At 47.9% G+C, this 137,537-nt stretch overlaps 15 protein-coding genes and 2 non-coding genes across 23 annotated transcripts; 10 read left to right on the top strand and 7 right to left on the bottom strand.

The window, feature by feature from the left end:
* Positions 1-6,097: 6,097 nt before the first annotated feature.
* Positions 6,098-14,960, bottom strand: LOC6601719 (gastrin/cholecystokinin type B receptor). Its single transcript, XM_026991187.1, has 6 exons — positions 14,703-14,960; positions 14,202-14,582; positions 7,455-7,655; positions 7,037-7,354; positions 6,737-6,974; positions 6,098-6,642 (listed from the first exon to the last, which is right to left on the bottom strand). The coding sequence occupies exons 1-6, from the start codon at positions 14,875-14,877 to the stop codon at positions 6,168-6,170; spliced, it is 1,788 nt and encodes a 595-aa protein (XP_026846988.1). The 5' UTR covers positions 14,878-14,960; the 3' UTR covers positions 6,098-6,167.
* A 1,391-nt stretch (positions 14,961-16,351) lies between these two features.
* On the top strand, positions 16,352-22,816 carry LOC6601718 (coactosin-like protein). Its single transcript, XM_002026740.2, has 3 exons — positions 16,352-16,811; positions 22,089-22,412; positions 22,485-22,816. Exons 1-3 carry the CDS (start codon positions 16,761-16,763, stop codon positions 22,599-22,601), a joined length of 492 nt encoding a protein of 163 aa, XP_002026776.1. The 5' UTR covers positions 16,352-16,760; the 3' UTR covers positions 22,602-22,816.
* Positions 22,817-23,020: 204 nt separating this feature from the next.
* LOC6601717 lies at positions 23,021-25,034 on the bottom strand. Its single transcript, XM_002026739.2, has 4 exons — positions 24,907-25,034; positions 24,204-24,817; positions 23,412-24,141; positions 23,021-23,347 (listed from the first exon to the last, which is right to left on the bottom strand). Exons 1-4 carry the CDS (start codon positions 24,993-24,995, stop codon positions 23,266-23,268), a joined length of 1,515 nt encoding a protein of 504 aa, XP_002026775.1. The 5' UTR covers positions 24,996-25,034; the 3' UTR covers positions 23,021-23,265.
* A 497-nt stretch (positions 25,035-25,531) lies between these two features.
* LOC6601715 (serine/threonine-protein kinase S6KL) lies at positions 25,532-46,465 on the top strand. Of its 2 annotated transcripts, none has more exons than XM_026991202.1 (9): positions 25,532-26,223; positions 27,475-27,581; positions 27,659-27,875; positions 27,955-28,078; positions 28,156-28,254; positions 28,423-28,581; positions 32,189-32,277; positions 45,740-46,048; positions 46,117-46,465. In XM_026991202.1, the coding sequence occupies exons 1-9, from the start codon at positions 25,774-25,776 to the stop codon at positions 46,222-46,224; spliced, it is 1,662 nt and encodes a 553-aa protein (XP_026847003.1). In that variant the 5' UTR covers positions 25,532-25,773; the 3' UTR covers positions 46,225-46,465. The 2 variants fall into 2 exon arrangements, with proteins under 2 accessions (XP_026847003.1, XP_002026773.1); XM_002026737.2 differs by having other exon boundaries at positions 27,478-27,581.
* On the top strand, positions 28,598-31,771 carry LOC113566271 (autophagy-related protein 101). Its single transcript, XM_026991203.1, has one exon. It carries the CDS (start codon positions 29,061-29,063, stop codon positions 29,715-29,717), a length of 657 nt encoding a protein of 218 aa, XP_026847004.1. The 5' UTR covers positions 28,598-29,060; the 3' UTR covers positions 29,718-31,771.
* A 795-nt stretch (positions 46,466-47,260) lies between the features above and the next one.
* On the top strand, positions 47,261-52,089 carry LOC6601714. The gene is made up of 13 exons (XM_002026736.2): positions 47,261-47,502; positions 47,599-47,648; positions 47,707-47,902; positions 48,026-49,055; positions 49,129-49,263; positions 49,347-49,558; positions 49,626-49,697; positions 49,763-50,052; positions 50,125-50,305; positions 50,368-50,628; positions 50,699-51,157; positions 51,227-51,403; positions 51,469-52,089. Exons 1-13 carry the CDS (start codon positions 47,467-47,469, stop codon positions 51,619-51,621), a joined length of 3,252 nt encoding a protein of 1,083 aa, XP_002026772.1. The 5' UTR covers positions 47,261-47,466; the 3' UTR covers positions 51,622-52,089.
* A 2,024-nt stretch (positions 52,090-54,113) lies between these two features.
* On the top strand, positions 54,114-72,609 carry LOC6601713. 5 transcript variants are annotated; one of them, XR_003409025.1, is made up of 13 exons: positions 54,115-54,266; positions 54,493-54,671; positions 64,624-65,016; positions 65,110-66,117; positions 66,223-66,319; positions 66,377-67,292; positions 67,351-67,863; positions 68,366-68,482; positions 70,279-70,551; positions 70,613-70,765; positions 70,826-71,992; positions 72,082-72,207; positions 72,415-72,609. XR_003409025.1 is itself a non-coding variant. In XM_026991104.1 (12 exons), the coding sequence occupies exons 4-12, from the start codon at positions 65,383-65,385 to the stop codon at positions 72,140-72,142; spliced, it is 4,032 nt and encodes a 1,343-aa protein (XP_026846905.1). In that variant the 5' UTR covers positions 54,114-54,266; positions 54,493-54,671; positions 64,624-65,016; positions 65,110-65,382; the 3' UTR covers positions 72,143-72,408. The 5 variants fall into 5 exon arrangements, 4 of the variants coding, with proteins under 4 accessions (XP_026846905.1, XP_026846907.1, XP_026846906.1 ...); XM_026991104.1 differs by lacking the exon at positions 72,415-72,609 and having other exon boundaries at positions 54,114-54,266; positions 72,082-72,408; XM_026991106.1 differs by lacking the exon at positions 72,415-72,609 and having other exon boundaries at positions 54,114-54,266; positions 70,832-71,992; positions 72,082-72,408.
* Positions 72,610-77,936: 5,327 nt separating this feature from the next.
* On the bottom strand, positions 77,937-81,960 carry LOC6601710. Its single transcript, XM_026991235.1, has 4 exons — positions 81,851-81,960; positions 78,841-81,028; positions 78,072-78,763; positions 77,937-78,008 (listed from the first exon to the last, which is right to left on the bottom strand). Exons 2-4 carry the CDS (start codon positions 80,738-80,740, stop codon positions 77,937-77,939), a joined length of 2,664 nt encoding a protein of 887 aa, XP_026847036.1. The 5' UTR covers positions 80,741-81,028; positions 81,851-81,960.
* A 538-nt stretch (positions 81,961-82,498) lies between these two features.
* LOC6601709 (endonuclease G, mitochondrial) lies at positions 82,499-83,548 on the bottom strand. The gene is made up of 2 exons (XM_002026732.2): positions 83,369-83,548; positions 82,499-83,301 (listed from the first exon to the last, which is right to left on the bottom strand). The coding sequence occupies exons 1-2, from the start codon at positions 83,528-83,530 to the stop codon at positions 82,537-82,539; spliced, it is 927 nt and encodes a 308-aa protein (XP_002026768.1). The 5' UTR covers positions 83,531-83,548; the 3' UTR covers positions 82,499-82,536.
* A 1,908-nt stretch (positions 83,549-85,456) lies between these two features.
* On the top strand, positions 85,457-89,986 carry LOC6601707 (kinesin-like protein Nod). The gene is made up of 6 exons (XM_026991166.1): positions 85,457-85,779; positions 85,902-86,640; positions 86,712-86,857; positions 88,406-88,626; positions 88,693-89,601; positions 89,672-89,986. The coding sequence occupies exons 1-6, from the start codon at positions 85,666-85,668 to the stop codon at positions 89,775-89,777; spliced, it is 2,235 nt and encodes a 744-aa protein (XP_026846967.1). The 5' UTR covers positions 85,457-85,665; the 3' UTR covers positions 89,778-89,986.
* Positions 86,679-88,309, bottom strand: LOC6601708. The gene is made up of 2 exons (XM_002026731.2): positions 87,255-88,309; positions 86,679-87,174 (listed from the first exon to the last, which is right to left on the bottom strand). The coding sequence occupies exons 1-2, from the start codon at positions 88,307-88,309 to the stop codon at positions 86,895-86,897; spliced, it is 1,335 nt and encodes a 444-aa protein (XP_002026767.2). The 3' UTR covers positions 86,679-86,894.
* Positions 89,987-90,463: 477 nt separating the features above from the next.
* On the top strand, positions 90,464-90,535 carry Trnad-guc. Its single transcript has one exon. It is a non-coding gene; the product is annotated as a tRNA-Asp (tRNA).
* Positions 90,536-92,915: 2,380 nt separating this feature from the next.
* LOC6601765 (glutathione S-transferase theta-3) lies at positions 92,916-97,192 on the top strand. Its single transcript, XM_026991123.1, has 4 exons — positions 92,916-93,183; positions 96,159-96,445; positions 96,513-96,648; positions 96,707-97,192. The coding sequence occupies exons 1-4, from the start codon at positions 93,066-93,068 to the stop codon at positions 96,886-96,888; spliced, it is 723 nt and encodes a 240-aa protein (XP_026846924.1). The 5' UTR covers positions 92,916-93,065; the 3' UTR covers positions 96,889-97,192.
* Positions 97,193-97,449: 257 nt separating this feature from the next.
* LOC6601764 (fatty acid hydroxylase domain-containing protein 2) lies at positions 97,450-100,831 on the bottom strand. Its single transcript, XM_026991122.1, has 6 exons — positions 100,261-100,831; positions 100,008-100,177; positions 99,490-99,563; positions 98,505-98,680; positions 97,987-98,441; positions 97,450-97,919 (listed from the first exon to the last, which is right to left on the bottom strand). Exons 1-6 carry the CDS (start codon positions 100,480-100,482, stop codon positions 97,769-97,771), a joined length of 1,248 nt encoding a protein of 415 aa, XP_026846923.1. The 5' UTR covers positions 100,483-100,831; the 3' UTR covers positions 97,450-97,768.
* A 1,125-nt stretch (positions 100,832-101,956) lies between these two features.
* LOC6601763 (probable histone-lysine N-methyltransferase CG1716) lies at positions 101,957-111,634 on the top strand. Its single transcript, XM_026991103.1, has 5 exons — positions 101,957-102,147; positions 102,217-109,624; positions 109,801-110,882; positions 110,950-111,106; positions 111,166-111,634. Exons 2-5 carry the CDS (start codon positions 102,248-102,250, stop codon positions 111,328-111,330), a joined length of 8,781 nt encoding a protein of 2,926 aa, XP_026846904.1. The 5' UTR covers positions 101,957-102,147; positions 102,217-102,247; the 3' UTR covers positions 111,331-111,634.
* A 1,354-nt stretch (positions 111,635-112,988) lies between these two features.
* Positions 112,989-115,533, bottom strand: LOC6601711 (lysine--tRNA ligase). Of its 2 annotated transcripts, none has more exons than XM_026991110.1 (4): positions 115,421-115,533; positions 114,334-115,006; positions 113,313-114,260; positions 112,989-113,243 (listed from the first exon to the last, which is right to left on the bottom strand). In XM_026991110.1, exons 1-4 carry the CDS (start codon positions 115,450-115,452, stop codon positions 113,142-113,144), a joined length of 1,755 nt encoding a protein of 584 aa, XP_026846911.1. In that variant the 5' UTR covers positions 115,453-115,533; the 3' UTR covers positions 112,989-113,141. The 2 variants fall into 2 exon arrangements, with proteins under 2 accessions (XP_026846911.1, XP_026846910.1); XM_026991109.1 differs by lacking the exon at positions 115,421-115,533 and adding an exon at positions 115,082-115,408.
* Positions 115,534-118,036: 2,503 nt separating this feature from the next.
* On the top strand, positions 118,037-118,108 carry Trnat-ugu. The gene has a single exon. It is a non-coding gene; the product is annotated as a tRNA-Thr (tRNA).
* Positions 118,109-137,537: the final 19,429 nt, after the last annotated feature.

A 137,537-nucleotide genomic window follows, 5' to 3' on the forward strand; every position in this document is an offset into this window, starting at 1 on the left:
ATTTTGTTGACTTTGACTTTGACTTTGACTTTGTTGCGGATGAGGCTGCGGCACCCACGTGCCACTTGCATATTCTTTCATATATGTAAGATGAACAGTCCACTGCCAAAAACTATGTGGGAGCTGCAACGTTTCCTCTAGGCCAAGTCCAAAACCAAAGAGTCCACAATGGTGGCCGCAATGAAGACAGGCTGAAACTGCAGAGAAAGATAGAAACTTTGGTTTACGCCCAAGCACTCTTTAACCCCTGAACGTGTGGTACTTTTTCAAGTAAATAACTTACATGTACTCGAATATTCATGCATATTCCGTGACTCTGAGAAACTTTCGCCCCCAACTCCTCATCTGAGAGACTGAGGGATGAGGGACTAAGGTCAGAGAGCTGCGAAATCACACCCTTCCTAATTGACCCAGGCACCTAAATTCTTACTCACAAGCAAATCCATCCCTTTGCCAGGAGACGATTGGACCAAGTCAGTCAATGTCCAGAGCACAAAACTGTCGCACTGTCTGACTAGCTGATGTTTGTGCGAGTAAATCTGCAGCCCACTTCAGGGTGTGGCAAGTGCTGCTCGTAGCATTCCATTTGGTTGAGTTTCCAAATTAAAAATTCATTTTAAGCCGCCCAATCCCTGGCGTGCCCTCTCAAGTGGAAGTTCGCCCCTCATTGTCGCCTGAATGATGGGGCTGTGGCCGTAGTCGCGCCCAAATCAAGTGCACAATCAACAAATGCGAATCAAATTGCATGGACGTCGATGCCCCGAGGAGCAGCCACTGACCACTTCATCACAGCGTGGACAATGGAGCCACCATCGGAACTCTAGCGTCGGGACATCGGACATCGGACATGGGACATAAGGCGTGTGGCAACAATCGGAGTTCATCAGCGGGTATCAGTATATCAACGCAGGAGTATCTTCAGGGCTCAGGGTTCAAAAACCTGGCCGATGTCAGCTACCAGCCCGCTGCGGTCACGCCGCGCGAGAGGGCAATTATCCGATAAGGGCGAGGGTTCAAAGCCCCAGCTGGCTCGAGTGCCAGCTTCGCACGCGCTCTGACTGGCGACTGGAGGCTGGAATAAACCGAAGGAGCATAGTGTCACGTCTCTGCAAATCTTCCGCCATTTCATCTGATGGCGGAGGCGCCACTTGGGCGGCTCGTTTCAATTGAATTCAATTAAATGGCAAATGGTCCTTCCTTAGTGAGGTTCCACTATTCCATTTCCATTACCATTCGCATTTAATTTTATAACATTTATTCTACCAATATTTATTATTAGAAACGACACATGGTATGTAACGAGCAGGTGGGGCAGGGAAGGAGTAGGGACCGGGACCGGGGCCGGGGCCGGGGCCGGGGCCGGGTCCGACAATTGTCGTGGTGTCAGCACAAGGACATTAGGCGGCATTATTTAGGCTTTGGCTTTGCATAATCCCCGCTTGTCTCTGTCTCTGCCATCGGACTCGCATATCTTTCTGGGTGCTGCTGCCATCTGCGGTCTCTTCTGACTGCCATTGTGTGGGCAGATCGTGTGGGGGGTGCGGAAGAGGATGTGCGTGCCAAGGCCATGAACAAGAACAAGAACAAGAGACACAAACACGTCAATGCCATAAACAGCACACACAACACTAAGAATAAGACCAACAGCAAGAGCAATACCAAAAGCAGCAGCAACATCCGGAACTCCCCTTCCCTCCCATCACTCCACTCCACTCCAAGGTCATGGGGGAGTCAACACGCCTCGCCAACGCACGAGGGGATAAAAGTAAATTAGCGACCTATCAAGAATGCTCGAACGACTAGGGCACGGCGCAGCCCCATCTCCGTCTCCCCGTCTCCGGCTGTGTTATGAAAAATGTCCGTAAAGTTTGATGAGAGACATGTGGATTTGGCCAAGGAGGATCCTCCTAAGGTCCAATCGGGGACCAATCAGCAAGAAGGGCCGTCGCCGCAGAAGAGGCGGCAGTCTGTCGTCCATGATAGATTCATCGATTTGCGAGCTATACGCTCCCAAGGCAGGGTCATTTGTCAAGTATTCCCGAAGGTATGGTGGAATTGGACGTGGACGATGCACTATAATTCGAGCGGCTTATGAATATTCCATCATCCATTCCCCGCTTTCGCGGCACTTCGATTTGATTATCCTGTCATTTGTTCCCGTGGCGTGAGGCGGAAGCGTGAGCGTGAGCAGGAGATTATAATAAGAGAGTGTCTGTCTGGGTTGCGCTGAATTATGAATAGAATCAGACGTAGGTCAGACTGCCGCCACTCCAACGGAAATGGTAACGAGACGGCGACGATGTGCGTGCCACTCAGCCGTTGGCTCCACTGACGCAATGACTGATGGCCCACGCACAATTAGCCCCGAGTAGAATGTTGAATGGTGAATGGAGAATGGAGAATGGAAACACGCAAGCCTTCTCATGGAGGATTAATCGTCATCGCTTGTTGAGCACCGCTCATCGTTTAGCCACAAGTTTAATGCCTAGCTACATCCGTGCCCCCCCGCCAGTCCAGGCCCAGGGCCAGTCCGAGACCCAGACCTAGACCCAGTCCCCCGCTCGTCATAGCCGGGCTCTAATCAGCTTTTTATGTCGAAAATCTGATTCTGTCCACCCACAAAACACACACAGACACACGGACTCGACACACACACGTCCTCGTCCTGATGCTCGAAGGTGAAATTTGCGTGCGGCTTCGATTGTTTACCCCCAGCAGTCGCCACCTTGCCACCATGCCACCACGAGTATCATCATCTCGGGGGCACTCGGGTGCGGTGTTCGACGGTCAGCCACTTCCTTCCTTCCTTCCTTCCTTCCTTCCGCGGGGATCATCAAAACAAGCACAAGTCGAGGCACTTTACGGGTATCTATGCATTGTGTTTGCTTACCGCCATGGACTGGGGATACTGTGGTTTCTGTTGCTGCCTCCTCCCCGGTGCCTATGGCAACAGCTCGCCATCACCGCCGCCATAGCCTACGGGCAGGTTGGGAGCGTGTCGTGAATATTTATTCGTATTTGATTAGAGTCTCGCTTTCAGTTTATATTGAGTTTATTGGTCGACAGACAGGACAGAGACTGTATGTGGCATGTACTCGTATGAGACACTCATCTAAAGGGGGCTAGGACATCTGCAAGGACTCACTGAACTAGTCATTTGACTGGAGTCGGAAATCAAGAGGCACGGCAGTCACTACGTTGCTGTGATGCTAATGGAGTGCACCCGTTCTGTACCAGCTCCAGCTTTCGATGAGGCCGTCGCGATGGCAACGCACTAATGAGATCTCCCTGAAATACATGGAATATGTGGAATATATATATATGGAATATGTTGGATCAGCCTACCCCTAGCCCGGGAACCTGTCAGAAGTGGGCGGCAGCTGTGCCGCGTGGGACGGTAGCTCTGCGTGGGCGAATAGCCGGAATAGCCGCATGAATAATGTCACCTGACAATCGACCCGATAAGCTGTCAATTTCTCCAACTATTCTACTATGCTGTATCTGTTTCCCTATATGGGGCTTCGTAGGCGTTGTAAGCTAACCAGCTTTGTGTGTGGCAGAAAGGCAGTCCCCAGACACTCAGAGGTGTCCGGTCCTTAAGTGCGGCCATATGCTGCCCATGCACACAGGTCGACCACTGCTTCCCTTGGATCCCTTCCGTCAACCCTCGGCCCATACTCTTGTCTAGGATGCGCCCCAATCCCAACCCCCAATCCCCAATCACAAGTAACGGGGCCTTCCGCAGCTAAACTACTCCTGGAACATCAAATCCACAAGCTGTGAAAGTTTTTGTCTACGCTGCACAAGAAGCAATGAATAAAGGACGATGAGGAGCCATCATCATTGGAGCCCCGCTATATCCTTCGCGCTGGAACTTCAGCCTCCACGGAGGGGACAGAGACGAGTATTGGCTCATGTCAAACTTGCCGCCACATAAATGGAAAAGAGGCGAGTGTATAAAATAAATTAAATAAATCCTAAACGAGACGCGGTCCGTGTTTCGGCCTCACACACCATACGAGTATACGAGTAATACGAGGAGTTCCCCGCGGTAACGATGCCATGTGTCTTCGGGCAGGAGCACTGCCCATGGCCTGAAGCTGCATCCCACGCCACCACTGGGTCTGAGCTCTGGACTGGGCTGAGTGCTGGGTATTTCGTGGTGCGGCACTGCTTGATTATGCGGATGGGCCGCATGTGCGGATGTTTGTAGTTCCTCGTGTCCGCCTGCTCTTTGGAATTTGGAATTCTGTGGGATTCGCCATAAATTAAATTACCTAAAGCGCAAAGCAGATTCTCTCCGCTGGAGCTGGCTGACAACAGCTCGTTTAAGACCATACATCTTCCAGATATAAGCTATCCAGTTCCACTTCCAGCCACGGCACGGACGGGGCTGACGGCTGGAGGCTGCTTAACGACCAGAGTCTTGGGGACAGTCTTTTCTGCATGCGCCAACAGTTTCGCAGTTTCAGAGTTTCTCAGTTTCTCAGTTTCTCATTTTCTCAGGCTGTCAGTGCACATTTGTCGCTCGTCGCTGCCAAAGTAAAAGTTATATGAATGAATAAAACAAATTGCAGCTTCCCTTCCCTTCCCTTCCCTTTCCTTCCCTTCCGTTCGACTCTCCGCTACGCATCATCTGCCTTCCAGGGCCATTTCTCTTCTCCTGCCCTGTCTCCGAATGCTGCTGCTACCCGAATATCCACATCTTTGCGGCTAAACGTACGAGTAAGTACTGGCAAAGGCGCGGTTATTCAACAATTCGACCATTAGACTACTCCTCATAACACCACAGACAGTATACTATACTATATGCGCGTCTATCTGTAGTGCATGTACAGTGTATCTCCCATTACGCCTAATAGGGATTAAGCTAACAAAAGCTCCCACTAATTGACTACATGAGCCCCATACTCACATTAACAGTGCCAGTGTTCTCACGGATGGACGGACGGGCTACCTTTCTCCGACAATGGGACAGGTTTCCCAGTCACAACCCAGTCCGGAGAGTGTACGCGTGGGCGTGAGAGTCAAAGGGTGCCATCGGAAGGGCTCTCCAGAGTATTTCCACTTTAAAATAATCATCTCTGACAGACTCTGCACCGACCCCGACCATTGGTGTGGTTGCTGCTGTGGGGAGCTCTAATTGTCGACACCGTTGCCATTCGACCACTCGAGCAGGCGACGAAGCGAGGTGCCTACTTTCAAGCAAAGAGAGACAAAGAGGCAAAGTCCTCTGGTGACTGGTGACTGGTGGCTGGAGGCTGGAGGCTGGGGGCCTCGGTGGGTGGCAGGAGATTGACAAGCTGTAGAACAAACTGGACTGGACCCCAATTGGAAGCCGACTTGCAAACCCTTGTGCGGGACCTAAGCGGCTTGTCCTTTTGATTTTTCTCAGTGCCGGCACTTGGACTCACTTAATATATAAATTCGACCCTATAAATTGTACAGTTAGCGGAAAGAGTGGACACCGGAACAAAAGTAAAAGAAGACTCATTTTGGGCAGGAAACTTACCATCCGTCGGCACCCAGATACTCGTATTGGCATTGGGTATCGAGTACGAATTAATGGTGATAGTGTTCAGCCTTGCCGAGGCATGGTATTTTTTGTTGCAAATCGTGCGTCAGTTCCGTGGTTTGTGGGTGCGTGCTACAAGGGGATGTGCCGTGCCCAGCTGACAGGAGTTTCAAACTTCTTCGCGATTGATTGTGAGTAACAACGCAACAAGTATACTCAATTCAAACTCATTATGATGCAAACATGTATGTTTTCGCTCTAATTTTCGATGATGAATTGTCACCTGTCTCTGCTTTCTCTGCGCCTCTTTCGGCATCAACGCCTAAAGAAATCTTGAGTCCCATCGGTGCCCAGTCAGTGCATAATTATCGGCGGATAAGAAGAATCCATCAGCAGCTACAATCCCCGCGATTCAGCCAAATGGAAAATATATTGAGTTTGAGTTTGAATTTGAATTTGAGTTTGTTTATTTTGCGGCAACCTTAAGAAGTATTGAAACACCAATAGACAGATTTCAGATATGAACTAATTTTTACAATCATATACGATACGTTCTAATCGAAAAAAAAAAACAAAGGGTTCGCTATAACAAAAAAATACGAGTCATGTACATATTTACATTAGTCCTCGTTGGATCTGTGGAGCCTACAGCCTAGAGCCGTGGACTGTCAGCCGCCGTGGCGCTGCTGGTGTGCACCACCGAATTTAGTGGGTCGTGGCGAGAACGGGTCCGCCAAGTGCCCATGCCCATGGCTTGGCCAGGATTGGCATTGACGGCATTGGGGTTGTTGTTCGCCACTTGGCTGGCGGATAGGGCAATGGCGCCCGCCGCCCCAGTCCCAGCCCGCCGCCAGGGCATGCCCTTGAAGGTGTCGACGAATGCGCGCCGGAAGCTGGCGTTCATGAAGCAGTAAGTGATCGGATTGCAGCAGCTGGAGGAGTAGGCCAGCAGCTGTAGGTAGCTTATGGAGGTGTAGTCGATATACTCATACAGCGCCTGTCCGATGAACATGCTCAGCGTGTTGATCACGTACAGTGGCGTCCAGCAGATGAAGAACTCCAGCACCAGGACGAACAGCATCTTCACGACTCGCTTCTTGCTCTCCAGAGTCTTTGCTTCGTTTGATCTAGACAGTGAAGGACAGTAAAATACAGTTCCCAGCCTAGAGTCAGTCTCCTGAAACCCACAAATCACCCACTCTCGCTCTGACTCGGACTTACCTGCGAAGAGCAGCGTCTTGGACCCGCATGCTGGGCGAGGACATCTTGGCCAGCGTCACCGTCGTTGTGGTTGTGCTTGTCGTTTTGATCATCGCTGACGTTGTCGCTGATGCTCTCGTAGTCAGTGTCGCAGTCGTTGTCGTTGTCGTTGTCGTTCTCGTTGTTGCTGGTGCTGGTGCTGGGGCAGGCGCAGGTGCAGGAGCTGCGACTGCGGCGCCATTGTTGTTGTTGCTGCTCTCTGCTCTCGGGGACCAGAGGTGAGTGGGGCAATACTTGATACAACGACAGGCCGGGACTCACCGTTGTAGACTGTGCTGGCGGTCAGCACCAGGATGCAGCTGTTGCTGCTATTGCTGCTGGGCCCAGCTGCTGCAGCTCCCCCGGCAGGCACTACCCCGGTGGATGGGGCTGGGGTTGGGCCTGCTGCCGTGGCCGTCTGCTGCATGGCCATTATCCTGCTGCTGTCCTTGGCCATGCCCACGTAGAGGGTGCGGGTGATGAGGATGTAGGCCACACAGAGCACCAGCAGGGGCAGGACGAGCAGCATGAAGTCCAGCAGAATGTTGTAGAACTGCTCGTAGCCCTGATCAGGCCATGTCTCCCGGCACTTGCAGTATCCTGTGTGGGTCAGGATGTGAGTGAGGATGGGGTCAGTTTGCTTCACAGGAAGGAAGGAGCCTTGATCGGAGTCTGAGGCAGAAGAGGAAGCGAAACTCACCTGGCCGACTGGTTGGTATCAATTGACTGAAGACGGCTATCGGCGTCATGCACAGGATTCCCCCGAGCCAAATGAATCCGATTATCTTGTAGGCATGGCTGATGGTCTGCCAGGATCGCGAGCGCAGCGGATGGCAGATGGCGTAGTAGCGCTCGCAGGAGATCGCCACAAGGGTCCACGAGGACACGGCCACGGAGGCAGCTGCAGGGGAAGCAGAGAAAACTTTGGATTAGGCCATTACCATGAAGTCCGAAGTCACGCCTCAAATGTCGGAGATTGCCTCAGGAGACGCCTGCTTTCACTCCCGCTCTCCTTGCATTTTAATTACACTATTTGCATATTAAAACCTGTCTACTTCTGTGTGCTTTGCTGTCCCTGTCTCTGTCGCTGTCCCTGTCCATGTCCCTGTTGCTGGTGCTGGTGCTTTTTCCCCGTGGGGCTGTGCTACACGATGCAATTTGTGTGAGTTGCCATTAAGCGTTACCCACACCTCCGCCCCGTTACCACCACGTTCCGCATGTTTACGGGCGCTTCGCGGGGGAGCATCAGGTCGCGCTAAAACAGAATTTTTATGTTGCACGGACACAAACACATGTAAATACGAGTACGTGTGCTCAAACTATTAAAACACAAAGTGCCGCCCCTGCCCCAGGACGGAATTGGCCCGCCGCCGCCACCCAGTTTAACTCTTTCAAATTGAAGTTAGACCTTAGACCTTAGATTGACAGGTGCTTGGGCTCTTGTGCTCTTGGGCTTAAAACAAGCAACGGCCACCACTCCTCCCTCTCCTGACCTCTCGCCTACTCACGGCACACGCCACAGCACCATGCCGCACACACGAACGCGTACGTGTTTGATTTTTGTTACTTGGCTTTAAAGCTTGCACGGGGGCTAAGCAATTTGATTGATTCGCCGGCTGGCAGCCGCGAAACGTCTTGACAACTAAATCATTTCAAAATACAAATGCCTCAACAGCACAACCTCAATGTGTACGTTACATATGTGCATGTACGGCTACACTGAGAGAACAACCATACCCCGAGTGGCATTTGAACAAATTTCGTTTACGTTTGGACATATGTAAGTCTGGGCTGTGTTAGGCCAGTCGCGATTCCTAGACAAGCAAAAACGAGCGCAGGGGCAATTAGCTCCCAGGCGAATTCCCAACCAGCTCAGGAGAGCGCAAAGCACGAACGAGCGAGGGCGAATTACTGGGAGCACGAAACAGATCGGCGGGCGAGGCGCCGAGAGTGTTTCAATTCAGCCACCGAAGGTTGCGTTTCTGGCACCATACCATTATATTTCTGCACTTAATCGCTTATTAGTTAGTTAGTTCAATATGTTGGAGAGACTTTGAGGGAAAACTTTTATCCCAAATCAACTTTCTCATATGAGAAAATAGTAAACGAAAATATGACTATAAAAATACAACAAAACCCGTGAAAAGCTAACATTGCCTATTGCCTGTTCGAATATGTTTTCCGATCAATGTTAATGAAATTATATGCCAATTGGTTAAATTAGTTGAGTGGGAACAAAACGATATGGAAATCGGTTTTTATTGGCTTTCAATGTTTTTTGACATGGTGGACCTTTGGCGGAACTGCCCCTATGTGAAATACTATATCCATTTGAGTTACACATTTTTTTTTATTTGCTGAATTCTATTTAATTGCGCTACCTTTATATTTCAAAACCGAATATTTAATTGAAATATTTGTCCATTTTTTATTATCGCATTTTTCTCTGAGTGTATGTATGCATGTGTGGAGCGGTAGGCGGTGGTCGTGTGCGTGCGTAATTCAATTGGCAAATGCAAAACTGACAGCACAAATAAGGCGACGGCAGCGGGCAAGAGACGAACACAAATTCAATTTGGTGGCCCGTGCCCCGTGCCCCCCGTGGGCCATGTGCCACACAATCCAGCGCCCCTCTGATTCAGTGTTTTTCTCTTTTCGGCAACTGATTGAATTTGATTTGTGCGGAAAACGGGCACCACGCCTTCAAGGCATACCATCCCGGCCAGGGACACGGGCAGCGACAGAGACAGGGACAGAGACAGGGACAGGGGCAGGGCAAGCTTACGGAACGTGTTAAGCATATTACGTATACGTATACCGTATACGACACGCAGTCCTCGACTGCCAGCATAAATATGCGGACAGACTCTGACAGACCGACAGACAGACAGACAGACAGACAGACAGAATTTATAAGCGTCAGTTGGGCGATAAAATTTGATTGCCGCAAATAAAAAAGGGGAATGGCACGGACGGCCACTCACAGAAAGACCGCAAAAATGTGTTCTGGTCAGGCGAATGCCGAACGAATCAGAAAGGGGAGCGGAAGTCCGGAAAAAGCACCAGTGTAGAGGAGAGTAAAGGATGAGCCGGAGAGACACACAGACATACATGTGTGTGTTTCATTCAAAGCCAGACTTCAAATGTTTTCTGCATAAATACGTCGCGTATGTCGCCTGTCGCCTGTCGCCTATCGCCTGCCGCCAGTTTGGTTGTAGATCTGCCACAGATGCAGAGTGCCGCCAACGCCTGCTCTTCTATGGGAGCCAGCCCGAAAAACGCAAAAGGCTGACAGTGCTTTGAGAAATTATAAGTTTTCATTTCTGGTCAAGCTTTGCGCTCCTGAGCACTGACTCCTGAGGTGCTGCCAAGTTTACAAATTAGTTCTGGCCAAAGCCACACCCAGTCCGTCCCAGCGCCAGGGCTGTGCTAGGGCCAGTGCCAGTGCCAGTGCTAGTGCCAGTGCTAGTGCCAGTTTCAATGATTGACAACTGGATGCGGCCGCTGATGGTGGAGTGACAGGCACAAAGTTGCCACCGAGCTGCTTCCTGTACGTGCCGCCTCCGCTGAGGAATGACACTTTACAGATTATACTGCGCCCAGGCAGGGTGGGGGAGGAGGGTGGAGATTCAGTCTTAAGGGATTGCCACCCCAAGCACTTGCTCTTAATTGGTTTATTCAAAAGCCACACTATCTATCGAGGAAGAATGTGGAATTTCCCATCGTAAATTGTGAACATTTTTCATGGATTTGGTATCCCCAGGCTCATCCCCTGGAGCAGGATGTTGTTTTGTTCATTCCTTATATTTTAATTCAATAACTGAAGGGAAACTTTACCAGAAAAACACTGAAGTAAGTGTGTGGTGTGATTGTGGGGGGCAAACTCATTTAAATTCAATGATTCAGCTCGCAAATGCAAGCATTTTAAGCATCCACACAGATGGAAGGCTGACAGGGGGATGACTGTGTATCTGAATGGGCGGAAAGGGGAAGAAGAAAAGGAAGGGGAAAGGGAAAGGGAAGGGGCCTTGCCAATGGCAAAGTTTCGAGCAAAACGAAATCAGAGTTGCCCCAAAATTCTATTTAAGTTGAAAGCGAAAAACGAAACAAAGTTGGCCAAATACTCGGCGTGGCGTTCGCTTTTTATCAAATTAAGTACTCTAAAGTGGCTAGGTGGGCGTGGCAGGAGTAGGAGTATAGCAGAGCACAGCCAACGTGTGTGTGTGTGGGGCCTGAAAGTTTGGCTAAGCCAACCGACGAGCTCCAGCTCTGATCTGGGAGCTGGGTCCTGGGATGACTGCACCAGACACATGGGGGAACATGTCTGGAGCAGGCTCAAGCTGGCGGCATCTCCCCCAGTGATATTCGTATTAATATTGCTTTTAAGTGTTTCCTCTGGCATCTGCTGTGGCCCTGCGGCCCCATTCCGAAGGAAATGAAAGTTCTCGGAGCCCAGGCCCAGGACGAATGTGCATTAATTAAAAAACTTCATCGTAAACAAATCCCAAAGCAACCCGACAAAAACGGGAAGTGGAGTGGAGATAAAGTTGAGGCAGCAAGTCAGAGTCAGAGTCAGAGTCGGGGTCTTGGCCTGGACAATGCGAATGGGATTCGATGCCAGGCCAAAACTTCTCTGAGAATCCCACCTTATGCTTTCAACTGTTGCAGCTCTTTTGCCGAAAAAGTCGGAACAGAACAGGGGGGGGCAGTAACAAACAACATACAGCAATCACTTTCAGGGAATCAGGGTAAGTGCTGCGTGAGAGAGTTGGATCAACGGCCGTTGTTCAAAAACTCATTAGCCAAATTGTGCGGCGAGGCCTTCCAAGGCGACCTTCCTTGTTTATGCAGTTTCGCCGCAGCCCAAACAGCAATTGGTAAAAGCAAACAGCCAGGCCAGGACTAAGGCCAATGCCACAAAAGCTACTGTGTCCAAAAGCCAAAAGGCAAAAGCGGGGACGTTCCACCTGTGACCGTGGGATTGCCATATGTTTACCCACGGAAAACTGCTCAGGGGGGCCAGGACTACTCTCTGGATATAAATGTTGGTGCGTGTAAGCCCTGCTAACGACACTTTATGCATTCTACGTACACACCCACACACATTACGAGAGAGCAGGTAAAAAACTGTTGCACAGATGTCCAGGTCCTGCCTGCCTGCCTGCCTGCCTCCCTACCCAAAATGAAATGAAATTCGTATCCCCCCGGAGAAAGCCCAACCGAAAGAAGCAAATTTATAATGATTTATGTGCTGACTTCCGAAACGACAGGGGATTCCTTTCGGTGCACCTCCTCCTGCACCTGTATTTCCCTTTCCCTTTCAACTTAAACTGAAATTAAATTTAAGCTGAAATGTCTCTGGCGATTGCTGCCACACCTCTTTCCCCTTTGGCAGGGAGCACACATGAGAAGAGTCGGATTTGATTGCCAATGACAACTCGGACCCCCCCTATCCACCATCCACCGAGGAAGAGCACTCGAGAGGGCTGATGTCGGAAGTATCGTTATTTATCGTTGCCTCCCTCCTGTTTGAAGCCTTTGACTTTCAAATACCCGCTTTAAATGAGAGACCCAAGCCCATTTGCCAGACCAATGACAGTTTGCTTTATAGTTGCCACTCCGTCTCATTGCTTTTGCCAACTGTGTTCCAGAGTGCCACTGTGCCCCTGTGCCTCACACCCGTACTCCCAGCTCGATGGAGTGCCATTAGGAGAATGGACTTTGCTTTTGTGTAGCATGTATTTGCGCGCCTCTCTCTCCGTCTCGGCCTGTGCATGTTGCATGTTCCATGTCGCGTCTGTGTCCTATCCCTGCCCCTGCCCCTGCCCTGCACTGCTGTAATGCTGTAAGCCTCCTCCTGGTGGTGCCAGGTGCGTGCCGCTTGTTCTCTTCTTGTTCGCTGTCATGTTTTTGTATCATTTATCCCACCTCCACCTCCACCTCCAGTTCCAGGTCTAGGTCCATGTCTGGCTGCATCCGCATCCGCAGCCGCAGCTCCAACCTTCAACCTTCACCCCCAGCTCTGGCTGTCATTAAAATTGTTATTTAATTCGCAGCTTGCGCACGAAAGTATGCAGTGTATTTTTGCTAGCAGCCAGCAGCCAGCTTTAAGCTGCGCCTCGAATTATGCTACGCCCAGCCACGTCACGACACGCATTCCGCTTTCTCTTGTCTGTCGTTTTTTGTACACCGTCTATCTGTGTACATCTGTACCCTTAACTGTACCAAAAGCAAGAGGAACATGACACGTTGAGCGGGCGACAGAGACAGGAAACGGTCAGGGACCCGCCGCTGCTTTGTCTTCCCAAATCCAAATTCCAAATCCCATGGCTCGTGATTAAATCTGGCTGCGTCTTACGCATCACAATTCCTGGTTTGCAACCGCCATTAGGTTGGACACAGAGTGATTTTTTGGCTGTCCAAGTGTTGTCCTGGCAGGCAGGCAGGCAGGCCGCTAATGCGCTCAGATCATAAACAGATCCAGTGTCCAGTCTCCTCTACTCTCCTAGTGCCACCTAATTGTCTATTCCCTCCAAATTACATCTCGTCCATGCCGCCACGACGCCATGCCCCCATGCAACACACACAATCCAAGGGCCGTCATGTTGCAAATGTCTTTTTAATAGCTTCAAACGGACTATGGGCTGCTTTTGTCCTGGCAACAGGACCTGGCCCAGCCGCTGACAAGTGTTTGATTTGAAGTTATGTAATGGCCTCTGCTGCTGCTGCTGCTGCTGCTGCTCTCGTTTTGGGATACAGAGGCAGAGCCAGTGGAAAAGTCTCTGCCAATAGCAAATTCCAATGTTATTATTTGAATTTTTCATAGGGCCAAAAGGAAAAAAGATACGAAAGTCGTTGTTGCCCCTTCCCGTTATTGTTTCTGAATAGAACAAAATGCAGAGCATTTTCTTGGAATGCCCGTAGCCGCTCCAGACCTCAGACATTGTTGCCACAGGCCCACAGGGCGACCAATTTAGCGATATGGGGGTGAAGGAGTGATGGAAGGATTGAAGGGTGGATAGGAGGATAGGAGGATAGGAAGAGAGCCGCCGAATATATTCCCCATTTTATTGTGCCCTCACACGCCCACGGACCACTTGTTGTTTTTGTTGTGCCCTTCGGGGAACTCGGGGCAAAATGAACTGCCTTTCTTCTGGGGCAAACTCAATAAAACGATCCACATGCGACGATAATCATAAAAAATTATTTTAATGCTGCCCCATCATGCGCCACGCCACACAGATACACACACACAGGCACAGGCACAATCATATGGGATTCCATTTTGCTTATGTGTTCGTAATTTCCGCTAATTGAAGAAGGGCAGACAGAACCAGGCCAAAATGGGAACAGCAAATATCTATATCTACATAAAAAGGGATAAGAAGGGGCGCACAGGACTCCAACCCACCGAGCCATTCTCCCATAGATACTCCTCAACACTCACCCTGCGAAAACTGGAACAGCTTGCAGAGGAACTCCCCAAAGATGAAGTTGCGGAGGAGGGTGCCCACCAGCGTGACGGGCATGCAGAGCACGCCCAGAAGCATGTCCGAAATGGCCAGGTTCAGCAGAAAGACATTGGTGATGGTCCGCATCCGGCGGTTCTGCACCAAAGTGGAGATGACCAGCAGATTGCCCAGCACGGCGAACAGCAGAATCACGCTGTAGCTGGGTATCAGCCAGACGGGCATCTCCGTGGTGCTGGTGGCGGCGCTGCTGCTGCCGCCTCCCGAGATGGATCCGGGGCTGGGGCTGGGGCTGGTATTGCCACTGAAGCCAGAGCCAAAGCCTGAGCCAGAGCTGTCCCCAAAGCCGTAGCTCGTGCCTGCTGCCTCGTGCTCCAGGCGTTGGTTTCCAAACACATTTCCTGACCCCAGGCCATCCTCAAAGACGCCGTCGGTGTTGTTGCCGCCGCCGCCGCCGCCGCCGCCGCCGCCGCCGCCACTGACTCCGCCCGCGTACGAGGGGGATCCTGCAGTATCGTTGAACGGGACCAGGGTCAGCGAAACGATGTGACCTGCCGCACTGGGAGCGTTGGCGTAATAGTCGAGCAGCGCCCGGTACGCAGCCGCCGCTGCCATGACCGTTTGGGCAGCATCCTCCGCACTGTACGGGTACATCCCAGATAGAGACGTCCAGACGAGCGAGCGATCACAACCCAATCGAACGACAAAGGATCATTGTCATTTCCGAATGGGATCTCCTTCCGCTGCCGATTCTCACACAAAAAATTAAAACTCGAAGAAAATTCAAAGACGCTTGCGCGCAGGACTGGCACCGAGGAACGTGGCCGAGAACGGGGTAGGTCTGATTCCGTTACCGGTCCTGATACCGACGACCAGGACGAGAACGAGTTCGAGTTCGAGTACGAGTACGAAGACGAGGAGGCGGCCGAAAGCGCTCGTCCTTGCCTGCTTACCGTTAAGCTACCGTTATCGTGGGCAACTGACTAGCGGAGGCGGCCCCGTCGTTCGAATGCTTCGGTGTGGCAGCAGCAACATGTTGCGTGGACGTCGCGTGGCAGCATGAAAACTCACCACAGCAACTTGTGGCAGCAACATGCGGCAGCTTCCAACTGCAACATCAAGCACAGCGCCCATTGGGCACTGCAGATGACTCCGAATTATGCATATACAGGCTGGATCTGGGACTCTTCAGATTCCACTTCGTCCTCCTCTTGTACATTATGCCGATCACTGCGTGGAGAATTTAGAAAGTGTTGCAATAAACTCTCGAAGTGCTGCAGCCACAGAAAAAGGCCACTAATGAACACACGCGTAATCCTGCCAATGCCACCAATGTGCCAATGCTGCTAGTGCTGCCAATGATGCCACTGCTGCCAATGCTGCAAAATTAGGCTTTTTATATCGAACGCCATGGCTCTCAATGATTATGTGTAAAGAAGATAGACGGAATGTAGGAATATTTTGTACAACAGTAAAGATAAAGGATAAAGAGTGTCGCGTACTATTGACAGGACTGACTGAAACTAAAAACCAATACAAGGAATCACCACAGTGATGCATTTTTCCAATGTTCAACTATGAGTTCTTTTGTTACCAAAAATAATTATTATAATTCATAAAAATAATTACTATAGCCAAAGAATATTCACAAATTTAAAACTGGATATAATATAAAACTGGATAAATGGACGGAATATTGATATATTTAATTCTCTATTTATATGATTTTCCAGATTCCTATTCCAGAAATAAAACAAAATACAAGCTTCGAATCAATTCGATATGACCCTCTCTACAAGGCCTTGTAGGGTATAAAAATGATGCCAAATGCGGGGAAGTCGTTACACTGGCCTCATCCTCCTTCTCCTTCTCCTCCTCCTCCACCGCTCGATCAATCTCACTCTCACTCACTCTCTCTCTCTTTTTGCCGATGCCGCGTGCCGCTCTGCCTGTGGTAATCTTTATCAGCTGCGGCTGTGCCATCTCGCTCACACAATTGGCGGCTGCGCCGACTTTAGTCTGCCAGTACGCCGGCGTCGGCGATCCCCTCTTCGTTGGAGTGGCGAACGCCGGCACAGCCGCATTCGGTTTTTTCGTGCTGGACGGTTCGGATGCCTTAGCTGGCTCTGTTTTTTTTATCGTTAAATATTTTTGTTTTCGTTTGTCACTTCTGTACTGTGCATTACATTATTTTGTTAGCCAACACAAAACTAGCAGGACTGGGACAGACACTGAGACGCTGAGACACTGACACTCTGACACAGCACTGCACTGCTCTTCCCCAACGAACCAGAAGAAGAACCGCGCTTGCCTGACCCTCCCCCCTCCTGGTGCCAAAAAGAGCGACGTCGAGCGGCAGAGATTCGTTGAACTCGGTCCTCAAACACAGGCATCCCAGCATCCATCCCAGTGGACCGGACCGGACTTCGACGTGCATTTTCTTTGCAGCAAGCGCAGCAGCAGCAGCAGCCGCAGCAGCAACAGCAGTCGGAGCATCCCAGTACCAGGAATAAAGGAACACACATCAAATCACCACCATGTCGGACGGCATCGAGGTTGAGCAGATCGTGGAGAGCAAGCCGAGAAGGGTGAGTACTCGTAGTCCTCCAGGGCGCTATATTTTATATATTTACATATGTACATACATCCACACATACATATGTAAGTACATGTGCATGTGGATGCATACAGTATACAGAAAGTAATAAGTGCGGCGGCAACAGACAACCAACCGAAAATTAAGAATTATAAAAGATTCGATGGGGAAACAAAAGAGCAAAAGAAACGGGGCAACAGAGACAGAAAGAAGCAAGAGACAAGAGATGGAGATGGAGAGCGAATGAGGCTGAGAATGGGAGACACCGATTGAGAAGAGGGACCAGCCAAAGGCTGGAGTTGGGCCCAGACCGATTGAGTATCTGTGTGTGTGTGTGTGTGTGTGTGTGTGTGTGTGTATCTGTGGCGGGGCATGTTGGGTTTTAAAATAACTCTGACTTTGGCGGTGTGTCCACAAGAACCGGCCCGGGGCCCCATATCCCAGACCCCAGACCCCAGACCCGACCAGACAGCACGAAGGAGAGACACAAAAAGCGAAAAGGTACATGCATCCACATGTATATTCCGCAGCCACAGTCAGTGCCTCCTTATGCGGGGGCGGATGCAGCAGCCGCCGTTGGGGCGTCGTGTTGTTGCCGTGCCGTGCCGTGCCGCAGACGCACACCCAAGTATCAAGTTCAAGTGCGAGTTGTCGGCTGTCGTATCTGCTGCTGCACTTGTTACAGTTACATTTGTACGCTTACGCTACCGATGCCCGACGCCCGATGCATTCTATATCAGAATCTTGTTGATGTGGTTTATGCGGCGGCGGCTGCTAGCCACAATGGCAGTGTTGAACACGTCTCTTCTGGAGATAACGGTGCTTTTCAGCTGTCAAAATAACAGTAGCTGGCAGGCTTTTTGTGAGTGTTTTGTGCTAGCTGCACGTTTGTGTGCGTGCGTGTGTGTATGTGTTGAGGGAGAGAGAAAAGTCATCCCCAGTAGGTGGCAGGAGGCCCCTATCTATTGTGCCCTTCTACAGATCGGATAGTATCGGAACGGATCGCTCATCATGCACTTCAATTGCGTAATTCCTCCACTCTCCAACTCTCCAATTCACTCCGTGCACCTAATCTTTGCCGGAGACGACCATTTACGGTTATAGCTCAGTCAATAAGTCCCAACAAAGCGCAACAATTGGGGGAATTGAAACAAATGCGTCAAAGCACCAGTGTCGCTCGCCCGCCCGCCGTGGTGGGGGTGAGCTGTCAGTAGCAATGCCAATAAATAACACAGCACACTCCCATATACATACACACATTATATGAGTATGAATATATGTATGTACATACATATGCATGTATGAATGTACATATGCACAATGTCGTTAGCTTTTCAACTGCATCACTGCCAACTTTGGGGTTGCCGTTGGCGGCAACGGCAGCGTCGGCGTCGTCGTCGGCGTCGGCTTGTGCTATCAATGTCAAGTGGTGGATTTAGCCGTAAAACGAATAAATAATAAATAAAAACAGCAAAAGAAAGAGCAGCACAGAGAGAGGACATCCGAACATTCAAGATCAGACATGCACGATCGTGTCTCTTAGGATTGACTCCCTCGCCCGCCTTCGGAGGAGTGCAGCGCGCTTCCTGGCATGCCAATTCTGGTCATACACTCCTCCTCTCGCCATTCGAGTCGTCGTCACCTTCGTGCGCAAGTGTGACTCACGCAACGGCAGCAGCAGCAGCAGCAGCAGCAACAGCAACAGCCGCCAGACGCAGAATGAGCAAGAGAAACAGATTGCTCCTTTGTTTCACTTGATGCACTGCGTACATACATACATATATATGTATGTATGTGTGTATATGTGTGTATGTATAAAATAACCCAAAAAACGAAGAAATATTAAGGCGCAAAGAAAACAACATCAACAACATCGAATCAGAAACAGAAACAGCAGCGACTTTAAAAAAAGAACAGCAGCCGCCGCGGCAGCGACAACAGCAACGGGCGACGGGCGGCAGTGTATCCCCAGGCCCGGCCAGAGGCAATGAACGCATGGCCGCCACGCCGACTGCGCAGTCAAAGCCTCTGCAGCTGCGCAAGTACGTCATGGCAAATGCATCGCTGCGCCGCTGCCGCTGTGTCCGAAGCAGTTCGGAAGGCAATTTGTCACCGAATTGTTTTTTTTGGTTTGCTTTTGCCCGCGATCGAAAACCGATTCGAGGCCCAATCGGTTGGCGGTGACCGGTCGCAACAGTTTTCTAACTGCCGGAGAAGGAGGGTGCTTCTTCGTTCCACAAAACATTTCCTGTCGCTGTCTCTGACTCACGGAATCTTCAACGGAATTCCGCGATGGAATGATGTGTGGTTCCATGAGGGAAATATTGAGTATCGCTTTTACGAGTGTGTGCTTCTTCTCACTTGGTTTCATTTCATTTTATTCGATGCCTTCACTTATCTGGAATTCGTTAGTCAACGTTCAACAATTTCAGTCCGCAAATCCAAGGCCCAATCGAGTGCCAATCCCCATGCTCCCTTGCTACCTCCTCCCTCCAGCAAGTACCCCCAATCGAGGATGCCTGGAGGATACTCCAATCCAAAGAGAGATTAGTGCTCCGAGGCAGTGGTGGGGGGAGCGGGGGGCTATTCTAGTATTCAATTGGTTTTTATGGGGCGGAAACGTTTTGCTTTGCTCCGTTGCAAGGCTCTGAACGGTATATTGATACCCTGTACAAGGGTATCCAGCGCTGATATTTGCGGCTTTCCGCCTCTGTCCCAGTCCCAGTCTCAGTTTCGGTTGCAGTTTCATGGATTTGCAACATGCTTGGCTAGCTGCAATTACTGCTGCTACTCGTATATACTTTTGGCCTTACTCAATAATACACATTGGTGATATTGATAGATATACATACAATATAGTAGATGCAGTACGTGTTGGCTGTATGAATGCACATACTTATGAGTACATACACAAGTACATATAAGGCTCGTCGTTACGTATCTATCAGATATGGTTGCATGTGCAGCAGATGGCAAAACGCAACAAAACAAAACAGAAACAGAATGGAAATGGGAATGGGAATAGGAATGGGAATGGCAGTAAGCAGGAAGCACCAGCCACAGGCTGCCTGCCATTCGACCATCAAATTCTGCATTGATACTCGCTTCCGCACTCGGTCAGCGGGGTCCTGTCCATCGCCAGATACTTGCTGTAGAAACAGGGACATAACATATGTACTAGGATTCGGTGAAGTCACTCTTTGCTGCTGCTTCTGTTGCTGTGATAAGCACAAATCAATTATGAAAGTGCTACTGTTTATCGCTGAACATGAACAAATGCATGACACTCTCTCTCTCTCTCTCTCTCTCTCTCTCTCTGGCAGGGCAGGCTCTCCGCCGTAGGCTTCCCTACACTTCCCCACCCTATCCCGTGTAGGAGTGCCCCGTCCATCCCTTTCCCCAGCTATCGTGTGGGGCTCTGTGACTAAGCGCCAGCCCCAAAGTAGTACAGATTTTTATGGCGTGTGAAATTAAAACAGAAAAGAACAGAACAGCCGATCCGAGATTGGCAGAACAACAATCGTATCCACTGGAGCGGCCAGGCAGCGGCTGACTCCTCCAAGAAATTCCAGCTGTAAGTCAATTCGAATTTTCAAAGTGTGTCGCTCTGCGGGTTTTTCTTATCTGTGCAGACGTCAATTCCACTCCCTCGTCCGATAAGTGCGATAAGGCCTCTCATATCTGAGTGATCAGCCATGCGGCCACGCCCTGTTGAGCGGCGCAGTCGCAGTCGCAGTCACTGCCACAGCCACAGCCACAACCACAACCACAGCCGCATCGGATCTAATTTGTTTTGTTGTCACAGTGTTATCAGAGATACGAGATACGGTTAGGGGCCCTGCCGCTATCGGGCTTATCAGCTGAGAGGATATGTCTAATTTTAGCCATTAACGTTCATATCGCTCTGGTGGCACCCTCCAAGCTTTCCTTTCGGGAATTGCAGAATGTCCCATGGCAGATGCTGCAACTAGTGTCTGCCTGTCTCTCTTTCCCTCTTTCTCTATTCTTTACTTTGGGCCATTCTCTGTTTTTGGCACACAGCTCGCATTCGCATTCGCATTCACATTTCGCATCTTTTGACTAATTAATTCCCCTCTCAGCAGAGAACGGGAGCGGCGTCCGGGCTTTGGGGCCTCGCGAAGTTCTCATCGCGTTGTCGTTGTCGTTGTTGTCGTTGTTGTCGTTGTTGTCGTTGTTGTCGCTTCGTTGTCGTTTCGTTGTGAAAGTCGTCGCCTAAATCATTTTAGTCTTTAATTGTTTGGGGTTTTTTCTTCTATATTTTCGGCAGAGACGTTGCTGTTGCTGTTGCCGTTGCCGTTGCTTCTGCTTTCTGTATGGCCGAATGGACGGGGCGCACTCTCCTTCTAAATCGCTTTGCGCTTTTCTAATTGATTTTTCTCACAAGATGCCACACACACAAGTCCGGTCCGGTCCGGTCATTGAACGCATTATGGAGCGGGTCTCCCATCTGTGGCTCTATTTCTGTGTCTATTTTTACTTGTAGTATGAATGCCCCTGTTCCTGCCTCCAGACCTGGCCTGAGTCTCTCTCTTGTGGCCACAGTTATGGGGCACATCTCTTTGTTTGTTTTCACTTTGTCTACCCACAGCCCCGGCCCGCCCCGCCCCACCTCGCAATCAGCCGCAGACATTCAAAAAAGTTAGTTGACAAATCTTTGACCCGCTTTCTGATTGAAAATTAAAAACTGTCACGCGCAGATTGCTTCCGATCGATCGATCGATCGATTGAGAGCCTACAGCCAACACACAGTCACAGATACAGATACATATACAGCTGATCATAGAATCTCATACATGCAATAGATACAATAGTTCATTTAGGCATGTACTTTGCGGTGCACTAATCCGGGAAAGAGTTAAGCAAGTGGCGTGCTTCAGTTTCAGTTTCTGGCACGGAACCCAATCAAAACGAATCGAAAGCGAAAGTACTCCGATGTCCGTCATGAGTACTCGTACGTACTTGCCACTGGCTGAGTGCGAAGGCGGCAGGCGGGCATATAAATTATTCAGATACACATACAAGCACTCTTTATTGCTGGCACCCAGTGGCACGATAGTGGACTTGGAATGCATGAAGCAAAGCCAAGCCAAAGCCAAAGCCAAAGCCAGCCAAAGTGAAGCAAAGCGTTGGCGTTGGCTGAGCCACCATCCGATCCAAACCGTTCCAATCCGATCTCTCAACGATCTCTCAATGATTCATGCACTTCAATAATCACTCACATACGCTTACGCCTTTTCCTTATACGTAGATGCCACTGGCAACGTCGCTGGACAAGGACGCCATTCGCGAGGCCTACGAGGACGTACGCTCTGATCTCACAGACACCGAGTGGGCGGTCTTCAAATTCGATGGGCCACAGATCATTGTCCATGGACGGGGCCAATGCTTCGAGGAGTTTCGCCAACAGTTCGGCGACTCGGAGCGCGCCTTCGGGTACATACGCATACAGATGGGCGACGAGATGTCCAAGCGCAAAAAGTTCATATTCCTCACGTGGATTGGCCAGGAGGTGGGCGTCATTCAGCGGGCCAAAATGTCCACGGACAAGGCCATCATCAAGGATGTGCTCAATGTGAGTATACTTTCCATGCTGGAATACGGTACCCAGAGATCCTAATCCGAATCCAAATCCTTTATATTGCAGAACTTTGCTGTGGAACTGCAGGCGGGCGTGGAGCCAGAGCTGGATATTGGCCTCTTTCGCGAGGCCCTGAACCGCGCCGGTGGTGCCAACTATGGAACGGGTATCCGGGACAATTAGGGTGCTCTCCCATACCAATACCCATACCCATACCCATACCCAAACCCATGCCCATGCCCACGCGACGATCTTCACTTAACGTCTATTATTTTTTTTTGGCTTACCAAATTACAAACTCTGCTCCACTCTTTCTACTTAATTATTATGAATTAATTGTATGCAATTTTAAATTTATGTAATATGTAAAGACATTATACAAGAAACAATTAACCCACGATCGATTCTTTACGAGCGTTCCTTGTGCCAAAGGTAGAATCTCTGCCTTTTCACTCGTTCTCCAAGTAAATTTCCCCCTTTGGAGGGCACCCGAACATCCGATTTCCTCTAACGACTCTCCTCCTCGGAGCGTGCCTAAAAAATATACATTCGATGACCGAAAGTACTGGGAAAACGAGTGTCTAGAAACCTTTCAGAAGCCATTTGTCTAGTTAAGTATTTTATTTATTTTAACATGCGCTCTGTGTGAGTGAATTGATGAAAAAAATCATTTGAAATTGGATCCGCTTAGATGTAGGATGCATGTGGAATAGCATGCGGGTTGCATAGAATATGTGTGAAGGATGTCTTTAGTTTACTTTTTACTAATTTACTAATTTCGTCAGTCCGCAGCAGCCGATCAGGTGATCAGGTGATCAGTCGATCAAGCGATCAGTCGATCAGGCGATCAGCGATCGCGGAATAGGACAGAGTGAAGAGCATCTATGTCTACCTCGACGCCAGATGAGTTTGTGGTGACAGTACGTGAGCTGCAAGTGGGTTGAATTGGGTGTTAGAATAGTCTAGTAACACGGGATATACGGGACGACTTACCTGGCTGAGTGTGCCGAGCGATTGGACGAGTGCGGATTAATCAGCACGCAGTGCATTGGCTGGCCATCGAACTCGCGGTGATGGTACGAGTCGACGGCTATTTCGGCGTGCTCTAGACTCTTGAAAATGACCTCAGCTGTGCCAGGACGCACCACGTGGGCATCGTACATGGGCCCGATGTCGTTGAACAGCTCCCGAATGTCCGAAGTAGTCACATTCGAATGGAGATTGCTCACCAGCAGCCGATAGCCCTTCTTGTTGTTGGCCACCCCAAGTGGCGGGGAGCGACGTGCGGACAAGGAGAGAATCATCGATGAAGACACATTGGAGCTGCTATTGGCCAGCCCCTGCCCCTTGTTTTCGTTGGCATAGATGCCATGAGACACGCGACGATCGGGCTCGCTGCCGAACAGACGTGCCCGCAAAGAGTCCGACAGATTGGAAGTGGCAGCCACCTGACGCCGACTTCGCTCAAAGTGCTCCGGGCCCGGACCCGACTCCGTGCGGGCAACAATGTGCGGTGCCGACAGCATGGGGCGCTCGATACGGTTGCGGGCCGCCTCGTAAATGGAAAACGGGTCGCTGGCATGGTTGTTCTGCAGTGGAGCCGCCGTCGACATCTCCACGTCGTCATCTCTATCTCGGTTCATGTTGAAGTTGACAAAGTTATAGCGAGACGACGGCTGCATGTTGTTGTTGGTCCTCAGATGCACGGCGGAATGGATTACCTCTGTGAAAAACGCAGTATCACAGTGAGAGTGAGAGTCGGATGGGGAGCCAAAAGTGACTTACCATCCTCGAGATCCTGCATATTGTCATGGTCCACATAGCCGCGTGGTGCGAACGGTTTGGCCGAGGGATTCAGTCTGGAGTTGAAGGGCCGGTCACCAACCGAAGAAGAGATGGCCGCTAAAGCTTTCTGCTGATTAAAGGCGTCCCACGGTTTTTGTCGATTCGACATGGTAACCATGCGCTGGCCAAAGTGGCCTCGATCTTCATGATCCACGATCTCATCGGTGTATTCCAGAGGCATTGGTCGGCGGATCTCCATCTGTGGACGACGGAGATTCTTTCGCCCCATCTGAAGGCGAGCCATGCGTTCACCCTCAATGGCAGTAATTTCAGGATCCTCCCCAGACTCGCAGTATTCCACAGGGATGGGGCGGAGTAGTTTCTTTCGGTTAATCAGCAGCTGGCGGGCATCAATGCCGGACTCGCGCATATTCTGGTTGAGCACATCGCGTGCGTCTGTTATTTTTGCACGAGTCTTCTGTATAATCTTGTTGCGGGCGTCATAGGTTCGCGAGGCCGGCTGATCCGACGACGACGCCAGTCCTGTCCCTCCGGCCTTGAATGCTGGCCGATTTACCAGTTTTCGCATCTTGTTGTTGTTGGCATTCGGATTGCTGCGTTAAACAGAGTGAGGCAGACAAGGGCCAATGCCATTAAAGCGCCATTTTCTTGCATTTTTTCCAGCTTCGCTTTTTACACTTACAATTTTTTGTCACTTGGACGGCCGCCATGAGCGCTCCTCATTTGTCGCCGCTCGATGATCTCGTCCAGGCTCAGTGAAACGAAGTCCATTGTTCTTATATATATGTATATGTAAGCAACTTGTATCGTATTCCAAAGAAAACTAATATCTATTTAATACTAAGAAAATTGTAAAAGTAAAGTAAATTATTGCAAGCGGGGCGTGTAAGTGCTGGAAAATGAGTAAAAAGAATGTGACCAGACCACATAAACAATTAAAGTTGCACTTATCGCACAAAAGTATCGATATAACTTGTAAAATAAATGACATCGAAGTGTAATCAAGAGTCGCGGGTATTTTAGATCTAACGACCTGATACAGTAGAAAAATAGTGTCAATTTGCTCCGAACTCAGAAATAAATGTGGTTGTAGTTGCCCATTCCAAAAATGTTCACTTCAATGTTACCGCGTTGACACATCGCGTTTCCACAAATATATCATGAACATACAATAATATCGATATATTTTTCTAACATCACATCCCCCACTCGCACAACAACATAGAGTAACAAAATAAAGGAAAACTTAAAACGGCTCTAACTAAGTTGTAGTTTTTTTAGAGTGGGAGTTCTCTCGAGTTTTTGTTTTGTGTTTTTTTTCTGCAATATAATTTAGTGATTGCGCAATTGTAGTGCCTTTTTGGCCTCTGTGCCTGCGTCAGTTCTTATGTGAGTGCGAGCGGAGCGGAGTTTGATTGAGCGTGGCGTGTGTGAGAAGAGTGTGGTGTGTTGTCTTGGTGTGCGCGTGCGGTGCGAGTGTGCATAAACAACAACAAATAAACGAACGGGTAAAAACTACGGAATTGATTAGTACGAGTGGAAGTTTTTGATGGGCAACTCGCAAACAAGGCATGAAAACAGAAGGACATCGCAAAGCACTCGTGAAGCAGCGGCACAACGCCATGAACTAATCGAAACAGAAGCAGCGCCCACAACTGCAACTGCAACTGCAACTGCAACTGGAACTGCATCCACGACGAGGCCACAGCAGCAGCAGCAACAAGAACCACCACAGAGACGACAACATTCGCTACCTTCGACAACCTTTGGCTGTGGCGGCAGCAGTAGAAAATCCCTACAGAGACCTCCTGCCCACCCAGAGCCCCAGGCCGAGCCTGAGCCCGAGCCAGTGGCAATCAACAGCATCGGCGTCGTCACAGCTGAGGCAGAATCACAACCAGCAGCAGCTGCTGCTGCCGCATCGACTTTGAGTTGTGCGACAACGGTAGGATTACAGCAGCCGCAGCAGCAACAACAACCACAACCACGCTTGCAGCAGGTTCGTACAATATGGGCCACATGGGCTGATAACACAGTACATATGTATGTATCATATGTACATTTACTGTAGATATGTACTGTACCGATAGAGGTTCCTTTTCCCGCTGTTGTCCACATACTTTTTTGTCATCAGTATTTGTTTATTTTCCGTTGTCTGCTGTAAAAATAAATACTGCGTCATTGGCTGGTGTATGCTTCGTATTTTCCCATCGAATGGGCAGCAAATGAATTACGACGCGGTATGGCTCTGGCTATACTCTCTCCAACCGATCTCAGTTTCATCAAGATTTCCAGGTCACCAAATTCTGGGCTGAAGAGCACATGTTAGGGCTCTTCTGTTAACAGTTAACTTCCGCACTTTTCTAATGTTTTCATTTTGAGTACACAATTTCATTTGCATAAACATATACATATATGTATGCATGTGCGTGTGTGCGTGTGTGCGTGGAGTGTATACATATATATTTCCGCGTTCGCAAATTTCATTGTCATGCTATTTACCGCTGCGCAAATTCTGGCGTCATCAGAATACATACATATATGTACATACATATGTATGGATATATATAACACATACATACATATGTATGTACTGAGCATATAGAGTAAGCGTTATCAAATATGTGTTCTCTCTTTCTTTCATTTTCTTCCATGTGGGAAGGGAATTTCGATCAAAATGTTCGCTCTCTTTTGCCCATTAATCTCAGTTGGGGAACACCGCTCAAAACGAAAAACATCGAAAACATAAAACTAGTGCACATTTACATACATATGTAGTGGCATAAATCATGCATGTGCGCATGTATGCGTAAACATATGGAGGTACAAGTGACCTCACTCAAGGAATGATCGGGCCGCTACAGACGCGGCTTTTCGGGATGGATTCCATGAGACCTTTAAGCGTGAAATAATTCAAGAGCTGCTATCGGAGAGATTCTTTCTAGAAATGCCCCAGGCAGTAGACACATACATATAACGTTATCTTGAACAAACCCACCAACCACCCTCCCAGCCATCGCCTGTGGATTACACACCTGACCAGTTTCGTGGGACACCACTGTGCAGCCGTATGTGTGTGTGTGCGCCGTCTCGCTCGCTCGCTCGTTTTTTTTACGTTGCGCTCAGCTGTTCGACGATCGTTTTTGGCGGCGGCTGCTTTGAAATAAATAAATATTCACAAAAAGACACAAGTTTTCTGCACAATTAACTTTTCTAATTTCTCGCCCTCTCTCTCTCTCTCTGAATAAAGCAGCTTTCCACCTGGAGCCTTGGCAGTCTTAGCGGCGGGCGCGTTAATTGGAGCTTTTCGGCGGCTCGCAATTCCTTTCGGCATCGGAACAAGGCGACACGCAAGAGGTACGACAGACCAGTCCGTCCGTATTTTAAAATCCTAGTGGCAGTCATATTAATATTGTTCTAAAATTTTGTTCCAGCTCGACATCGCTACAGGGCTTCCGTCGCAGAAAAACGCAATGGCACCGTCCACTGACGAATTCAATATTTAGCTCGCATTTCAAGGAAGCCAGCCGCAACGAACAGTTCCAGATTGAACATCTTGTGGCGAAGGGAGCCTTCGGTGTGGTCTTCAAAGTGTGCAATAGGACGGACAATAGTTCGTGCTATGCCCTCAAAGTTCTTAAGAAATCAAAGGTAAGGTTCCTCGACGACAGATACAGACTCTCTGGTTCAAGTATTTTTGGTAACTCTCGATTTACGCATTGCATTGCAGCTAATCGAGGACAACAGCGTGCGACAGATAAAGGACGAGGCAGATATTCAGAAAGTCTGCGGTCATCATCCGTTCATCGTGCAGCAAATAGATCTGTGGCAGAACCGTCACAATCTTCACATTCGTATGTTGACTTAGAATGTTGCATCCTTTCATCATTTCGCAAACAATTGACCCCTGATTCTCTCATCTCTACTGCAGTATCCGAATACATACCGAATGGCGAATTGTTCTCGAAAATTGTCCACTTCTCCATTGACCTAGTGCGCCTGTACATTGGAGAGATTGCACTAGCAATCGGTGAGTTATTGAATGGCGGATTGATTGTCCGGCTGTGAATCATCTTCCGATAGCGAAAAGCAAATAACAAATTGCAAAAGCGTTAGCAATAGCCCTGATTAGACCCCTGATTATACCCAATCATACATGAGCACTTTCCCGTATTGACCTGTGGCTATTCCCTTACAGATTTCCTGCACAACGCCGGCATCATCTATCGCGATGCGAAACCAGAGAACATTCTGCTAACGCAACAATTTCACATCAAGCTGACGGACTTCGGGCTTAGCAAGTGGCTCAAACTGGGTGCAAATACGCGCACCATTTGTGGCACTTTCAAATACATGGGTACGATCTGAACCAACTTTAAGCAAACAAACAAACAAAAAACAATTACCAATAAAAACCAACAAAACACTTGTGTTTAGCTAGTAAGAGACGCCGATCCATCGATCCAAATCAAATTCAAACCGTTCGAAGAAGGTGTTGAGTTTGCCTAAAAAGGAAAACCCACACAAACCCCATACAATCTAGCAGCAGGGAACAAAAGCAGTATAGACAAATAGACAGCGCAGGAAAGGGCAGAACAGGACAGGCCGCATACGGCATACCATATAGAAACTAAGTTGAATGTAAATAAGAATCCAAATACAGGCAATTACGGGCAGAAGATAATTGAACTGAAAGCAATCTGTGAGCAGACCTAAAGTTAAATAAGAAAGGGAAACATTCTGTGGCAAGGGAGAGCAAGAACAGCAGAGCCCTCAAGCATCCATCCTTCAAGAAAGTACCTCCCTTAAGCACTGTGAATAGCACTGTATATCACGATGAACGCACGCTCGCAAGTGTTCGACCTGACTATGGAGGGTCTGCAGGTGGACGAGGCGGTGACCACCATCTTCCAGACAGTACTCTTCCATCGTTGCCTCGGCAAGTTCATGTACACGGGCGACGCCCAGTACTCGATCGGTACTGTCGGCTACACGGATGTCGACTGCAACTTCATTGACTTCACCTATGTGTGCTGCACCTCCGACAGCTTGACGCACAAGGTGAAGCGAGCCATCAACCTGTTCAGTGAAAAGCTGCGCTCCAACGAGAGCTGCGGCTCGGGGCAGATAAGCCTGGAGTTCTTTCAGAAGAAGAAGAACCGCTGGCCGTTCCCGCAGGAGTCCATACCGTGGGAGGTGTGGACGGTGCACCTCGATCTGATCAAGCACGAGAACGAGGACGAGCGGCAGCTGTGTCGCGAGAACGTCTCAGATCTCCTAACCGAAAAAGTCATATACATTACGGAGCTGATGAATCGGCACGACTATGTGCCCAAGACACCCAGCCAGAGCGAGCTGGACCTGATCTTCGACACATCCTTCCCCGATGTTCAGCCGTATTTGTTTAAGTTCGATTACTCCACCTCTGGCTCGGCAGCACCCTCCATGGGCAATGCCATGAAAAAGATCATCAAGGAGACGCTCGCAATGTGACTGGCTAAAGCAGGAGCTGGAGCCCGAGTTTTACTACTGTAGAAATACCAAGACAAGTGAACGAATAATACAAATTCAAATCGGAATACGAAGCCCGCGACCGAGAACTTTAACATTTTGTGACTATTATTTCTTAGTTCTGGAAACGTACAGTTTCAAGGCTTCAAGTGTTTCGTTGCGTTCCAAATCAGAGCCATTTTTAATGCTGATAGGAGTACGAAGTAGTTAAATATTTATTGTGTACCCCCCCCGAGCCGGAGCTTCAATATATTATGTAAAGGGACTCCCTTTGGACTCCTTCAAAGCTCGCTTTGTTACTACTTTTAGTTGTTAGTTATTGATTATTTTGTTAGTGCAGATACGAATCTGATGCGGTAGAGTGCCAGAAATTGCAATATGCAATATGTAGAAAGATCCATCATCCATCTTCAGATTATTCAGTGCTAAAGCTTGAGGAACTTTCATTCGAGTTATCTGCTAATGTATCGGCTATAGTCCCTTCCCTCGAGAGAGGAGGTACACTGCGTGACCTATCGTTTTTATATTTTCAAGCCCCTTGTGCCGCTTCTTAGTGCAGTCCAGTTCTTAGTGAGCGGTGCGATCTGTAGCACATCTGTATCTGTAGAGCATATAGAGTATCGCTTCGCTGTTTGTATTTACAATCATTAAATGGTTTTTAATCAGAAGAGTTTCGAGCTGTAGAGGTAGAGATAGAGATAGGAGTAGGAGTAGGGCCAGTCCCTTTAGAAAATGTTTGTTTTAGTGTGTTCCATGCATAAGAGTAGGACGGATATAGAGCCAGAATGGATGAGAGCGCTGTAGCAGGAGGTATAGGATTTATGGTCTACTTTTTCTTTAATCACAAAACTGAGTGAAATGTATTGAAGCAGAAAGAAACAAAAACCGAAACCGAAACCGAAACAGATACAGAGTTTTACTCATTGATGGACCAAGTGTTAAAGTAAAAGTAAAAGTAAAAGATACATTAGTTTTGATCAGTAATTGTATCGATTAATCTGCGTTAGATACTGGCTAATTAAACAACAACAACAACAAAATCTTAGGCTAAACTCATTCATTAGTGGGCCAAACACCCCACCAATCAATCAATCAAACGGCCCACGCGTGTCTCTTGCTCCAAAGCTTATCTTGAGCACTCCTAGACCTAAGTGAAAAAGTATCTATGTATCTGTATGCGTACATTTAAGTGTGGATTCGGTGCGGCAGTCGTCAATCTTCAATCGTCAAGCTTTTCCATTCAAATGGCTGCTGGCAGGCACCACTAACTATAGTTGCTTGAACTAACGTGTTACTTAATTAATAATATGTTATCGATCCGTGTAAAAAAAAAAAATGATAAATATGCAAAGAGAGGAGTGAGAGAATGAGAGGACGGCGGTAATTATTTTGAAATGATTGTGATTGTACTTGTAGTGATTAAATTATAGTTTTAGCAAGTACCAGACGAAAGAGAAGAGAGAGGAGAGGAGAGGAGAGAAGAGAGCTGTATGATAATTCCTAGAAGTTCTACTAACTTGAAACTACGCCCGAAGCTGAAGAGCATTCAAATTGATGATCGATCCATTGGGTCTGAATGGGAAATGAACTCAAAGCTCGCTCAAAGATGGCTGAAAATATGATATGGATATGCGCAGATGGATATGACAAGACGATAATACTGTCTCCTGCTATGGAAAAGATCAGTAGCAGATCAGAGTGGTGTGGTGTGGTGCCTGCCTACAGAAGCATCACAAAAATCTGTTGCACTTGGAACTTGTGTACTTTTGCATGGTGTTTTTTAGTTTATTAAATTTAATTAGCGATTGGCGCGACTGGCGACTGGCGCACCGAATCGAATCGAATTGAATCGAACGAACGTATGTCTGTATCTATGTAAATCGATGTCATGTCTGTATGTATGTGTGTATGTCCAAGCTATAAACGTAAACAACAACCAACCATAAACCATAAATGTACTTTGCAATTAAACAATTATTTGTAAAATCGAATTAAGCAGAATAAAACCTTTGAATCACACAGAACCTGAACACAAATTAGAAATGTAATTGGCCTTGATTTTGATCAATTTAATCCAATAAACCGTAAACCATAAGCCATGATCCATCCATTCAAAATCATACTAAATCCTCTTTAGAAATTCCATATTTAGCTGAGTTTTCGAATCGTTTGGAATCGATTCGAATCCGATATCCTACCGATAGTCTATCTCGTATGTAGATAGCATAGCTGTAATCAAAATTAATGGATTTCCGATAGCCTTGCCCCTCCCCCACTTATCCTTATATCCCTATATCCTTCATCAGTCCACTCTTCGGTTTGCCGAAGAACAAAATACTATTCATAGTTGATTGTTTTTGGTTATTATTTTGTTTATTTGTTTTCTTCCTTCACCAAAAACTGTTTTGTCGGGTGGGTAAACGTTCGCTCTCTTCGCTCTCATCTCATTCCAGCACCCGAAATACTATGCGGCGAACCCTACGGTCATGCAGTGGACTGGTGGGCCTTGGGCGTCATTGCCTGTCAGATGCTAACGCAGAAGGTAAGCGAGCAAAGTCGGTAGCCAGTAACCAGTAATTCCCATTGAGAATGTGTGAGCATGTGCCATGTCGGTAATCTAATTTAAACTAATCTGGTCTGGTCTGGTCTGGCCTGCTGCGATCCATCTATCGTAAAACGCATTACGAAGTGGAACTGGTTTGCAGGTGCATGTTCGGCGCATCTATGGGGAATACTTGATACTCTCCGACTCTGTAGAACTGTACAGCTGTACAGCTGTAGAACTGTAGAGCTGTAGTGGTGTGGATCGGGTCTGTAATTCGACCACACCACGGATGCAGCTTACGGATAGCGCCATTGACTGAGCCACTAATAGACGGCGTAGACAGAGGACAGACGACAGACTGCTTCCAACTGGTGCCTGTTGAAGTCTGTAATTCTGTAATTGGACAAGCCAAAGCCAGTTGTAGTTACATATGTATTTAGATCTCAGCCAATTGTCGCTTATAATTGCTGTTCAATTGAGAGGGAGGATAGAACCCAACCGCAAGGTTTCCCAAAGCTCTTTGAGGATTTATCAATGGTGTGTGTTTTTGTTTTTGTTTTTGTTTTTTTTTTTAATTTTTTCGCTTTTTATTTAAGAATTTTCTCAGTCTATATAAAATCATATATATATTTCTGCTCATATATACGCTATACCACTATCATCGTATTAAATGTAGTTTCATTAATTTAAAACTCAATTCAAAAAAAAAGGGTGAATTTCATTTATAATATTATTAATTAGTAATTATTAATATTATACCATACATCCGATATCCGATGCCTGCCTGCCGCCTTTCGTTGCTGCTGCTGCTGCTGCTGCTGCTGAATGGGATCATCATCGTACACAGGGGAGGAACCTACTCGTAGAGAAAGATACATAGTTGATAGTGTTGTGTTAGGGGGGGATACAGGATCTAGGGTGGGATGTAGATGTGGGTGTGGGTGTGGGTGTGGGTGTGGGTGTGTTGTTGTCTTGCAATGACTAAAATTTAATTAAAATTACATTAATTAAATTTAATTTATAAGTATAACTTTATGCCATCTTAGCGGTTTGTCCTGTTTGTTTTGTTTTTTTATTGTTATTGTTATTGCTATTTGTATGTTCCTTGCATCCCTTGCATTCCATTCTATTGTGTGTGCGTGCTCCGCTGCGGGGATTCAATCCCGATCTTCGCTTTGATGGACTGTGGATTATCTGGATCTTCGTATTTATGGATTTTTGTTTGTTCTGCTTTTGCTCTCCTCTCCACTCCACTCTCGACACTATCGTTTACAACTAAGAATACCACTAACTACGATCGTAATATTAAGGCGCTGGATGACAGTGGTGACAGTGGTGCTCGGGGGTCTAGGAATTGGGGTCTAGAGGTGTACGGGGGGCTGAAGATTGCCGTTCGGGTACGCTGCGGTTTAAAGGTTTAAGGGTGTAAAGCTCTCTCTCTCTTTCTCTCTCTCTCTCTCTCTCTCGCTCTCTCGCTCTCTCGCTCTCTCGTTCTATCTCTAGTTGGAAACGTTCTCCTTGGATTCGCTGCTCTCATCCGACTCCTTGGACTCGGAAGACTCCTCATTCTTCGACTCGGACTTCTCCTCCGACGACTTCTTTGGCTCGGCGACAGTGGGAAGAGGTGCTGCTGGAGCTGGGGCTGGAGCTGCAGCAATGGGCTGAGCAACTGGTGCTTCATCAATCTTCTTGGCTTCGGCAACTGGAGCTGCAGCTACCTCTGGCACGGTCTCCTCTGGCAGGGTCTTGGCAATGGTATCGGAAGCCACGGGAGCTGTCTGGCTCTGTTGCTCCTTGGCAGGCTCGGCAGCCACCACCTCGGGGATGTTCTTCAGGACCTGTTCTTCGGGCTTGCTGGCCTGCTGGGGATCGGCTGGGGCTGACTTGGCTTGGGCAGCCAGAGCGGCGGGTGCAGCGGCGGGCGTGATGCTGCCTGGGGCTACTCCGCCCTCAATCGACTTCTTTTCTGGCTGTGAAACGACTGGAGTTATCACCTGGATGTTGGTCTCTGACTTGGCAGCTTCTGCTGGAGCGGCGGTCGGAAGAGCAGCTGGAACTTCAGGTACCGAGGAGGCAGCCTCTGGTGCAGCAGCCTTCTCGTCCTTTTGCTCGACTTCGCTGATTCGCTCTTGGCGGGCGGGCTGCTTCTCAGGGGTCAGGGCTTCCTTCTCGGCATCGGCGGCAGCAGCGGGAGCGGCGATGGCTGGCTCTTCGGCAGACTTGGCGTCAATCTTGGGCTCCTGGGACTTGACCTCATCGACAAGCTGCTTCTGGACCTCGGCATTAGCGACTGGCGCTGGGGCCTCCACCAATGGAATGGCCTTGGGGGCCTCGATCGGCTCCTCCTCCTCGGTGCGGGCGGCCTTCTCCTGCTTCTTCTCGGCCTCGACAGGTGTGTCAATGGGCTGGGTCTGGGTCTTGGTCTGGGGCTCCTCAGGGGCAATCGGCAGCTTCTTCTCGACAGACTTGACCTCATCAGCATTGACCTTCTCGGGTATGGCCGGAGCAGTTTCCACATCGGGGGCGCTCAACTTGAGCTCTGTCTTGGCTGGCTCAGCGGATGCGGATGCTGCTGCTGGAATGCTGGCAGCAGGCTCGAGAGTGGCGACGGGTGCGGCGGGAACAGTTTTGGCATCGATTTTGGGCTCCAGTGGTTTCTCCGCGAAGGGCTCCGGCTTGAAGGGAGCCGGCTCAATTGGATTGGTCTGGACAGTCTTGCCCAATAGCTCAGCCTTGGATCCGGCATCCGGCTGAATAGCCACCTCCTCATCGGGAACCGGGAGCGCCCATACAGTGACCAGGCATACGGTGGCCACGAAAAGCAGTTGACACTTCATTCTGCAACGAGACACACCCACAAGGCACACAAAACAGAGAGAGAAGATAGTGTTTAATAATGGTATAAGATATATCTATATATGTATCTATAGCATTCAGAAAATGTCACAAAAACTGTGGCTGTCACTGTGACTGTGACTGTGACTGTGACTGTGACTGTGAGTGGTACATATATCTTACAGCCTGCTGCAGACTGGACTGGGCAAGGTGGTGCCATCCCCACACTTGCTCTCTTTCGAGGACCATCCGCTTGTCAGTATGCAACGTAAAACGTTTGCCATCTTTTTCAAGCGCTTACCAAGCGCGCGACACCACCTTTAAGTAATTTCATCTCTGGGCTGGATGGGCTGGATGGGCTGCATGGGCTGGATGGACTGTTCGGTAATTGAAATATTATTACATCAGTTGATTGCCAGCCAGCCTGCCAGCCTGCACAATGGTCTGGTCTCGGTCTCGCCCCCCAATCTGGACTTTCTATTCCGTTTGAATTCGCTTCGCCATTCCATTCCATTCATCATCCGATCCGTGCTTCAGCGTTACGTCTTCCGCCCCATCCCATCCCATCCCATTCCATTCCATTTTTTTGAAAAACGTTCTTTTGTAATTCGATTAAATCAAATTTTACCGCGCTCTCGAGAACTGGCGGAAAATTACAATTGAATTCGGTTGCGGGTGGGTTGCACAGTTCGTGGACCTTATGCCCGGTCTGCGGCTTGCGGCTTGTGGATTGTGGCATGAGGCGTGTGGCGTGTGGCGGGTGTCGTGTGGCATGGCGCCACATGGCAGAAGCGAGTCGGGAGAGTCCCCTGTCCTGTCTTATGTTTCTAAACCCATCTCTAATTATGGATCTTCTGACGATTGGCCCACATTTGCATCGATTAACGATCTGAAGACACAGGGCTTTGGCTGTGGCTTTCAGTATTCAAATTCATATAATAATTCGGACGGACTGTGGCTTTGCGACTTTGTGCAAATTTGTGCGCTGCTCTGCTCTGCTCATTTCCTTATGCTAATTATTTTGGTAGCTTTATTTTGTTGTTGGATTGGATTAGCAATAAAATCGATTCGACACAAATTAAAGAAATCATCAAAAAACTAACGGCTCTTCCTAGACCCAGACACGACCTAAATCGGTTCGATTCGATTCGATTGGATTCTGTCTTGATCTGTCGCATTCCTGAAGATTGTTTTTGGTTTCATAGTGGCCTCACAGATCGGATCAGCTCCGATTAGAGTGCCGTGCCCGCCTAAAGAGAGTTTTGACGATTCCAGGGGGGACCTAGATTTCTGTGTCGTGTGGCGTGTGTCTGCATTTGTATTATGTAACGCGCCGGGCATTAAATGTATCTCAAAGTATGCGGTACGATACGATACGATACGATCTTTGTAATTTATGAGCAGAGCCTGTCAGCTGAAACTGCATTTAAGTCTAAAGCCAAGTCTAACAACCAAGAAAATCCGAAACTCGTTTCGCACAAACGTTGCCAGCCACAGCCGCAGCAGAAAAGAAGGGTGGAGGGTGGTGGGTGGAGGGTGGAGGGTGGAGGGGGAAGGGGCAACACAAACGGGTCCCCGAGAGGCATTTAGATACATTTTGTGTATTTAAAGGATCTGCAGATGCAGATAAGGCACATTCAGGTGCAGTCCGTCGGGCAGTCAGCCAAGATATTCGGTATAGGATTTCAATTTTTGTGGTCCTTACTGGGGGGATGGAAGCCCCAATCCCCAACCTCCAACAGCCAATCCCCAACAACCCAATCCCCCACCCCGAACACCAATACTCACCTCTGGCTTATGTCGAAGTAGCTGCAGTAGTTTGGTTTAGGAGATTGAAGACCGTCGTTTGGTTCTGGCACTTGGTTCTGTTCTGAGTATCGCACAGATACGTTTGTATCTTTGTATTCGTTTATGAAATGGCGATTTGGGAATGTTCTCGAGTTTCGTTTCGCGTCCTGCTGCTGCAACACACGCACAAAAGTGTAAAAAAATATTTGAAAAAAAAGATGTTGTATTAGAGACTGTGTTAAAAGTAGTTGCAGTAGTAGTAGCGGGTAGTATCTGTGATTAGTAGGAGGAGGTTCTTAATCCGCTGCGCTGCGTGTTCTCACCGGTCAGTTTCAAGAAACACTTTGAGTGGATGCCAGCCACACGGGGCGTTTATATACCACTCGCCGCGCAGATCACGGACGTCTGACGCTGACGTCGACAGAGGCAGCAGTAGCGGCAGCAGCAGAGGCAGCAGCAGAGACAGCAGAGGCATATACAGCGAGAGTTCAGTACTAGGCACGAACATCGGCGGCACACAGACAACGACAACGACAACGACAACGACGACGACGACGACGACGACACGGGGCAGAATCAGAAGCAGCGGCAGAGAAAGATACATTTACAAAGATACAAAGGTACAGATGCACACACACACACACATGCGTATGTCGTGTGTAGTGTGTAGTGTGTCGTGTGTCGTATGTCGCACGTCGGGCTTGGCAGGATCCACCACCACTGGATGCCACTCTTTTTGTAAGTCAATGTCTAAGCCGGAGCTCTTTCACCATAAATAGCAAACTGTTTGGATCGTTGTCTATTTTTAAAGCCTCAGCGATTTGTAAGACTTGCAGAGACCGCGCAGGGCAGACAGAAAGCCAGAGGACGAGAAGACCAGAAGACCAGAAAGGAGGTAGGTGGTAGGGGGTAGGGGGTAGGAGGCTAAGGCTGTAGCTATTTATAACCTAACTAGCCAGGATCGCTAGCCGCTGATCGATTGCCATAAGCATCATTAAACGCAGCACGATTTTCAAATGGAGTTGAACCGATGATAACATCAGCAATCAGCCAGGACCAAAGAAAAATGCTTAATTGAGGTTCATCACAGAGTGGAGAGGTGTTCGGTGGAAGATGTACGCTGTTCGTACGGGGGAAACCGGTATGGACATGGACATGGGCTACAAGGAATAAGTATAGACGAGGCGACTAAACGTTGCATCTACTTCTACAAGAACTTTGCTGCTTTGCAGAGGAGAGATCCATTGTACGATGTACGATGTACGATGCACGAGGTGCGGGGCATGAGGCACGGTGCTAAGTGCATCCATCGATCTACCCAGGGAACATCATTAACATAATCAAAGCTGGGGCCTCTCGCTCTCGCTCTCTCTCTCTCTCGCTCTATCAATCTCTTCTTCTCTGCAGACATTTCTTTTCCTTTGGCTCTGGCTCTGGCTTTGGTTCTGGCTTTGGCTCTGCCAGTCGATTCCAGTGGTTGGTCGGTTGGTCAGTCGCCCATTGGCCATCGGTCGATTGTAAATATGTATATTGCCGATCGATCGTTGATTATCTTAGAATGATAAATGCCTTTGGGGCGGCCTTAAAAGGCTTCTCGACGCGGGACGCGGGACGTGGGACTGGGGATTCTTTTTATAGACACTGCCAGACCATCCATGAAAAGGATAGATTGGTGGGGGCACGGGCACCCATGGAAATTTTCCATTCCATTCCATAGAATGGCTGGGCTGGCCGCCAAGCTTCCAAAAATCTATCCCCCAGCTTCTCTTCCACGCTTCCACACTTCCACACTCTCTCCTCTTGATTTTTGGTCGCTTTTAATGTGGCTCTCTAAAATTAGGCACCCACGAAGCTCGAGTGTAAAGAGACCCGGCAGCCGAAAAATGGAACCGACACAACGAAGATACACACCACACGGACACACAGCAGAGATACGACACACAGTTACAGATACAGATACAGATACAGATACAGGCACAGGCACAGGCACAGGCAAGGGAGACCTGTATCTAAGGCCATGCAATCGTTTAACGGAAAGTTCTGGTAGAGCTCTTTATTGAGGCGTGCTTTGATTGGGTTTTGAAATACTCTGAGACGGGATGGTAATGGATATGGACGGTCTCGGTCTCGGTCTCGGTCTGGGGTCTGGGGTCTGGGATAGTAACAGGCAAAAGCAAAGATAAGAAAAAGGGAAACCCAATTTAAATCCGAGCTCAGCATCTGGCTACTTTTATTTTATTATTTTATGGTAATCTTGAGTTTCGGTTTTTATGAGGCCCTCTGAGGAAGGATTACCGAGGGGACTACCTGTGCGCTGACCATGGATCCGGCAGCTACTGGTTGCTCTGACAGCATTATTACTGGGAATATCTATTGCAAAGCCAATAAACCAGTAAATAAATACACAAAGCAAATAATAAATAATAAATATTTTGAAAATAGTACCTAGAATACAGAACCCACCGAATACCTTTACGACCAGCAGCGGTTCAGTTTCATGTACACTTTGAAGGCTGGCCGGCGCCAGCTGTGGCTCTGCCTCCTCGGCCTCCTCTGCCTCCTCTGCCTTCGTCGTCACGAAAAATGAATCTCATAAATATTTGCGTTTGGAAAAATCATGCATAATTGCAATTATTAAGTTGCTCAATGATTTCCATGGATAAAATGGCTTGGGCAACAACAACAGCAACAACCACAACGACAATGCCCAGAGCTGTTCATGGAAAATGCATTCACGCGAAAAACAACGTATTCTAATGTTGCGGGGCTACTCGTAGTACACCGATGCCCGAGCCCCCCCCCCCCCCCGCCCCCGATCAGTTCTGAGTGGGGATCCAGTCCCCACTGTGGGGAACGGAGCACCCTTTTGTGGTGGATCCCTGAGAAGGGCGTTGCCAAAAGTTAGAAGAATCCGCCACACATCGCCACAATCGCACAACAATGAAGCCAAGACGAAGGGCCGATTGAGGGCATCAAGCGACATATGTAGATATAAAACGAAGAAAATCCAAAGACGACCAGAACGAAGGTACACGCAGATGCTGATGCAAGCCTAGAGATTCGCAGCAGCCAGCGGCCAAATCCAATGCAACATCCTCATCATCATCCAAGCCAAGTGGCATGGGAAGGAGCGAGAACCAGAACCAGAACCAGAACCAGAATCAGAACAAGAACAAGAGCAATAGCATTAAAATCGGGCTAGCACTTGGCTTAGAGTCAAGTGGCCGGTTAATGGTCGCATTGGGGCCTGTCTCTGGGTATTTTCTTGCGACATTTTTATGCTTTCGACTTGCATAAATATTTGCTGTTTGCAGAGAGGCCCATCCACCCGGCAGCCGGCTAAGAGGCCAAAGAGCTCCTCTGCCCGCCACTGCCACAGACAACACACAGCGCAGCGACCGCAACAGAAAGCACGAAAGCAGCAGGCAGGCAGCAGGCAGGCAGCAGGCCGGCAGGCGGACAAAGCAATAAATTTTTGCAGTGCGGCACGGACTCGGACTCGGACTCGGATTCTGATTCCGAGCTGGACTTGGACTTGGACTTGGACTTGGAATTGGTTTGGGCAATGGAGAGGAGCGCGGATTGGACTGAAGCCAAGTCCGCAGACAGAGCTGTTGGGAAGGGATGGGGCTTGGGATCGGCATGGGGACGGGGGTGGGGTACTGCTGCTATCATGTAATATAAAATTCGCATGCGTTGCAAGCAACATTAACATTGTCGTAGACTCAACAGCGCAGACTCAGCGACAGGGGCAGGGGCAGGGGCAGCCGCAGCACTATTATCATCGGCATCATTATCATTATCATCCTGCAATATAATTACACAGGACAACAAACAACTGGGATTTTTATGTGATGCATATACATATATGTATATATGTATGTACATATCTCCATATGGCTAAGAATTTATTTCGATTTGCTGAACAACAAAAATCAATCGACCATTCTTTTGAAAAACTTTGTCGCACAGTGTTAAGAGCATTGCTGATTGCTACATGCCACAACAACATGCAGACACGCATACGCAGCCACACCACACTCTCATAGATACACACTTGCAACACACAAGAGCTCAACAGCGCAAGCGCACTCGCCGCTTAACTTTGCTGACCATGTACCCATGTAGCCAAGTAGCCATCTAGCCATGTACATACATATGTACATATATGGCTGTGGCTGCCGCCTAGACCAGAGACCAGCGACCATCGACTAGCGACCATCGACCATCGACCAGCGACCAGGGATCCACAAAGGCAACGCGTCGCCCTTGTATCTTATGGATGCGTCGAATACATAACTCTTTGTTATTGGCCTTGAATGTCCTAAGCACGGAAAAGAGGTCATTGTCGCATAATACACCACCACCACACACTGCCCATCCAGACAGAAGTCCAGAAGCAGCCCAGAAGCAGCCCAGAAGCAGAACTGGTGGACAACGCCAGAGACAGAGCTCTGCTCTCTCGCTCCCCCATGGGAGCAGAGCAGCGAAATCTATGCAATCTGTGCACATACATACATATGTATGTACATACATACATACATACCTAGATATGACATACATACATAGATATGCGCACATACACTTTTTTCAATTCTTCCCTTCTTCTGTTTTAAAATTCCTAATTAATGTCAGCACGCATTTTAATGACTGTAATTGAAGTGTTATTTTCTTGGCCCTTTCTGCAAAAGAGACATGTCCATTGTCGATTTTCCATTAGCCATTGTCCATGCCTATGATCACGGACCTCGAACCTTGAGCTTTGAGGTCTGCCTTCTGTAATTTGGCGACTGGAGGCTAGACGCTGTCTGTGTGTGCAAGTGGCCTTGCAGTCTCGATTTGACTGATTGGGGAAATGTGGTGTGTTTATGCCAATACAATTGTTTTTCGATTTAATACAGTCGAACTTCCGTAGGAAGCCTTTTTTCCTGAATTTTTCGCGTTTTTGTTGTCTCTCTCCTTTTGTACCAGCTTCTTCTTTCATCTCCCGCAATAATGACTGACGTATTGCATCATCCTATAGTCATCTCTTTCAGCAATTCCTTTGTGATCTTTCTTCTACTTCTCTCTCACAGACAAGGTGGTCCGATAACTCTCGTTCGGGTCTTATTTTACGCTCAGCACTACTGAGAGCGCGTTGACGTCGCTTTGTTGAGAGAGAGAAGAGCGCAGTTTGCTGTTGCGCGTTGCGAGTGCGGACCACCTGAGACGACTCTCTTTCGCTCTTTCTCTCTCAGATTACGTACTACTCTTTACTGCGTAGTTGCCGTCTTTGCCTATTGATACCCCTCTTCCTTGCTTCTGTGATTCCACTATAATTCCTGCTCAACGACTACAGATACGTTATAATTGTATGAAACACCGACCCATACGAAAGTTATCTGCTGAGCAATGCACCAAGGACAGTGGCACGCAGACCATTTCCTGCAGAGCTCTCGGGTCTGCATCGCCCTTATTCAAGCCTTCTGTCAGCCTCCAGCCTCCAGCCTGCAGCCTCCAGCCTCATCAGCCGAATTGTCAGAGACAGCAAGAACAAGTAGAAGTACAAGTATAAAAAACGTAGCCATTTGAAATTTAATCTTTTGCAGACTGTTGTTCTTTGTTTGTCGGTTAATTTCTTGTCGACCTGTTGATTGTGTTCGGCTGACTATGCAAGATACAAGATACAATATACAAATGTACAGCACAAGTACATGGAGTACTAGAAGCCGCATCATGGATCAAGACAATTAACTGTGGACATTAATTCTAGGAAATATAAAAATAATTATCACTGCGAAAAGGTTTTTCAGTCGTTTCTATTCACTCAAACCTGGTCGGTCGTGGGGCAGAGTAATTGGCCAACCAGCCAACCAGGAGGGGCGGCCAGTGGCAGGTGGGCGGAGGAGCGACCGATGACTTTTGCCAGTTCAAAGAAAATATGAACCATCCTCCATCTCCATCTCCATGCATGGCATGGCATGGCATAACAGATGCTGCGGATGAATCGGATTATTCCTCAAATTCTGTGGCAGTTCTGGCAGTTTGGCGGTCAGTCCGACGCTCACGTGCCGGCAATTACAATTACCATGCGTCACATTATCAGCGACAGAAGTGACAAATAGCAGCAGTAGCACAATAGGCAGAAATACACACATCAGCAAAATACTGATGGAATACGTACAGATATACATGTACATACATATCTCTATATAGAAATTAATGAGAATAAATGGCAAATGGGTGCTAATGCGGGAGGGAACCAGAGCAGAATCATTGGAGCGCTCATCTCATTTCACAACTTGTTTTTGAATCAACGAACCAGGAAGGTGGCATCCATCCGCCAGTGCCAGTGCCAGTGCCATTGCCAGTGCCAGTGCCACTGCCGCTACCTCCCCCCCAACTGCCTAACTGCCACTCCTTGTCTGTTGTCTCTTGCCTGCTGGATCCGATCCCTTCCCCCCGACCACACATGCCTGATCGCCTCGCCTCCCCTCCCCTTCCCTTTCCTTCCACTGATCATTACCTCGTCGTTCGTCGCTCGTCGCTCGTCACTCGTCACTCTGTTTCTGCCTGTGATTTAATTTAATTTTTCTAAGCACAAAACCTAAACTGTTTCACTTTGTCAACTTGTCGCTGTTTGTCAGTTTGCGGCCACAGCAGCCGTAGCAGTCGTAGCAGCCACAGCAGCCACAGCAGCCACAGCCATTGATTAAGCTTAATTTGTTGCTTCAAATGCAGGTCAAACCTTTCGAAATCTCTCGGCATTAGGCTAATGTCTAATGCATTCCCTCCTCCCTCAGCTGAAGATTTATTTACCAGTGTGGATGGATGTGTGGAGCATCTGCAGGGGTGGCCTGGGGTGCACATGTACTCCACTCCTCACCTTGACTTTTGTTGTCACAGCCACTGTGTGGAATGACTCATTGGAATCATTGGCTCATTGACATACATATGTACGTATGTACATACGATCATGTATGGATGATGGATGATATGCGTTGAGAAAGTATAGATTTATTTCCATTCGTATTCTAACGCTTCCTATTCAAATGCTCATCATTTTACTTTATCGCTTCAGCAGCAATTTTTATGCTCACAATTTCGTTGGTATTGCCTGCATGTATACATACATACATACATATGTACATGTGTTTGTCCAAATCCTAAATGTAACGCTCTCACACGCATAGCCAAAACCCGCAGCTGCACACGCACACAGCGATGCGTTCCGTTTTTGCATTGGGCGCGTCGCATCGCGTGATCTTCCAATTCCCTTTTGCTCGACTTCTTTTCGCGGAGTTGAGTTAGTCGGAAAAAATTCTAGCTGAAACCAACCGCAGACCGCCCGCTATCCATTTAAAACACGTTGTCAAATACCCTGTAAACCACCAATATTAACCCATATATTAAATGTACAATCAGTATAAAAGATAATACAGTCCACTAATGCTCGTTGTGGTTAAGTTCAAGTGCGTGCAATACCCCATCCTCCTACGTAAATCCTCATCTTATTTTCAAGTGCAGCAGCAGCAGCAGCAATAGCAATAGCAATACTTAATTATATGCTGTTCAGTGTCAGTAAGTGCCCCCCTTTTTTACATAACAATTGCGTTCCCTCAAACTGCATAAATGTGCTGAATTTTTTGACTTTATATTCCATGTGAAGTTCAGAGTATATTCGGACTCTGCGACTGTATGAAACGAGCATCGAGATGCGCTACGAAATGCACTTAATTGCAAAATCCGATACACTTCTAATTTCCTTATTTAACTCCAGCATTTTCATATTTTCTAAACACTGGCGTTTAGCATGTGGAAAACTTGAACGTAGTAAGTGTGAGTGCGAGCACTACCTACTATATGGTATACACCACAACCAACAACGACAGACATTTCACAAGCACAGCAACAACAGCAACAGCAGAGGTTTTCTATTTCTATTTTAAAAGTAGTCGACCGCTAATTGAATTCAATTTGCATGCATTAGTGGCCCCATCGAGCAGAGGAGAGAAGAGTCCAAAGCTAAGCTGAGGAGGAGGTGTATCTGTCTCATCCATCCACCATCCACCAACCACTACTCTGCCTCGTACGAGGCTCATTGACCCTCCTCCTTAGTTCTCCGAAAGCTGCTTCTCCTCACACTCCTTCTGAGTGGAGCCGTTTCTGCTGATAGATGAATCCATCCTTCTATAGATCAATCTCAGCTCCATCTCTGGATAGTACTGGAGACACTTGACAAGGTCATGCTCGGTGCTTTGGTGCTTTGGTGCTTCGCCGATTCAGTGCTCCGAAGTTAGGAGCTCTAATTATTTGTACAGCAAATAACCGAGCAGCCGTGAATATCGTTGTCACCTGTCACCTGTCCCTTGTCCCCTCTGTCCGTGGATCTGCTCTGATTTGATCTCTGACGTTTTTTTGATTTGCGTATTTGCGTGCTGTTCCAAATAAGTAGTTCAGTTGTTTAGATAATGATTAGGGTAGTGGCTTCCATGTGGCTGCCATGTGTCATGGCTGCGAGCTAGTGACTAATTTTTGTGCGCTGTTTCTTTCTTTTTTGTCGTTGCTCAAAATTGAAACAACGCTTATGGTATCCAGCCCATAAGGGCGTTCGGACCGAAAGTGACCATCGGCAGCAGCAGCCAGAAATCAATAAGCATAACAGGTTGCATGTTGCAGGTTGCAGGTTGCAACAGGTCTTCTATTTATAGTCTGCAATTCTTATAGCTTTCGAACCATAGCTTTCTTGGCTAAAATTGGAATCGCTCAGAGTACGGTGTACGGTACGGGAGTACGGGGTATATGCTGTTTCTAGTTTCTTGACGCGAACTTTCTGCTTTCTGCTCCACCATTGCAGTGTCCCAACATTAAGCAATACCTTCTGCGCCAACGCCGGGAGGAGAGCTTGGGTACGGCAGACACGGCAGATGGCTTGTCGAATGCCCCCTCCATTGCGCAGATCAATGGCTGCCTGCAGGACAGGAGGAGCAGCGATAGCGAAGAAGAGTTCCTCCCAGGCGCAGTACGCAGTCTCGAACATGAGGGACAGGATGTGCTACGAAAGCTGCTCGCCATAGATCCGCGACAACGGATTCGCAGTGTGATGGCGCTGCAAAGGATTGCTCTTTACAAGGGATACAAACTGACCTCGAAGCAGCTGCTGAGCGTAAGTTCCATACGGGGAGATTACATCCGATCCGAACGTAAGGCCTTCAACGTTTAATGTTTCGACAGCTTTCTCCACTGGGCATTATTACCAGAGACGGCATCCGGGTCTACGAAGACAGCCAGTTTGATCCAATATCCAGCCAGTTGGCGATCAAAGCATTCCAGGACTTCTGACTTGGGTAGCCAGGAGACACTTGTTACAGCTCCAGCTTTAGCTCCAGCCATATTTACAAAATTCTAAAACCTGCACAGTACCCATCGGCCCGCCGGATGTGTCCCGATGATAATCTGAATATTTCTAATTATTTTAAAATATTTTTTTATAACTAATGATTGTTGCTTGCTTGCGGGAATTTCCAAATTGTATTGTTTTTAAAGATTTTCTTGGAATAATTAGAACAAATTTTACAATTGATTAAATTTGAGTTATTCCTCAGCCTGTCTTGCCCTGCCCTGACCTGCCGAAGATAATGGCAGCTAAGCTGGAAGATAAATATTAAAAAAAGAAGCAAAGTAAGGTTTAGGGTACTTGTGTGCAGAACATGAAGTACAGTTCAAGGTAGAGCTCTACTAGCCTTTTCGCAGTATTCTCTGCGCTAGGAGAGTTTTCAATTTTCTGTCGAAAAATGCAAAAGGCATTCCACGTGGAGTACGCCTAGGCCTTAAGAAGACAAATTTTAATTTTTATATGTTGAAGTCCGGGGAGGTAGCGTGGTGTATTGAGCTTCCGCTTCCTTCCTCACATGAACTAGTAGTATTTGAAAGTTCCACCCAAAAGCTGCAACAGCTGCTTGAAAGCTTTGCCAAACACTCTCTTGGCACTCGTTCTCTTGCACTCGCTCTCTTGGCGCAAGTCTTCGGCAGCAGAGAAAAAACCGGGAGTGGGAGATTGAGAGGGAGAAAGGGAAAGGGACAGAGAGTGAAGTTCCTGTGGTGCTGCTGGAAATTGTTGCAGAGAGGCAACAACAGCAGCAGCGCAGTTAAAAAAATTCTTTAACAATAAATACACACACATTCATATGTACATACAGTACGTGTCGTACATACACATAGATGTAGAGGTAAATCGCGATACGTGAAAAAAACATACAACTCAAAAGTATGGAAATTTGTTTCTAAAAGTATACTTAAGTGGACATTTCCAGTGCTACATGCCACAGAGTGCAGCGTTAAGCTCTCCGAAGTACATATGTATGTACATACGTAGTATGTATGTACACCCAGATGTATGTATGTACACACGCCAATGTGTGCGTGTGTTGAAGACCCGAAGATTTTCTAACCTGGATAAAATATACATCACATCAATATATCGCCATGCAATGCTGAGCACTTGAACTAGAAGCCACTACAAAGATACAGCATACTGGATACAGGGTACAGGGTACAGGGTACAGGATACAGGATACAGCCAACATGTCGCTGGTCCACACGTTTCTCGGAACCTGGGAGGTAAGCAGCAGTCCCCCAAATCACGCCTGGCCTGGCTGGTGTTTCACATGCCCCGGGCCCCGTGCCCCATGCCCCCCTTTTTTTGTCTATTGACAGATTGTCTGCTGCACCTTCGAGGAGAAGCGTGAGCTATCTGGCCTAGAGGGGTATGTATGTTGTGTGCGACATTGACATTTAACTTTCTGACACCTTCTGGAATTTTAGAATCAAATTTCGCCTAGACGATACCAGCGATATTACTTGGTATAATGATTTGGTCAGTCCACTTCCTGAAACACAAGACTGCGGCACTTTCTGCGACTCGGCGAGTGTTTTATTTAGCTGTGAGACCTTCGATGTGCACGAGACGAATCCCCGTCTCGTGTTTGGAGCCTTTGCCGGCCACAGCATTGAGTTTAGCGTGAGTATTCTCCAATCACAGTCCCAATTCCAATCCCAATCCCGAACCCGTACATATGTTTAGTATGTAAGTATAGTCTAGGCGGATTAACTAACGCTGTCTTAGGTTTACGTTACCTTTTAGACCAACACCTTAACACCGACTGATACGCTGGTGCTCAGTTGTGAGAACTGGTACGCCGTCGAATGCAAGCGACTGCAAGACGGCCAGGCTGCCGGTCAGGAGAAGCAACTGAGCTTTGGCGAAGCCCTGCAGGAGTCCTACTTCAGCGATGTGATGGTTAAGAGCGCCAATGGATTGGAATATGCCCTGCATGCCTCCATTCTGCGGCTCAACGGATTCGACTGCAGTATGTGCGTTAACAGTGCTCCGGCATCATCGCGACAAGTCGTCAAAAGTGCACCTGGAACTGGACCTTGTCATAGCGGACCAAACACACCCAATCCCAATCCGAATCCAATTCGAATTTCCGTGGCCCACGCCACCGGCGATGATGAGCACCAGAAGTCATTGCCGCGCCTGAATCTATCGCCCATTTATCTCCAGCCCCCCTGTGATTTCCAGACTCTGGCGGGTCTGGGGGCCCAACGAGTGCACCAATTCAGCAGCAGCTTCAACTGCCTCAGCAATGGCAACGATTCGGAACCGGCGATCAGTGCAGGGGGCACAGGCACGGGCCTGCTCAGCGTCGAGTGCGGTGGTGGCATGTATCGATTTCCGCCTACCTCACATTCCGACTCGCACCTGGAAACGTCGCAGTCCCACTGCAAGAACATATTCAATTTTTGTCAGGATCTAATAATACAGCCAACCCCATCCCCGTTGCTGCCTGCGGGCGGATTGAGCGCTGGCCTCGCTGTATGCAGCATTAGGCGACCGCCTTTGTCGCCGTATCGGGCCCGCAGCCCTTCGCCGTTTCCCAGCTCCATGGACACGCCGCCGTCGTCCCCACTGACACCGGTAGGCGTTCTGTGCAACTTGCCCACTTTCCTCTTGAGCCCCATTCTTCACTGGCTGTACACGGAGTCCATGCTCCCGGACCTTGAGGAGGATGTCTGCGAGAAGCTGATAGACTTTGCCGAATCGCAGCCATCGCTGACTAAACTGGTAGAGCCAACGCGCAAGTACCTGAGGCTGATGAAACTGAAAAAATGTAACTAGAAACCAAATATCCAAATGTCTAAACAACCAAGCTCCAGTTTCTGATCTCTGATCTCCAATTGCAGTTGTTGTCAACGTGACTATGAATCTACATGGGATCCTTAATCGCGTTATACAGTGCATCAATCCCGTGAGCATCTCACACGAGCCTGCGCAGCTGTGTGTCACGTTTCAGGATGCGTTGCGAGAGTGTGCCATAGGTAAGAGAGCGGCAACATACCTTTCAGATGCCACAGATCAGAGTTCCCAGCTCACTTTTTTAATGTGTTCGTGCGATTGCCAGGTTGCGCGAAGGTACTGCAATTCTGTAATATTTTCATCACGGATGCCACACATATGACGCGATATCAGAAGAATGAAATTGTCAAGTATATCCGCACCCGTATTCCAATTTTCATGTCACAAATACAGCAGCTGCTGCGCAACGTGCTCGGTGTCTTTGTGGGACTAACTGTCGAGGAGAAAGCCGAGCTGGTGAACTATCTAGTACCTGAAGTGAGTAAACAGAGCCGAGCCACATTCCATTGCATTCCTCCCCTACACCACTGACTCGTTTCCACAGATTGAATCCACATTATTTGTATTAACTGCTGTGATAGAAGAAATCAAAAACTCGTTGGAAATTATGTGCAAGGTACGTACCGAACTTTGACTGATGGAATGATTGATCAACGCTCTCTCTCCCTCACTTCCCCTTAGGACCTTAATTGCTCCCATTTGGAACTGCCACAGCAACAGCAGCAGGCAGATGATGCTATTGTCATGCAACTGCACTATGTCGATCCGGGCGGCGGTGAACCTTCGGTGCCACGGCCCCGTCGCGGTGCTCCCGTGGGTCTTACACTCTACGACAATCACCACACGGACAAGAAGCGTCTGAGCTCCGCCGAGAACGATCTGAAATTCGTTCTCTACATGTATGAAGTGCGGAAAATGCGTGACATTTACGGACGGATTGTAGCTGCCCTTGAAATAATCAATGATAAAAAGTATATAGATATATGCTGGATCTGTCTCGACTCCCATTCATGCTGCCATTTCATTTCTGTCTGTCTTTCCAGAACGACATTCTGCGACATGGATTTCCTAAGCAAGATTAGTACAATTAATCAAAACTTAGAGCAGCTGATTGTTGACATTCCCGCATATATTTTCATAGTCGAGAACATGTCTGATCGCCTCGATGACAAATTGGGCTGGAAGGAGTTTAAGTTTTGCTTTAAGCTGGCCACCAGTCAGATTGTGAGTAAATCAATAGATGCCATAGATGCGATTAGATGGATGATTCTCTTTCCCATGTACAGAACGGCGTTATCGCAAAGCTTCTGGATCACAAGAGTGCCCTACGAGACGCCATCAGTCAGATATGTATGCTGGTGCACAAGGAGGAATTCACGCAGTCTCTTATTGAACTGGGACTATTGGACTCCAGTGGCTCCTCCAGTGGGGAGGCGAGCCAAGATTTGAAAATGGCCGATCATGAAAATAACCTGAATGTGAGCTTGAGTAATGCGGAACAGCTTCGACTCAATCAACAGCATTATTATGACTACAAGAGCATTAAGGTTTGCACTGCACCGATCACGGATAGCTTTATCCATTTTCTTGATCCCTTTATCGTCTTCTATCCCTTAGTTAAATCTCATTCGACATCTTTGCGAACCACCGATTGCAGCCAACAGCAATCTGTCGAAGAACGCACTCCGCTTGTTGCACTCCACCCAGCTGGCGGACATGGAGTTCGAGGTGCACACGCATGCATCAACCGGAAATGCGTTGGACACAGAGGCCACGCCGACATCAACATCAGCCTCCACCGGAGGAGGAGAACCTGCGTCATCAGCTTTGCAGGTGCACAGCTTCAAGGCACATCGCGTAATTGTCGCTGCTCGATGCGAATGGTTTAAGAAGGCCCTGATGTCTGGCATGCAGGAGTCAATCAATAGAAAAGTCATCATCACGGACACCTCGCCGGTGATCTTTCGCCGCTTGCTGTTGTACCTCTATGGGGCACCAATTGATCGTACGGTGGGGGCCGAGCAGGTCTGCGAACTGATGCTATTGGCAGATCGTTATTCCATTGATGATCTAAAAGTAAGTGGGGAATGGAGTCACCATTCCACCCGGGTGCATCCGTCCCTAACACACTCTCTGCTTTAACAGGAACTGTGCGAGAATACATTGTACTCTCTGATTGACGAGGACTCGGTGGTCTGTCTTCTGGGCATTGCGGATAGATACATGGCTACTGCTCTGAAGTCGAAATGCCTCTCATTCCTATCCCAGCATTCACAGCTCACCAAGTGCGAAATATTTAAGGAATTGCCGCAAACCCTCCAGGTGAGAGCCCCCCCGCATTGAAAGCCTTTTGAGTTAACTGACCTCTGAACCTCTTTCCATTTTAGCTAGAGGTAATGGATCTAATACATTGGTTCGGCCGTGTTTCGGAGCCTTGGAACGATCGTGGATTCAAGCCGCGCAGTAGTTCTCGGCATAGCCTCAAGAGCCCCTCGAAGCCACGTTCGCGATCCCGAAAGTCCTCGCCATCCTATATGTGACGCCGGCAAAGCGCCACTGAACACACGACGAATGCCAACTTCTTGTGATAATTCTAGAAGACTTCGGAATCGAATGAAACGGTAGTCTGTAAGGGTGACACGGATGGTAACATGGTAACAAGAGGAAGGGCTATGGCTTAGTCAGATGCCAAAATAGCAAACAAAAAATTACGAAAAGGTGTGGTTCACAAGGCTAATATGTACTAGGACTTTCACTTTGACTCTGGTCTCAGTAGCATAACTAAAAATCAAGCCAAAACTCAAAGGGAAAAACCGGCAAAAATTACCTGATTTTAAAAGTTTTTTATTTAGTTCTCTAATATGTAGATAGAAATAATTTGATCACTCGTATTACTCGTAAATACATACATACATATGTAGGTATTTATATACTATTGAGAACAAAAAAGACCGCGCAGTATAACATTTTCTCTCTAATTAATTGATGTACGAGTGTATATGCAACAAAAAAGAAAATTTTTGATAAATGCAAGTGATCTTTGCGCAAATAGGTATGGTATTGTATTGTGTACGTCTTCGACCATAACACGCACACACTAGTATTTTATTCGCATTGGACGGACCACTCTCATGTTTTTCGCTATGAGGTTCGATTCCGAATGTGTTTGTATTTTTGACATTTACTATACATCTAGAGGTACCATATATATGAATGTGTATGTATGTTTGTATTCAAAATAGTATAAATTATAGTAAAACTTATGAAATTTGTGTAACATAACATGTTAATATTGCTATTACATATATGTATGTACATTATGTTACCGAAACATAGCACTCAATTTGTACGACTCGAAGAGCCCATGCAAAGATATCGGCGTTTGCCATAAAATGTGTGTATTACCGAAGACTATACAGTACCAAGATGTGGCATGAAGGACGGTACCAAGAAACTCTTCTATGGCGTAGACAGGGGCGCGTGCGGGGCTTCAGTTCTCTTTTAGGCTATCCCTCGCATGTGACCGTGGCCCACTGCCTACCCACTCGGGTTCGGCCACTCAGCTCGTCTGGGTCCCAAACTTTTCTAGCAACAAAATGTACATATATTGTACAGTCTTTGGTACTACACGACTGGACTGGACTGGACTGTACTGGACTGATGGGTACCGTGCTTGATTCTTCGGCGTGTAACGATCTGTATCTGTATCAGTATCTTTATCTATATCTGTGTATCTGTGACTGCTTTTCATTTGATTTGGGGGACCCTCTTCCAAAATGTGCTCGCCTAGTACTTGTAATCTGATGGGTAGATAGAATCTTGTAGTTCTGAAACTGAAAATAACTGAAAAACTGAAATTACAATGCAGCTACATTTAGGGTAGACTAAAGTGATCTGAGAACTAATCTTATTGCTAACAGAAAACTGTACATAGATTTGGTATTTAAAGCACTCGATTACTTCAAATATATGTAAAACTGGACAATGCACGTGTACGTTTTTATATGTAATGTACATACTTAAATAGATGCATATGTATAACGGTCAAATAACAGCTAACATAATTAATTAACAGATTATTTTCAACAATACTTCTTGTACTTGATCCTTGATCCTCAGTGTAACCTACGATTAATGATGACTTCAACGTGTACAAACATTGTGTTTATAGTTATTTAATACATTTCTTGTTGTATTTTTGAAAAAAAAAAACAAAACACAAAAAAAGTCTTATTAATTCTGAAAATAAAATAATTTAAAATCCGTGTGTACATCAAACTATTGTGTGTTTTTCGCATAGATCTGGTTCGGCTGAATGAGCCATATAAAAGTCTATTCCAGAAATAGAGGAGAGCATAACAGGAAGGGAGGTGTTGAAATTTTTGAATTTAGTGCTCTTTGGCGCCAAAGGTAGAGATGAGCCACGATAGGCGATATATCCCTACGTGCACAGATGTCCCGCTAACAGCAGCGGTGTTGAAAATATCGCTCGCAATGGCCATGGGGGGGGGGGGGGGCAGTGGCAGTCCTATTGGAAGGGACAGTGGCTCTTGCAAGGTATATTCATTCATCATACATATTGTGATATAATGATTTAATTAAGCCATCGTCCCAATAAGAAAAAAGCTCAAATTAAGAGAGTACATATGCATATGTGCATGTATAATAGATCCAATAAGTTATTACATTAAACTTTCATACTTATTGTACATACATACACACATAGAAACATCCCCTTTTATGTATAATCCTTGCTGCTCATTTGCTCGCGACTTTTCGTACCGTACCGTACCCCTTCCAGTTCCGTTCCGTTCCCTTTCCGATTTCGTTCTTGCTTCTGACTTCCAGCGGAACAGTTGCGGGAACTGTTGTTGGATGCCTGCTGCCTGCTGTAGCAGCTTTTCCACAGAAGTGCGAGAGATACCAAAAACCGAGCGGAGCGTTTTCGCTCATTCGGTTTTGGCGCTCTGCTCTATCTTTCTCTCTCTCTCTCTCTCTCTCTCAGTTTTTATTTTACTTCGTTTTTCTCTGTGGGCTGCCTGCGCGCTGCATTTGACCGCGACTCAGTAGCAAAGGAAAATCCATTTTCCATTTTTCTAGACGCGGACACAGGCTCTGAGTATCGTGTGCGGCGGACGTCCTTGTCCTTCGTGCGTCGTTTGCTCGCACTGGCTGACGGTTTTTGGTGAGCATAATCAAAATGGATGAAAAAATGAGAAAGCCAGGATGAAAATTAACAAAAAAACAAAAAAAATTATCCGCTGTCGTAACTGGATTCTGAAAACTTGCCAATACGTCTCAAAAATTCGCTGATATCGAAAAATAAATAGAAAACTAATTAAATAAAAGCTGTGCTGCCTACGAAGTGCATTCGGAGTGTGATACAATTTTTTTCTAATTTTTTTTTTTAGAAATTTTTGTGCGTGTTAAGTGCAACAAAAAAATAATAAGAATACGTGGAAAACGAATCGAATCGAGATTCTTCGAATGAAGAGGAAGACCATCCACAAAAAACCAAAACCAAAAGCAAAAGCAAATGGGAAAGGCAGCGCAATAAGGCAGAAAAAATACTTTGCCTGTGTGTGCAAAAGTGAGTCTGTTCTGTTCTGTTCCGTTATGTTCTCTTCTGTTCCGTTCTGTTCTGTTCTGTTAGTTGTGTGTTAGCATTGACAGTGAAAATTTTTGTTGTGTTGTGAGTTTTTGCGTTACAGTTATGCCTCCTCTGGACGTCTTTTGAGTGGAGGATGTGTGTCTGGGATGTCTTACGTATACATACATACAAACATACATACATACATGTATGTACATATGTTTCTTTGAAAGTGTTTATGTTGATGTGCGCTCGTGCTTTAAAAATTGTTTCAGTTGGTTTTTTGGCTAAACAATTTGTTTTGCTTGACCCAGGAAAGTACACGGCACATACACCCGTACACACACACAAATACTCATGTCGTGTGTGTGCACACAACTAAACAATATGGTATATAGAGTTCCGGGAGAAGTTGCTATCCAGCTGGTTCGTGGCTTTATGTACATGTTTATGTACATACATACATACATACATACATACATATGTACGCGCACATGCATATGCAAATATTAAATAACCAGTGAATCTATGTACATATGTAAAAGAACGATATAGTGCTTTCTATTCTTTATAAATTCAAATTGAGAAAAGTCAAACTTACAAACATACATACATATGTACATATGAACACATGTATGCACATAGATACGTAATAACAGTGGGAAAAAGGAGAGAGAGGAGCGGTAAGGGGCCAGCAATGTTTGCAACAAAAACTGCTTCGACGACAGCACTGCTTGCTGGAGGCATAACCAAAAGGAGCACCCCGCCTCGCGCAACTCCCCTCCACTCCACAGCTAGTGCCTACGCTGCCAGAGTGTTCGCTCTATAAAAAGTAAATGTAGATGTGCTCAAAAATTGTTTTGCGCATTTTGGGCTGTGGGATGGCTTGTCGGATGGCTTTGAGCGGAGACAACTTCTCTACTCTACTTTCTGCCTGAGCAAATGTTCTGTTCCGTTCCGTTCTGTTCTGTTCTGTTCTTGGTGCTGCTGACATTGTTGTTGTTGTGCGTTTGCTCAGAGCCCGACGCGGACACACACACACGCACACACACACAGAAAATCATCATCAATTACTTAGTACCCCCTCCCGCCACCCCTCTCCCACGCAGGGCAAAAAAAGGAGAAAAACCACGTAGTATGCTATCTGCTGCGCCTATCAAAGCTTTTTGTTGCTCGGGCGGGCTCTCTTTTGGCTCGATGTATGCGTACCAGCTCACACACACCCACACATGCATACATATTAGAAAACACACACAAAACAATCCGCCTAGGAGCACTGCTCCGCTCTGCTGTTGTGTTGTGGCGCTGATACTGTACTATTTTAATTTATTAGCCTGTACATACATATGTACACATGATATAGTACATATGTACAGATCTGTATGTACATAGATTAATGTGTGAAAGTTGTGTGAAAGTTGTGCGAAACTTGGTCGGCGGCTATTGATACTCCTGATACCTGACAGGAATCAATGTTCTTTACGCTGCGATCATCATTCAGGGTTGTTTTTGTTTGACATTTGATACAGACATACATACACATACATATGTCTGTTCATATGGATCGCCTTTGTAGCGATCATTTAAAAATGAGTCATTTCATTCATGTGTCACGAAATGCACATTTCCGTGCTGATATTTAGCGTGCAGGATCCTTTTCGAGACACCACCATCGTCTATCTTTAGGCGTTCTTTGTGCTTTACGATCTGTTCACACCAGATGTTTATCCGCACCGGAAATGGGATAATGTATGATGTACATATGTACATATACTATGTGGGTGTATAGTTATGAATAAACTCAATCAGGAGTGGCATCCATATGGAGTGCATCCATATCTGACAGAATTGGTAACGTAACGCCGCGGATCTAATGCCCAATACTTCATATATCACGCCAGAAAATGTTAGACAGACGGTCCAGACAGATATGCAATTCGCAGAGTTTTGCAATTTTGTGGCTCAACCGCGAAAACCGCTTCTGTTTTTTAGAACCGCTCATTCGATTATTGCCATCTTTTTTGGTGAACGGAAAGGCCCATATTGCATAATTTGGTTTCGAAAACTTTTCAGTGGCATTTATCGACATTTCCGCTACATACAATATAGAGTACGATTCAGCGGGGAAGAACAGCGTTGTTAAGTGTTCCTCGGCTTTAAGGGTAAATCCAGCTTGAACCAGGTTTAGGATGTGCCGTAAAGGCCGATGGATGGGTAGGGGAACCCCCTCAATCCGTAATGTTGGATCGAAAAGCAGTCGCAAGAAGTTACTCTTCGGTTACCGCGGTTATCGGCGCGATGGAAACCCATGGAAATTGTTGAATTTCCAATGGGAATACAAGTAGCAAGAACATCGCTCGTAGCCCCTCAACGGGGTGGCCTATCGAATGCAATTGCTAATAATATCGACGGCCAGCCTTTGCTGCATTCATTCTTTGCACTTTGTTTGTTCATGTTTGCCATTGAACACTTAGCATCCCCGGGGATCAAAGGCCAATTATGATGTATGTTTATGCGCAGATGCACATACATACATTTATGACTGGCAGCGTAGTCGCGTTGTTCAATTACCTCCTTCAGCCTTCCCCCCTTCGCTCCACGCTCCACGCTCCACGCTCGTTCCTACCATCCATTCACATCCCCTCCACATCCATTCCACCCCCGCCCACCTTCTTCGGCCAAACACCCTACCATTCCCTACTTACCATTCGGCATCGACATCGGCATCGGCATCGGCATCGCGGTGTGTGTTGTTTATCTTTGTTTTCCTTTGTATGCACACGAAATGTTTTTATTCAGCTTTTCTTTAAATGTGTATGGGTAGTCTGCATGTATGCAAATGTGTGAATGGGTGAATGTGTGTGTGTGTGTGTGTGTGTGTGTGTGCGTGCTAGTGTAAGTGCGGCCATAAGTTCTGTAGGGTTCTGTTCTGTTCTGTTCCGTTCCGTTCTATTCTCCTCTCTTGTATAGTCTTTGGTATTAAATTGGCCTGGCCGGCTGGCTGGCTTTTTGTATTTATTTATTTATTTGTATACCCTTGCAGGCAGGGCGGTGCAGAGCAGAGCAGAGCAGGGCAGGGCAGGGCAGGGCAGGGGCCTTAATGGTTTTGTTTCGGTCGCTGGAAAAACCTCCAAAAACCACCAGAAAAACTACATACGAGTACTTTTTGAAAACGAGATTTCATTTGAAAAGAGACGCCAGGGGAAGGAGTGGAGTCGAGTATAGTGGCATTTTGAAAGGCTAGAACATCTGCAGAACATCTAGAACATCTAGAACATATGTACATATGTATGTACATATATCACGTATACGTATAGCCTTTGGCACTAGGAGACCTACGAGACATTGCTTACCCAACACACAATTTCGTGTATGGGGTTTTTGATCTTTTTTAAACCATTAACCGCTGTTTGGGCAGCGGGGTATCCTGCAGTCGAGACATTTCTTTTGCACTCCCAACACACACACTGACGTTTGCACGACTGCAAATACATACATGCCTATATATGTACATACATACGTGTACGTTATAGCATTTACGGCGTAATTACTCACTCACCCACCGCATGAATCGAGACGGTCGGACGAACCGAACGAATTTACATATCTACACACATACATGTGTACCTCTGGGTGTGTGTATTTATTATTAAGTTGATGAAAGTTGATTCGGAATCTTCTTACCATACGCTGTCTAATATTTGAACTCTTTGAACTGTTCGCCCTTTAAGCAAGTTTCTTGTTTCTGCATCTTGACAAACGGCCTGCTCGTCGATTAACGTGGGCTAAAGGACATGGGATATGGGATATAGTAAGCTGTAGATGTAGACTGTGTGACAGGATATCCAATGTCCTGAATTCCTGAAGCTAGCCAAACCAAGTATTTGAATATAGCCACCCCACCACTGCACACAACAAATTGTACCCAAATCTTTTTCAAGTGACTTTTTATAAGTCACTATATATCAGCAGATTTGTAGCTCCGCAAACGATCGCCAAATGAAGTCCACCAACACAATGCATCATGCATCAGGTGCCATCTATCATGTTTTGAGTGCTGGTAAACGACTGTGAGACACTATGATAATCGCTTCAGAACCTGTCGATATTGTCTTCGAAGCACCGCAGGATATCTGTAGCTAAATTGATGATGTATTATTGTTATGTCAGCTATCAAAATAGGCCAACAGCAATGCATCATGCATCATGCATCATGCATTCCAACGCCTGAACTTCTGCACCAATCAAGTGCGTTAGCCAGCGAGCAATCCATCACGTATCCCTGATCAAGTTCAAGGGCCGTAAACGCGCCCATTGAGCGCCCAGCTTGTGGCCCTGAAAGTTAGGCTTTCGATCACTCGTTACTTAGTCACCTATCGATCGTTTGCAGGTCCATTCACGTTAGTCCACGAGATTCTACTCGCTGCTTGTTATTTGTTCGCGAGACTTCAGTCATCGCTCTCGGTTTTGTCTCAGGAAATATGTATGTACGTACAACGTATATACATATGTAAAAGTTATTTTGTACATACTCGTTTGTATGTGTATGTTCAGCCTCCGTCTAGAGTTTATTTATTTATTTGCATTCGCTTGGCGCTTATTCTCTTGGTATCTGGGAAAAGTGCGATTATTTATTTTTCGAAACTTAATAATTTCGACAGGGTACACTCACACACACACACACACACACACATGTACATCGGTATGTACACACACGGAGAAGCGCGAAGCAAATGCAATACCGAAAATTGGATCTAGGAAGGAGCCACAGCCACAGCCAGAAGTCCGATTTGTAATTCGTTGGCCAGTCTCAGAAGAGACACTAGCCTATGCCCATACACATGCACACATACATATATACTGTACATACTGTATATACTGTATATACTGCATGTGCTTGGTTGTATAATACTTTCTTCTGCTGGCGAGTACATGGCATGTACATTTTCCCATGTAAACGGCGCTGTTTTCGGTTGCCTTGGAACGGAGTGGAAGGTGGGGAAGGACTTAGCCCCCTCGGAGGGCTTAGACAATGGGGAATCGCAGGGTAATTCGTTAACAAAGCCCCGCTGCTTGGGGGAAAGCTGCACAGCAAACACAAGAGGTACGGGAGGCACAAGAGCACAGCGCGTAATCGCATCAGCTGCGCCGCGATGCATTCCATTGCACTGCATTGCTCGGCAATCAATATCAATTTAAAGATAAGCTCCTGCGAATGCGAAGGTTCAAAAGCCTCTCAGCCCTTGTGTATGGCATGCGTGTAAGCTGCAGGCACTGGAAGAGCTAAATGCATCTTCAAAGTCTGTTTCTTCTAACGAGTACTCCTCGAGGACGAGCGTATGTCCTCCGCTCGGTGCACCCGCACTTAGCCCTGTACTCAGCCCTGTACGTACTCGTAGCGATAATCTCCATCCATCTTCTAGTGCCCCTGCCTGCGTTCATATGTACCTGCAGTAGGTACACAGTGGAACACAGTGCTCTCATGCTCTGATAAATATATACTTGTGGGTAGATATGCGGATCTGAAGTTTAGGATTAGACATTTTTACTTTAGTTTGATTATCCGACGCATGCTTTCGCCCCTTGTTGCAAGACTTCGCTCGAGGGACCAAAAGGGTTTTCTACGGCGGGGTTTCAGCTCTCTGCTGCCTCCCTACAAATACACAGTCTTTGGCGACGCTCAACGCAGGTCGAGACTGGCGACTGGAGACCCTTCTGGGCCGGCTAGGTCGGAAGATTGCAAAAAGATATGCATGGCTTGTGCATGATTCATTTGGTTTAGCTCCTCTGAGGCTAGTCATAGCCCTATGTTTCGAGAAGGCACCAGCATACCGAAGGATCATTGAATGAAGTGAATCTCGCTCCTTGAACACCCTTCCCTTGTGGAAGGTGGAACGGAGAACTCTGTGACGAGCAAAGAGGTGAGGAGCGGGGAGTGGGTATACACTTGTGTGGCGCACTGTCCACCTGATGTTGTTTCAGATGTTTCTTCAGCAGTGTGCTGCGAATTGGGGCAAGCAGCTGCCTCTCAGCTTCCTCGGTAAATACTCGTGGCAGTAAAACTTGAAACTCGATTTCGAGCTCTAATAATTCGCGTTAGCTTTCTAACTTCATGTCCTGTCAGATGCTGGGAGCCTCGCGAACTTATTTTTGGATACTTGTTCGTTCCTCCCGCCTTGTGCTAACTCTCGCACGCCGCCATTCCCTTCCTTCCGCACTTTTGCCCACCACCTGTCTCCCTCTGCCTCTCCCTCTCCTTCTCTCTCGCTCTCGCTCTCGCTCAAAAGAGAGAGGCTTTTAAATGTGACTTTTGTCATGCATTTGTCGCCGGTGCTGGCTGTGTGCTGCCCTTGTCGTCGTCGTCGTCGTCGTCGTCGTCACTGGGCCGGAAGTTGGTTTCAAACTGTTGGCAAATGAGTTTCCGTTTGCGAGGGAGGTTTCCTGCCCAGCCCCCTGCCCTGCCCAGCCCTGGCCTGCCCAGCCCTGTCCTCGTTATTATTGTTGTTGTTGTTGTTGTTGACTTGCTGGCCTGCCTCTGGGTTTTTTGTTCATTTGCCGCTACACACTTGCACAGTTAGCAGAAGTTTATTAATTTGCTTCGCCTTGGGTTTGTTTTGTTTCTATTTCGTATAAATGGCCAGCGCGTATGTTTCGCATTTGTGTGTCAGTTTGTGTTTAAGGGAGCTCCCTAGATCTGTGTGTGTGTGTGTGTGTGTGTGGGTGTGTGTGGGTGCCTCTCTTTTCAAAAAGAGAGTGGAGGGGTATACTGGATATGTGCCGAAAGTGGATGCATGTGACACCGAGGATATATCTATATATATCCTTGATCGGCCCCAGCCACGCGCCTGCCCATTCTCCCGCTCTCTCTCTCCCTCACACACGCTCTTCTCCGTGCAAAGACTGTAGGCAGCGGGTCGCTAAAACAGATCTGAAGCCCCGCACGCGCCCTCTGAGAAGAGCTTTGCCTAAACTCTGGGAAAACTCACTCCCATGGCCGGCAATCTGTGCGTTTGCGCAGTGATGAATTAATTCACTTTGTTGGTTTTCCCTGGACAGAGGCGCAGGGACAGCCAGGCAGCCAGGCAGCCAGACAGCCAGGAAGCCAGGAGGAACTGCCACAATACTGCCTGATGCCAGGCTCTAGTCATATTTATGGGCGCCCTTTACGTACCCCTTTAGCCCAGTTGTGCCCCAGATGTAGATGCATTAAAGTCGCTGTCGCGGATGCCCGCCCCGACAAGGAACACATAAATGATTGATTGCCTGATTGATTGAGTCATTCAATTATAAACCAGGCCAATTCAGGTCATCTTCCGTTCCCGTGCCCGTGCCCGCTCCCGTGCCCCTCTCCGTTGCCTCCGACTTCTTTTATCGTGTCCGACGATATTTTAGATTACGCGACCTCGACTCCTTGCAGCGTCAGTGCCCTCCCCACACACACACACACACACACACACACACACACGCATTTGTCAGTCTATATATGTACTTTTGTACACACAACCATGACGTCGGTTCAGCTTACATTCAATTTGCATTCATAAATGGATCTTTCATGTCACTCGATGCTGCCGTGGGTGTCGCAGCGTTTGCTGCATTTTCCTGTTTTCAAAATTTGATTAACGAGAATTCCATGACGAGTGTCAGGGCATGCCAGGCCATGCCAGGGGGCAGCATGTTCCGTGCAATGGGCATGGCGTATTGGGACCCACATAAAAGGTCTAGGAAAAATAGCAGAAAAGACAGTACCATAAAGATAGAAATATCGTAGGACATTTGAGAGATTTTCGAAAATTTCTCCATTGGATATCCGATTAAAAAGCGTGCGTTTGCGGGAGATACGGTAGTAGCTGTTTTTACGTATACGTATTACGTATACGTGTTTTCGAACCGATAATTCTTGTTGGCTTTTCACTGGATTTTGTGCTGTGCGGAGCTCCGAGGGTACCCAATGCGCTGAAGGATGTGCTAGACAGAGTTTTGTGGAGCAGCTTGCGCCTTCGGTCGGGTTTGCTGGCCGCCTCCTATTCAGTCGGACCGTTAAGGTGTCCGATAGCGAAACTTGCTTTTCTCAAGGGCTCATGCGAGAGGAAAGACCTTTTCGGGTTTGCGAAAAGATGGAGAAGGAGAGACTACTGGCAAGTCAGTTCCTTCTTACGGCAGGATCTTCCGAATCTTCTACGAATACAGCTGATGCAATAATCAAAGCAATCCTGTGTTTTCGCGCCAAGTTTATCTGGGGGTCAGCTCCATCTTAACCCAAAGTCGAGCACCCGGCCCTCGGTCGCTCACAAATGCTGCTCACAAATTAAAGAGCCGACTGCCAGCCCCTGGCACAACAGCGGAGCAGGCGACTCGACTGGGTTGGAACGGCGGGGCCTCGCCCGGGGAGGGGGCAAGCAGAGGTCGATGGGTCGATGTGGGGAAAGTGCGTGTGCTAATGTCAAAATGGTTGTATGTACACGGACACGGACCCGGACACGCACACGGACACGCACACGGACACGCACACAGACACCCACACGCACAAACAAACAAGTAAACACGCACACAAGCAGCGAAAAAGAGAAAAAGAAACTTGCAGGCAGCCGCCGCCCCCGTGTTTCGTCATTTAATTCCCACTGGGAGCAGCCTGCCACCCATCCAGCCAGTCTGCCACCCATCCTGCCAGCCAGCACTGCAGTGCAGTGCAGTCCTTGCATGGGTTTGAGCCTCTCCTCTCCGACAGATTGCAGCTGCCAGCTATGATCCGTTGATAAAAATAAATAACATAACGTACATGCGTCTCGCTTTGCGTCATTTGCGACGTCAGGAGCCAACAGGAGCTCCTGGGACTGGTCCTGGGACTGGTCCTGGGTTTGGTCCTGGGCTTGGTCGTGGGTCTGGTGGTGTGGATTTGCCGTCTCCAGTGACTCCAGTGATGGGTTCTATTTTTAAACAATCATCGGTTTTGTTTTCGTTGTATCGGTGCACTGCAAACGTGCAACATACGCACATACATACGCACATACATACGCACATACATACGCACATACATACGCACATACATATGTACATGTGTTCAAGTAATTAAAAGTATTTTATGGTACTCGTGGAAATACATGTGCGCACATCCGTATGCTGGAGATTCCCAGAATAACAAAAAAAATAAAAAAATAAATGGAAAAATCAGGACAGCAACTACGCAGCAGTCTAAAGTCCCGTTCGTTACTTCCTGAGAGTGAGAGGTGGAGAGGGAGACGGGAGACGGGAGACGGGGAGAGGGAGAGGGAGAGGGAGAGTGCCAGGGAGAGTCGTCTCCAGGCCCTCCCTCGGCTCTGGGGAGCTCTCCAGCCTCGGCTTCGGAGCTTCTCGAGTTGTCGGCTCTCTTCAGGTCGAGTCGAACCGCGTCATGGGGTGGCGCATCGGCGCACTTGCATGTACATGTATGTATGTGTATGTGTGTAAGCCGGCTGTCGCAATATACATGTACATGTGTGTGTGTGTGTGTGTGTGTGATTGTATGCAAATTTTCATTTTTATCGCTTGACCCGAATAATTGAAAAACAGGCTAAAAATAGAGAGATTTCTCGGTATCAGACGGCATCAACAGAATAAACAAAGGGACAGCTGATTACAGCTTACAGAAATAGTATACTCTGCAAATATGAGAGAGAGCGACCCACTGGGGCACCGGAGCCATCAATCGATCCCTCTTTGTGGGCTACATGTACCTCATCCCCGGGGAGTGGAGTGGAATGGAAGGGAAATGTGGGGGGCAGCTCCCTGCACCCCTCCCTTCAACACAGATCACGACGCACCACTTCAAGGTGCTGATCGTCGAGCCACAGGTCCATGTCCCGGTGGATTTGGCCTGTAACAAGAGTATTCTAGTAGTTTAGCACAGCACTTGGGTAGATGTCAGCTGCAATGCTGCTTTAAATAATATGTAAGCGTTTTGTTGTCCTTGCAGGTCTTCAGCTGCACACGCCGCCCCCTGCTCCAGAGGCGCCTGGCAGAGGCAAGTGGCACCTGGCGAGAGGAGGCCCTAGGAGACATCATCGAGCACCAGCCGCCGTCACGCGGAGGCCATGGAAACGTACTATGGATGAATGGAGGCCCACTGAACATTTCTGAGGAGGGGAGCAGGAGCAGGAACCGAAACCGCAACCGAAAGGAACCGAAAGGAACCGGATTCCCAATCGATTCAGAGCAATCTGAATTCTGAAGTCTGAGATCTGAGGTCTGAAAGGAAGGATATTTTACGGAGCGCCGCGACAGTGTAGGGGCTTCGCTAGTGCTAGTGCGTGCCACTTGGTGGCAAGGGGGCGTGGAACCACCGCATCTGATCGAATCATGAAGCATTGTAAGAAAAAGTCCACCCCTTGCCGTCACCGAGTCCGCATGGAATGGAATCCTTAGACTTTTCTCTGTTCTTCTCTGGTTCTCTGCTTCACAGCAAGTGTTTCCATACACAAGGACATGATGGAATTCGGCTAACTGCAGCAGAAGCACTGCAGCAACTGTGATCCAGCTCGAGGATTACGCAGCAATCAAAATTTAAGAGCGCAACCGAACGCACAACCGCAGAAAGCAATCCGCAATTCAAGTATTCCAATAGCAGTATCAAAAGCGTAGTTAGAGTAGCGCCCAGTAGCCATCATCATCAGACCAGCACCTCAGACGCAGCGACGGCGGCTGCGATACCGAGACCCTAGCGGGTGACGCGGCCATGGAACCTCCCGGTGGGGTGCCGCCCGACAAGGACCGACAGCTAGTGCTCAGAAACTCAGCCCAGTCGGCTCCCGGTTCCGTTCCCATTGTCGTCGCCGCCCCGAATGCCGGACACGGAACAACGTCGGCGGCTGCGAACCCTCAGGAGCAGTCCAGCAGTCAATCCACGCACTTGCCACAGTCCATTAAGCCGACGACACTGAGCCTGCAACCACATGGAGGCGTGCATGCCACGGCCACGGCCACGGCCGCGCAGCTATCTCCATCGGCCGCCGCGAACAACAATGCGGCGGCAACTGCCGCAACGGCTACGAGCAGCGGGAGCGGGAACGCCAACAGCGGCAATAGTCCTGCGCTGGCGTCCACCGCCACGGCCATATCCGCCACAACGCAGGCAGCGACCGCATTTAGCGGCAGTTCCGTGGGCCACCATCACTTGCAGCACCACCAGCATCCGCACGCCCATTCACAGCCCGCAACGCACCAACAACAACTGCTGCATGCACTACCCCATCAGCAGTCCCAGGCGGCGGCACCAGCCACGGCGCCAGCAGCGGCACCAGCAACGGCAACGGCAACGGCAACGGCGTCACACCACCACCATCACAGCTCCATCTCCGGGCCTGGTGGTTCGGGCAGTGGAGGACTGCTTGCAGGTGCGGGCAGTGGTTCCGGAGGTGGCAACCCACAGCAAACCATTGAGAAGCTCTCCCGACCAATGGCCTTCGACAAGGTGGGTAGAGGGATCCCAATACCGATATAGAGATAGACAAAGACATAGACATAGACATATATACAGATGTACGCAGATACTTATTTTTGTATACTTTTATGGCAGATGGAGGTGCTGGTGCGCGAGATGCAGGATCAAGAACATGGTGTACCCGTGCGACAACAGAAAATGTTCCTTACATCTATACCATACGCGTTTATGGGTAAGCATTAGGGGTAGCATCATCATCCACAGCCCATTAATCGTTAATTACTTACAGGATACGATCTGATCGAATGGCTTATGGACCGATTGCAAATTGAGGAATCGGAGGCCCTGAACATTGCCAACCAGCTGTGTCTGCACGGGTACTTCTTTCCGGTGAACGACTCAAAGACGCTGACCGTGAAGGACGACTCATCGCTGTACCGCTTCCAGACCCCCTATTACTGGCCGTGGCAGCACAAGGCCCCGGATAACGTGGAGTATGCCATATATTTGGCCAAGCGATCGCTACGCAATAAACAGCGCCATGCGCTCGAAGACTACGAGGCCGAGGCCTTGTCCTCACTGCATAAGAATCTGAAGGGCAAATGGGACTTTATATCGATGCAGGCCGAGGAGCAGGTGCGCTTGGCCAAGGAGCGCAAGAAGGGGGACAAGATTGTTGGAGACTCGCAGGAGCGGGCCTACTGGCGCGTACACCGTCCACCCCCCGGCCAGTTCACGCCCCTGGAGCCCTGTCCAGTGCCGTCGCGCGACCGCCAGGGCTTCAAACCCAACAAGAAAAAGACTGTCGACGATGTACAGCGAGAGGTCGACTACTTGAGCAAGTCCCTGAACCGAACGCGAATGAAGATGTCGCAGGCCTGCGAGTCACTGGTCTGCTACTCGGAGACCTTCAGTGAATACGACTTCTTTCTGCAGCCGGCGCTGCCCTCGAACCCCTGGGTCACCGAGGACATTACCTTTTGGCAGCTGAACAACACCTTCGTGGACATTCCCACTGAGAAACGAGTGAAGCGGTGGGCCATTTCCATCGAGGAGCTGGTCTCGGATCCGACGGGTCTGCAGGAGTTCACGACCTTCCTCGAGAAGGAGTACTCGCACGAGAACATTCGTTTCTGGATTGCTGTCAACCGCTTGCGTCGATCCGCCCACTCCCAGGTGGCACGGAAGGTCAACGAGATCTACGAGTGAGTGCATCATTTCCCTGTAATTGCAATCATTAATTGATTGGTTGCCATTTTGCAGGGAATTTCTGAAGCCTGGAGCACCCTGCGAGATAAACATCGATGGAAAAACGATGGAAAGTGTGCTTCGCGGTCTCAAGAACCCATCGCGGTTCACCTTCGACTCGGCCTCAGAGCACATTTACATGTTGCTACTGAAAAAGGACTGCTACCCTCGCTTTATACGATCGGAGCACTACAAGCGTTTGCTGGACACTGGCATCCAGCCCTCGTACAAGAAGCGTTTCTTCAATTTCGGAGGCGTCAGCGGAGCCAAGAAGAAGATGACAGCTGCCCTGTCCAGTCAGCCGAACCTGGGGGATGCGGGGGGGTCGAAGGGGTCCAGCAGTGCGGCAGGCGGCACGGGCTCCATGATGCAGGCACCGCCACCCGGCAGCCTGGCACGGCGTCGTGGCAGCGACCGCAGTCTGACGGGCTCAGCGCATGAGCTGGCCGTGATTGGGGTGAACAAGGAGGCAGGTTCCAAGGTACCGCACTCCCATTCCCAGAGCAATCTCAGCGAGATTCCTTTTAGGTAAGCTGGCTTCTGAGGACGCTCGAGAGAGAGTGTGCGAGAGAGTGAGAGAAAGGCTGTGTGCATCTTACATTTATCAATTGATTTATTTATCACTTAATCATTTAATTTGCTTCGATTCTGAACAACCAAGCAAACGCCTAGGCTAGCAGCATTTTTTTCTGGTTCTGTTCTTGTTTTTAAGTCGTTATCAAGCGCGAAGCATTGCGTTTTAATATACATATAGATATATTGTAGTACATAACGTACATATTTACATATTTATCATTGATTTACTTATTTATTTATTGTATTTTCACGGTTCACGGTTCACCGTTCACGACTCACGATGCGTTCGACCCTTATGAACATTCCTCAAAATTCAACAACAACATTCGAACCGAAACATGCAATCCATTTGAACAATTGATAACCGAACAATACCGAAATACGATTATTACTGTGTAATGTGTTACTAAATATATCATACAATATGTCATACATCACACACGCACCACTGCAGTAGCGATTCTATTTATCGAGGCGATATGCCGCAGCCCCATCGCCACACGGCGATCATGGATGTTGGGATCTATGCTGCCTACGGCGGGAATCGCGAAAGTAGTTTACAGGCACTCCCGTAAGACATACATAATTTCTTTTTGATTGGGTTGATTATTCAAATCGCATTATATCACTTGTAACAAACCAACAACGAATTGTTCAAACCTATTTTCCTGTTATCCACAATATGCTAGTGTTTCTCCTCTCCTGTTGTATTGTCGTTCGATCTGCTGTGACCCCTGAACCCCCAACCCAGACCTGACCCAACCCGTTCTTCCATTTGTAATGTTAAATTTTTGTTTGTCGCTCTCTCCCCTTCTACCCCCACACGCGAATACGAATATAATACATACATTAATCAGCTCATTAATGCTCCGGTTATCGCGAATCGCAAATCGCAAAAAGTGCGTGCTCCGGTCCTTGGCAAATCGTAAGACTCTCACGATTGAAAAACCGGTTGCCTATTCAACTAAAATATTTCAATTTGCAAGAGAAAAACACAATCTGCTAATCACCTAATGCACTGTCTTTAGTGATAGCTGGAGCACACAGATCTCATTGGCGTGGCTGAGTATGGTACGATCTCCAACTGGTTGTGCTCCATTATGGGGACTAGATTCATTTGCACCAAATTAAGGGCACTCTTAGAAGCGCTTGGGACGCTTCTTCAGAACTTTCAGAAATAGATATGCGCATCATAGATCTAGGTAGAAAATCTAGAAAACCTCCTATGGTAAATCGTGATCTAATTTTACTTTGTAGCCAGAGCGTAACCGTTTACCGAATGGCAGTAGTCCAAATGAGCCAAGGGTGCTTTCTCACCACAAATTACTTGTCGGTGAAACTAAATTACAGTCCGTACCAAGGTTGGGTCACCGTCCCACGGACAGCTCACGAGTATCTGTAGAAACTGATGTTCTTTTCGCAACCAATGGGGGAGTAGGCGACTCTTCCCTTCCGGCACATGTGATTTATGTAAACCCAAGCCCAACTTTAGTTAATGCTTCGCCCTAAACTGTTTACCATTTATGTTCCTTCCCGAAGGAATCAATATCCCGTCGGACCGCTGTGTTACCCGTGTCTTTTTCCTGGACTGTTTCCAAATACATACATACTCGTACACAAAGTTGCCCATTGGACCAAAACACCCCAGACGAGAGTAACGCGAAGCTCAAACTTGTGAATCCATCGAAAACAGATCCGCAAACGATCGGAAAATGTTTTGTTTTCGATAGCTCGATAGCTGGCTTTTGCGAGCCTTGTTGGGACATCTTTTACGAACCGACTTTATGCTTTAAGCCAGCAAGGTTTAGTAATAAAAGTGAATGAATTCGTTCATTTCCGAATACTTTCGGCGAGTCTTCGTCTTCGGTCATCGTTTCCGGTTGTCTCTTGCCGGCTGTGCCGCGTTTCCAGCGATTGTTTCGTGTTTTGGTCCTTTGGGTGGCGGCATACTATTGTTTATTTGAATGCTCGAATGTTTGCTATATTGTTACATGTTGTTTGTGCATTCCGATGTGCATTCGTTTCTGATCTGGTTCTGGTTCTGATTCTGAGTTTCTCTTGTGCGCTTCCTTCCTTCCTCCCAATGTGTATATTTTCTGTTGTTGTATACATACACACATCACACACATCACATACATATGTATATAGTACATATACATAAACTATTAATGTCACACGCACACACACACACACACACACACACACACACACACACACAAGTATCGTATCCGGTTGTACCCACAGTCTACTGTCTACTGTCTAAAGTCTACTGTCTAATGTCTAATGTCTAATGTCTACCGTATAATTGTCTAAAGAAGCTTCCAATTCCAGAAAGAGCCATAACATTTTGCTATCTTCTCCGTACAGAGAAAACCCAAAGACGAAGTCCACCGGTCTCGACACGTTGGAGTCCACCACAGCATTAGCTGGCAACAGTAGCGCCGTTTGTCCGTGGGACGAGCCGGTGGCCATACTTCCAGCAGCTCAGGTGAAGCTCTCTGTGTGTCCCTGGGAGCAGGATACTGTGACAGATCCAGCGCCGGCGCTGGCAACGGCAACGGCACCGGCACCGGCGTCAGCTCCGGTTGCGGTACTGTCCAAGCAGACGGCTGTCACCGTACAGCCACTACGATTGACAAGGTAGGTAGATGAACGAATTACTCAATTATAAATATAATTATCTATATCTCTCTGTATATAGCACTTCGTCGGACAGCAGTGATGTGGCTGATCGCCTGCAACGAAATCTAGGCATTCGACACCAAAACACCGTCGACAGTGGAGAAACGAGCATCAAACGTCTGACTCCCAACTTTACGGAACAGCGTCGGGCATCCGTGTCCTTCACTCCAAGGTGAGGGAAGCAGTTGTCTTGTGTCCTTTTATGTTTTACGTTAAGTTGTATTTTTATCAGCCGCAGCTCCGACTACCAGTTTGGACGCACTGCCGGTGCATGTCCGTCTACCACATCCACCACGCCCACCGTAGGAACCCAAAGCGCAGGTGTCGCCAGCAGTAATCTCACGCCACTGCAGGCTAGGAGTGCCGTCTTTGGAGGTGCCAGTGGCAGCAGCAGCTTCGTTGCAGTTGCAGCTGCCGCCAAGGATCAACAGCCACTGACTGGCTCGGATGTGGAAACCGAAGTGGAGGAAGAACTAAACAAGCTGTCACAAGAGTCGTCGACATCGGAGTTGCCTGTGCTTGTGACTCCCACACCCACACAGACCCCGCCGCTCATAACAAAGGTCACGCCACCGCCCGAGGAGTACCTCCCCATCCAAGCAGATTCGATGGCAAATTGCTTGCAACAGCAGCAACTCGTTGATAGCTGCGTGACACACGGGAAAGACGTGACTGTGGTAAAAGAGATACAGATCGAACTGATCGAGTCGCGTGCCTACGAAAAAGATCTGGCCGCCACGACGCCCACCATTAAGGTTCTGGAGCTAGTTGCAACTACTCCAGGCTCCTATATCCGCTTACCCTCGGGCCAGAGTCAAGAAGCACTAACAACAACCACCGAGGATGCCGCATTGGCCGACGACGACGAAACGGAGCAAGCAGCCCCAGCCCAGGCGCAGGTACCCCTGTCCGAAGTGTCAGAGGCTTTACAAGATGAGCTTTCACCCACCACCGATGAGTACCAAGAAGGACTGCAGTTTGGCGGCAACGACACCAAGGACGTGGTCGATGACTTTGACAGCATAGATAGCGACATACAGCTCGGCTACATACCGCCTGCTCCCACCCCTGCTCCATCCATGGCGCCCCTGGCTGAGTTGGACGTAGACACGATGGTGGACGATGATCCAGCGGACGAGCCTGCCAGCAGTACAGAGCGTCCGGCAGTGGCAGTGGCAGTGGCAGTGGCAGCAGCGGTAGCTCCCACGGCAACAGCAACAGCAACTCCGACATCCAGCAATGACGAGGCACGCAAGCGCCGCAAGAAACGAAACTCTGATGGCAAAAAGCACAGCTCGCAGGAGGACAAGGATAAGGATGGTGGAAAAGATGGAAGCGGAAGTGGCGGCGGCGGCGTCGTCGATCCGGAACACAATGCGGTGTGCCCCTGGGAAGACGAGTTAGTATACAATGCAATGAGTTTCTCCCCTTACCCCCACCCTGGTTAACGCGCTATCAATGTATGTATGTACCTCCAATAATCCACAGGAACGTGAGCACTAGCGATGGAACCTTCGTGAAGACATATGCCACATTGGGCTACTTATGAATAAAACCAAATCTGTTCAAGACGGTGGTCAACAAGTTGCTGAAAAGGAAGCCGCACAAGCAAAAGTAGGGCCTGGGATAGTGTTTTAGCTTACTAACTAACTTATACATAGTACATATATGTATACAATATGCATATATATGTATGTATGTATGTGTATTCTATATGTATGTACGTATTTGATTCATGAGTGTGTGTACATGTAATACGTAATTGTTAATTGCTTCGTGAGTTTAAGGTGCAGACAGTCACAGTTTCGTTGTTTATTGCAGAAACTTCTTCAACATACAGAAAACTGAAATGAGAAACGTCTATGAGCACGTACCAGATGTACTATATATATGTATGATCTTAGTGTATATGAAGGAACATACTCTTATTGTACAAAAATTACAAATTCTATACTATGTACTCTCTTAACAAATTAAAAATGATAAATGAAAAGCAACGTGATGGCAACAGAGAAACCGAAAGCATCTATAAATCTAGAAATATGTATTTAAAATCAAATAATCCTCCTCCAATCATAATTGGCATGTTTTGTGGTGATCAACTGGAAAACTGAAGAATAGACAACAAAAACGAGAGAGAATACCAATACAAGGATTGTAGACTCGGCAACAAAACAGATAGATCTGTAATTCATTCATGAACCTACAATGCAATATACACATAAATGGAGTTGGAATAACTGAATCCCTATGATTAATAAACAATTAACAAGCCCATTTGGGGATCTACAAAGAACAAATGGACATCCCGCATGTAACTCCCATGGAAATCGTAAGCATTGTTTGAGCGTAGTGCCTTTTGCGTAGAAGTATACACCGACCGTTTAATTTTTGGTTATCCATCAAGACCTTCGGCGTACAGACCGTCGTAGACATAGACAGTGAACTGAATTCAAACAATAAAATTATAGTTCGGCCTAATTGGCTGTCATCTATTTTGTGTGTCAATCGTTTGGTTGTTCAATAAGTTCAATAAGAGTTCAAAATTGCACAAGTTAATTCGTAAAATCGCATATATGTATATAAGTATGAACATACATATGTATTGTTTCATTTCACGTGTGCATGCAACACACTCACTCACGAGCCCCCAGGGTGCAGGGTGCAGTGCAACACAAGCAGCAAACCGCCCAATCACAACTTTTACCAATGCGTCTAGTAGGAGTATTAGGTGCTGGCTGTCCGCCCAAAACAAAAACAATCACAGTAAACGAGCTACGCTGCATAACATACACCGTGCACACCGTACTATGCCATATCTACAGTGAATCTTCAACATGTCGGACATTTCTTTCGCCAATACAAACACACACAAACCATGAATGTGTAGATCAATATAATCAAATAAATATGAAATCCTGGTTGTTCGCGGCTAATACCTTTATATAGATCGATCGAAACAGAAGAAAATCACAAGTAAACCTAAAGGGAAAAACTATTAAAATCTAAGTATATTTCTACTTTCATTTCGGTGTGCACTGTGCATTGTGCACTGTGCATTAGCTACTTTATGTATTTACTGTACTGTACTGTCGAAAACCGCTTGCTGGTAAACAATCTTTGTATAAAATATCTAATATCTGAGCTAATCTATGCGTGAATTTTCAAGTTACTTCAATTAAATTAAAACTAAAACACTCAAAACAACACTACAAAAACACTACAAAAACACTACAAAATGTGCTCTCGAAGAAACACAACACAGAGTTACATTCAGAAAAATAATTAGATAATAATGTTGCGTATTTGTTGGATTTTTTGGAATGAATGCAAATAAAAAACTATAAAAAGTTATGTATAGAAATAAATAAAATAAAGTAAAGGCAAAAGGTCTGTGCCGTGCGTACAAAAAAAAAGATGTGTACATGAAACCACCGTTAACTTTGCTTATGCGAGCCGAGCAATTAAAAAAAGTTAAAAAAGAAAAACCAAAACCAAAACAAAAACTAAAACTATAAAACGATCAAATTCTGCAGCAGCAATAGTTGGAATGTTGTTGGCGAATATACATAATCCGTGTACTAGTGAAAGCAGCTTCGTAGAACAACACCAAAAACACACGCAAAAGTTGTAGTCAGTGCGGAGGTAATATTGTATTGTTGTTGTTTTTTATGTATGTAATTGTACTTTTTTTTTGTAAAACGATTGTTGTAAGAAAAGAAAATTATGCCAAAAAGAAAACAAAATAAATAGTTAATTAAGGAGTTTACAAGCAACATTTAACAACAGATCAGAGCAGAGCAGAGCAGAAAAGAGCAGAACAGAAAAGATATGAATTACTTTAAACCACAAAAACAAAACAGAAACAGAAAAACCATAACAAAAAGTTCCGAAAGTTTTGAAATAGTCGATGGTACATACATATGTTTAGTATATGTATTTGTTTTAACTGCATATGTACTTATGGTATGCTTACATAAACCTACATAAAATCAAAATAAAACAACAAAAAAACAAAACGAATAACGAATAATAGTGTGCGGAGGCAGTCGAGACTTCACGACTTGAATATACCCGGTACTTGGTGAAAGTCAAGTAATAAATATCTTCGAGACCATCCGAAATTATCTGAAATTATCTGAAATTATCCGAAATTATCCGACTATCCAAATCTGTAGTAGCAAAAACATGACGACAAAAATCATAAAGCAACCGAAAAACGGACAAACGAACCAACAAATGAAATCTTTGAAGAGCTTAGAAGAGAAAAATTGCACTCCATCCTGGTACCGGGTATAAATGTTATTTAACAAAAACAAATGAAAGCAGCTCCTGGAGCAGCCACACAAAGCGCCATTTTGATAAGAAAAAAAAAAAACAAAAAACAAAACCTAAAAACTAAAAAAGAAAAAAAGAAACAGAAAACCCGATTTAATAAAGATACAGAATTACTGTGTACTAACACCAGAGGTGGGGGGTGATGTGATTGTCATTGCCCTGGGAAGGATTTACTTTAATTTCTGTGTAATTAGTGCTCATTTATCACTAATTAGTGGAGACAGGAATGTGAAAAACAATGTGCTTATAAGTTGCCAGAGCTTTTACTAGTAGAGACGCCATTTAAATTCTGATTCTGGGTTTAAAAATACGAAACAAAAAAACAAAACAAAAACAAAAAACAAAGAAACAGGAAAACTAAGAATAAAAATAAAAATAAAAAATAAATACCATTGTGAAGAGTGCAACCAAAGTGTTTGTTATTATTAATGATTCATGTCGTTCTATATATTGACAATGAATGGTAAAACACATACATACATATACATTATGTATATATATATATATATTTAATAATTGTTATAGCAAATTTAGTAAATATATTAAATTAAAAGAAAAGCAGAATAATTCATTGTTTGTCTATTTACTATGCCATTGAGAATATATATTGTACGAGTATGTGTAAGCATAAGTTTAAATCCAAATAAACCTATACATAAAAATGAAATTATACAATACATGAGTACATATTTATGTATACATACTACATATGATGCATACATATATATACATACATATATGTATACATATACATACATTATTTCAAATGTTTAAAACATGGATGGAATATTTTGAGAACAAAACTAAACCAATGACAAAGAATCTGCAACACCTGCAAACATTAGTCGGTAAACCACAAATCAAATGTAAAACAAATTCATGTAGACTGTATTGGAAAGGAAAGGGAAAACTCGAAAGGGGTAGAGCGATAAACGAAATTTGATTGGTTTGACTGGGACTGGGTTTGGGATTGGGATTGAGATGGATTGGATTGGATTGAATGATATCAACACTCCTCCATTTCGAAGGACTTGCTAACTCTCTCGTAAGAAAGATCGACCTAAGTGGTATTCAAGTTGAAAGGAAAATTATTTGCACAGTGCAGAAAAACGTGTTATAAAATTATTATATTATACATAAAATATATACATATATTACTGAAATATGCTGATGAAATTTAAGCCCGACAAAAATGTAAAAACCCAAAAACAAAAACGATTTAAATGAAGTACAATAAATATTCAAGTGAAGTAAAGGGCTTTCTGTTTTCCGGGATGTTTTCTAGATGCGATCCATTTCTGTCTGTTTCAGGTATTTTCAAAATCTGTTTAAAATCTTTAAGCACATACACAGGTACATATGTATGTATGTACGTACATGCAATGCACAAAGGATAAATACTTGTAACTGACTAAAAGAAGATACCCTGCAAGGCGGAAGCACAAGCCAAAGGCTCCAGCACAACGCACACACGTGTGGGTACAGCACAGCTTATTGTTCTTATTTTTATACCCCATACTCGAAGAGAATACGGGTATATTCGATTTTAACTGGAAGTGGAGCTGGAAGTGGATGTGTGTAACACCTAAGAAGGAACCATCGCCGACCCCGTAAAGTGTATACATATGTACGTATATTCTTGATCAGCATCAATAGCCGAGTGGGAGGGGAGCCGTACTGACCGTGTATCGGGTATATGTACATACATATGTACGTGTAGAGTCGCGGCCTCAGCTGCGGCTCACAGCGTTCCCCAGTGCAGTTGTGTGCCAGATAATTCAAAAGTAATGAGGCGTCGAAAGTGAAGAAAGAACGAACTCATGCTCAAAGCAACAGAAAAGGTACACCCATATGTACATACGAGTGTGTACATACATACGTACATGTATGCAGTTAAGTCGTCGCTTCTTTAAAATACATAAATACAATGTCCCGGAATGAGGACATCCGTGTTATACCCAACTACAGTACGTATAGTATGTAGCTTCCTACACATCTACTGCCTCCCACTTTGTTAGAAGTACGCAGAAGCAAAACGAAACGAAACAAGTTTTAAGTAGTCCTAGGTGCGATATGTGCGATATGCGGGATAGGAGGAATAGGTGGGATAGGTAGGAGGATATCTGCCATCTTTCGGGGTGAGTGTACTCGTACTCGTACTCGTAGGTGAGGCCAGCTAACAAAGGCCAGGAAGGGATTTGAAAGTCATATGAGCGAATTTTCATACGACACTCCCGCACCCCCACTCCCACACCCACTCCCATAGACAGAAGAAGGCGTTCTTTTGTCCTTTTGTCCTTCTGTCCGCCTGCCTGTCTGTCTGTATGAGCATCTTAGTCTCACCTTAGTAATAGTACGTATACGAGTAGATTCTGTTATACTGCCTAATTATTTAGATTCTAGGACACTTGAACATCCACAACAAATGAAATCCTGTGCAAGTGGTGGGGAGGGCGTTGATGAGAGGTACTCCTCTTCGTTTTCCCTACTTCCTAGCACTCGTACTCGGATGTGCGTCTTGCGAGACCCTTTTTAAAGTGTTTTTCCTCTGCGCTGCGTGTCAGTCAGGCATGACCACCGCGTCGCGTGATCACGTATCAATAGCCTATCAATTATCCAGCTATCCATCTATCTTTCAGCAACCCGCAGGCCCCATAACACCTTTTAACATCCAAAGCTCTGAGAAAACCCCTCTAAACTTAAAAAAAAAAACAACTTAAAAGGTTTTTAATTTAATTTCAGTTCATTTCACTTTATTGATGTGTGTGTGTTTAGATAAAGCGCTTACATTGGTAAGTATAGAAATTTATAGGTATAGGCATATAGGCATTAGTATAGGAATGGGTATAGGTATATGTATAGGTATAGGTATACGTGTGTATATATATTTCGCTAAAAATACTATTAAAATTCTAAAATATTTTTTACTACCGAGGAGACACCCTGCATTACATTCTGCTTACAATCTAGTGATCGTCTGGTCAAATCTGCGTCCGCAGTAGCTGTCAGAGAATCCGCTTGCGGGATGCGCTTCCGTTATTAGTCGATGCGGCGACGGCGGTGGTGGTTAGCTTATTCTGTAAGGGGGCAAGTGATGAGGACGATGTCACTGTAATTGCTGCTATCATATTTTCCATGACCCCTTCCCCGCCGCCGCCGCCACCGCCACCGCCACCGCCACCGCCACCGCCCCTGCTTGCAGCATCAGACAGAGACAGAGACAGAGTGCATGGGATGGTGCTGGTGGTACTGGTGGTGGTGTATGGCGGTGGAGATGGCTGACGGCAATGGCTATCGGTGGATTGGCGTTGGCTGCTCGGCAATGCCAGAGACCGGCAATGCCTTTGCAGTCCCTGGAGCTGTGGCTGGAGGTGGAGCTGTTGCTGGTCCACCTTTGGGGGGTAAAGCAAAAAACTTCCGGATGCAGACCCCTGACGACTGTCGCTGATGTTGTTATTGTTCTTTCTGACAGCAGTCCCCACACTTCCGTACTTATCCTGCAGGTACTTTTGCACATTGATGTTGTACTTGCTTCGGGCATTGGAATTGGAATTGCAATTGGAATTGAGCCCAATTAGCATTAATTGTTGGCTTAGCTGATCTTCATTGTTCTCGAGCATCGTCAGCCCCCCAGGCCGGCCAGGACCCTCAGGGGGGCTGTTCGAAGGTAGCACGTCCGGTTGATATTCCTCGCTCTGCCTGATGATTGCAGTTTCCCGTATGTCACAGGCAGTGGCAGTGGCAGAGGCAGAGGCAGATTGCATGATCCTGTGATCCTCAATGACGTTTGATCGGTTCAAATCGTACCCTTTGGACGTTACACTGAGCTTATCTGTTTGTAATATAACATAAGACATAAAAAGTACATGTCATTAGGGGATTAAGAGGGTGAGGTTGGGGGTGACCTACCTTTGAACTTGCGCTCTAAGGTAAGTGTTTCGTCGCGGTGTTTTCGTGCGCCATAGTCATCCTCTCTACTGAGCAAAGAGTTCGAATTCCGGGATGCCATATTATTGCCGCCAATGGCCGAGGGCCGATTGCAAAGGTATCCCATTATTGCATGTGGACTTCTGTTTCTGTCTATACTCGTTATCAAGTTAGAAAATTTTCTGTTCTCGGCTATGGGCTCGACCGATCTGTGTCGATCTGTCGCTTGATTTTGGAACGTGTCGAGCAGGACCTCCGTACCCCCGGCAACGACTACGCTGTTGCTTACGCCATGCCCATGGAGGACCACCGCTCCAGCATCGCTGGAGAATTGTTGAGCGGAAAAGTTAATCGATCGCAGGTGGGTGTGCTGCCGGGGATGCAGATGGAGATGCTTGAACCGCCTGTAGATGCAGTAGGTTACCATCGACAGCAGGACCGAGACGCTGATTAGGCCCAGGACCATCAGACAGATGATGACAAAGAGATTGCTGTTTAGGAGCAGGTCCCGCTGCACGCTGGACTTTTGCACCACGAGGCTCATCTGGACGGCATCCTTGCCGCCAGCGTTCTCCGCCAGGCAGGTGTAGACGCCCTCATCGCTCTTCTCGGCACCGACTATGGTGAGCCGCGAGGTGAAAACATCGCGACCGAACTGTGGATCTCTTGTCGATCTTTTCTCTTCCCGGAGCATCTCGATGTGAACACGCGGATGGCGTGGACCCATGGAACCCGTGGAACCCATGGACCCCGTGGTGGAACCCGATTTGTACAGTTGCTTATTGTAGTCCCAGGCCACGACCGTATTCGGTGAGCCGTGCACTCGACACACGAGGGTTACATTCTCCTTCGAAGTGTTAATGGAGGCACCGCGTGCCGGATAGACAATCTTTGGCTTGCAGGCAAACGCCTCCGGCTGATCCTCGATCCAGAGCATACTGCGCAGCTGCAGCGGATAGTGGCAGGCCGTCGGCGGTGTGTACAGGTTCATCTTGAGTACGAAGTCACGAAACTCCTGAAGATCGCAGGTGCAATTCCATGGATTCTGGTCGAGCGACAGGGCCGTCAGTCGGCTCAGACTCTGAAAAGTCTCCCTGTGCAGCACCCGAAACTGGTTGCCGTCCAGATAGATCTGTGAGAGGAGCGGCACGTCCAGAAACGCCTGCGGATCGATACTCACCAGGCGATTGTGTTTCAGCTCGATCTTGTGCAGGTACTTCAGATGATGGAAGACACCGCCGCGCAGGGTCTGCAACAGGTTACCGTTCAGCACCAGGGCCCGCACCTTGGTCAGGCAATCGAAGACATTGGGCAGCAGTTCTCGCAGCAGATTGTTGGACAGATCCAGCTCGATGAGTATCTCCAGCTGCGTGAAGCTTTGCGGTATGATCTTTTGCAGCGTACTGTTGCGTATGAACAGCTTGTGGAGATTCTGCAGCTGCGTGGCCAGAAAGGCGTTCTCCTCGAGGGTGAGTATCTGGTTCTGGGACAGATCCAGCACTTGGACCTCCGAGCTGAGATACTCCGGTACTCCGCTGAGACTCAAATTGCGGCAATCGGCCGTCTTCTTGCCCGAGTTCCACTTGCAGTGACAGTTTCCACAGTCCATTAGCCAGTCACCGCGCGCGGGTCTCGGCCCCGGCACGAGCCGCAGTAGAGATACCAGACAAACCCATTTGAAGAGCAGTAGGAGTATCGGAAGACGAAGACGAAGGCTAGTTAGGCTTGAGCTTGAGATTACCATTGTGATGAGCATTCCTATCACCGGCAGCTGCCGCCTGCTGCCTGTGTCACATTCTAGCTCATGCTCTGCCTCTGGCGTTGATGCCCACTTATGCCGTGACCCTCTACAAATGGAAGGAACACGTAATGACCTAACCATCTGCTTCCACAGGAACCATCAGGAACCGTGGGCCTCGGACAACTGAATCTTAGTTGTATTCGATGCCCCTTATCGCGGTCCCTGGTCCTCGTTTATGGATTTTGAGTCTACTTTTGAAGTGCGTCTTGCCAGCACCATATCTTCATGCAAATCAATTGTGAGGGGCCGCGGTTTATATATGTACATTTATGTGTGCCTTTATCGCTTTGTTTTCCAACCATCCATCTATGCAGTTTTTGCTACGTGTGCGTAGTCCTGAGAGCTGTGCAATATATGCATCCTGTTGGACTAAAATGAAAACGGATTTACATATGCATATCTGTTTTTTGTTAAGCACTATACATAATTATTTGCATGGCTCTACGATTGCGTGTGTGGAACATGTACTTGTAAAACATACATGGATAGACACAAGATACAAGCGAGTGTCCCAGCTTAAAGTAAAGATTAAAGATAAATTTTCCAAAAGCTAAGCTACATCTACTATTTTTCAGAGTTTTTACCGACCCGCGCGACCGAATGCCAGTCCGCATCTACCTAGTTCCTTTCAAACTGTTTCTGACTATTCGTTGTTCTTTTGCTTCTGACACTTTGGGTCTGTTCTTGGCCTTATTGTTGGCACAGCTTTTGAGCGCCATTGGCCACTGGCGATTGGCTATTGGGGATTGGGGGATTCATTGGCAACATGCTGCTTGGCGCCTTGTTAGTTTCACCTTCGTCCCTCGACACACGACTAAGCACAGATAATTTCATCAACACACATAAAAAAGAAGGAAAATAATTGAGAACACAAGGCTGGTCGTTTCAGTATTTCCAAAGTCTTTTCAACCTTTTTACACTTTTCTTATTCGCTGTCTTTAAAATATCTGGTTTTGTTTTTGTCCGCACTGACACTGGCCATGACACGGGGCACTTGATTGGCTTGACTCGCAACACCACCTGATAATTTCCCTATTATGCATAAAGGAGGGGCACACGGCTTGACCGTGTTTATCATTGCGTTGCCCAACGTTTGGCATACAATGCTAATCAACTGGGGACTCGGCTCACTATCGTCCCGATATCATCTTTAATAAATACCCGTATGTATGTGAAAATTGCATAGTTTACTTTGGGAAAATTCCAAGCCAAGGTGAAAATGAAACCAAAACACTGCGCCGCGCCAGAATCACGAACAACACGACACTTTTCACGAACAACGAATTGATGTGCCGATGCTGGCGTGGTCCCAACACGTTCACGAATAACTGTTTTGGGTTCCCGTTATTCACATTACTTATACGCCCTCTCGTTAACAGTAGTGCTAACAGTGTCGTTAACGCTAACAGTGGCATTAACATTGCGCATGTCAACTAGCATTTCATCTCTCTCTTTGCTCTGCTACGTGATATCGGAAAGGCATTAGACTGGACTGGACTTGAACTAACTGGTTGGTTGGGGAGTACGCAGAGTACAGAAGCAAACCAGTAGACATTTGATGATTCGCGGCACCCGTGCCGCGACCCTACTAATAGCCGGTAATCATTCATTTCATAAATCTTATGATTTACGTAACTTATAAACAGCCTATATTTTATACGACAATAAGTGCCACATCTCTCTCTCTCTCTCTTTGCACACCTACGAAATAGCGTCCAACCGTTATATCTCGCTCACTCCGACAGATGGCGCTCACTAGACGGGGAAAAGTGTTTGAGAGAGAGAGACAGCAACCATTTGCACAAATTTGCACACAAACTTATTTATGTATTCTAGAAGAAATTAAACATTCTTTATTCAAGTCAACGGCATCATAATTATTGGATATTTTGTCTACAGGCCAAATCGATCTCGATCTTCCCATTATCATACAGCACTTTTGGCTGTAGATCCTTGCTGAACGACAGGCCTGTATAACGTTCGATATCTTTGATGCGGTGACGCCTATCGCGGAAGCTGCCACCACCGTTGCCAGTGTTTTTAATGATGTACGCCTCTATGGTGGACTGGGCCTGGACCTTTGACTCGAAGATCAGCACCTTGAAGTAGTGCGTCGGAATGGGCGTGACAGTAGAGTCCAGTTTCCTGTACTCCACCCACCATGTACAGCCATTGCCCATGGGCATGTAAATGGGACCGGTGTAGGAGTACACCGATCCGCATTCCTGTGTCTTCAAAGTCACGTACTGCTCCAAGTCGTGCCAGATCTGCCGCTTGAAGGCCCTGCCCATCTCCGCGGAGTCATCGCCCAGCAGAAATACATTCTTGTAGCGGAGAAAGTCATTTGGCCATCCATTCGCATTCCCGTCTCCGGCGCGAAAATGCTCGATTATCCACCGGGCGCTCTTCATGTCTTGTTCCTGCGACATAATGTAGTCCTTGTGCACCACCAGATTTTCTGCGCTTGGTAAACCGTACTTGATAAGATCCAGCATATTCGCAACAGAGGGCTCTCCGTCATTCTTCGGCTTTGGCATTAATACCTTGTGCAGCCGTGGGATTAGCATCTGGCATAGTTTGTCCTTCAGCCCAACGGAGCGATTCAACAGTCTACCCTCGTGATCTGTGCTGAAAGTAGAGAGCTGCCCCCCCCCATGGAAGGAAGTTACTACCATCCCATTGACAAGGGATAAAGTATATATCACTTACAAAGGGATAGAGCCTGTGCCGATAGTAATACAAATACGGATCCCTCTTTATCGCTTCGAATAGGTGGATTATCGACACCTCGTGCTGGACAAAGGCACCGCAGAGAACGCCCGACACACCAATCAAGGCGCACACTCCAAAACGTTGTTGTGGATCGGACATTGTTTATTCGGGTAATTACTAATAATGTATATATTGAAGTGAGGTAAAGTATTTGTTTGTTAGTTTATTTGTTTTACAGGCAAGAATGTTGAATGTTATCTAAAGCAAAGCCTACTGCTGCGATATCACCCAGAAATCCGCTTCGATTCTTACTCCAGCCACAATCCAGGTCGAAAATTGGAGTAACTTTTGAAGGCAATATCGATGGAGCTAGGGCATGGGGAATCAAAGACTATGTCGTAATGTTCTATAAGTGGAATTAAAAGAAGCAAATAAATTCGCACGTATTTATGCCAACACCACACACAAGGCCTGTTCATAATTATTGCACCATCAAGAGTCCTGCTGACGCCAGGTAAAACCGTGTTCAGATTTCCTTTGCTCGCTCGTCGTTTCTCCCTCTTTTTGTTCTCCTAGACGGGCGTTGGCCTGCCTAAATTAGTTGTTTGGGATTATGCCACATCAACGCCCCGCAAAATCTCCACTTTGGCACGCAGCCAACAGTGCAAAGGCTTCCGGCCAAGGGCGTCCACTTCAGGGCGGCATATTTTTTAATTATGTGCTTCAAAACTGAAAACGATTTAACCATTAGAGGACAGTCGTCTCACGAAGTGTATTTCAAATTCAGATATGTGGCTAATTCTAGCTATTATTAACTGCTTAAACCCTTGTCTTCTCCCACTGCCAGCAGTTGCCATGCCCCTATGTAAGTCGATTTAACGTTTGATTAGTAAATACATACTATATAGCACAGGGCGTAGCATACTATGCAAAAGGAATAACAGATCGAAATCCGCTTTTATTTTTAAATTCAATTCAAAACACGCGCCTTAATCAAATGCAGCATTGTGCGCGGCGCTGCCGATTTTTCAACAGGAAAAAACCTTTTTTTAACGTGAATATATCGAAAAAAAATAGCTGAGCATTTTCCGAAAAAATTTAAATAGTCCTAATTAATGGTTTAAGAATGGTCTTCCCAATCACGCGTAGATAATTAGATAAGTAGTCTAAGCAGCCAGACCAGTATATTTAAATAAAAATTGCCTTTCACTAACTTTGTTTTAAAACCTTATTTAAGGAAAAATGCAATGTAAGGGAATAATTCAAATTAACATATCTTGTAGATAATGTATCTATCAATCGGATACAAATATGTATTCAGGTATGGAAGTCCTAGCCGGCTGGTAATATCCAATCGAATATCAAAATCGGGGACCAATTCTTGCCATAAAACGATTAACCCATTGTAGTTTACGGAGTTTTTTAATATCCCACCGAAAATAATGAAAATTTAATCATATTAACGCAGTTCAGATGAAAAATATCGGGGGGTATTTTGAAAGTGAAGAGAAAGGACAAGATGGATCTACAAGAAGAAATTACACTCAATAATATTTTTCGCCATTCAGCTCAAGTCGTTGAACTGTTTGAATAGAGGGGGCTTAAGTGGGCTAAGTTCATGTTTTCATCGGTATATATTTTGGTATATTTCTGAAGGTCACACTGATTTTCTTGGTATGGTAGTTGGTAGTTTCCATTGGACGCACCCTCTTGTCAAATGCACCAATGTACAAACTGTTAAACTGCCATTAAGAGCCATGTCCAGGCCACATCAAATAATAATTCATGGTCAGCAGCAAACTCCTGCTTGTTTGCTTGAAAATCAAATTTTTTTCAAAAATGTCGGAAAAAGGCCGGTCTTAAGGTGGATTACGGAGGTTTTTAAATTGGGGTTCCATGGGGATTATATGAAAAAAACCGCCAAAAATTTGTGAAACGTACACATAGGAAATGTGTAGTTAACATACAGTTACCATGTAAGGAAATGGTTTTAGTGGAAATTGTTTAAACTTATTTTACAATCAAATCTAATAAAAAGGATTATTTAAAATTAGCTAGTGTTGTAGAAAATGACCAAACGGATATAACCAAGGTCTTACCTATGTGGGAATATTCAACCGAATATCGCTTGAAAAAAATAAGTCGTCAGTATATTTACGGTTTGTTTTGGCTTGGTATAGTTTGGTATATTTGTGAGGGTCACCGGACGCCAGCCGTATCGATAGACATTTGGTAATTGCTATCGAAATACAAAAGACGCCAGCCAGCCACAAATAAATTAAATTAATAAAGAAATGGATAACGGCAAACTTAGTGCCGTTCGCGTGGCCGTTCGCGAAGCACCATTTCGTTCCTTCCTAGGCCGACAGGAGCCCAGCATCGTCCAGTTCTCGCCGCAGGCCGGCAACGTAAGTGATCGTCCACTCCTGTACTGTAACTGTACCTGGACGCCATTTCATCAATATAAAATCCAGTGATAATAATAATCTTTGTCCTCGTCCCATTCCTGTGTGCCCCCATACCGCCTCAGTCACTGGTGGTGGACCAGAACGATTACCACTTCGACCACGCTTTCCGCTCGAGCGTCAGCCAGGAGCAGCTCTACGATGCGCTCATCCAGCCGCTAGTGGATAAGCTCTTTTGTGGCTTCCAGTGCACGGCCATGGCCTACGGCCAGACGGGCACCGGCAAGAGCTACTCCATGGGCATGGTCACGGACAAAGAGCCCACCAAAGAGGAGCACCTGGGCGTCCTGCCGCGCTGCCTGAGGGACATCCTGGATCGGGTGGCCGCACAGCAAGAGAACACCGCGGAGCTCACACGGATCACCGCCTCCTTCATCGAGATATACAACGAGAAGGCGTTCGACCTGTTGAGCACCTCGCCCATGGACCCCATGGTGACCTCGCGCTGTCAGAGCCGCACCTGCATGCCGCTGGCCAGCCAGCAGGATCTGCAGCGCCTGCTGCAGCTGGGGACGAGCAATCGCCACGTCCGGCGCACCAACATGAACGCGAAAAGCTCCCGCTCCCACGCCATCGTGACCATTCATGTGTGGCAAGAGGACGGCAAGGAGCTCGCACGCATGAACATCGTCGATCTGGCCGGCTCTGAGGGCGTGCGCCGCACCGGGCACGAGGGTGTGGCTCGCCAGGAGGGAGTCAACATCAACCTAGGCCTGCTGAGCATCAACAAGGTGGTGATGGCCTTGGCGGCCGGCCATGCTGTGATCCCCTACCGCGACAGTATCCTCACCACGGTCCTGCAGGGTGAGTAACCCGCGACCCATCCATTTACGCATCATGCGATCTGATTATAATCTTTAATATCTCATTCGCAGAGTCGCTGACCTCGCAGTCGTACCTCACCTTCCTCGCGTGCATCAGTCCGCACGGCTGCGACCTAACCGAGACCATTTCTACGCTCCGCTTCGCCAAGAGCGCCAAGCGGCTGCGCCTCAATCCCCAGCAGATGAATATGGCGCGCGCCCACCAGCTCCAGCTGCAGCAGAAGGTAAGCCATCCTAGATATAGTCGCTGTCAACGCAGTCGAGGATTACCTCGCGCATGCGCCGCTTGTAGAGCTCCTCGTTGCCGGTGCCCAGGAAGCCGGCTCCCTGGAGGTTAGTGCTGCCGCCGGCTTCGATCATATCGCTGATAGCCTGCAGATCGGGCACATCCTGGCCCTGCATGGTCACTATCGGCAGCACCATCATGGCGAGGAGCAGGCCTACGGCCGCCTTGGCACGTAGCTGCTCCGCAAAAGCCTTTCGAGGCAGCAGCTGCTCTACGGACTCACCCAGTCTGAGAAAGGATTAAGATAAGAGGCATTACCGGATACGATTATCTTTAAATGGGATAGGGATTATAGGTGGGGCGCTCACCTCGTCAGCTGCTGGCCTAGCTGGACATGGTACTCCTCGAGCATGGCCTGCAGATGCCTTTGGCGGAAGGCGCGCGTGGTGCAGGTGAATAGGAAGTAGGCCAGATCCGTTACTGGGGAGGCATAGCGCATCAGCTGCCAGTCGATCAGCCGGAGATCGAGCGGACAGAGCCTGTACATGATGTTGTTGTTCCAGCAGTCGCCGTGGCAGACCACGGCATAGGGCTCGCAGTTGGTGCCGTTGATCAGGGGCAGGAGCAGGTCGAAGTAGGTTCCCCGCGAGAAGTACTCCCTCAGCCGCGCCCCGTACGCGTCATCCGCCGGGGAGAGCAGAGCGCTGAGCGCACTCTCCTTGAGGTTCTCGAAGTATGAGGCGAGGGCGGTGTCGTCCCGCCGCTGCTCGAAGATGTCTACCATTTGGCGGAAGGGGAGCAGCCTCTCGGGGCACTGGCGCTTGGCCGCCAGGGAGACGGCGTGCAGCTTGCCGTAGGCGCGCATCACCTGCGCCACATGCTGGAGGGGTAGGTGTCTGAAGCGGTCGTGTAGCTGGAAGCCGGAGCGGCACAGATCCTCCAGTACAATGCACTCGTCGGGCTCGTCGCGGCAGGTGTGGAAGCAGCGGGCGTGCTGCCGGAAGCGCTCCTCCTCGGGCACGCCCCACCGCTCCTGCAGCTCCTCCACGAGGGGCAGGAACTCCTCGTAGGCCTGCGACTCGCGCAGGAAGCACGGCCTGGCGAAAAACTGCTTGCGCCGGACGCTGTTCTGAGGCGGCAGCTTCACCACCAGGCTGCGATCGGGGGGCACGCGTAGGCGCCACACCACGCCCAGGTAGTTGTCGCCTTTGGCGCTGGCTCGCTGCAGGTGATCGCTGAGCTCTGAGCTCGCGGGCAGGCTCTTCTCTGGCCAGAGTTCCCTGATCAGCTGCCGGAGGCGCATGGTCACGCGCTCATTGGGGAGATCATCCTGGGTCGGTTCCTCCTCCTCCTCCTCCTGCTCCTGTCCCGGCGGCTTCTCCCTCTGCGGCTCCATGCTGAACTGCGCCACAGGCGGTCTCATGAACGGCTTTTATAGGATGTCGATGGGAAACCGCAGCAACCACAAGCGAGCATCTACATATGCGCCTTCTCATGTTTCCCCTTTTTCGCATTGCAGCAATCCATGGCCGCCCGCACGCCGCACATCTTCCGGAGGGTGATGACCAGCTCGACGTCCGTCAAGCGGAGCAGGCCGCCCCAGAACGCTGGCGCAGGAGCCCCCATTCAGAACAGCTCTTACCTGATGCCGCCCAAGGCCAAGGAGAGCATACCCCTGATGCAGCTGCAGCTGCAGCGCACGCGGTCGGAGATGGGGCTGACGCCAAAGGCCAAGAAAAGGTGGGCTCCATTCGACTCCCCCCTTGAGAGCGTGCTCTGACCATCTATCTTTATGCCTCTCCCCAGGGCCCGCGAGGAATTGCAGCTAGAAATGGGACTGATTGCGCCATCGGTCAGCGACATGTCAGAGAGCAGTCTCGTTCAGCCACAAGATTTGAAACCACTGGCATTGCCCATGCTCCACATCCAGCGCACGCGCTCCGAGATGGTGCTGACGCCCAAGGGTGAGAGGAGGTGCGTACAAGATGGAGACTCTCCCGATGTGACCCTTTCTAGCTCGGGTCTGCATCTGATTATCCCTCTAAATAGAGGCCAAGAGGAGGAGCTCCAGCTGGATGCGACATTGGTGGAGCCATCGAGGATCAATTTCTCGGACTGCACCCAGGAGGAGCAGGACTCCAAGACAATGGCCCCCCCACCGCCTCCGGATAATGGCAGGAGGAGAAGCAGGAGCTTCTTCCATTCCTCTGTGCTGAGCATACCAGAGGAACCAGGCGCACAGCAGCAGCAGTCGCAGCAGCCCATGAGGTGCCTCTTCTTCAGCAGTCCCTTCAGTCCGATCAATCTGCAACCGGCTGACTCATTGCAGATGAGCGGCATCCTGCCACTGGAGACCAGTGTAAGGCCACAGGTGAGACGCTCCGCCCGCTTGAACAGCATGTGCAACATTACGCAGCATCCGCCGGAGCAGCAGGAGCAGCAGCAGCAGCAGCAAAAGAATGAGAGTGTACTGCGCCGCAGCATGAGACTGGCGGTGAAATTGGAGAAGGGCGTCGTGCAAACCAAGGACTTGTTGACCACACAGATCTCGGGCAGCGTAAGAGTCCGTGGCGTTCGCTCAAAGGCGGCCGCGACAAACTGGATGAGCAAGCATCGGGTCATGTTCCTGAATCTTCTCAACACGGCGGAAGTTCGCGAGCTACAGAAGCTGCCTGGCATTGGCCCGAAGACCGCCTTTGCCCTGGTTATGCAGCGGTGAGTGAACAGCAGAGGTGTCACAAAATAATTCCAATAATTCCGGGCTGTCGTCTCTTTTCTCCCGCAGATCGCGGCTGGGCGGCTTCCAGAGCTTGGCTCAGATTGAGAGCCTGCCCATCTGGGCCGGCAAGAAGTGGCTGCGCGTGTGCCAGGCCAACTGTTTGGATCCGTAGGAACCACAGTAAATCATCCCAACCAACCTAACAACTTTTTTGTGTGTGTAATAGTCCTGTCGATGTTTAATAGTTTTTTTGTTTGTTTGTGATTTTTTTAATTTTATAGAAACTAGCGTAGGGTTAAACTAAGGAAGCAGCGAATCATCCCAGAACCAATGAAAACTATTGTATTTTAAATAAACATTTTGTAACACCGTTACCTTTAAGTGATCCTTTAATAATTGATGTAAACTAAAGATTAAATTCCCATCATATATAGGTACATATGTGTCATAATTTCGTTACTCAATTATTAGGTATTAATAGAAAGTGACGCATTTAGGAGTAAATTGGAACATTGACAAATCAGTGAACGAACTAAGATATAGGCAAAACAAAATAATCTGGATTGTATTCATTATTTTGTAATTATCAAATAGACCCTGAAACCAATTTAGATACGTCATAGCCCTGTCGACAACCACGAGTTTAATAATCTATAATACTTACATATATGAACCGAATGAAAGAGATCTGCGGAGATATGGACACACTCCCGGCAAACACTCGACAAGCCAGCGGGAGGTGACCTCATAGAAAAAACATATCGTGTGCTAAATTAGACCGGACCGTATGCTGTATTTATTAGTGTGGGCCCTGCCACCAGCTTCTATATTAAGGATTGGCTTAGAAGCTTATATATATCCTCGATAGTATAGTGGTCAGTATCCCCGCCTGTCACGCGGGAGACCGGGGTTCAATTCCCCGTCGGGGAGTAGTATTGCTGCAAGGTATCATGAGTGATTAGTTTTACTCCTTTTTTTTTTTGGACTTTAAGTGGACTAGTAAGGAATGATGTCAAATGTTCAGATTATATGGATTTGACCAATTTCCCGGTCTGCTATATATAGTACTTCATGTGTTGCTGAAGATATTTTAACCAATCGTTGAAGTCATACATACATATGTACATATGTACACACATATATATATTTTTCTGTACATAACTCCACTAAAGATTATCCAAAACGAATCATTATATCATATGGTTGTCATAGAAAGGAAACATCTTAACGGTGTCCATCTTCCTTTTCGTACGTGCGTGACTTTGGGAAAATTGGACAGCAATCATCTCTAGTTTCTCCCCAATGGCTGTCCCTGTCTTGCTTGCACTCTCACTCTCTTTTCCTTCTGCATGTGGGATCGATGTGCAAGTTGTTTTGCCACCTTGCACAGTGCTAGAGGCAGGGGTGGTGACAGAAAATGTATCTTAAAGATATGTAAGTACATTTAGTTACGGCCGGGCCAAAACAAAGCCCGCAGGCCACCCTCTGCCCGTTTATCAACCGCAGCCGCAGCCGGTGACCGATATAGCGGCTCTTGTTTTTTGGTAAACAAGATAAGGACAAAGAGAAGAGCCGATCGATGAGAAGAGAGCAGAGAGCGGAGAGCAGAAAGGAATCTAAGTGGCGTTTTCTGATTGGAAATTGCTTAAAGATAACGCCCGAATATAAGCGTTGCTGGCTGTGGGCAGGGGCAGGGGCAGGCGCTACAAGTTAGGTACAAAGTGTATCTGGTTAGCCGCAGCCGCAGTCGCAGTAACAGTCGCCACCGCTGCCAAATAGCAAAGAGGAAAGGAAAAGGCGAGCAAAAGAAACCAGCAAAACAGAAAACAAGAAAAAACGCGTCTTTGTGCGAGCAAAACAAACAAGACAACTTATGTACACCGCAATCAGGGAAGGCGACTCTTAAATACCCTTCTACCAGCAGAGAGTAATATGACTGTTAATCGTCCATCTCTCTTTTGCTCTCAGACTTTCCCTTCCGGCACAACAAGACTGCCGTTAAGACGGCACTTTTGCAGTACATATGTATACACACACATATGTAATACAATCAATTAGTGAATCGCAAAAATGTATGACAACGAACCACACCCTCTTCTATATCTAGCCACAAGCCGTCGTCTCTCTCCGAGCCGGTTAGAGTGCACGCTTCGTACGCCACAACAAAATCTCAGCGCCGCATAAAATGCGCCGCAAAAACAAGCTAGGCAGCGGCAGCGGCAGTGGCAGAGGCGGTGGCAGCGCCAGCAGCAGCAGCTCCAAGCCAAGGTATATTAAACAGAAGGTAAGGTAGTTCGCGAATGCTGCAACATGATAATTAATTCTCATGCGTCTAATTATACCTTCCCTTTAATAGACCTTGAACTTTTTGATCACAACATATGTAAGAAAAAATGTAATAAACAAAACAAAGCCATAACCAGGCAAAGGACAAGGTACATATATTTAAGCGATTGTGAGTCAAATCCGTACTTCAGATATCCTCTCTACACTTTTTCTGTCTATCCGAATGCATTGTCATGTTCCTACTGTGAAGCAAAATATGCAAACATCCTGAGGGTGCTATCTGGCAAGTCCTCAATCCTTCTACTGAATATACATACCTTGGCAAAGCAAGCAACGACGACCGGCTTTTTTTACATATGTGTGTAGACTGCACACGCCACCACCCCACTATGGTCCCAACGACCACTTTTGTTGGCCAAAACCCAATTTTTAAAAGTAACAACTAAAGCCTGGTTTTGATCACTCTGCATTAGAAAAAGAGTGATCCTGCGTGCGCCCCAACTTGTAAAGTAAAATAATTTTTGAAAAGGTACTGTTATATTCCAAAAAAGGTCGCACAGCACGAATAAGGCCGATCTTCTTGTATCAGAGGGAGGAAACATCAATTTATTGATTTGAGCGTCAAGCATGGCCGGACGAAAATGAGGCAAATACGACGGAGAAGGCTAAATTACTTCGTAAGGCTGTAAAGGACCCAGTCGGAATAAAAAAATGTTGTTTCGTTCGCGAGTTATTAATTTTGGCCAACAAAAGTGGTCGTTGGGACCATAGTGCACCCCCTCGCGGGCACCGACAACCCGGCAAAGCAACGCATCACATACACACATTTCGGCTTCTGCTGCCTCTGCGCAGCGGCAACTGGCAACTGGTTGTTGTTGCCGAACGCCGACGCGCTGCGCTGCCAAAAGGCGACGCCAACTTCGTGCGTTTAAAATGTCGCAGCCGCAGCGGCTTTGAGCTCTGTCTAGAAGCAGCACTCCAGAAGAGCAGAGCAACTAAAACTAGTCAAAGTCAATTCAAATTCAGTTTCGGTTCGAATGCGGATTTTGTTTTGATTGGACATTCGAATCAGCTGATTATTGTGTTAACCGTTAACCTGTGATCCGATCTCCAGTTAAGGAGACCAGCAGCAACAGCAGAAGCTGTATAAGCAGTATCACACGATCCAACAATCATGGCGCAACCTTTGAAATTCTACTTTGATTTCCTGAATCAATCCAGTAGGGCACTCTACATATTTCTGGAGGCCTCCAAGATACCGTTCGAGGCGATACCCATATCGATGCTCAAAGGTGAGTACGTGCCCAGCAGCACACACAGCCCACACCGAGCCCACACACAAATGTACATATGTATACATATACACATAGGGCCCAAAGGTCGACCACACAAACACGAACATTTCTATGCACTTATATTGCTATCCCTTTCATGGATTCGGTTTTTGGAATGGGGTTTTCAACAAATTTTCCGCTCGTTAAAAATTCCACTGGTTAGGTCTCCACTTTACTCAAAGGTTTTTGAAGGGGAAAGCGAGACTGCCCATTGCAATGCCACAAAGATTGAGTAATATCCAAAGCCCAAACAAAGGTACAACTACACCCGCACTCGCATTCCCTTCTCTAAACAGTAGTAGAAATCACCAGAAAATTTAATGATGAATCAAGAATTAATTGAAATTAGTCACAGGAATTTTTTCACCTCAGTCGAGTACAATGTATCGATCGTTATTTTTGTCGCGAGATAAGTGTACGTGAGGATTCCTATAAAAAATGGGAGCTACTGCCATTAGAACGACTAGTGGAACGTGTTTTATTTGTCGAATCGATTAGGGGACTCATTTCCCTGCCCTGGCCACAAAATCTTTGGCGCATTCAAGAATCCATCGTATTTGCACAGAAAGCTACGGACCTGATGGCTACTTACTGGGTATACGTATACCACCTGTGTGGTATCCGTGTTAGATCTATCACCTGCTTGCCAAGTTTTGGGCCACAATAAAAGCGGTTTGAGAAGCACCTACTGCAGCTCTTTGTTGTGTCGTTTTTCTTGTCTTTGAGTGTGGACTTGGTCAAGGTTACAGAAACTACGAAACTGTTGCGTGGTGTAGCATCCGCGCACGCATACGGTTAGCGCTGAACGCTTATCGAGACCACGCCCCCCATAAACTATAGAATTAATTCGAGGATGCAATCAGGCAGTGACAGAGGCTGAGCCATTAACAAGCTGTGCCTTTAATCGCACATACTATATGCGAAATGCGATCTGCGATCTGCGCCATTGCATACATATCACATCACCTCAACACATCGTACGAGTGCGAGAGCGAGTGCGAGAGCGAGTGTGAGTGTGAGTGCGAGTATATATACATATATAATTACGATCTCTTGTCAAGTTGGCTATTTCTTGGCTGACGTCAGCCCCCCTCCATGTCCCATGCCCCATGCACTCCCCTGCCTTGAAGATACAAGTGATATCCGTGTCTGAGATCCAAGATCCGAGATCGAGTCTCTTCACTGTATGCTAATCGCATGGAATGGTATGGCTTGGCAGGCGCCTGCCTGCCTTCAGCAGATCATCGAAGCTTTTATTTCGTCCAGAGACAGACAGCGACAGCAACAGCAAAAGCGCAGCGACTGAAGCAGAGACTGAGACTGCAGCAGAGGCTTAAGCCTAGACTATACCGGGGGGCTGGCCGAGACCAGTTGGACTTTGCCCCGCAACTCGACTTGGTGGATCGAGTGCAGCCGCAGACAACCACAAAGCAATGGCAACGGCTGCAAAGCTTAGAAAATCAGAGTCAATGCAGGCAACGGCTACGACGACGGCGACGGCGACAACCTTGTGGAGGTTAAAGACTCCGATCCAGCCGATACGATCCGATGCGCTCTACGCTGTGGAGGTAAACATTGGCTTTTACTGTTTGTGGGGGCTAAATCGTAATGTTCCCATATCATCGTATTATCGTATCATCGTATTTTCAGCGTGTGTACACTCGATCTATGCCCCCCTAAGCAATACGAAGCAGAATCTAATCTTTGGGCCTTCCCACTTTATGGGCCAACTGGGGCAATGGGAATGCAATTGCCTTTGGAGCAGGTTCTGTAGATAGTTTTCCAATCTTTTTGGTAAGAGGCTTCGCTTATCTCTCATGGGTATTGCAAGTAGATTTCAGAGAGATCTAAATATTACCTGAAGCTATATAGTAGCTATATATGAGTATTTCCAGTGATATTTCCCTCAGACTTTCATATAGATCCACAGCTAACCAGCCACAGCTAACCCGTTTAGACTCCACAGAGTATCCGTCTGGAATGTCAGTCCATCAACCAATCACGTGCCACTCACGAGCCGCCCTTCGGTCTGGTATAGTTTCACATAGTTACACTTCTAATCAAAACACAATCCCATTCAGATAGGGCCGTAATGTTGCTTTAATTTGCCAAATGGCAGCAATTATAGAATTGAAAAATTGCCGCTGCTTTTTCAAATCTAATCAAATGATGTCGGGAGTCACAGACCAGACTGTTATTTGTTCCCGCTCCAGTCTCCCCGCCCCTCGTCACTGTTTGTGGCTGTCAGACTGTCTGACTTGACAATTAATTTCCATGAAATTTTCACTTAATTTCTTTTGTTTTTGCACACAAAACACCCCATACCGATACCCACACAATCCCATTCCATGCCCCAATCACGATGGGAGCCATGCACATGCCACATCTCACTTAATTCGTGCCTGCCTACTCAATTTGTTTATATAGATTTCGATTCCGGAGATGGCCGAGCTGTTTAATTATAGCCTTTCATCATTATCATCATTATTTCCCTTCCATCCTCCGGAACCCGCCTCGCCTCTTGATTGGGTTCCGTTCCGTTCTGTTCTCTTCGGAGTGGGAGAGGCAGAGGCCCTACAAGTGCCACGAGTATACCCCCCCCCCCCCCCCCCCCCCCCCCCCCTTTTTTTCTTATGTATGTATTTACCCTTATCAAGTGCGATATGTTCTTATAACCTTGATGCGACACACACACAACTTGACATTGACAATGACTTTGGGACACACCCTCTTTTTTTGGGTGCAATCGGTTCTTATCTTCGGACTGGACTCCTTCCGTATCGGATGATGGAGGGCGGGAATCGGCTGTACTATTTCGGGTGTCACCTGTTACCGAGCGTGACTAGTAGATAATCAGAGCAGTGGTGGACAGGAATCAGGCGATGCCGTGATGTATGATGACTTTTGGCACTTATCGCTTCTTTTTCCTGCAGGCGAGCACCTGACCGGAGAGTTTCGGGACAAAGTGAACCGGTTCCGCAAGCTGCCGGCTATCACCGACCATGGCTACCAGCTGTCGGAGAACGTGGCCATCTTCCGGCATCTGGCGCGGGAGAAGCTCGTGCCGGAGCATTGGTATCCCCGCCGACAGCTGGGCCGCAGCCGCATCGACGAGTACTTGGCCTGGCAGCAGACGAACATGGGCGTGGCCTGCACGGACTACTTCCAGCAGAAGTGGCTGGTGCCGTATCTGCAGAAGACGCGTCCAGCGGAGAATGCGGTAAGACTACTAAGAGCTGCTTCCCTCCCAAACTTGCGACTAATCCCTTACCGATGATTATCCACAGGTGAATGTGGCTGGCAAGCAGCTAGAGCACACACTCAACGATTTCGAGCAGCTGTTCCTCAACTCGCGCAAATTCATGCTGGGGAACAACATCTCCTTTGCTGATCTCAGTGCCATCTGCGAGATCGATCAGCCCAGTGAGTAGAGTACAGTACATCCCCAAAGAATCCCCAATCACATTCTACCCTCACACAGAATCCATTGGCTTCAACGCCTTTCAGAACCGCAACAAGCTGGCCCGCTGGTATGAGGCGGTGCGCGACGAACTGGGGCCCTACTACAAGGACGTCCACGCGGAGTTCGAGGCCAAGCTGAAGCAGAGCAGCGGCAGCAGCAGTCAGGGGCAGCAAGGCGTGGCACAGGCCCTGAAGCAGTAGAGAGCCTCAGGACCCAGGACAAATCTTGATTAGTTTTAACGATTATTAATTATAAATTACCCTCTCTTCAGTCTATTCTATATATCTATTTTTTTTTTTGTTTTTTTGTAATATCCTATAATGAATTTCTTGAGATTCCCCCTACTATCCCTATCCCACCTCCCTCTTCCCTTTCCCACCCTCGATCTGTGGCACGCCCTAATGGAATGACCCTGCATATATGATCTATATAGTATTTAGTTGTTAAATATCTTAATTATCCATACATAAAGTACGCTTACAATTGTTTAACCAAAAAACATAATAGCTGGCTAATATCTGTAGACTGTTGGAGATTGTAACCCTACCCCCAAACGAATATCCGAAGATGCAGATTTGTTTGAAAAAGAATTTAAAAGAGAACCAAACCAGTTGGAATGTTTCCTGATCTGACCGAACATCGTGCAGACTAGGACCGACAGGTAGACAATATGGATGGGGCTGATGCTGGGCAAGATGGGACTGCATCTGGCTATTTGATAACTGTAGGGAGTACCGGCAATAAGAATACTTATCTTGGAGTTACATTTACATTTAGGGTTCATATATATTTCGATTAACATCTGAATGGGTCGTGGTGGTGGGTGGTGGTCGCCTTCGTGTGACGAGCGAGTGAAGGTGGTGCTAAGGTTGGACGAGGGTTCATAATGAGAACATGACGTGTGTGCAGATGTGTACGTGTGTACAAGTGTGTACAAAATATAGGATCAGATCAGGGCATCTGTCTGCTTATATCACAATGAGATTTGTATACACAGAAATTGTTTTTGTGTAGAGGAATGCTGATGGATGCAGAAACGCGTGTCTCTGTGTCTGTGGCTGTGACTGGCCTTCCTCCTATTCATTTCATGGTGGAGTCGGGAAAGGCGTCACGCGGCGGCTTGAAGCTGAGCATCATAATGTGGCGAGCGTAGGATTTGGTGGCCCGGAACAGGGAGTCGGTGCCATGCAGGCGGTCAAGCACTCCCAGAACCCCAAAGCAGTTGCTGAATCTATACAAAAGGCGAATGGAAATATGGAAATGTCTGTCAAAGAAGGGAAATGGAAAAGAAAACTCACTTGAGATGGTGAAAATCGTGGGCCTCGGGGCTGGGGAAGAAGGGCAAATGGTAGCCGGAATGGGCATTGAGAGTGGACAGAATGGCCAGGGCGAACCAGAGCCAGGCGGTGGCCACGTGGCTGCCCATGAGAAATACGCCCAGGAAGGGGGGCAGCAGGTTGCTGAAGATGTGCTCGACGGGATGGCAATAGATGGCCGTCACCGAGATGGGGGCCGTCCACTCGTGGTGCTGCTTGTGGATGTACTTGTAGATGAACTTGTGGTGCAGCAGGCGGTGCGAGTAGTAGAATCCCAGCTCCTCCATCAGTATGCAGACGGTCAGCTCGAAGCAGACCCAGTGGAACGTGGGAAGGTCCCGGATGTCACTTAACCCACGGATCTCCATCAGCCGATAGCTCCCATATGCCAGTGGTATGCCCACAAATATCTGATTGAAGATCACACACCAAATTACCTAAGAATAGAGAACAGAGATCAATTCAGTTTCAATTTCAAATTGATTAATAATTTGTCACACCTTCATCAGACGTCGCGCCTCAACGGGCTCATTGGTCCCCGGCTGGATCTTGTATTTCCGCAGACAGGCCGGCCGGTTCGTCAGGTCCATGAATGTGTAGATTGTGCCAACAGTCCAGTAGACGATCATCGTAAATATAGTGGTGCCAAAGACCCAGAGGACCATGGGTTCATCTCCTGCAAAGAGGTGAAGTGTAAGTGCAAGTGAATGCGAAAGCTATTGCACATTAAAAAAGGAGGATCGCTGAACCCATGGATCTAATCGTAGTAATCCGGTCACAGAGACAGAGAGCACTTTATGTATTCTTAATACATATATGTATATTCCTGATTAGACCAAGGTTCAAATTGATTATGGGGGTTAGATCGTTTAGTTCTTAAATAATAATATAAGTATACAGAATTAGAAGTGTAGTATTCTCGGCTGGCCTTAACATAATGCATTTCATGGCTCATTAGCATTACCACGTTCAATGGCCCTTAACAGTAAACGCATTTCAAGCTATTTACAGCTTCCAGATATCACTAATTGTAAATAAGTGTAAAGGTTCGTTCCATTCGGGTCGGTTCGGAGTCCCTTTACGAAAAGCAAACAAAGTCCAAGAACAACATTGTGCACATATATGTACGTACATATGTATATAGGGATCCGCCATACTTTCCTTTTCTCCAGATGTACAGATAATATAGATGGAAAGAGGGGATACGGAACGGAGTAACCTTAACGATTCATTTTGCGTAATTGGCAGCACTTGTCCACTGATCTCTCTATCTCTTTCTGGGTGTGAAATGCAACCTGTGTTCGTGTGTGTGTGTACGATAAAGTATCTGTGTGTGTGTGTTCGGGCGAATTAGTAAACAAAACAATGGAATGCATGTTGGGGCAATATTACAATTTGCACAACCTCTCTCACTCGAGCACACAAACAAACAAAGAGCACAGAGTGAGAGAGGAGGAGCAAAGTACGGATTTTGATCACACTTACCAAACGAATCGATGAATTTGTCCCACTGCGATTGCCAAAAGTCACCGGAGGCGCCCCAAAAGCTCTGCAGATGCCTGGCGTACAAATAAGAAACCTCAACAAATTTCTCCTCCATGATATGGGCAACAACAGAAACAATAACAACAGCGGCTTGTTCTTATTCTGGTTCTTGCTGATTTCTCTTTCTCTCTCCGGGAACGTGTGTAGGTGTGTGTGTGTGTGTGTGTGTGTGTGTGTGTGTGTGTCGGGAAAAGGCAGTGCCCAATTGGGATTGGGGGTCTTCGTGGGTCAACGTCGCAAGCGCAACTGAATTTTTGGAATGGGAATGGCAATGGGATGGGGACAGATCGTGGCTAGAATGTGCGGAGGCACAGCTGAAAATGAGAGAGAGAGAGAGAGAGACACACACGCATATACTGAGAGAGAACGACGGTAAACGGTCACAGCACGAGAACAGCTGATTACGATCTAGCGAGAAAGAGAGAAATCAGAGACAACAAAAACAACGCTGTACTGACCAGGTGAGAACGTTGCGAAAGAGTATGAACACGGCCAGGGCGCACGTAATGATGAAGATGACGCTGTGCAGTGAAGAGAGCCAGACATCGGCGGTGCGGTGCTCATCCCAGGATCCTAATCCGGACCCGATTCCGGAGGATGAGTGCATCTGCTCCAGCTTGCTCGCATGCTAGTGAGTGGGGGCGAAAGTGAGAGAAAGAGAGAGACAAGACAACTGTTAGGGGGCAGGACGAGGGATGTGCGGTGGCTTACATCATTGAGGGTTAGGTAAACGGGAGGTAGACCAACTTTATCCTTGTGCGTCGCTGATCCAAATGATCCTGATCCTGAGGATGAGGCGGTGGCTGTGCCTGCGGGCGGCACTGTCAGGAAAACGGGCGAAGAGGACGTCGACGACGACGACGACGAGGATGAGTAGGATGTGGCTTGGGCGGAGGCATTGTTGGGCGGCCTTTCATGAGCCGGATGGGACATGTCTGACGTTGCTTACTCTTTCGAAATGAATTTAATTAATTGTTGCTCTCTTTTCCTTTTCCTTTTCCTTTCCTTCTCGCGCTTCTTTTCGTACGTTCCGTTTGTTATGGCCCGTGCTCTTCATTTGTTGCCCTTGACATTTAAAGGACTTTACTTTCGATTTTTCGATTTCACTGGAATTTCGCATCGATTTATGTGTGCGTGCGTGTGTCCTGAAAGTGCGGAACGGTCGCCTTCTTAGGGTTGCCGACAAAAACAAATTGCCAGCAATTGTTGTTGACTCTGGAGCAAAATACGCATTAAATCCGAATCCTGCAGTTGCCGCGAAAATCGTTTCGTTTGAATGTTTCGCCTGGCTGTAGGCGCTCCAACAGAAAGCTCACACACACATACAAAGAGAGACATAGAAGCACACATATGCACATCTGAGAGCTGCTCGCAGTGGGACCATGTTCTTCAAACTAAATAATAGAATAGAGATATGTATGCATTCAAAATGCCTTCGAGTTGAATAGAGCGGAGTGAGTGCGACGCACATAATGAATTGAGATTATATGAATGCCAGGGTGTGTAGGCTTCATCGGATGAAGATTCAGCTTGCAAAACAGTATGTTAACATTGATTAAAGGAAATAGGGTATACATTCGCCCACTCTCCATAAATATGTTGTTGCTATGTATCAATATGTTGATATTGTACACATGCCGTGTAGTTACCATGTAAAAAATTTACATTCGTGCTGACCTTTTTTGTATAAACTAAAAACTCCAATAAAATGCAGTCCTTAAAATTATCATATTAGGCTGAACGTTCTAGCTAGCTAATAGCTAGCTAATCATGGACATTGTAGACCAATGGTTATTAAAATACACTCTACGAAAATAAAAAAACCTGAAAAGTTTCATGCCTTTTTATCGTTTCTATTGGAATATAATCCATGACTGGTCGTTGGAAATTTGTCTGATCTGAGTATTAGGCTTAAGAGAGGATTTTGTGCGAGCAGTACACTAAATTGTGCGCTTAACAGCACTAAATTATGCGTTTAACAGGACATGAGAATATTTGGCAAGCACCTGAAAAGCATTGCCGAGCACATAAAAACGAAAACGAAACGTGCACCCGCTCCATGGAGCGTCGAACGAAAATATTTTCTAATGTAATATCTCTGTAATTGAATAGGAGAATGGAGCTTTCGTAGCTTTGTCGTATTAAACAGCTGATCAAGAGGTCTAACCGTAGAGCATGTACACCTGATCACACTCTGCTGCTAGCAAAATATATGGCACTTTTTGCTATCAAATATTTTTTCTGATCTGATAACCAAGTTTTTTTTTCATCGGTATATTTACGGTATATTTCGAAAATGAGACGGTATTTGTAGTGCGGCTTCTGTCAGAGGGTCACATTTTATCGACAAATACGCGGTCACACTGCGTGATTTCTGGTGGGTGGAGGAGTGTAGTGTGTGTATGTATGTGTGCTCGTTCTTGTTCCTGGGCCTGTTCTAGTTTTGATGATAGTGAGCGCCGTTAGACAAGGCTAACTGTAATTAGATTCGATCGCGTAAGGAGAGGCGCGTGCATTGCCCGGCGCAGCCTGCACAAAGCCGCCAATCCGCAACCCCTTTCCTGCCTACCTGTATTGAGTAAGAGTGAGATTTTTTTGGTGAGTGCGTTTTTCACGTAAATTCTTTGCACGCTAATACTCTTTATTCTCTCTTTGGTTCGCGAACAGACACAGGCACCATCCAGTGCCCACTGGCTTCATGGACGAACCCAATTCCATGCCCAGCACCTCGGTACCTACCACCCCACGGGGCCGGGGGCGCGGACGGCCGCCAAAGCGTGAACAGCCGGCACAGCCCCCCGATACAGACCTGCAGAATTTGCAAGATGCATCCGGTGTAGGTGGATCGGTGGTGCGCCCCTGTTCGCCCAACACCATCCGCCGCAGCTCCCGCAAGCGGTTCTGCAAATTCGATGTGCGCGACGTGCTCTGCCTGCGCAAGGAACACAAGATCCAGATTGAGGGACGCATCGACTCCAATGTGCCCGACACAGCAGCAGCAGCAACAGCAGCAACAGCAGCAGTAGTAGCTGTAGCACCACCTGCAACAGCCGCTGCTGCTGCCACGCTCCCTCCATCTGCCAATCGGCTGTTTTCTATGTTCCCGAGCACACGTCCACCGCCCAAACTGCCGCCGCCGCCACCTGTCCTGGGGATCTTCGTCAAGCCGCGGAGCACACCCAGCCTGATTGTGGCCCAGCTAAACAGCGAACCGTCGTCCAGCTGTAATCCATCGACAGCCTCCACTGCCACAGTGACTGCAGCATCCGCATCAGCACCAGCCGCCCGCAGGGGACGGGGGCGCCCCAGGACTAAAAATAAACTGGAGCAGACAATCAGCCAAAGCCAAAGCTTAAGCTTCTCCGATTCGGATTCGACAGGTGCCTCCTCGGGGAGCACTGGAAGCAGGGGTGGCAGCACGGACAGCAACGAGACAACGGCTTCCAGGCGAAAGTGCAGGGTGACCCTAAAGCGATTGAACTTTGTGCAGCGCCAGGGATCGTGGGACTCGGGGGACTCATCGACCGTTCTGGGCGACACTGTTGTGGACGTGAGCAGCTCCTCGTCCTCCGCGCCCTCCTCTCCCGTTCTGCAGGACGACAACGCTTTCGATGAGCAGCCAAAGAGGGAACCGATGACCATGTCCGTGTCCATGCCCACAGCCGACGATGACGACGACGACTCCTCGGACTCTCAGATAATCTTCACGGAGATCGACACGGGCAAGGAAGTGCCGGCCCGAATGAAGGAGGAGCCACAGCTAAAGCTGGAGCTAAAGGTAGAGCCACAGATTGAGACAGAGATTGAGCAACAGGAAGAGCAGGAGCCTGAACAGGAGCACGATCATGAAGTGCGTAATTTAATGATGGAGATCACTAATGGGTCGCGCAACCTCTGGTTCTTTGACGACGAGGAGGCAGACGAGGCGGAGACCTCTCCGGCCTCTCTGATGGCGTCGCGTCGCAGCAAGCGAACTGCCAAAACGGAGGCAGACTGCATCAGCAGCAGCAGCCACGTGGGCAAGACCCTCGAAGAGACATTCGCTCGAGGAGCAGCCGCAAGCAGCGAGCAGATTTTCCTCAAAGCAGAGTCGGACGAGGGCGAAGAGGAGGAGCACACGCTGATTGACTTGATAGAGGAGAGCCAAGAGGAGCAGGGAATCCAGGGGGAGTACGAGATGGTCATTGAGGAGGAGATGAAGGACGAAGTGCAAGTGAAAGTCATTGAACTGGATGGGCTGGTCTTTACGGCGACGGAGTCCGAGTCGGAAGCCTGTGCAGTAGAGGCTAGCATCAGAGGCGAGCATCAGGAGGATGCGGTCGCCACTGAAGTCACATTGAAAGAGTCCCCGGAGAAAAGCCCTAGAACCAGCACTAGCGGCAGCAGCAGCGCCAGCACCAGCACCAGCGCCATCACCAGAGTCCTGCCAAAGAAGGAACCGCAGGCGATCATTCTTTTTGAAGTTGAGGCCGCGAAAGAGGATGCCACGACAGAGCAGTCCAACGTGAATGTGGATGTGCCACCAGATCCACAAGAACCAGATATACTCGAGGATGTGATTGTCCCTATCCCAATCCCAATCCCAATGAAGGCCATGCCAGAGCCACAGCCAGAGATCTCATTACAAATCGAATCATCAAAGACACTGCCACAGTTGCCGCTGCAAGAGGAAAAGGAGAAGGAGAAGGAAGTTGGTCTGCCAGAGGATAAAATTCTAATAGAAATCGCAATGGAATCCATTTCAAAGCCAACACATGCAGCCAAGAGCCCAGCCGTAGAGGAGCCCCCTGCAGAAGAGGCACTAAAAGAAAATGAAAAGGTATCCCCCATCAAAGGGCCTGCCAAAGCAGAGCAGAGCGCAGGAAGTCCAAGCAGCAGCAGCAGACACTCCTTCCATGCCAGTCTGAATCCGAGTCCCACTGCCACTCCCATTGCCATTCCCATTCCCGCGGGCACGGAAGCGTCGTCTGCCTCCGGCTTCGTCGGGTGCAATGTCATATTCCAGGCCCTGGATATTGCCAATGCCCAGCCGCTGCGCGAAGATACGCACAAGAAGCTCAAGCTGGAGGCCAAGAAGGGGTCGCCCCCCATTCCATCGACTGGCGAAGAATGCCTGGAGTCGACGAACAACTCCCACAACCCCTTGAACGATATGAAACCCCTTGCGAACGGGCACAACAGGGGGAGTGACGCCATTGGGCGACCCAGCTCCCGTAACGACGATCTGGAGGGCGAAGAGGAGTACTCCTCCTCCTCCGAGCAGGCCAAGCAGTCCAAGGAGGAGACGCCTGAATCGAGTGAAGGCAAGAAGGGGAGTGAGAGTGCCACAGCAAAGCCAAAGCGACGTCTCACCACCACTTCCGAGCTGCCACATTCCGCTGCCGATGAAGAGGGGAAACAAAAATCGAAACGAAAATTCCGCTGCTCGGCAGTCGCGTCCTCCCCCTCTGCTTCACCCTACGATTCCAGGAAAGACGAGCCCAAAAGAGAGTCTCATGGTGCTTCACCACAGAAGGGAAAACCGATGCCATCGCGACGCTTCACTACTATCGATCGGCCGTCGTCGAATGCAACTTCCAGAGACGGCGGCATTCGCGGCGCCGCTTCCGGTGAATTCTCTAAATATGAGACAAGGAAACCATCACCTACGGCATTCAATGCATCCGTGAAACGACGTCCCACTGTTTCCGAGGGCTCGCTGTCCTCCTCCGTCGAATCACTGGTCCAAAAAGACTCCAAAAAAGACGAGGGAAAGACAGAATCTGGGGAGACGCCATCTCCTGCCATGAAGAGACGTCCCACTATTGGCGGCAGGTCCTCTTCTGCCTCCTCCTCGGTGGAGTCTCTGACACGAAAGACGGCATCACCAGGAGGGACGCTTTCTCCTGCGAATCTCACCAAAAACATACGCAAGTCGCGCTCCTCCGGGGAATGGCTAGAACGAGCAGATTCCAGGAAAGATAAGAGCGGCGCCGTCAACAGAACATCCCCCAGTCCACAGTCTCCGTCTCCTGCTCCGTCGCCTGCTCCGTCACCTGCTGCGTCTCCTGCTGCGTCTCCTGCTCCGGTTCCGATGGGACCCAAACAGGAGTCGCAGGGGAGGGCTATGCCATTGCGACGCCTCACAACCATCGATCGTCCGTCGTCGAATGCCAATCCCAAAGGGGCACGCCCCTCCTTCGAGCAGCTGCTCGGCCAGGCCGACTCCTATGTGAATCCACAGAAAAAGCGATGCCCCACCACTTCTGAGTGCTCCTCGCCCGCCACCGGCGAGTCGGTTGCCCGAACCATACGATCGCGACGCTTCACAACCATTGATCGCACATCTTTAAATCACGGCTCCCCCTCTGACTCCAGGGAGACGCAATCGAAGCCATCCTCCCCCCGAGAGCAGTCACCATCGGACGGGGATGGGTCACGAGGCAGCTCCACTCCGGCCTGTAGCTCGAAAGATCTGTCGCCTGCGAGTGGTGGCTCCTCCAAACTGGCAAAGAAGATCGACATAAGCCGCCTCCCCCTGATGGAACCTAGGACGAATCCCAGTGCAGCAGCCGTCGGAGCCATCACTCCGGAGCTGATAGAGGCATGTTTCAAAGATTTCGCTTCGAGGGCAGGCGATGCAGGTGCTCCAGCAGAGCAACTTCCTCGAACAGAAGGGAAACTGCCACTGTCGCAGTCGCCTGCAGCCCCCAAACAGGACACAGAACAGAAGACACCCTCACACTCGCAGTCCCAGGATACTCGGGACGCCAGCAGGAGCATCAGCAGCAGCAGCAGCACTTCCTCCTCGAAGCCAGCCTCCAGGACGTCGTCTCCTGCGCATGAGCCAAAGATAAAGAAGATCAATGCCAGGCGCAAGATCATGCAGGAGCCGAGAATCGCAACACCGGAGCTGCAGTCCTCAAACGCAAAAAAGGGCTCCCTTAGGACAGGATCGCCGGAACTTTTGCTGGAAAATTATTCCATGAATACCAAGAAAAATACCGATGGTATGGCACGTGGCAGAAACGACTCTCCAGCACAAAAAGCAGAAAAGGTACCCATCCCAAAAAGAGGTACCCCCCAATCGAAGCAGGGATCGGGATTGGGATCCCCGATGTTGTTGGATCAGCATCACCGGAGGATCACCATTTGTGCAGAGCCTGTGCCTGTGCCTGTGCCTGTGCCTGTGCTCGTGCCTGTGCCTGTCCTGGCTGCTGGTGTTGCGGCTGCTTCCCCCTTGAGAAATGCCGATCCACGAGTCAGGAATGCCTCACCCGCGGACCCCATACCCATACCCATACCCACAGCCACACCCATGTTCATGCCTATCCCCCGAGATAGGGCGCTTCCCAAGAAAGCGGTGCCCTCGGTTACGAATCCTCCCTCAAAGCAGGCGGTCCCGACACCGAAGAAACCCAAGGCCCCGAAGGCGGGAGCCAAGAGGGCAGAAGAGTCGCCAGAACCCAGTAGCAGCAGGAAGCGTAGGCCCACGGCAACCACCAAGGCCACCGACGATGCTCAGGCTATGCAGCAGGTTACCACTCTGGCCCTGCCCTTGCAGCAGACACAAACGGAGGCCATGGACTCAGAGTCCACGGAATCATCGGTTGGCAAGGGCAAACGCTGGGATGTGCAGCCCCCGGCTTCAGCTGCAGCTACAGCTTCAACTGCAACGCCAATTGAAGCGCTGCCTGCATCCACATATGCTGCCCCGCCATCAGCTCTTGCCGCTGAGGTGGAGCCGCCCGATACGCTCAAGGACATAGTGAAATTCATCGAGGATGGGGTGAATCTCCTGAAGCGGAACTACAAACACGGTGAGGACGAGGATCAGCCAGATGAACCACAGAAGCTGCAGCAGGAGATGCAGGAACCAATGCCCAGCGTCAGCAGCATGGAGACGCCTTCAGTCACACGCTCGCCCTCGCCCTCGCCCTCGCTCTTGCCCTTGCCCTTGCCAGTTGGCAGCGCCAGCGCCAGCCCCAGCGCCAGCGTCAACTCCAGGGCCAATTCTACAGGAGAGGACTCCTCCCCTGTGCAGCTACAGCTGCTCCAGGGCTCCAATGAAGATGTGAGCGCTGGAGGCGTGCGACGCTCGCACCGGATTAAACAGAAGCCGCAGGGGCCGAAGGCTAGCCAGGGCAGAGGCGTGGCCAGCAGTGCGCCCCCCATCAGCATGGAGGACCAGATGGCGGAGCTGGCCAACACGGAGTCCCAAAACGAGCAGTTCCTGCGCAGCGAGGGCCTGCTCACGTTCCAGCAGCTGCGCGAGAACTACTACCGATGCGCGCGGCAGGTGAGCCAGGAGAACGCGGAAATGCAGTGCGACTGCTTCCTCACGGGCGACGAGGAGGCCCAGGGGCATCTGTGCTGCGGTGCGGGCTGCATCAACCGGATGCTGATGATCGAGTGCGGCCCGCTGTGCACCAACGGGGATCGGTGCACGAACAAGCGCTTCCAGCTGCACCAGTGCTGGCCCTGCCGCGTCTTCCGCACCGAGAAGAAGGGCTGCGGCATTACCGCGGAGCTGCAGATACCCGCCGGGGAGTTCATCATGGAGTACGTGGGCGAGGTCATCGACAGCGAGGAGTTCGAGCGACGCCAGCATCGGTACTCGAAGGACCGAAACCGGCACTACTACTTCATGGCGCTGCGGGGCGAGGCGATCATCGATGCCACCATGCGGGGCAACATCTCACGGTACATCAACCACAGCTGCGACCCGAACGCGGAGACCCAGAAGTGGACCGTCAACGGAGAGCTGCGCATCGGCTTCTTCAGCCTGAAGAACATCCTGCCGGGCGAGGAGATCACCTTCGACTACCAGTACCAGCGGTACGGCCGAGACGCCCAGCGCTGCTACTGCGAGGCGGCCAACTGCCGCGGCTGGATCGGCACCGAACCAGAGTCGGACGAAGGCGAGCAAAAGAACGAGAACTCGGAGCCGGCACTGGCGACGGAGGACACGGACAGCGGAGGAGAGGCAGAGTCCGAGGCGGAGGGACCAGAGCAGAGCAAGAGCAAGGGCAGAGCAAAGACCACTAGCAGTTCCAAGTTTAAAGTGAAGCTGCCTGCTGTGGGCTCCAAGGAGCAGCGCAAGAAGCGGGAGACGGCGGCCAAAGCCAAGGAGCGGGAGCGCGAGTTCAAGGCCGGACGCTGGCTGAAGCCTACACCTGGCGGAAGCTCCTCTGCAGAGAAGAAGGCAAAGCCGAAGGTCAACAAATTCCATCCCATGCTCGAGGATCCAGACGTGCTGGAGCAGCTCTCGCTGCTCAGCCGCAGCGGCTTGAAGAACCAGCTGGACACGCTCCGCATCTCGCGGATCATGGTGCGCGCCAAGCTCCTGACGACCCGCATCCAGCTGCTGCAGGTGCTCACCCGCGGTGAGCTGCCCTGCCGCCGGCTCTTCCTGGACTATCACGGCCTGCGGCTGCTGCACGCGTGGATCAGCGAGAACGGGAACGAGCAGCAGTTGCGGACAGCGCTCCTGGATGCCCTCGAGGCGCTGCCCATACCGAACCGGACGATGCTGAACGAGAGCCGCGTCTACCAGAGCGTTCAACAGTGGAGCGCGGGTCTGACCGGGCAGCAGTCGCAGCTGCGGAGTCCGGAGCAGTCGGCCCTGCGCAAGCGGATGCAGGGACTGATCAGCAAGTGGAGCAGCCTACCGGAGATCTTCCGCATCCCGAAGCGGGAGCGCATCGAGCAGATGAAGGAGCACGAGCGCGAGGCGGATCGCACTGGTGAACGGCCCACCGAGAAGCATGTGGCCAGCCACCATTTGACTGCCGCCTCCGCCCTGGAGGACTCGGCTCGCGACAGCAGCACCGACCGCTACCGTCAGGACCGCTTCCGCCGGGACACGATCGGCAGTCGCAACAGCAGCCAGCACCAGAAGCCGCCCATGAGTCGCATGAGCGGCAACAACACCATCTGCACCATCACCACACAGCCGAAGGGCAGCAATCCCTCGGAAGGACAGCCCCGCACGGAGATGCGACGTCGCCCAGACAACAGTGGACCCACAGTGGAGCCTCGTCGTGGCGGTGCCCCGTTGTCCAAGGAACTGCGGCGATCCCTATTCGAGAGAAAGGTATGTATTAGAGCTCTGCATGAACAGGCAACCGAGAAATAGAAGTTCAACAGAAAAGAGGTTGTTGAAAGAGGAGATTCCGGATACCTGATACCGGATACCGGAAACGATGATAAACTACTGGAGGAATATCCATGGCAATATCTTAAAAATAAATCCTTTAATCTCGTGCACAGGTGGCCCAGGATGAGGCCGAGAAGCGTGTATGCAGCGAGGACTGGCGCGAGCACGAGCTGCGCTGCGAATACTTTGGGGCGGACATCAGTACGGATCCCAAAATGCTGCCCTTCTCCCACAACACGGAGACCGGCGAGTGGTTCAACTCGGAGGATGCCCCCGTGATGGCGCCCCTGCGCACAGACCTGGCCCTGGCTCCGTCGCCGGAGATTAGCGAGCAGGACATGATGCCCGCGGAGTACAAGCTGCCGGCTAGCGTGGATCCGTTGCCGCCCTCCTGGCACTGGAGCCGCACTATCGACGGAGACATCTTCTACTACAATCTGCGCGATCGCATACCGCAGTGGCTGCCGCCCAGCCCCGAGCAACGCCTCCAGACGCTGCTGAAAGAGGAGCCGCAGCAGCCGCTGCAAGAGCTCGATCCGGCGCTGCTAGCCGAGGAGCTGATATCGGTGGACCCGGACTACGTGGGCTCGCTCTCAAGCAAGTCGCTGGCGCAGCATATCGAGACGAAGGTGCGGGAGCGCCGCGAGATACGCCACAAGAAACTGTGCTCCGTGCGCGTAATCAGCCCCCGTCGGGACGAGGACCGGCTCTACAACCAGCTGGAGTCACGCAAATACAAAGAGAATAAGGAGAAGATACGCCGCCGCAAGGAGATCTACCGTCGGCAGCGCGCCAGCGCGGACACCGTAGCCGTCAGCTCCGAAGCGAGCACAGATGCGGAGGCCTGGTCCACTCCTCGGTATCTGTACTCCTCGGACGAAGACACGGACACGGCCCATGCTCCACCCTTGGAGGGCATCATCTATGGCTTTAATGGATCGGCTGGGGCATTGTTTGCCACCTCAAAGGTGGATGAACTCGAGGCGGAGCTCGATCTGGAGCCCAGCACCAGCGCCTATGCTCTGGCGTGTCTGAACAAACCCCAGCAGATCCCCACGCTGGTCACAGGCGGCAACGGGGGTGCCATCAAGCGAAAGTTGCCCCCGCTGCCACCGCACACGCCGGAAAAGCCGGCTGGAGCCTTGCCAGAGAGAAAGAGTCGCAGCCATGACCGACGCGCGCCCAAGCGGAAAATGTATGCAAACATCTTGGTCCATTGATTTGTTCATTGATTTCATTCCATTCCATTTTCTTGCCCTTAGGTTACTGAATAGCTCAAAAAGTGGAAGAGATTCGGTTGAGAAATTCCGCTTCGAAATAAGCGGACATGTGGCCGACTTTCTGCGTCCATTCCGCAAAGATAGCTGCCAGATGGGTCGCATCACCAGCGATGCGGCCTACAAGTTCCTGATTAAGCGGGTAAGAAAATGGCATTTCCATTAAGACTTGCCCAAAGGCTTTAACCCATCCTTCTTCAGCTGACGGAGCATATCATCACGAAGGAGATGCGCTACTGCGAAATGAGCGGACATCCTTTGATCTGCAACGATTCGGTCAAGCACAAGTCGCACGAATTCATTAACCAGTACATGCTGAAGAAGGGCCGCGTGTACGTCATGCCCGCAGACGAGGCCTTCCTCTAAAATGGCCCCAAAACACGCCCCAAAAACGCCAAAAACAAATGTCTCCACTCTTCCTGATCTGTTCGTTCCATACGTTCGATGATTCATTTAGCTGTAAGAATAGATTGTTTTTTATTTCCGTATAGCAAATCTCTCTCCTACCCATTATCAAAAGGGTAAGGCTCGTTCGTTCATCTGAATAGAAAAAGGAACAGGAACAGGAATCGACGATGGATGGCACGCGCATCCCCTCGCGAATCACATACACATACAAATGAAGTACACATTATAATAATAGAAGAATATAAGAATAGACGAAAACAAGTATTGATTTGATTTCAAATTACAAAACAAAATGAAGTCTAGTCCGTAAGTAAATGGCGATAAATGGAGTCCGGAGGCAAACGAAACGTTCAATCTGTGAAGATCTTTGTAAGAAAGATGTATCTAACATATACATATACATATACATATATGTATCCTATAACCTATGTCAATCCAGAGGTTAAGTTCAGTTTATCGTTAACGTATCCCATCCTTTGTATATCCAAGCGAAAGAAAGCTCAAGTTCAGTAAAGTCTCAGTAAGAAAATCATTGTATTCAGGAGGTGTCTGTTTTTGTGTTTCACGGTCACGAGCGCCAAATGGACACCCGATTACCGATTAGTAGAAATCATAGCTCGCAAATAACTGTTGACACATTCGGCGTGTCTGATAAAAACCTCTCATTGACGGATACATTGAGAAAATGGACTTAAAAGACCCGATCAAATCGGTTTTTGCTCAACTCGCTCTTAGCTCAAGCAAAGACCAATTTTTTCACTTCTCTTTTGTTCCTGTTCTTCACTGAGCATCTTTCCGCGAGCAAACGAACAAAGTGTCTTTTGCGTATGTATGCGTGCTTGTACGTGTGATGCTATGGCAACTATCAATTTTTGTGAATTCTATACGGTTTGACTATTGGAGCTTAAAATGAATCGTGAAAAGCAAAACGAAAATGTTCGCTTGCCAATTTTGCAAAGAAATATACATATTACAATACAATAGCCCAAAAGATGAGGAAAGAATGAATAAATAAACATATACACGAAAAAAAACTAAAAACACTTTACTCGGACGATTTTTTGGTTCTGCTCATCTAAAGACACTTTTGCTGTGAGCGCTTGACCAAATGTCTCTCTAAGTTGTTATTGTGAGACACGATCGTGTGTCGGGCTCACCCGAAAACCCGAAACACATAACACAAGCGAAGAGACAAAAAGTGTTCTGCTCAGTGAGAGACCGTGTCTTCGTGGTCTCTTTCGGTTTTGTCAGTGACGAGACAGCAAAGGGAAAAAGTGTTGACCGTCGTTTGCGAGCTATGGTAGAAATACGATTCCTGTAGATCTTCCTCCAACATTTGGACGGGGTGGGAAAGATTTAAGCCAATCTCCGATTATGTTAAGGAATGGCCCATTCTTAGGTTTAAGTCGCTTTTGTGCGTTCGCTTCTGGATGTCTGCTGAATGCATACTGCTAAAACGCATGCAATAAGTGCACTATTGGAATTGGAGTGCTTGATAAGTGATTAAGTTAGAGCCGAATATCCTAACCACTAGACAATATGGGATAGCCCACAATATAGCCCACTAACCGGTGCAAAAGATGCCCGAGGCCTTGTGAGACAAATAATCCAAAGTGTTTCAGGTAAATCCAACTTTGGAAATAAATTTTGTGTTTGTTTATTCGTTGAATAAGTTAAGGTCTTAAGAGGGGCACAACTGGGACCAGAATACAAGTAAAAGTACATTACGACTGAGTCGTCGGATCATCTGATCATCTCGGATCCAGATCCTACTGCTTGACAGCCTCTGTGGTTTCGGCCGCTGCTCCTGCTGCTGATGCTGCTGTGCGATTGGCCTCCTCCGGCTTCATGGCAGGGAACAAGAGAACCTCCTAAAACGTGAAGAATGGAAAAGTAGAATAGAGAGCTATGTTCAGTGGGAGGGCATGAGTGCCGTTTACCTTGATGTTGTTCGAGTCGGTGAGGAACATGGTCAGTCGATCGATGCCCATGCCAAAGCCACCAGTGGGTGGCAGGCCATATTCGAGGGCCGTGCAGAAGTTCTCGTCGACCATCTGAGCCTCGTCATCGCCGGCCGCCTTGTCGTTGGCCTGCTGCTCGAAGCGTTCGCGCTGGACGACCGGATCGTTCAGCTCGGTGTAGGCGTTGCAGATTTCCTTTTTGGCGACGAATAGCTCGAAGCGCTCGGTAAGGCCGGGGGCGCTGCGATGGTACTTGGCCAGCGGCGACATGATTTGTGGATGCTCGCAGATGAATGTAGGATTGATGCACTCCTCCTCGATGAACTCCCCGACCAGCTTGTCCAGCAGGCGGGCGGTAGTGCGCGGGGCCGGGCACTCGACCTGATGCTTCACGCACAGCTGCGAGAGGAAGTCGGTAGTCGCGCGCGTGTTGAAGGTTTCCGCGGAGGGGAACTGCACTTTGAGCTTCTCCTCGAGCGTCTTGATCATCGAGACGCGCTTGAAGGGCGGCGTGAAGTCGAGCTCTTGCTCGGGCCCCTCGGGTCCCTCCGGATGGTACTTGATCTTGTACGAGCCGCGGATCGACTTGACCATGCCGGAGATCAGCTGCTCGGTGATGTCCATCACATCGGCGTAGTCCGCGTACGCCATGTAGAACTCGCACGTCGTGAACTCCGGGTTGTGGGTGAGGTCGATGCCCTCGTTGCGGAACTGCCGCCCAATCTCGTAGACGCGATCGAGCCCCCCAACTACCAGCATCTTGTGGTAGAGCTCCGGGGCGATGCGCATGAACAGGTCCATCTTCAGTTCGTTGTGATGCGTGACGAAGGGCTTGGCAGTCGCCCCACCGGCCACCATATTCATCATGGGCGTCTCAATCTCCAGGAAGCCCAAGCGATCCAGGAACTGTCTGACATAGGAAATGATCTAGAGAAGGAGACAGGGAGGAAGGGAGTATTTAGAGACGGGATTCTGTGGATGTAAGTCGTTGCCTTTGTACCTTGGCACGAATCTGGAAATTCTCGCGCACTTTGTTGTTGAGTATGAGGTCGAGATAGCGCTGGCGGTAGCGTGTCTCCTTGTCCTTCAGTCCGAAATGCAGATGCGGTAGCATGTGCAGGCAGGGGGACAGCAGCTTGATCTCCGTGGGCATGATAGAGAGCTCGCCCTTCTTGGTCTTGCCCGGATGCCCTTTGACGCCGATGATGTCACCGCGCCGCAGCTTGGCCGTGTCCGTCTCGAAGGCGGTCTCCGGCTGGTACGACTTGGCGCTGGCCATCACCTGCAGCTTGACGCCCTCGCCGCGCAGGTCGTAGAAGATGAGCTTGGCCCCCGACTCGCGGATGGCATGCACGCGGCCAGCCACGCTGAGGCTGACCTTCTCGAGGGTCTCGCCGTCCGTCAAGCCGGAATACTGCTCGATGAAGTTCTCCAGGGAGATGCTGACATTGAACTTATGTGGATAGGGATGTGAGTCGGCAGACTGCTTTAGCTCCTGGACGGCGGCCGAGCGCAGCTTGAAGTACTCATTGGGCGAGATCTCCTCCTCATCAGCAGTGGTCTTCTTCTTCTGGGCGCCCTCCTCCGCGGGCGGAGCAGCTGCTGCCCGCGTGGCCTCCTTCTCGCTCTTCTCCTTGGCCTTCTGCTCGGCTTTCAGCCGGCGCTTTAACTCACTGCAAAATAGGTCGAAAGGAAACACAAAATCAATAAGATAGCTGCCCTGCAAGCTGTGCCTCCAAGTAACCCACAGTTTGGTTCGTTTGCTGGGTGCCAACTGCAGGCCGCTCGCATGGTACCCTCTACGGTTGGCTGCCACTGGTGCTACATGGCCATAGCCGACCGACGACACTCGCTGAAGCTGCCTTAGGGCACAGCGAGCAAGCATTTTATTGCATCAGCCACTCAGCCCTAGGAAGTAGCTCGGAACGTCGTCGCTTTTCTTGGACACACACAATGCGACTGCTGCCGACTGCTGAAGGCGGCTCGACTTAACCTCACTTGTGTGCTTCGTTGGCCAGAGTTGTGGATGATCTGGCAGGTCTGTTGTTCTGTGGCGTCGTGTGATTCTTGCCAGTCTCCGTACTTACTTCTTGGACAGTTCTCCACTTGCAGCAGCCATGCTGTTCGGGCCTCTCTGGGGTGATTACTTTGCGGATATTTGGAACGCGGGCGCGGAAACAAAAACGGTGCGGGAACCAGTGCAGTGTGACCGTAGTGATGTAAAAAAACATCAATCAGTGTGACCGCGGACTTATCAATAAAATATACCGTCCGACCCTCAGCAATATACCGAAACATACCGCCTCATTTTCAAAATATACCGTAAATATACTGACGAATTCAAGTTATATTTTACATATTCCTCGTTTTTGATATTCTGTGGAATATTACTATCTAAAAAGAAAATTTAGCACTGCTCACATAATTTTATCCGATTAAGGAATCAATTTTCTACTTGACTGGCTTATATTAAATACTTGCTTTTATTGCATTTGGCGTAAAAAAAGGTTTGAAAAAATGGTCAAACAAAAAAAGGATTTAGCGAAATAGGTCACACAAAAAACGAAAGAGGATAGTCGTTACTTTTGTTCAATTCCATTGACTATTTTTTCTTGGTTCTTCTTCTTTTATTTTGTATTCCATCCAGCTCTATTGGCCGGCACCCTACATACCTATATGCCTCGACCAGATCGGCCGCCATATTGCAGTGATATAGCGGCAGAAGAAACCAGTATTTCAATTATATGCTAATCTTCGGTGGGCTATATCTCAGACAATTAGGCCAGATCGGTGAAGGGCCAACTCTCCTAGGATGAAACCTAGTATGAAACCAGTATTTCAATGATATGCCAATCTTCCGTAGGCTATATCTCAGACAATTAGGGCCAGATCGGTGAAGGGCCAACTCTTCTAGGATCGCGAGGATCCACACTGTCGATCGGTGCCTCGCACAGATCGGCCGCCCTATTGCAGAGATATAGCGTGCAGAAGAAACCAGTATTTCAATAATATGCCAATCTTCGGAAGGCTATATCTCAGACAATTAGAGCCAGATCGGTGAAGGGACAGCTCTCCCAGGATCGCGAGGATCCAGACTGTCGATGGGTGTCAAAATCTCGACTTCGGAAATGAGTCAACCATCATGATTTTTTGCGAAAATCGTGAAAAAATGGATGTCCTTCATTCAAATTTCAGTCGATTGGCAGGACTCTCCCGATCACGGAAAGACATGCCTCGCCCAGATCGGCCGCCCTATTGCAGAGATATAGCGTGCAGAAGAAACCAGTATTTCAATTATATGCCAATCTTCGGAAGGCTATATCTCAGACAATTAGGGCCAGATCGGTGAAGAGCCAACTCTCCTAGGATCGCGAGGATCCGGACTGTCGATCGGTGCCTCGCCCAGATTGGACGCCCTATTGCAGAGATATAGCGGCAGAAGAAACCAGTATTTCAATTATATGCTAGATCGGTGAAGGGCCAACTCTCCTAGGATCGCGAGGATCCAGACCTTGGGTCTTCCATATCTCCTTCCCCCTTCCCCTTTCCAAACTCTCCTTCATCTTTGCCACAGCGTTTTCCTTTAATTATATTTAAAAGCATTTATCAGCCCGGAGACAACGGGCCAAAGAACAAGAACAACTGTGTCAACATATGTATGTTCTCCCCTCGCCACGCTCTTATTCACCGTCTGTCGAATGGTATCTTTTGTGTCACAGATATTCGTATAAAAAGATACAAAACGAGGAGGAACGTTGTGAGTTGCTGCGGACACCGCAAATCTACAGTTATACCCGATACTAAGTCAGTATGGCTCTCCTCCGGCAGACCCAGCTAATATTAAACGACACGATAAAGAGTGCGTGCGAGAGAGACAGAAAATCAGTCTGAGCGTGACGTCGGGCGCTGCGTAGCCACTGCAAATTGATTTGTTCCTTTTGGCTATAAAAATGATCTGATCTGATCCAGATTCGGCAACCGGATAGATATGGTCATTGTCTATGATTCTGCGTTTTTAGTTTACTCGATTTTGCAATATTGTGGATGCAACAGATTTTCGTCCTTGGTGTGGGCGGAAGGGGGTGGGGCGAAATTTTGAGATATACGTTTTATAGTAAGATCTAACAGGAGTGCGGATACTAAATTTGGTTGCTCTAGCGTTAATAGTCTCAGAGATTTGTGGATGCCCCCGATTTTCGTCTTTTGCGGAGCGAAAGGGGGTGTGGCGAAATTTTGACACAAAACGGTCAAGGTCCGATATCACAGGAGTGTGGATACCAAATTTGGTTGCTCTAGCTCTTATGGGTTCTGAGATCCTTGAACTCATATTTTGCAATTGGCAAAACCGACCATGAAACCTGTGTGTAAGAGAGAGACAGAGCGAGAAAGAATGAAATTGTTTTCTTGATTCTGGCTATAATAATTATACGATCTGGTTCAGATTTTACACTCTAGAACATATAGTCATCCTCTACGATTCGCTCTTTGTGGGGGCGGAAGTGAGTGGGGCAAAGTTTTGAGTTTTGGGGTCGGAAACGATTACTTCTGGACGTTACACACATCCACTTTTACCACAAATCTAATATACCCCAATACTCATTGTGCGTATCGGGTATAATTAGTACCTACATACTGCAAGCGCAGCTCTTGTTCGGAGACATTTGGCTGTTGAAATTCGCTTCTGGGACGCCCTCAAAATGTGGGCCTCTTTAGCTCAGTGGCAGAGCACTGGTCTTGTAAACCAGGGGTCGTGAGTTCAATCCTCACAGAAGGCATTTCTCAAGATTCCGCTCTCCCATCCCTCACCATTACCGTCATCAAACGTATGGAGTGGGAGTTGCGCGAGTGCTTTTTTGCACATGTTTGACTAATGGAAAGATAAGACACCTTCCGAAAGCAATGTCTGTCAATGGGAGAGGATTAGTTATATTATGTATCCCTGCTATTGGATTCATAGAAGTGTCTTTGGAGATCGTTAAAGAAATTGCTAAGGGTCTTAAGCACACTCCGTTTAAATATCCTTTGTGCTCCAGTGAAATTCTTTGCTTAGTTCTCCAATCCTCTTCCTTCAGTCTGCTTCTTTATTACCTTTCCTCTGATGTAAGTCGATCTCTCCCAATCACAGAAAGACATGCCTCGCCCAGATCGGCCCCCCTATTACAGAGATATAGCGTGCAGAAGAAACCAGTATTTCAATAATATGCCAATCCTCGGAAGGCTATATCTCAGACAATTAGAGCCAGATCGGTGAAGGGCCAACTCTCCTATGATCGCGAGGATCCAGACTGTCGATCGGTGTCAAAATCTCAACTTCGAAAATGAGGCCGATTTTTGCAAAATTTAATGATGTAACCATCATGATTTTTTGCGAATATCGTGGAAAAATGGATGTCCTTCATTCCGATTTCAGTCGATTGGCAGGACTCTCCCGATCACGGAAAGACATGCCTCGCCCAGATCGGCCCCCCTATTACAGAGATATAGCGTGCAGAAGAAACCAGTATTTCAATAATATGCCAATCTTCGGAAGGCTATATCTCAGACAATTAGGGCCAGATCGGTGAAGGGCCAACTCTCCTAGGATGAAACCTAGTATGAAACCAGTATTTCAATGATATGCCAATCTTCCGTAGGCAGGATCTTCAGTCGATTGGCAGGACTCTCCCGATCACGGAAAGACATGCCTCGCCCAGATCGGCCCCCCTATTGCAGAGATATAGCGTGCAGAAGAAACCAGTATTTCAATGATATGCCAATCTTCGGAAGGTTACATCTCAGACAATTAGAGCCAGATCGGTGAAGGGCCAACTCTTCGAGGATCGCGAGGATCCACACTGTCGATCGGTGCCTCGCCCAGATCGGCCGCCCTATTGCAGAGATATAGCGTGCAGAAGAAACCAGTATTTCAATTATACGCCAATCTTCGGAAGGTTATATCTCAGACAATTAGGGCCAGATCGGTGAAGGGACAACTCTCCTATGATCGCGAGGATCCAGACTGTCGATCGGTGTCAAAATCTCGACTTCGAAAATTAGGCCAATTTTTGCAAAATTTAATGATGTAACCATCATGATTTTTTTCGAAAATCGTGAAAAAATGGATGTCCTTCATTCCGATTTCAGTCGATTGGCAGGACTCTCCCGATCACGGAAAGACATGCCTCGCCCAGATCGGCCCCCCTATTGCAGAGATATAGCGTGCAGAAGAAACCAGTATTTCAATGATATGCCAATCTTCGGAAGGTTACATCTCAGACAATTAGGGCCAGATCGGTGAAGGGACAACTCTCCTATGATCGCGAGGATCCAGACTGTCGATCGGTGTCAAAATCTCGACTTCGAAAATGAGGCCGATTTTTGCAAAATTTAATGATGTAACCATCATGATTTTTTTCGAAAATCGTGAAAAAATGGATGTCCTTCATTCCGATTTCAGTCGATTGGCAGGACTCTCCCGATCACGGAAAGACATGCCTCGCCCAGATCGGCCCCCCTATTACAGAGATATAGCGTGCAGAAGAAACCAGTATTTCAATAATATGCCAATCTTCGGAAGGCTATATCTCAGACAATTAGGGCCAGATCGGTGAAGGGCCAACTCTCCTAGGATGAAACCTAGTATGAAACCAGTATTTCAATGATATGCCAATCTTCCGTAGGCAGGATCTTCAGTCGATTGGCAGGACTCTCCCGATCACGGAAAGACATGCCTCGCCCAGATCGGCCGCCCTATTGCAGAGATATAGCGTGCAGAAGAAACCAGTATTTCAATAATATGCCAATTTTCGGAAGGCTATATCTCAGACAATTAGGGCCAGATCGGTGAAGGGACAACTCTCCTATGATCGCGAGGATCCAGACTGTCGATCGGTGTCAAAATCTCGACTTCGAAAATGAGGCCAATTTTTGCAAAATTTAATGATGTAACCATCATGATTTTTTGCGAATATCGTGAAAAAATGGATGTCCTTCAATCCGATTTCAGTCGATTGGCAGGACTCTTCCGATCACGGAAAGACATGCCTCGCCCAGATCGGCCGCCCTATTGCAGAGATATAGCGTGCAGAAGAAACCAGTATTTCAATAATATGCCAATCTTCGGAAGGCTATATCTCAGACAATTAGGGCCAGATCGGTGAAGGGCCAACTCTCCTAGGATGAAACCTAGTATGAAACCAGTATTTCAATGATATGCCAATCTTCCGTAGGCAGGATCTTCAGTCGATTGGCAGGACTCTTCCGATCACGGAAAGACATGCCTCGCCCAGATCGGCCGCCCTATTGCAGAGATATAGCGTGCAGAAGAAACCAGTATTTCAATAATATGCCAATCTTCGGTAGGCTATATCTCAGACAATTAGGGCCAGATCGGTGAAGGGCCAACTCTCCTAGGATGAAACCTAGTATGAAACCAGTATTTCAATGATATGCCAATCTTCCGTAGGCTATATCTTAGACAATTAGGGCCAGATCGGTGAAGGGCCAACACTCCTACGGTGAAACCTAGTATGAAACCAGTATTTCAATGATATGCCTGTCTTCGGAAGGTTATATCTCAGACAATTAGGGCCAGATCGGTGAAGGGCCAACTCTCCTAGGATCGCGAGGATCCACACTGTCGATCTGTGCCTCGCCCAGATCGGCCGCCCTATTGCAGAGGTATAGCGTGCAGAAGAAACCAGTATTTCAATGATATGCCAATCTTCGGAAGGTTATATCTCAGACAATTAGGGCCAGATCGGTGAAGGGACAACTCTCCTATGATCGCGAGGATCCAGATTGTCGATCGGTGTCAAAATCTCGACTTCGAAAATGAGGCCGATTTTTGCAAAATTTAATGATGTAACCATCATGATTTTTTTCGAAAATCGTGAAAAAATGGATGTCCTTCATTCCGATTTCAGTCGATTGGCAGGACTCTCCCGATCACGGAAAGACATGCCTCGCCCAGATCGGCCCCCCTATTGCAGAGATATAGCGTGCAGAAGAAACCAGTATTTCAATAATATGCCAATCTTCGGTAGGCTATATCTCAGACAATTAGGGCCAGATCGGTGAAGGGCCAACTCTCCTAGGATGAAACCTAGTATGAAACCAGTATTTCAATGATATGATAATTGTCTTCTTAGACAATTAGGGCCAGATCGGTGAAGGGCCAACACTCCTACGGTGAAACCTAGTATGAAACCAGTATTTCAATGATATGCCTGTCTTCGGAAGGTTATATCTCAGACAATTAGGGCCATATCGGTGAAGGGCCAACTCTCCTAGGATCGCGAGGATCCACACTGTCGATCGGTGCCTCGCCCAGATCGGCCGCCCTATTGCAGAGGTATAGCGTGCAGAAGAAACCAGTATTTCAATGATATGCCAATCTTCGGAAGGTTACATCTCAGACAATTAGGGCCAGATCGGTGAAGGGACAACTCTCCTATGATCGCGAGGATCCAGACTGTCGATCGGTGTCAAAATCTCGACTTCGAAAATGAGGCCGATTTTTGCAAAATTTAATGATGTAACCATCATGATTTTTTGCGAATATCGTGGAAAAATGGATGTCCTTCATTCCGATTTCAGTCGATTGGCAGGACTCTCCCGATCACGGAAAGACATGCCTCGCCCAGATCGGCCCCCCTATTACAGAGATATAGCGTGCAGAAGAAACCAGTATTTCAATAATATGCCAATCTTCGGTAGGCTATATCTCTGACAATTAGAGCCAGATCGGTGAAGGGCCAACTCTTCTAGGATCGCGAGGATCCACACTGTCGATCGGTGCCTCGCACAGATCGGCCGCCCTATTGCAGAGATATAGCGTGCAGAAGAAACCAGTATTTCAATAATATGCCAATCTTCGGAAGGCTATATCTCAGACAATTAGAGCCAGATCGGTGAAGGGACAGCCCTCCCAGGATCGCGAGGATCCAGACTGTCGATGGGTGTCAAAATCTCGACTTCGAAAATGAGGCCGATTTTTGCAAAATTTAATGATGTAACCATCATGATTTTTTTCGAAAATCGTGAAAAAATGGATGTCCTTCATTCCGATTTCAGTCGATTGGCAGGACTCTCCCGATCACGGAAAGACATGCCTCGCCCAGATCGGCCCCCCTATTACAGAGATATAGCGTGCAGAAGAAACCAGTATTTCAATAATATGCCAATCTTCGGTAGGCTATATCTCAGACAATTAGAGCCAGATCGGTGAAGGGCCAACTCTTCGAGGATCGCGAGGATCCACACTGTCGATCGGTGCCTCGCCCAGGTCGGCCGCCCTATTGCAGAGATATAGCGTGCAGAAGAAACCAGTATTTCAATTATACGCCAATCTTCGGAAGGTTATATCTCAGACAATTAGGGCCAGATCGGTGAAGGGACAACTCTCCTATGATCGCGAGGATCCAGATTGTCGATCGGTGTCAAAATCTCGACTTCGAATATGAGGCCGATTTTTGCAAAATTTAATGATGTAACCATCATGATTTTTTTCGAAAATCGTGAAAAAATGGATGTCCTTCATTCCGATTTCAGTCGATTGGCAGGACTCTCCCGATCACGGAAAGACATGCCTCGCCCAGATCGGCCCCCCTATTGCAGAGATATAGCGTGCAGAAGAAACCAGTATTTCAATAATATGCCAATCTTCGGTAGGCTATATCTCAGACAATTAGGGCCAGATCGGTGAAGGGCCAACTCTCCTAGGATGAAACCTAGTATGAAACCAGTATTTCAATGATATGCCAATCTTCCGTAGGCTATATCTTAGACAATTAGGGCCAGATCGGTGAAGGGCCAACACTCCTACGGTGAAACCTAGTATGAAACCAGTATTTCAATGATATGCCTGTCTTCGGAAGGTTATATCTCAGACAATTAGGGCCAGATCGGTGAAGGGCCAACTCTCCTAGGATCGCGAGGATCCACACTGTCGATCGGTGCCTCGCCCAGATCGGCCGCCCTATTGCAGAGGTATAGCGTGCAGAAGAAACCAGTATTTCAATGATATGCCAATCTTCGGAAGGTTACATCTCAGACAATTAGGGCCAGATCGGTGAAGGGACAACTCTCCTATGATCGCGAGGATCCAGACTGTCGATCGGTGTCAAAATCTCGACTTCGAAAATGAGGCCGATTTTTGCAAAATTTAATGATGTAACCATCATGATTTTTTGCGAATATCGTGGAAAAATGGATGTCCTTCATTCCGATTTCAGTCGATTGGCAGGACTCTCCCGATCACGGAAAGACATGCCTCGCCCAGATCGGCCCCCCTATTACAGAGATATAGCGTGCAGAAGAAACCAGTATTTCAATAATATGCCAATCTTCGGTAGGCTATATCTCTGACAATTAGAGCCAGATCGGTGAAGGGCCAACTCTTCTAGGATCGCGAGGATCCACACTGTCGATCGGTGCCTCGCCCAGATCGGCCGCCCTATTGCAGAGATATAGCGTGCAGAAGAAACCAGTATTTCAATTATACGCCAATCTTCGGAAGGTTATATCTCAGACAATTAGGGCCAGATCGGTGAAGGGACAACTCTCCTATGATCGCGAGGATCCAGATTGTCGATCGGTGTCAAAATCTCGACTTCGAAAATGAGGCCGATTTTTGCAAAATTTAATGATGTAACCATCATGATTTTTTTCGAAAATCGTGAAAAAATGGATGTCCTTCATTCCGATTTCAGTCGATTGGCAGGACTCTCCCGATCACGGAAAGACATGCCTCGCCCAGATCGGCCCCCCTATTGCAGAGATATAGCGTGCAGAAGAAACCAGTATTTCAATAATATGCCAATCTTCGGTAGGCTATATCTCAGACAATTAGGGCCAGATCGGTGAAGGGCCAACTCTCCTAGGATGAAACCTAGTATGAAACCAGTATTTCAATGATATGCCAATCTTCCGTAGGCTATATCTTAGACAATTAGGGCCAGATCGGTGAAGGGCCAACACTCCTACGGTGAAACCTAGTATGAAACCAGTATTTCAATGATATGCCTGTCTTCGGAAGGTTATATCTCAGACAATTAGGGCCAGATCGGTGAAGGGCCAACTCTCCTAGGATCGCGAGGATCCACACTGTCGATCGGTGCCTCGCCCAGATCGGCCGCCCTATTGCAGAGGTATAGCGTGCAGAAGAAACCAGTATTTCAATGATATGCCAATCTTCGGAAGGTTACATCTCAGACAATTAGGGCCAGATCGGTGAAGGGACAACTCTCCTATGATCGCGAGGATCCAGACTGTCGATCGGTGTCAAAATCTCGACTTCGAAAATGAGGCCGATTTTTGCCACATTTAATGATGTAACCATCATGATTTTTTTCGAAAGTCGTGAAAAAATGGATGTCCTTCATTCCGAATTCAGTAGATTGGCAGGACTCTCCCGATCACGGAAAGACATGCCTCGCCCAGATCGGCCCCCCTATTGCAGAGATATAGCGTGCAGAAGAAACCAGTATTTCAATAATATGCCAATCTTCGGTAGGCTATATCTCAGACAATTAGGGCCAGATCGGTGAAGGGCCAACTCTCCTAGGATGAAACCTAGTATGAAACCAGTATTTCAATGATATGCCAATCTTCCGTAGGCTATATCTTAGACAATTAGGACCAGATCGGTGAAGGGCCAACACTCCTACGGTGAAACCTAGTATGAAACCAGTATTTCAATGATATGCCTGTCTTCGGAAGGTTATATCTCAGACAATTAGGGCCAGATCGGTGAAGGGACAACTCTCCTATGATCGCGAGGATCCAGACTGTCGATCGGTGTCAAAATCTCGACTTCGAAAATGAGGCCGATTTTTGCAAAATTTAATGATGTAACCATCATGATTTTTTTCGAAAATCGTGAAAAAATGGATGTCCTTCATTCCGAATTCAGTCGATTGGCAGGACTCTCCCGATCACGGAAAGACATGCCTCGCCCAGATCGGCCCCCCTATTGCAGAGATATAGCGTGCAGAAGAAACCAGTATTTCAATAATATGCCAATCTTCGGAAGGTTACATCTCAGACAATTAGGGCCAGATCGGTGAAGGGACAACTCTCCTAGGATGAAACCTAGTATGAAACCAGTATTTCAATGATATGCCAATCTTCCGTAGGCAGGATCTTCAGTCGATTGGCAGGACTCTCCCGATCACGGAAAGACATGCCTCGCCCAGATCGGCCCCCCTATTGCAGAGATATAGCGTGCAGAAGAAACCAGTATTTCAATAATATGCCAATCTTCGGTAGGCTATATCTCAGACAATTAGAGCCAGATCGGTGAAGGGCCAACTCTTCGAGGATCGCGAGGATCCACACTGTCGATCGGTGCCTCGCCCAGATCGGCCGCCCTATAGCAGAGATATAGCGTGCAGAAGAAACCAGTATTTCAATTTTACGCCAATCTTCGGAAGGTTACATCTCAGACAATTAGGGCCAGATCGGTGAAGGGACAACTCTCCTATGATCGCGAGGATCCAGACTGTCGATCGGTGTCAAAATCTCGACTTCGAAAATGAGGCCGATTTTTGCCACATTTAATGATGTAACCATCATGATTTTTTGCGAATATCGTGAAAAAATGGATGTCCTTCATTCCGATTTCAGTCGATTGGCAGGACTCTTCCGATCACGGAAAGACATGCCTCGCCCAGATCGGCCGCCCTATTGCAGAGATATAGCGTGCAGAAGAAACCAGTATTTCAATAATATGCCAATCTTCGGTAGGCTATATCTCAGACAATTAGGGCCAGATCGGTGAAGGGCCAACTCTCCTAGGATGAAACCTAGTATGAAACCAGTATTTCAATGATATGCCAATCTTCCGTAGGCTATATCTTAGACAATTAGGGCCAGATCGGTGAAGGGCCAACACTCCTACGGTGAAACCTAGTATGAAACCAGTTGTTCAATGATATGCCTGTCTTCGGAAGGTTATATCTCAGACAATTAGGGCCAGATCGGTGAAGGGCCAACTCTCCTAGGATCGCGAGGATCCACACTGTCGATCTGTGCCTCGCCCAGATCGGCCGCCCTATTGCAGAGGTATAGCGTGCAGAAGAAACCAGTATTTCAATGATATGCCAATCTTCGGAAGGTTACATCTCAGACAATTAGGGCCAGATCGGTGAAGGGACAACTCTCCTATGATCGCGAGGATCCAGACTGTCGATCGGTGTCAAAATCTCGACTTCGAAAATGAGGCCGATTTTTGCAAAATTTAATGATGTAACCATCATGATTTTTTTCGAAAATCGTGAAAAAATGGATGTCCTTCATTCCGATTTCAGTCGATTGGCAGGACTCTCCCGATCACGGAAAGACATGCCTCGCCCAGATCGGCCCCCCTATTGCAGAGATATAGCGTGCAGAAGAAACCAGTATTTCAATAATATGCCAATCTTCGGTAGGCTATATCTCAGACAATTAGGGCCAGATCGGTGAAGGGCCAACTCTCCTAGGATGAAACCTAGTATGAAACCAGTATTTCAATGATATGATAATTGTCTTCTTAGACAATTAGGGCCAGATCGGTGAAGGGCCAACACTCCTACGGTGAAACCTAGTATGAAACCAGTATTTCAATGATATGCCTGTCTTCGGAAGGTTATATCTCAGACAATTAGGGCCAGATCGGTGAAGGGCCAACTCTCCTAGGATCGCGAGGATCCACACTGTCGATCGGTGCCTCGCCCAGATCGGCCGCCCTATTGCAGAGGTATAGCGTGCAGAAGAAACCAGTATTTCAATGATATGCCAATCTTCGGAAGGTTACATCTCAGACAATTAGGGCCAGATCGGTGAAGGGACAACTCTCCTATGATCGCGAGGATCCAGACTGTCGATCGGTGTCAAAATCTCGACTTCGAAAATGAGGCCGATTTTTGCAAAATTTAATGATGTAACCATCATGATTTTTTTCGAAAATCGTGAAAAAATGGATGTCCTTCATTCCGAATTCAGTCGATTGGCAGGACTCTCCCGATCACGGAAAGACATGCCTCGCCCAGATCGGCCCCCCTATTGCAGAGATATAGCGTGCAGAAGAAACCAGTATTTCAATAATATGCCAATCTTCGGTAGGCTATATCTCAGACAATTAGGGCCAGATCGGTGAAGGGCCAACTCTCCTAGGATGAAACCTAGTATGAAACCAGTATTTCAATGATATGCCAATCTTCCGTAGGCTATATCTTAGACAATTAGGGCCAGATCGGTGAAGGGCCAACACTCCTACGGTGAAACCTAGTATGAAACCAGTATTTCAATGATATGCCTGTCTTCGGAAGGTTATATCTCAGACAATTAGGGCCAGATCGGTGAAGGGCCAACTCTCCTAGGATCGCGAGGATCCACACTGTCGATCGGTGCCTCGCCCAGATCGGCCGCCCTATTGCAGAGGTATAGCGTGCAGAAGAAACCAGTATTTCAATGATATGCCAATCTTCGGAAGGTTACATCTCAGACAATTAGGGCCAGATCGGTGAAGGGACAACTCTCCTATGATCGCGAGGATCCAGACTGTCGATCGGTGTCAAAATCTCGACTTCGAAAATGAGGCCGATTTTTGCAAAATTTAATGATGTAACCATCATGATTTTTTTCGAAAATCGTGAAAAAATGGATGTCCTTCATTCCGATTTCAGTCGATTGGCAGGACTCTCCCGATCACGGAAAGACATGCCTCGCCCAGATCGGCCCCCCTATTACAGAGATATAGCGTGCAGAAGAAACCAGTATTTCAATAATATGCCAATCTTCGGTAGGCTATATCTCTGACAATTAGAGCCAGATCGGTGAAGGCCAACTCTTCTAGGATCGCGAGGATCCACACTGTCGATCGGTGCCTCGCCCAGATCGGCCGCCCTATTGCAGAGATATAGCGTGCAGAAGAAACCAGTATTTCAATTATACGCCAATCTTCGGAAGGTTATATCTCAGACAATTAGGGCCAGATCGGTGAAGGGACAACTCTCCTATGATCGCGAGGATCCAGATTGTCGATCGGTGTCAAAATCTCGACTTCGAAAATGAGGCCGATTTTTGCAAAATTTAATGATGTAACCATCATGATTTTTTTCGAAAATCGTGAAAAAATGGATGTCCTTCATTCCGATTATAGTCGATTGGCAGGACTCTCCCGATCACGGAAAGACATGCCTCGCCCAGATCGGCCCCCCTATTGCAGAGATATAGCGTGCAGAAGAAACCAGTATTTCAATAATATGCCAATCTTCGGAAGGTTACATCTCAGACAATTAGGGCCAGATCGGTGAAGGGACAACTCTCCTAGGATGAAACCTAGTATGAAACCAGTATTTCAATGATATGCCAATCTTCCGTAGGCAGGATCTTCAGTCGATTGGCAGGACTCTCCCGATCACGGAAAGACATGCCTCGCCCAGATCGGCCCCCCTATTGCAGAGATATAGCGTGCAGAAGAAACCAGTATTTCAATAATATGCCAATCTTCGGTAGGCTATATCTCAGACAATTAGAGCCAGATCGGTGAAGGGCCAACTCTTCGAGGATCGCGAGGATCCACACTGTCGATCGGTGCCTCGCCCAGATCGGCCGCCCTATAGCAGAGATATAGCGTGCAGAAGAAACCAGTATTTCAATTTTACGCCAATCTTCGGAAGGTTACATCTCAGACAATTAGGGCCAGATCGGTGAAGGGACAACTCTCCTATGATCGCGAGGATCCAGACTGTCGATCGGTGTCAAAATCTCGACTTCGAAAATGAGGCCGATTTTTGCCACATTTAATGATGTAACCATCATGATTTTTTGCGAATATCGTGAAAAAATGGATGTCCTTCATTCCGATTTCAGTCGATTGGCAGGACTCTTCCGATCACGGAAAGACATGCCTCGCCCAGATCGGCCGCCCTATTGCAGAGATATAGCGTGCAGAAGAAACCAGTATTTCAATAATATGCCAATCTTCGGTAGGCTATATCTCAGACAATTAGGGCCAGATCGGTGAAGGGCCAACTCTCCTAGGATGAAACCTAGTATGAAACCAGTATTTCAATGATATGCCAATCTTCCGTAGGCTATATCTTAGACAATTAGGGCCAGATCGGTGAAGGGCCAACACTCCTACGGTGAAACCTAGTATGAAACCAGTTGTTCAATGATATGCCTGTCTTCGGAAGGTTATATCTCAGACAATTAGGGCCAGATCGGTGAAGGGCCAACTCTCCTAGGATCGCGAGGATCCACACTGTCGATCTGTGCCTCGCCCAGATCGGCCGCCCTATTGCAGAGGTATAGCGTGCAGAAGAAACCAGTATTTCAATGATATGCCAATCTTCGGAAGGTTACATCTCAGACAATTAGGGCCAGATCGGTGAAGGGACAACTCTCCTATGATCGCGAGGATCCAGACTGTCGATCGGTGTCAAAATCTCGACTTCGAAAATGAGGCCGATTTTTGCAAAATTTAATGATGTAACCATCATGATTTTTTTCGAAAATCGTGAAAAAATGGATGTCCTTCATTCCGATTTCAGTCGATTGGCAGGACTCTCCCGATCACGGAAAGACATGCCTCGCCCAGATCGGCCCCCCTATTGCAGAGATATAGCGTGCAGAAGAAACCAGTATTTCAATAATATGCCAATCTTCGGTAGGCTATATCTCAGACAATTAGGGCCAGATCGGTGAAGGGCCAACTCTCCTAGGATGAAACCTAGTATGAAACCAGTATTTCAATGATATGATAATTGTCTTCTTAGACAATTAGGGCCAGATCGGTGAAGGGCCAACACTCCTACGGTGAAACCTAGTATGAAACCAGTATTTCAATGATATGCCTGTCTTCGGAAGGTTATATCTCAGACAATTAGGGCCAGATCGGTGAAGGGCCAACTCTCCTAGGATCGCGAGGATCCACACTGTCGATCGGTGCCTCGCCCAGATCGGCCGCCCTATTGCAGAGGTATAGCGTGCAGAAGAAACCAGTATTTCAATGATATGCCAATCTTCGGAAGGTTACATCTCAGACAATTAGGGCCAGATCGGTGAAGGGACAACTCTCCTATGATCGCGAGGATCCAGACTGTCGATCGGTGTCAAAATCTCGACTTCGAAAATGAGGCCGATTTTTGCAAAATTTAATGATGTAACCATCATGATTTTTTTCGAAAATCGTGAAAAAATGGATGTCCTTCATTCCGAATTCAGTCGATTGGCAGGACTCTCCCGATCACGGAAAGACATGCCTCGCCCAGATCGGCCCCCCTATTGCAGAGATATAGCGTGCAGAAGAAACCAGTATTTCAATAATATGCCAATCTTCGGTAGGCTATATCTCAGACAATTAGGGCCAGATCGGTGAAGGGCCAACTCTCCTAGGATGAAACCTAGTATGAAACCAGTATTTCAATGATATGCCAATCTTCCGTAGGCTATATCTTAGACAATTAGGGCCAGATCGGTGAAGGGCCAACACTCCTACGGTGAAACCTAGTATGAAACCAGTATTTCAATGATATGCCTGTCTTCGGAAGGTTATATCTCAGACAATTAGGGCCAGATCGGTGAAGGGCCAACTCTCCTAGGATCGCGAGGATCCACACTGTCGATCGGTGCCTCGCCCAGATCGGCCGCCCTATTGCAGAGGTATAGCGTGCAGAAGAAACCAGTATTTCAATGATATGCCAATCTTCGGAAGGTTACATCTCAGACAATTAGGGCCAGATCGGTGAAGGGACAACTCTCCTATGATCGCGAGGATCCAGACTGTCGATCGGTGTCAAAATCTCGACTTCGAAAATGAGGCCGATTTTTGCAAAATTTAATGATGTAACCATCATGATTTTTTTCGAAAATCGTGAAAAAATGGATGTCCTTCATTCCGATTTCAGTCGATTGGCAGGACTCTCCCGATCACGGAAAGACATGCCTCGCCCAGATCGGCCCCCCTATTACAGAGATATAGCGTGCAGAAGAAACCAGTATTTCAATAATATGCCAATCTTCGGTAGGCTATATCTCTGACAATTAGAGCCAGATCGGTGAAGGCCAACTCTTCTAGGATCGCGAGGATCCACACTGTCGATCGGTGCCTCGCCCAGATCGGCCGCCCTATTGCAGAGATATAGCGTGCAGAAGAAACCAGTATTTCAATTATACGCCAATCTTCGGAAGGTTATATCTCAGACAATTAGGGCCAGATCGGTGAAGGGACAACTCTCCTATGATCGCGAGGATCCAGATTGTCGATCGGTGTCAAAATCTCGACTTCGAAAATGAGGCCGATTTTTGCAAAATTTAATGATGTAACCATCATGATTTTTTTCGAAAATCGTGAAAAAATGGATGTCCTTCATTCCGATTTCAGTCGATTGGCAGGACTCTCCCGATCACGGAAAGACATGCCTCGCCCAGATCGGCCCCCCTATTGCAGAGATATAGCGTGCAGAAGAAACCAGTATTTCAATAATATGCCAATCTTCGGAAGGCTATATCTCAGACAATTAGGGCCAGATCGGTGAAGGGCCAACTCTCCTAGGATGAAACCTAGTATGAAACCAGTATTTCAATGATATGCCAATCTTCCGTAGGCTATATCTTAGACAATTAGGGCCAGATCGGTGAAGGGCCAACACTCCTACGGTGAAACCTAGTATGAAACCAGTATTTCAATGATATGCCTGTCTTCGGAAGGTTATATCTCAGACAATTAGGGCCAGATCGGTGAAGGGCCAACTCTCCTAGGATCGCGAGGATCCAGACTGTCGATCGGTGTCAAAATCTCGACTTCGAAAATGAGGCCGATTTTTGCAAAATTTAATGATGTAACCATCATGATTTTTTGCGAATATCGTGGAAAAATGGATGTCCTTCATTCCGATTTCAGTCGATTGGCAGGACTCTCCCGATCACGGAAAGACATGCCTCGCCCAGATCGGCCCCCCTATTGCAGAGATATAGCGTGCAGAAGAAACCAGTATTTCAATAATATGCCAATCTTCGGAAGGCTATATCTCAGACAATTAGGGCCAGATCGGTGAAGGGCCAACTCTCCTAGGATGAAACCTAGTATGAAACCAGTATTTCAATGATATGCCAATCTTCCGTAGGCTATATCTTAGACAATTAGGGCCAGATCGGTGAAGGGACAACTCTCCTATGATCGCGAGGATCCAGACTGTCGATCGGTGTCAAAATCTCGACTTCGAAAATGAGGCCGATTTTTGCAAAATTTAATGATGTAACCATCATGATTTTTTTCGAAAATCGTGAAAAAATGGATGTCCTTCATTCCGATTTCAGTCGATTGGCAGGACTCTCCCGATCACGGAAAGACATGCCTCGCCCAGATCGGCCCCCCTATTGCAGAGATATAGCGTGCAGAAGAAACCAGTATTTCAATAATATGCCAATCTTCGGAAGGCTATATCTCAGACAATTAGGGCCAGATCGGTGAAGGGCCAACTCTCCTAGGATGAAACCTAGTATGAAACCAGTATTTCAATGATATGCCAATCTTCGGAAGGTTACATCTCAGACAATTAGGGCCAGATCGGTGAAGGGACAACTCTCCTATGATCGCGAGGATCCAGACTGTCGATCGGTGTCAAAATCTCGACTTCGAAAATGAGGCCGATTTTTGCAAAATTTAATGATGTAACCATCATGATTTTTTTCGAAAATCGTGAAAAAATGGATGTCCTTCATTCCGAATTCAGTCGATTGGCAGGACTCTCCCGATCACGGAAAGACATGCCTCGCCCAGATCGGCCCCCCTATTGCAGAGATATAGCGTGCAGAAGAAACCAGTATTTCAATAATATGCCAATCTTCGGTAGGCTATATCTCAGACAATTAGGGCCAGATCGGTGAAGGGCCAACTCTCCTAGGATGAAACCTAGTATGAAACCAGTATTTCAATGATATGCCAATCTTCCGTAGGCTATATCTTAGACAATTAGGGCCAGATCGGTGAAGGGCCAACACTCCTACGGTGAAACCTAGTATGAAACCAGTATTTCAATGATATGCCTGTCTTCGGAAGGTTATATCTCAGACAATTAGGGCCAGATCGGTGAAGGGCCAACTCTCCTAGGATCGCGAGGATCCACACTGTCGATCGGTGCCTCGCCCAGATCGGCCGCCCTATTGCAGAGGTATAGCGTGCAGAAGAAACCAGTATTTCAATGATATGCAAATCTTCGGAAGGCTATATCTCAGACAATTAGGGCCAGATCGGTGAAGGGCCAACTCTCCTAGGATGAAACCTAGTATGAAACCAGTATTTCAATGATATGCCAATCTTCCGTAGGCTATATCTTAGACAATTAGAGCCAGATCGGTGAAGGGCCAACTCTTCTAGGATCGCGAGGATCCACACTGTCGATCGGTGCCTCGCCCAGATCGGCCGCCCTATTGCAGAGATATAGCGTGCAGAAGAAACCAGTATTTCAATTATACGCCAATCTTCGGAAGGTTATATCTCAGACAATTAGGGCCAGATCGGTGAAGGGACAACTCTCCTATGATCGCGAGGATCCAGATTGTCGATCGGTGTCAAAATCTCGACTTCGAAAATGAGGCCGATTTTTGCAAAATTTAATGATGTAACCATCATGATTTTTTTCGAAAATCGTGAAAAAATGGATGTCCTTCATTCCGATTTCAGTCGATTGGCAGGACTCTCCCGATCACGGAAAGACATGCCTCGCCCAGATCGGCCCCCCTATTGCAGAGATATAGCGTGCAGAAGAAACCAGTATTTCAATAATATGCCAATCTTCGGTAGGCTATATCTCAGACAATTAGGGCCAGATCGGTGAAGGGCCAACTCTCCTAGGATGAAACCTAGTATGAAACCAGTATTTCAATGATATGCCAATCTTCCGTAGGCTATATCTTAGACAATTAGGGCCAGATCGGTGAAGGGCCAACACTCCTACGGTGAAACCTAGTATGAAACCAGTATTTCAATGATATGCCTGTCTTCGGAAGGTTATATCTCAGACAATTAGGGCCAGATCGGTGAAGGGCCAACTCTCCTAGGATCGCGAGGATCCACACTGTCGATCGGTGCCTCGCCCAGATCGGCCGCCCTATTGCAGAGGTATAGCGTGCAGAAGAAACCAGTATTTCAATGATATGCCAATCTTCGGAAGGTTACATCTCAGACAATTAGGGCCAGATCGGTGAAGGGACAACTCTCCTATGATCGCGAGGATCCAGACTGTCGATCGGTGTCAAAATCTCGACTTCGAAAATGAGGCCGATTTTTGCCACATTTAATGATGTAACCATCATGATTTTTTTCGAAAGTCGTGAAAAAATGGATGTCCTTCATTCCGAATTCAGTAGATTGGCAGGACTCTCCCGATCACGGAAAGACATGCCTCGCCCAGATCGGCCCCCCTATTGCAGAGATATAGCGTGCAGAAGAAACCAGTATTTCAATAATATGCCAATCTTCGGTAGGCTATATCTCAGACAATTAGGGCCAGATCGGTGAAGGGCCAACTCTCCTAGGATGAAACCTAGTATGAAACCAGTATTTCAATGATATGCCAATCTTCCGTAGGCTATATCTTAGACAATTAGGACCAGATCGGTGAAGGGCCAACACTCCTACGGTGAAACCTAGTATGAAACCAGTATTTCAATGATATGCCTGTCTTCGGAAGGTTATATCTCAGACAATTAGGGCCAGATCGGTGAAGGGACAACTCTCCTATGATCGCGAGGATCCAGACTGTCGATCGGTGTCAAAATCTCGACTTCGAAAATGAGGCCGATTTTTGCAAAATTTAATGATGTAACCATCATGATTTTTTTCGAAAATCGTGAAAAAATGGATGTCCTTCATTCCGAATTCAGTCGATTGGCAGGACTCTCCCGATCACGGAAAGACATGCCTCGCCCAGATCGGCCCCCCTATTGCAGAGATATAGCGTGCAGAAGAAACCAGTATTTCAATAATATGCCAATCTTCGGAAGGTTACATCTCAGACAATTAGGGCCAGATCGGTGAAGGGACAACTCTCCTAGGATGAAACCTAGTATGAAACCAGTATTTCAATGATATGCCAATCTTCCGTAGGCAGGATCTTCAGTCGATTGGCAGGACTCTCCCGATCACGGAAAGACATGCCTCGCCCAGATCGGCCCCCCTATTGCAGAGATATAGCGTGCAGAAGAAACCAGTATTTCAATAATATGCCAATCTTCGGTAGGCTATATCTCAGACAATTAGAGCCAGATCGGTGAAGGGCCAACTCTTCGAGGATCGCGAGGATCCACACTGTCGATCGGTGCCTCGCCCAGATCGGCCGCCCTATAGCAGAGATATAGCGTGCAGAAGAAACCAGTATTTCAATTTTACGCCAATCTTCGGAAGGTTACATCTCAGACAATTAGGGCCAGATCGGTGAAGGGACAACTCTCCTATGATCGCGAGGATCCAGACTGTCGATCGGTGTCAAAATCTCGACTTCGAAAATGAGGCCGATTTTTGCCACATTTAATGATGTAACCATCATGATTTTTTGCGAATATCGTGAAAAAATGGATGTCCTTCATTCCGATTTCAGTCGATTGGCAGGACTCTTCCGATCACGGAAAGACATGCCTCGCCCAGATCGGCCGCCCTATTGCAGAGATATAGCGTGCAGAAGAAACCAGTATTTCAATAATATGCCAATCTTCGGTAGGCTATATCTCAGACAATTAGGGCCAGATCGGTGAAGGGCCAACTCTCCTAGGATGAAACCTAGTATGAAACCAGTATTTCAATGATATGCCAATCTTCCGTAGGCTATATCTTAGACAATTAGGGCCAGATCGGTGAAGGGCCAACACTCCTACGGTGAAACCTAGTATGAAACCAGTTGTTCAATGATATGCCTGTCTTCGGAAGGTTATATCTCAGACAATTAGGGCCAGATCGGTGAAGGGCCAACTCTCCTAGGATCGCGAGGATCCACACTGTCGATCTGTGCCTCGCCCAGATCGGCCGCCCTATTGCAGAGGTATAGCGTGCAGAAGAAACCAGTATTTCAATGATATGCCAATCTTCGGAAGGTTACATCTCAGACAATTAGGGCCAGATCGGTGAAGGGACAACTCTCCTATGATCGCGAGGATCCAGACTGTCGATCGGTGTCAAAATCTCGACTTCGAAAATGAGGCCGATTTTTGCAAAATTTAATGATGTAACCATCATGATTTTTTTCGAAAATCGTGAAAAAATGGATGTCCTTCATTCCGATTTCAGTCGATTGGCAGGACTCTCCCGATCACGGAAAGACATGCCTCGCCCAGATCGGCCCCCCTATTGCAGAGATATAGCGTGCAGAAGAAACCAGTATTTCAATAATATGCCAATCTTCGGTAGGCTATATCTCAGACAATTAGGGCCAGATCGGTGAAGGGCCAACTCTCCTAGGATGAAACCTAGTATGAAACCAGTATTTCAATGATATGATAATTGTCTTCTTAGACAATTAGGGCCAGATCGGTGAAGGGCCAACACTCCTACGGTGAAACCTAGTATGAAACCAGTATTTCAATGATATGCCTGTCTTCGGAAGGTTATATCTCAGACAATTAGGGCCAGATCGGTGAAGGGCCAACTCTCCTAGGATCGCGAGGATCCACACTGTCGATCGGTGCCTCGCCCAGATCGGCCGCCCTATTGCAGAGGTATAGCGTGCAGAAGAAACCAGTATTTCAATGATATGCCAATCTTCGGAAGGTTACATCTCAGACAATTAGGGCCAGATCGGTGAAGGGACAACTCTCCTATGATCGCGAGGATCCAGACTGTCGATCGGTGTCAAAATCTCGACTTCGAAAATGAGGCCGATTTTTGCAAAATTTAATGATGTAACCATCATGATTTTTTTCGAAAATCGTGAAAAAATGGATGTCCTTCATTCCGAATTCAGTCGATTGGCAGGACTCTCCCGATCACGGAAAGACATGCCTCGCCCAGATCGGCCCCCCTATTGCAGAGATATAGCGTGCAGAAGAAACCAGTATTTCAATAATATGCCAATCTTCGGTAGGCTATATCTCAGACAATTAGGGCCAGATCGGTGAAGGGCCAACTCTCCTAGGATGAAACCTAGTATGAAACCAGTATTTCAATGATATGCCAATCTTCCGTAGGCTATATCTTAGACAATTAGGGCCAGATCGGTGAAGGGCCAACACTCCTACGGTGAAACC

This window comes from Drosophila persimilis, unplaced genomic scaffold (genome assembly GCF_003286085.1).
Source record: "Drosophila persimilis strain 14011-0111.01,24,50 unplaced genomic scaffold, DperRS2 tig00000653-arrow-arrow-pilon, whole genome shotgun sequence".
NCBI lineage: Eukaryota > Metazoa > Arthropoda > Insecta > Diptera > Drosophilidae > Drosophila > Drosophila persimilis.

What these genes read in the sequence shown, in the direction of transcription:
- LOC6601719 (XM_026991187.1), bottom strand. Translation starts at nt 14,877, where the DNA reads ATGTACCCGTACAGTGCGGAGGATGCTGCCCAAACGGTCATGGCAGCG. An exon ending in CGCCAGCACAGTCTACAACG is followed by an intron (nt 6,975 to 7,036) that starts GTGAGTCCCGGC and finishes CCCCGAGAGCAG; the next exon opens with AGAGCAGCAACAACAACAAT. An exon ending in CAAGACGCTGCTCTTCGCAG is followed by an intron (nt 6,643 to 6,736) that starts GTAAGTCCGAGT and finishes TTCACTGTCTAG; the next exon opens with ATCAAACGAAGCAAAGACTC.
- LOC6601718 (XM_002026740.2), top strand. Translation starts at nt 16,761, where the DNA reads ATGTCGGACGGCATCGAGGTTGAGCAGATCGTGGAGAGCAAGCCGAGA. An exon ending in TGGAGAGCAAGCCGAGAAGG is followed by an intron (nt 16,812 to 22,088) that starts GTGAGTACTCGT and finishes CCTTATACGTAG; the next exon opens with ATGCCACTGGCAACGTCGCT. An exon ending in TCATCAAGGATGTGCTCAAT is followed by an intron (nt 22,413 to 22,484) that starts GTGAGTATACTT and finishes TTTATATTGCAG; the next exon opens with AACTTTGCTGTGGAACTGCA.
- LOC6601717 (XM_002026739.2), bottom strand. Translation starts at nt 24,995, where the DNA reads ATGGACTTCGTTTCACTGAGCCTGGACGAGATCATCGAGCGGCGACAA. An exon ending in CGTCCAAGTGACAAAAAATT is followed by an intron (nt 24,818 to 24,906) that starts GTAAGTGTAAAA and finishes TGTTTAACGCAG; the next exon opens with CAATCCGAATGCCAACAACA. An exon ending in TATGCAGGATCTCGAGGATG is followed by an intron (nt 24,142 to 24,203) that starts GTAAGTCACTTT and finishes CGTTTTTCACAG; the next exon opens with AGGTAATCCATTCCGCCGTG.
- LOC6601715 (XM_026991202.1), top strand. Translation starts at nt 25,774, where the DNA reads ATGGGCAACTCGCAAACAAGGCATGAAAACAGAAGGACATCGCAAAGC. An exon ending in CACAACCACGCTTGCAGCAG is followed by an intron (nt 26,224 to 27,474) that starts GTTCGTACAATA and finishes CTCTGAATAAAG; the next exon opens with CAGCTTTCCACCTGGAGCCT. An exon ending in CCTCGAAGCAGCTGCTGAGC is followed by an intron (nt 46,049 to 46,116) that starts GTAAGTTCCATA and finishes ATGTTTCGACAG; the next exon opens with CTTTCTCCACTGGGCATTAT.
- LOC113566271 (XM_026991203.1), top strand. Translation starts at nt 29,061, where the DNA reads ATGAACGCACGCTCGCAAGTGTTCGACCTGACTATGGAGGGTCTGCAG.
- LOC6601714 (XM_002026736.2), top strand. Translation starts at nt 47,467, where the DNA reads ATGTCGCTGGTCCACACGTTTCTCGGAACCTGGGAG. An exon ending in GCTGATGAAACTGAAAAAAT is followed by an intron (nt 49,056 to 49,128) that starts GTAACTAGAAAC and finishes CTCCAATTGCAG; the next exon opens with TTGTTGTCAACGTGACTATG. An exon ending in ATGACTACAAGAGCATTAAG is followed by an intron (nt 50,629 to 50,698) that starts GTTTGCACTGCA and finishes TCTATCCCTTAG; the next exon opens with TTAAATCTCATTCGACATCT.
- LOC6601713 (XM_026991104.1), top strand. Translation starts at nt 65,383, where the DNA reads ATGGAACCTCCCGGTGGGGTGCCGCCCGACAAGGACCGACAGCTAGTG. An exon ending in TATACCATACGCGTTTATGG is followed by an intron (nt 66,320 to 66,376) that starts GTAAGCATTAGG and finishes AATTACTTACAG; the next exon opens with GATACGATCTGATCGAATGG. An exon ending in GTGTGCCCCTGGGAAGACGA is followed by an intron (nt 71,993 to 72,081) that starts GTTAGTATACAA and finishes AATAATCCACAG; the next exon opens with GAACGTGAGCACTAGCGATG.
- LOC6601710 (XM_026991235.1), bottom strand. Translation starts at nt 80,740, where the DNA reads ATGGTTAGGTCATTACGTGTTCCTTCCATTTGTAGAGGGTCACGGCAT. An exon ending in CTTAGAGCGCAAGTTCAAAG is followed by an intron (nt 78,764 to 78,840) that starts GTAGGTCACCCC and finishes TATTACAAACAG; the next exon opens with ATAAGCTCAGTGTAACGTCC. An exon ending in GCGGCGGCGGCGGGGAAGGG is followed by an intron (nt 78,009 to 78,071) that starts GTCATGGAAAAT and finishes GCCCCCTTACAG; the next exon opens with AATAAGCTAACCACCACCGC.
- LOC6601709 (XM_002026732.2), bottom strand. Translation starts at nt 83,530, where the DNA reads ATGTCCGATCCACAACAACGTTTTGGAGTGTGCGCCTTGATTGGTGTG. An exon ending in GGCACAGGCTCTATCCCTTT is followed by an intron (nt 83,302 to 83,368) that starts GTAAGTGATATA and finishes GGGGGGGGGCAG; the next exon opens with CTCTCTACTTTCAGCACAGA.
- LOC6601707 (XM_026991166.1), top strand. Translation starts at nt 85,666, where the DNA reads ATGGATAACGGCAAACTTAGTGCCGTTCGCGTGGCCGTTCGCGAAGCA. An exon ending in TCTCGCCGCAGGCCGGCAAC is followed by an intron (nt 85,780 to 85,901) that starts GTAAGTGATCGT and finishes ATACCGCCTCAG; the next exon opens with TCACTGGTGGTGGACCAGAA. An exon ending in TTTGCCCTGGTTATGCAGCG is followed by an intron (nt 89,602 to 89,671) that starts GTGAGTGAACAG and finishes TTTCTCCCGCAG; the next exon opens with ATCGCGGCTGGGCGGCTTCC.
- LOC6601708 (XM_002026731.2), bottom strand. Translation starts at nt 88,309, where the DNA reads ATGAGACCGCCTGTGGCGCAGTTCAGCATGGAGCCGCAGAGGGAGAAG. An exon ending in CTAGGCCAGCAGCTGACGAG is followed by an intron (nt 87,175 to 87,254) that starts GTGAGCGCCCCA and finishes ATCCTTTCTCAG; the next exon opens with ACTGGGTGAGTCCGTAGAGC.
- LOC6601765 (XM_026991123.1), top strand. Translation starts at nt 93,066, where the DNA reads ATGGCGCAACCTTTGAAATTCTACTTTGATTTCCTGAATCAATCCAGT. An exon ending in CGCGTCCAGCGGAGAATGCG is followed by an intron (nt 96,446 to 96,512) that starts GTAAGACTACTA and finishes GATTATCCACAG; the next exon opens with GTGAATGTGGCTGGCAAGCA. An exon ending in CTGCGAGATCGATCAGCCCA is followed by an intron (nt 96,649 to 96,706) that starts GTGAGTAGAGTA and finishes ACCCTCACACAG; the next exon opens with AATCCATTGGCTTCAACGCC.
- LOC6601764 (XM_026991122.1), bottom strand. Translation starts at nt 100,482, where the DNA reads ATGTCCCATCCGGCTCATGAAAGGCCGCCCAACAATGCCTCCGCCCAA. An exon ending in TTTACCTAACCCTCAATGAT is followed by an intron (nt 100,178 to 100,260) that starts GTAAGCCACCGC and finishes CCCACTCACTAG; the next exon opens with CATGCGAGCAAGCTGGAGCA. An exon ending in TTTCGCAACGTTCTCACCTG is followed by an intron (nt 99,564 to 100,007) that starts GTCAGTACAGCG and finishes TTTGTACGCCAG; the next exon opens with GCATCTGCAGAGCTTTTGGG.
- LOC6601763 (XM_026991103.1), top strand. Translation starts at nt 102,248, where the DNA reads ATGGACGAACCCAATTCCATGCCCAGCACCTCGGTACCTACCACCCCA. An exon ending in CGCGCGCCCAAGCGGAAAAT is followed by an intron (nt 110,883 to 110,949) that starts GTATGCAAACAT and finishes TCTTGCCCTTAG; the next exon opens with GTTACTGAATAGCTCAAAAA. An exon ending in ACAAGTTCCTGATTAAGCGG is followed by an intron (nt 111,107 to 111,165) that starts GTAAGAAAATGG and finishes ATCCTTCTTCAG; the next exon opens with CTGACGGAGCATATCATCAC.
- LOC6601711 (XM_026991109.1), bottom strand. Translation starts at nt 115,218, where the DNA reads ATGCTTGCTCGCTGTGCCCTAAGGCAGCTTCAGCGAGTGTCGTCGGTC. An exon ending in CCCAGCAAACGAACCAAACT is followed by an intron (nt 115,007 to 115,081) that starts GTGGGTTACTTG and finishes CCTATTTTGCAG; the next exon opens with TGAGTTAAAGCGCCGGCTGA. An exon ending in ATTTCCAGATTCGTGCCAAG is followed by an intron (nt 114,261 to 114,333) that starts GTACAAAGGCAA and finishes CTCCTTCTCTAG; the next exon opens with ATCATTTCCTATGTCAGACA.